This window comes from Hemiscyllium ocellatum, chromosome 22, assembly GCF_020745735.1.
Source record: "Hemiscyllium ocellatum isolate sHemOce1 chromosome 22, sHemOce1.pat.X.cur, whole genome shotgun sequence".
Classification (NCBI taxonomy): domain Eukaryota; kingdom Metazoa; phylum Chordata; class Chondrichthyes; order Orectolobiformes; family Hemiscylliidae; genus Hemiscyllium; species Hemiscyllium ocellatum.
The window spans coordinates 44,887,517-45,031,695 of NC_083422.1; the positions used below are offsets into that span (position 1 = coordinate 44,887,517).

A 144,179-nucleotide genomic window follows, 5' to 3' on the forward strand; every position below is an offset into this window, starting at 1 on the left:
TTTAATTTTGCTAATGAACTTCAAAAACCCATCAGCAAAGGGCATCAGTCTCTTGCAGAGTTTAGGTTTTACTGTAATTAAAGGCAGTAAGCTAATTTCTTGTCTCCTAAAAGCTTTACTTGGCTATTTTTTTCAAAGTCTTTTAACTTTCTGTAATCAGCACATGGATCACAGTAAACATTGAAATGTTGATCTCATTTTCAAAAAACCAATTGGGTTCACCTCACTCTTCGTACGAGAAAGAAAAATTCTGTTTAATCCTGAAAGTATCATAACTGTTTGATACCATCTAGTTTTTCACATAGTCCAAAAAAACAGATATTTAGTCTCAACACTTAAATGAAAAAAAAACACAGAATAATAAGAGCAGGCAAAGTTGGAGAAATGGAACAGGGCACTTTGTATTGTGCTAATGGAAATGTCTGACTTCATTCAAAGCCAGATTTCAATAGGATGTGGAGAGTTATAACTGAAGGTACCTATATTATTCCCTGTGCTACTGATGAGGAAGGAAACACATACAATGCATTCTACTGCCCTTGCAGATCACCTTTCATTTTAAAGATTTCTGCCTATTTATCACTAATAACATTCAGCTACATGAAAGAACATTCATCTGTTATGATTTCAATATGCCATTAAAATCTTTCCCACACTAAGTCAAATTCAAATCCAGCTTCAAAGTGATGCATTTAAGCATGGCTTCAAACATGACTTTAATGATCTCAACCACACAAACCACTTTGTTATTATAAAGTGCAACGGCAACACGTGATGTCAGACAGACTTTAGTGTGCAAATGCAGGAAAATGGTCAAGTAACAGGAAGTTTAAAAAAAATAAAAATGGGACAATGTGAAAGGGGATGCAAGGAACAGAAAGATGAATGGGAATGAGGTGATGGAAATTGGGGAGAGTGAAGAGAATAAAACATTAATTGGAAGAGGAATAAAAAGCAATAGAAAAATAATTCATTAACTGAAAGTGAGATAAGAGGGTGGGGACACTGGTGGGTGTAGTAGACTTAAGTTTTTCCGGAGGCTTTTGGTAAGATCCTACAAACAAAATTAGACCACAAAAGATTTGACACAACTGTAATAACATGAATTGAGAACAGTTTAATGACAGAAGGAACAAATGGGTAATTTTCAGGTTGACAGCTGTGACTGACGGGATATCAAAGCATCAGTGGTTGGGTCCCAGCTATGTACAGTCCATATCAATCATTGATGGGGATTAAACAAATTTCCAAACAAAGCAAGGTGGGCATGAGAGTTGTGGGGATACAAATGCGTTTTAAGGGAATTTAGAAAGGTTAAGTGAGTGGGTGAAATGTTGGCAAATGGAATACAATGTTGAGAAATGTGAGGGCATCTCCATCGCCCCTCCCCCAAGTCCCTCCTCCCTACCTTTTATCTTAGCCTGCTGGACACACTTTCCTCATTCCTAAAGAAGGGCTTATGCCCGAAACGTCGATTCTCCTGTTCCTTGGATGCTGCCTGACCTGCTGCGCTTTTCCAGCAACACATTTTCAGTTCTGGTCTTCAGCATCTGCAGACCTCACTTTCTCCTACAATTACTAGATCCTTGGTGAGATAGGAAATGAAATATCACGTGTAATTTTTGCCATATAGAGTGAAGGTAACTAAGATTCCAAACTGATTCCTGGGTCAGAAGAACTATCCATGAAGAAAATTAAATGGACCGGGCCTACATCTTATTTTAGAATTGAAATGAAATTACCTCTCATTTTTCTAATCATACCATAACCAGAGGACATGGTCTCAGAATAAAGGTTAGGACTCTTAGGACTGAGAAAAGGGGTGAACACTTGTTCATTCAGACAGTGAACCTTTGGAGTCATTAAGCATATTCAAAATTGATACTAATATACTTCTACATTTCAAAAACATCAAGGAATATAGAGATACTTAATCAAAAAGATATTGAAATAAATCAGCCATGACCTCATTGAATGATGGAGCAGACTCAAAAGGTCTGAATGGCCTAATCCAGTTCCTATTTCTTATGTGCTTATAATGCTCCTGTGAAGCATCTTCAGATGTTATATTACATTAATGAAATTACATAATTGCAAGTTGTTGCTGTTGGCTCCCAAGCAGTATTCAAAACTGGCTAGGTAGGTTAATCACATTTAAAGTGGGAGGATAGTTCATCCCTGCTATAATTAATAATTCTGATTTGCAAAAGGTATTTATTTTAATTTAAATTTACAATACTGTTTAGTCATAAGATTTCAGCCAGCCAAGTAATATTTCATCTAATGCAGTGGTTAATGCATCGCTGAAGGTGACGTGTATCTTTTGGCTAATTAATAGGCACGGAGTAAATGAAAAGCCAAAATAGTCACGCTGTTAGGTATTCTGCAGAAAACAATAGCTTGATAAATTTTATGATATAGGATAGGTCTTAAGCTGTAATACAAGAGTGTGAATTACGACAGAATTAACGAACTGAATCGTGAGGGCCCCTGATCAAACTGGAGTGCAGTTAGGTATCATAAATGCAAAAAAAAAAGCCACTTAACTAAGAGTAAATTAAAAAACACAACCACACCAAGGCTACAATTTCATATAAACAAAATTGACTGAAACTTTTATTGTCTCACAAAATAATTGAGACAATAAAAATAAACATCATTATTTAAGGTTATGAAAATAAATCCTGGAAAATTTGCAGCAAACTGGATATTTTTATTGAAAGAGCGGTACACACCCAAGGTACTGCAGATCACATTTCAGACACCCAATACCAAATTAATAATCAATCTTCCTTTAATAAAATAAGTGACTTTACCATATAGTATGACTTTATTTTAGTGCAAACATTAATTATTTTCTCTTATGCAACATATCACCTTAATTTCAATTTTTTTTATTCAAAGTGAACCATCTTTTGTTGTTTTCTACAGGTTGCATTTTGAAACCAACTAAACTTTTTTTTAAAACCTGCAATTATTTTCTCCAAGCATATTTGAAAATACATTAACAGGACCACATTAACACAGCAGCATCATTATTTGAAGATACACTAAGTAATCCTACTACAGTACTCAAACAGGGTTTGGATAGGAACTGTTTGGATGTTGTTCTACAGGCTTGAGCACTTTCGGAAACCAAGATCTGCTGCAGAGGTCTAAGTTTTAGTTTTAAATGATAGTCTAATTATGTATCCATCATGAATATCATCTCATTGCAATATGCAACGTGAGAAAAAAAATGATATTCCCTTGGTCTCGATGCTGCAATCTCCTAGGAGCTCTAATGATCTCTTACAGTCTAATAACCTTGGAAATCTGTGGAAGGAAGAAGTGTTTATGGGCTCTATAAACTGAAACACAAAAATGGTACCAATTTACTTAAAGTGCCTTATTGAAGAACATATCCAGTTTAGAAAGTTTGCATTCAAAATTAAAATACAATCATATAATCTACACAATAAAATATATTTTCAAAAAGAACATAAGCAAGCAATTTCAGTGTATTCTGTCCATAAACATTTATTACAAAAAAGGTAAGCAAAATGTAACTTCTGCCTGTGATGAAATTTCAATTAGCCTCATCATTTCCATACTGCAAGAAACTCATTAAAATAACTTCAGGCTTAATTTTCTTTACCTAGACCTTTTCAAAGGAATAGTGTTTCCCTCCTTCCACAGAGACCTTTGCCACCCCATTCTCCTCCTGTCTCCCATCCTGAAGTTGATTCCTCACTTGGGTAAAGGGTTTTAGTTATTAGTGGCCCTCAGATGCTCATCAGATGACCACTCTTCATATGAGAGTCTATATCTAGAATATCAGCTGGGTATTTAGATCTGAAATGCGCAACATCAAGTCCCACTGTGCCTTCATCCAATGTCCATTTTTAACAATGAAGCTACGAAACAAAAAGAAGTGAAATCCCTACTAATGTTTCTTCAGGTCTTAGTATTTTAGGTCTCCAACCATTCCCAAACTTTGAACAGTAAATTGAACACAAGGTCAGAAATTGAACCTGGTACATTTAGCTCTGTACCAACTGATACATACTTATACAGTAAGCCCTTAGAGAAGCCTTGTTTGGAGAGCTAAAACTTATATATCTTTGCAACGATCTCAAGGTTCAGTACCAATTGGGAAAAGGAATGAGCCCAATCCTAGTTCTCTGTAGAGGCACTTCAAGAGTTCTTTTCTCCCAAGTGAAAACGTAGTTGAGAGCTGGAGACTGCTTTCTGGCTTGCAACAATCAAGACATTAACACGGTTTCAGGAGGGCAACCTATTTTGTCTAGGTGCAGAAGTCCAGAATAAAAATATGATCAGATATTCCAGGAACCAATGGTGCTATATATCAATCAAATACCAAAGGGTTAAGGCTTTTCACCTGGGGTAAGTTATACATGGAGAACCACGAGTTCCATTCTGGATCTTCCATATTAAACAATATAGCCCAACTATCTACAGACACTGTAGATTCTGACAGGGAATGTAGAATATCAGGTGAATTACACAGTCATCTTTCTCTAGAAAGCTGAAAATAAAATCACTTTAAAATTCAACACCTATAAAGCAGTTCAGGTGAAGATCAGTCAAGTTTTCTAACAGGGTTTACAGATATGCATATTATATTGAAAATACTGCATTTCACCTTTTCAGATTGAAGTGTCCGTTGTAGAAGTTCAGAAAACTGCCTTATTTAAAAAGGAACTACACACCCCAAATGTGAACTAGTCTGCATAGTTTAGATTTTAGGGTGTGTTTTTTTTTTGAAGAGGACCACAATTATGTAGGGTACGTTCTTGGCTTGTTTAGTATGTGTCGAATTACTTTGCAAACATTGTTACCCCATGGAACTTGTTTTCATTGTCTTTAGGATCAGAAAGGTATTTCCCAGAATTATCTTCTTTCTGAATTGGATTAGGATTTTAAAACTAAATGCCTTTCCTGGACAAATACACAGTCTGTGGGAAGCATTGAGACTTGCCATGCCAGTTGTAACATACAACAGGACACATATGATGCGCTAGCTTTAATTTGCCTACCTGTGTTTATGAATATATAAACAGTTTTACAATTTTAACATTGGGAATCTTGAAATTTAAATTGTTCAAAATCAGAGTCAATAGATTGTTCCACCTAAATCACTGTGGGTTTCCTTGCACTATACATGTACCTGCAACAGAATAACGCACATTGAAAAGGGAACACATTCACTTTTGAAAAGAAAATTTAGAATATAAATTTGGAACTTTAAACATTAAAAGTGCATTGTTAATTCAAGCTGCAGACAAGGTCAGAATATATATATTTCTATCCATATATCTCATTTTTTGTGCACAATCTTCATTTGTAACCCCTTCCTCTCACAAATTTCCCACTTTCAATTTCAATACAAGATTGTGCCTTTTGTAAATAGGGTAGGCAACTTGGCAATAAGAAACTATCAGTGTCACTCGCAGCGATCACTGGGGGATGTACAAAGGAAGCCTATTATCAATCATCTCCTGCCATCTTCAAACTTTGTTTAATGCCTTCTATTATGGTTAGTTGAAAGATTTGAAGCTCTCTTCTTTGCTCCACATGCTGGATCACCAGAGCTCCAATTGACAACTATACGAATTTATTGAACTTTCAGTCATGAAATTTCATCATAAGCAAAAGGTCTTTTGTTGACATATTTAAGATAAAAACTTTTATTATTATGCTTTTAAGATAATAATAGCATTTAGAACTTTTTTTTTAAAGCGACACTTTTCAGCAAAACCTGCCATCGTGTCTTTGTCTCCTAAGAGGTTACAACCTTTTCATGCCACTTTCTGGGCATCTGCCTGATAAATGAAAAATGCCTTCAGGGATGAAAGGATGACAAAACTGTTCCAGCAATTAAATACAGAGAAGCCTTTAGCATATTAAATAGATTTTGTCTGCAGCCTTGAGTCTTCCCTGAGGGGGCTATGGTGAAATGCAAGCTGAGGCTGCATAGGTTATAAGAAACTAATGCTTTTTGATTTAGACCTTACTTTGATAGATATGCAAACCAACCTGAAAGCTTTGTTCGGCTATGAATCACTCCGTCTATTTGCTGTCCTTAACATATTTTAATGCATGGAAACTGTGCGAGTAAGTCAAATTATCTCAACTCTTAATTATACAGTCTGAAAAAATAACTTTGCTTTGCACAAATTATGAATCTTAACAGCTTTTCTATTATATCTGAAACAAGCAGAAGATTTCATGATTGAAATTAGTCTGTCGATTTTCACTTAGAGTGGTCAAATCACAGATGCACTCTTTAAATACCCATTTATAATTTTAGTACAAAGAACATAACTGTGGAAATCATACCCCTTCCCTTAACCAAATGTCATAAATATTAGAAACTGGCATCAGCATTATAAAATTAAGATTAATTATTTTCATTTGAATATCATCTCGATAAGACAGAAAGTCAATTGGTGTCCTCATTATTTCCTAATTTTACAAGAAGCACTACAATTTATATCTGGAATGTATACTTGCACATGTAAAGAATTTCCTTTAAAAAGTTTACCCAAAATAGTAAAAGGAAAGCATTTAAGGAAAAAAAAATTCAGTTTACACAGCAGTATTAGCACAGATGGCCATAATCACTGGGAGAAAATGTAATTAAATGTTTTAAATTGATGGTGTGCATGACATGAAGTTAGATGCTGCTGAATGGATACTTAGATTGTTTAGACTCTCCATCACTGTGCTGAGGAAAAATATAAACTAACTGCAATTAAGTCCCTAATGCCTTTTTAAACTATGTTTTTTGACATATAAGCCAGTTCCATCACAGGATTGAAAACTCATGTCCCTCACTACCCCAGCTGGATGAGTCCAAAACGTATGGGCAAAAGTAGATGATAGGCACTAATAAATCCAATCAATAAGAGGCAGCAAAACATCTTTACTGAGACAGAAGTGAGAACATGACACATGTTCCATATGGGAATAATTAAAGGGAGTAGACCAGATGTATCCAAGAGGAAGTTAGTTAAGTACATGAGACAGAAAGGGATTAGAAGCTATTTTGATGAAGTGGGGTAGCAAGATAGTCATGTGGAGCATGAACAATGGCCAACCACTCAGGCTGAATGGCCATCTTTGGTGCTATAAATTCTATAATAAATTCAAACTGGCCTTGAAGGACCAATCAGAAGTGCAATACTGTTCCACCAAAATTACCAGTTTGCTCAAAAACCCCCTGAAAACAATAATGTGTGCCATTCAGGATCTCAGCTCTGTTGGCACATAGTGTATTAGACTAAAGGGAACAGTCTAATCAATTTCCTGCATCATAGTAAAGCATGGGAAATCCTTACAAATTGTAAAGGATGGGGAAAGGATTGGAATTAAAATATGTATCTGTAAATAACTCTCAAAAATAAGCAAAAATAGCTGGAAGCATTATTAAGAAGAATTTGGAACTGGAATAACATTCACTGGTTTGTTAGGGCCACAAGATCAGATCAACCAAATGCATAGAGTCCTGTTCTAATTTTTGTCAATGAACCCCAATTTTTTATTGTGGTCACAAAGAGTGTTGGGATCTGGGAAACAGATCATTATGTTTCAAATTAACAGTCAATTCACCTAGAATGTTAGACATGTTTTCTAACTTATGGAAGTGACTTTTTAAAAGCATTTTAGACTGCCTGCTGAGGAGTCATACTCCATTGCTTTGTAGAATGAGAAATTACACTTTGCAACACTTGGATATTAGTTTAAATAGATGTCTACATTCTGCGGGGACCATGGATTATCTCTGATTTTCATGGTTATGCCTTACCATTAACATGTCACTCACAGGTAAAAATCTACTGCATTATTTATGTTATACACACAGGTTGCAATTAAAGGCTACAAAGGTAAGCTACTACTAAAATATTTACACAAATGAGCAAAAAAAAAGTGTTATCTAATAATCAAAACCAATTTTGGGTTTTATTGCACAATTGAAATAACTGCTATAGCCGAACAGGCAAGAGTTGCTCAATTTTAACCCAAAATTACAATTATTTGTTCTCACATTTTTGCTGAGGTTTTTAGTCATACTAAACCAACTTAGAAAGTTACCCATGAAATAAGAGTAAAAGCAGGATATTACTAAATGCTAAATTGTTAGGACATCTTCCCTCTTGTGCTTTTGTCCTTTCCTGAAAATTCATGTCCTTTGCAATGAGGCAGCAGGTAATATTGAAAACAATAGTAAATGCAATGACACATTAACTGCTCAGGTTTAATACAGCAGACCAACTGTATGAGGAAAAAATACTTCACATACTGACTCCTGCTCAATTATCCGATTCAAAATGATAGGCAAGGGGAATAAAGGTAAAAAATGGCACAGTCTTCACGCAGTCAAATATCTACAATAGCAAAATATATCACAATACTAAAATTGATAAAATGCTTCAGAATTGGTACGGTGGTTTAGTCATTATTTAGTAGAGTGTTACATAAATATTGACTGATACTGTGTTCAATAAAAAATACATTCAATGAAAATGATGCAATTGAGGCTTCACATATGTAGGTTGGGTTTTAAGACTAATTATGATTACTGCTGTGCACACCGTTTTGGTTAATCCTTTCCCAACAAAAATGAATTCTCAAGATTTTTTTTAAAAATAAAAAATCCCTGTGACCCCATACATCCACATTTGAATATGCATGACTTCTCACTACTGTGAAACCACTTAGTTGCAAATGTAGTAGATTTAGTAAAGATCCTGTCAGAAGAGTATTCTAACAGTTTTAAAACACACAATTTGGTGAGAACGGGGGCTGACGTGGACATTAAAGACAGAGTTACAAAATCTCAGGAATTGAACAAACACTCAGGAATTAAAGACAAAAACAATTCCCTGGCCATCATGGCAGAACAGGGAGCACCTTTAATCAGGGTGTTTGGATGATTAGAAGTCATGAAAATGGCAAGCATGCTAGAAGATTGCTGGAAACTGTGCTTCTTGCAAAAAAGGATTAAATTCCATTCAAAAACCATTACTAGGATGCTGAAGTTCACTCAATATGAACTTTTACACTATACAACCAGTCCAGGCACAACACCATAGAATGAGCCTTTGGAAAGAATATTCCCAAGTCTGTTAGCAGCATGATCATCAGAAACAAAACTTAAAAGATGACAAGTCCTTCTCTTAAGAAGGGAGGGCAAGAGTAAAACAGGCTTGAACTTCAGCAAATGCCCCTCCATTGCATGACTCCCTGCACAGTTTAAGAGCCTTTCAGTTTTGTCCTTCTTCCAAGGCAAGAAAAAACAAGTCTTCAGTTTTTCACTATCTGAATCCCCTTGTATTTGCACATGATGATGTTGATGCTGACCCATCTAAAACACAAAAGACAGAATAAGAATTATTGGATTAACATGATTAGAATAGGAGATAAAGAAAAAGTAAACATTTGCAATATTTTTAAAAATGAAAATTTAGTTCCCTCCAGAAAAATTAAGACTTGAAGTTATAGCTAGGAGTTATTGCTTTGGGTGAAATGATCAATCCAGGTACAAACTGTGCCCCAAATTATTCAAGTTTCAAGAGGTTTTTAAAAACCTTAAGTTTTTGTATAAGAAACCAAAGAGGCCAAATTTTTATTCAGTTGCAGAGTTGAGACCCGTACTTCCCTGCTCATGGTCAATTTTATGCTAACATCCTGCCTTCAAACAATTTTCATGAACTCAGGATCAGGAGTGGGGAAGGGACAGGTAAAAGCGATGCTCACAAACAGCAGATAGTTAATTAGTTCAAGTAAAGGGCCCAATATAGAATCTTCCAGCCAGCATACAGCCCTTTTGCTGAGGCCAAGGAATGAAGGCACCCTCCCAATGGCGTTGGCTCATCAGCTTAAAAAAAAGTATAATCTCTCCAGAGGGGATCTCCATCTCAACACTACCCTCTGTTTTTCCTACCAGCACTTGCAACTTCCTGTTGGATGGTGGAGGTATTAATCTCAGAGTCTGAGAATACCTCCTATGGGCCCTCAGCCTCAAAAAGCTCAACTGGTCCAGGGTCCCAGAGGCAGCCCTTTATTGGCACTCTGTTCAAAAAATTGCCCTCTGGCCCTGAGCACCATAACATGAGGCTTCTCTAGCCATGTTTGCAATCAAAAGTGCAATAATGCTCCTCCTTTAACACGCTTATGTTGTTCTTGGGGTTTTTTTTTCCAGAAGGGTCATAAAGAACAGATTCCAAAATGTCCGTGCTTATCTATTCAAAGAAACTTTTTGAAGTTTTTAAACAAACACTTGTACAAAGAAAGGGGAGTGTGGCTAGTTCTTCCAGCTGGGTTTGGTTTGATTTTAGCAAGCAGTCAGTTTTTTTTGAGGCTGCTGGTCAAAGAAACAGCTACAAGATACTTACCTGGCAGGGGAGATACCAGGATCAAGAGTGGAGCTTCGAGTCACCAGAGCTAGTGGAGATCATCGCTGGATCGTGATCGGAGGATCATTTGGTTGTGCTGACCTGCTCTTGGTGGATCTTCATGCTGGCTTCGGCCTAACGCCAATTCAGGGACCAGCCAACCTCGGAGCTATGGCCTCAGCAGGCGCCCGCAGCCCAGGCCAGGGCATTCGCAACACAGTCCAAGTGACTATGAAGGTGGTGAAGAATTGTACATCTGTTGATCAGACAGTGGTTGTCAAAAAGGTTCTGCTGGAGTGCTGTGTGCTTGACGCAGCAGACGTATACAGCCTGCAGGATTTCCCTGGGGCAAGCTATTTTGATGTGACCTTCAGGAGTGTGAAGCAGTGCGAGCAGCTCCTGAAGGTCTTTAAGGAGAAGGAAGGGGAGCCTCTGTTCCCCATCTTATCGGCGGCCCCAGTGTGTGTGTTTCCTGCACAGAGGAGTCGGGTGGTTACAATTCATATGTACAACCCCTACATCCCAGCAGTTGACATCCTGATCTTCCTGAAAAAGTACGTCCAGGTCGAGGGAGAAAGCACCGATGTGGTCCACCCTTTTGGGATCTGGACCAGCAAACGGCAGGTCTGGGTAACCCTGAGGGTCGATGCCAGTGGGAACATCCTCCACTCACCCTCCAGCTTTGCTATCAGAGGAAGCAGAGGGTACCTGATGTACACAGGACAGCTGAAAGTGTGCCGAACCTCGGAAGGTCAGGCCACATGGCGACGGAATGTAAGGTCACTATCTGTCAGAACTGCAAGCAGGAGGGTCACCCGACCAAGCAATGCAAAGAGACCAAGAACTGTAATCTTGTTCGTGGAGAGACGGGCCACGTGTACAAGGCCTGCCCAAGACGAGGGGCCGCCACCTATGCAAAGATGGCTGGAGGTAGCAATGCCAGCCATAGACCGCAAAAGGCCAGAAAGGTACTATAAACCGGCAGGGGGAATGTATCTGGGGGCACCCAGAAGGATGGAGCGGAACAGACGGCAGCCTGCAGGGAGGTGCCGCAGCCAATCCAAGCTCCTACAGGACAGATGGAGGAAACGGAGGAGGAGCGAACCAAGGAGGCAGAGGAGTGGATTCCTGTAAAAAGCAGGAAGAAGAAACCTCATCAGGCCCCTAAAGCCACCCAGCAAAGGGGGAAACAACACCTGCATGAGGAGGATACAGGCAGCTCTTCGGATGGTGAGGACGGGCGCAAGGAGGGTCGTCACTAGAGGAAGAGACGCGCCGCGGGGAGAAAGGAGGGCAGCACCCCCCAAACAGCAAATGGCGAACCCTCTGAGGGGACTGGTAAAGACCACCCCTCACCTGGTCAGAACCAGGAGGTATCCACCGCCCCACAGCTCCAGGTAACTGGGAGCAGCAGTCCTGTGACCGCCCCACTGTCAGATAGAGAACTGGACTGTGCAAACCCTGGTCTCGAAGACACCAGAGCGGTCAAATGTCCACAGCATGGAGCCGGACAGCTACCGCAGCCCTGCAAGTGTCCAGCACTTTGCGTTTATTACAGGAATGCAGATAGCTACCACAGGGAGGCAGGACCAGCAGCAAATGGACACTGGTAACCTCAACTGTTAAAATGGGGATAAAAATTGCCAGTATTAATGTGCGTAGCATTAAATCTGCTACGTGATGTGTTTCTACGTTGGCTTTCCTGGCCAACATTAAAGCCAATGTCCTGTTTCTGCAGGAGTGTGGGATACTGCACCTCAGCAGCTACAGGAGATGGTCGAGCTTGTGGGCGCATGGGCTGTCAGTTTGGTCGGGGGCAACGATAGCCGCGCCTCCGGCCTGGGTATCCTGTTGCGAGGAGGCAACTTCACCCTCTCCGAGATTAAGGAGGTGGTGGGCGGGCACCTCCTCGTCGCTGATGTCATGTACAGAAACGCTCCCCTGAGACTGATTAATGTGTACGCCCCAGTGGGTAAGAGTGAACAGTTGGCCGTCCTGCGGCAGCTTCCACTGTTGCTGGCTACGTCCAGGCCGGTCATTCTGGCCGGAGACTTCAACTGTATCATTGATGCAGATGGACGATCCGGCGAGGGGGGAGTGGGGAGAGATAGTTAACTGGATGTCGCATCCAGAGTCCTGATGGAAATGGTCAAAGATGCCAAGCTGCACGACGTCTTCAGCACCCCTGCAAACGGAGAGCAGCGTAGATACACCTGGTCACAGGCAGGCGGGTCTATACGTCAAGGATAGATTACCTGTTTGTGTCCCGAACGTTCCCTGTCAGATCCACCGACGTCAAGCTTGTGTTCTTTTCTGACCACTGCCTCCTGCTGGCCGACTGTCACCTACAGGATGAGCAGCGGGCTGGTAAGAGAATGTGGAAGCTGAACACCAAGCTGTTGACCCCGGGAAACATTGAGGAGCTCAAGAGGGATTACGCAGTTTGGAGAACTGTGAAGCTCCTGTTTGGGTCTCCAGCGGACTGGTGGGAAACAGTAAAGGGGAACATCAAGAGGTTCTTCATCCTCAAAGGTGTTCGGTAGGCGAGGAAAACTGTCCCAACTCCAGGAGAGTATGCAGAACCTGCTCCTGCTGCAGACGATGGGGGTCAATGTCACGGAGGACCTCCAGGAAGTGAAGGGCCAGTAAGCCTTGCTCTTTGCCTCGGAGGCCTCCAATATAATCTTCTGGTCCAGGATCCGCTCTGTGGAGCAGGATAAGACGTGCTCACGTTTCTTCTTCCACAAAGAGAGCTCCATGCTCAGCAGCCTGAAGGAAGAAGATGGCTCAGGCTGACATCATGAGGACAGCGCGGCCTCCCAGTCGTTTCTGTCCTCTATCACGGAGGTCTTAGACGACAGAAGATGGGAGAGGCTGGACCAGTCGCTATCTCCGGATGAGCTGACCAAGGCCCTCGAGTCCTTCGAAAAGAAAAAAACTCCCGGAAGTGATAACTTCGCAGTTGAGCTCTATTCTGCTCTGTGAGACTTGACTGGCCCAGGACCTGCTGGAGGTGTATGTCAGTATGCTTCTGGCAGGTACTTTGAGTGAGTCCATGAGGAAAGGCATCATCACCCTCATCTACAAGCAGAAGGAGGAGAGGGATGAAATCAGAAACTGGAGACCAATCTCACTATTGAATGCAGATTACAAAATCTTGTCAAAGGTCATCGCCAACCAGGTCAGGTCTGCTCTGGGATCGGTGATCCACCCTGACCAAACCTGTTCTGTACTGGGCAGGAAGATTGGACACCTGCCTCATCAGGCTGGATGAGGAGAAAGCCTTTGACAGGATATGACATACGTATATGAGAGATGTTCTCTCCAAAATGGGCTTTAGGGGGGGAATCCATGATTGGATCAGACTGCTCTACACCAACATTGTCAGCGCAGTGTCAATCAATGGGTGGGAATCAGATAGCTTCCTAGTCAGATCTGGAGACAAGCAGGGCTGCCCTCTCTCTCCTGCCTTGTTTGTGTGCTGCATAGAGCCATTTGCTGAGTCCATCAGGAAGGATGCGAGCCTGAGAGGGGTGACTAATCCTGGCAGCGGAGGCCTACAGGTTAAGGCCTCCCTGTTCATGGATGACATCGCTGTTTTCTGCTCATATCCGCTGTCCGTGCACAGACTCATGTGCATATGTGACCAGTTCGAACAGGCCTCAGAGGCCAAGGTCAAGCGAGGCCATGCTCTTCAGGAACTGGGCTGACCAATCCTCCATCCCCTTCAGAACTGACCACCTGAAGGTGCTGGGTATTTAGTTCGGAGGGGCTGGGGCTTGCGCCATGTCTTGGGAGGAGCGTATCAGGAAAGTGAGGCAGAAACAGGGCAGATGGAAGCTACGGTCGCTCTCCATCGCGGGTAAAAACCTGGCCATCAGGAGGTGTGAGGCACTGTCAGTCAGTGTTGTTATATGTGGCACAGGTCTGGCCTATTCCCAGAACCTGTGCCGTCGCAGTCACCCGGGCCATCTTCCATTTTATATGGAGATCAAAGATGGCCAGGGTCTGAAGGGACACAATGTATAAAGATCTGGGCATGGGGGAAAAAAAGCACACCCAATGCCACCCTCACCCTGATGGCCACCTTTGTGTGTGGCTGCATCAAGCTGTGCGTGGATCCCCGATACACAAACACCAAGTGTCACTACATACTGAGGTTCTACCTATCACCAGAGTTGCGAAGGATGGGCCTGGCCTCGCTACGCTCTAAGTAGTTGGACTGTTCCATATCACCTGTCCTTCGGAGAGACATTTATGGAGAAAATCACCTTTGACCACAATTCCATCAGGAAGTGGTCAGCACGTAGTGTCCTTGAGAGCCTTCGGGAAAAGGAGAAGGCGGATCCTGTCGAACGGTTCCCTGGGCAGACTATCAGATTCATTTGGCAGAATGCCACATCGCCAGAACTTTCCAACAAGCACCAAGACATGGCTTGGCTGGTGGTGAGAAGGGCTCTGCCTGCGAGATCCTTTATGCAGGCCCAGTCTCTCTGCCGCAACGCACGCTGCCCTGGAAGCAGCTGTGAAGGGGACGAGACTGTCACACATCTCCTTCTGGAGTGTGCCTATGCAAAGGAAGTCTGGAGAGGAATACAGTGGTGTTTGTCGAGGTTCATTTCGAGCAGCTCCATGACGCAGGACTCCGTGCTCTACGGTCTGTTCCCTGGGATGCACACCGAGACGAACGTCAATTGTGCCTGAAGGATCATCAACTTAGTCAAAGACGCTCTTTGGTCTGTCCGAAACCTGTTGATCTTCCAGCTGAAGGAGCTGATCCCGATTGAGTGTTGCGGACTGGCACATTCCAAGGTCCAGGATTACATGTTGAGGGATGCGCTGAAGCTTGGGGGCAGCTGCTGCCAAGGAGCGGTGGGTAAAGACCATTGTGTAACGTCTGTCTGCCAAAGAAGCACAGGGGGCTCACTCAGTAAGCGGGCTCCACTGGTGCCTCAGCTAAATATATGGATGGTAAACATACAGAATGATTAATTCCGATCTCTGTACATAAAGAAACGCAAGGTGCGCCTATGAATGGCACCACCAATTGCACAGATCATCAAAATATTTTATGAATAAAGTATTTTTGAAATTAAACAGAAAAGCTACATGGGACAAGGTATTCCATGCTGAATCTCTCTCTTGCAAGATCCTGTGTTTGATTTTACTTTTCTTGCCAAGGAGTGTTTATGGGGATTGTTGCAGGAACAGCGTCATTAAGTTGGGAGAGTTTGTTGCGTTTTCAGATATGTTATGTTATTCTGCATTCTACTCTTTTTTTTGTTTGTTTCATTCAGTACTCTATAAATAAATCCTGTTTTGTTTGAAAGCAAGCGATTTTGACCAGCTGCATCACTCTTGGATTATCGACATACACCTACTCAAACCAACGAGAAACGGTAGGGTCTAGGCTACCTTCTTGAAATGTTTTCAGGGGGTCTGGCCTGGTCTATAACAGACTGGGGACTCTGTGGGATTTGTTCTATAGTTCCAAATTGGGATTGGGTTGCTGGACTCGAAGGCAGCGAGTAGTAGGTGTTCGTGCCTTTGATCTGGATGTCGATTTCAGTTGGGATAACAATGGCTCTTTCAGTCACTAAGACTTTTCTGGGGGTGGAAGAAGTGACTGGAGGTATAAGAAAAAGGCCAAGCTGCTGGAATTGGTGGACAACCTGGCGTTGGAACTGTCTCCTTCCGTGAGAAAAGGAGACATAATTACAGCAATAGCTCAGGATTTAAATTTGCTGGACAAACCATCAGAATCTTGAGAGATGACTAAAGTTCAATTGAAATTGAAGCAGCTTGAGTCAGAAGCAAAAAACAAGGAATGAATTGCATGAGTAGAACAAAACGAAAAAGAGAGAAAGAGAGAGAGAGAAGAAAGGAAATAAGAGAAAATTTGAACTTAAGAGTTGCAACTTTGACAGGAGATCGAAAACTCCCTTCCTGAAGTAGTGAGAACTCATGAAAAGCACTAAGTTAAAACAGCAAGATTAGCAGCTGAAATAGCTGATTAATATGAGTTGGTCTATAAATCTTTGGCTTAAAAACCAATTACAATTGGAGGGACAGAAATCTAGGAAAAGAGAAATCCTCACATGGAAAGGGAAAGGTCGACCTCGGTGAAGATTATAACTTACCACAGGGAACAAGGAAACCCTTGAAGGGGAAAGAGAAGTTAAAAAGCTCCAGTGTTTTCACTGCAACAAAGTAGCCACATGAAATCAGTGTTGGTGGGTTAGGAAGCCAGATGTAGGAAAACAGGATAAGCCAATGAATTTCAATGGAGTGGTAATGGAAAGCACAGGGGAGGCTAGAAAGCTGCACCAGAATGTACAAGCTGGTTGGACGTTGGTTACGGAGGAAGGGCCAGATCTTTAATGAGGTAAAGTTTATTCGTGTAGGCCAGAGGTAAAGAGTTTTCAATATTAAGAGATACAGGATCCTCTCGATCTTTGATGTTGGAAGACTAAGAGACATGTACCTCTGAAGATTGTTGTCGCAAAAAGTGCGAGTAACAGGTAATTCACGGTAAGAAAACAAGAACTCAATTATTTAGAGAGATGTTAGAGTACCCACTGAAGTGTGGAGAAGTTGTGGTAGGCGTACTAGCCAAACTCTCAGCTCCAGGAATATAATTTGTCCTTGCTAACAATATAGTTGATTCACAGGTAGGAATGCTGCCTATTGTGGTTGAAAAGCCAGTGGAAACTTAGGCAACTGAACTATTGCAGGACACATATCCTGGGAATTTTCTCAACTGTGAGATAACGAGGTCGCAAAATCACCAGCTGAAACAAGAGAGGTCAGAGTATGGATAAGAAAGTTGAAGTGGAATTAGCAGAGACCCTGTTTGATCAAATGGTTGCGACAAAACAGGAGCCAATGGATGACAAAGCAGACATCTTTAGCTCATAAATTAACTGAGGTTACAGCAGAAAGAGGAGAAACTAAACCAATTATATCAAAAGGCATACACAGAAAATGAATCTGAATATATCCCTGAATGCTACAATGTTCAGAATGATGTCTTAATAATGAAATGGAGACCATCACAATCAGGCAGATGCAAAATGGGCAGAAGTTTAAGTTGGATTGCCAGTGGTTTATAGAAAGGTGGTATTGTAGGTAGCACATGAACTACTAGTAGGGGGTCATTTAAGAGTAAGAAAAAACCTAAGCTAAAATACAAAAACATTTTTACTGGCCTGGACTGCACAAGGATGTAGTGAATTTTACCAGACAGATCATACATGTCAGGTAATTGGAAAACTACAGGCCATAATAAAATCTGCACCTTTAATACCAATTCCTGCACTTGGAGGTTTTTACAAGAGTCTTAGTTGATTGCACAGGGTCTCTCCTAAAACAGATCGTGGGAATCAGTATTTGTTAACAATAATGGGTGTGCCCACTAGATTTCCAGAGGCCATTCCATTATGCAATGTCACAGCTGAAAGGATTGCAGAGGAATTACTCAAAGTTTTCACTAGATACGAGATACAGTCAGATCGAGGGTCAAACTTTACATCAAAATCATCCGAGGAAGTTATGGACAGCTTAGGAATAAAACAATGCAAATCTACTGCATACCATCCAAAGGTGCAGGGAACACTAGAAAGGTGGCATCAGATATTAAAGACCATGTTGAGGGCTGATAGTCAAGACTGCCAAGATGATTGTGATATGGGATTTCCATCTGTACTTTTTATGATCAAGGATGCACATGAATCGACCAAATTCAGTCCATATGAATTTAGTTTGTGGGCATGAAGTGAGAGGACCACTAAATTGATTAAGGAGAAACTGGGTAAGTCAGAATTCAGAGACCACATGTCAAATTATTGGGAATGATTAAAGAGAGCTGGGGAATTGGCTCATTCAGAAGTATCACAGCGTACAATGAAATGGGAAACAGATGAGCAATCAAAAACTTGCAATTTTGCTATCATCGATAAGGTGTTAGTGTTACTTCCAGTGTTAGGTGAACCCTTTAAAATCAAGGTTTAGTGGATCTTATCAAATTGCAAGGAGACTGAGTAAGATGAATTATTGATAAGGACTCCAGACAGAAAGAAATCTCAGTGTGTCATGTAAATATGCTCAAAAGGTAGTTTGACAGCTAAGGGAAGGAAAGCCAAAGGAGACTGTGTTATTGGTTACAACACAGAGTGAAGAACTGGACATTCCTCAAATTAAACTGGACAATGAGGAAGTTGTAAAAAAACTGGGATAAATTATTGAGTTACCTTCCAGAGGAAAATCAAAATGACCTGAAAGAGTTATTGCTATTGCATGGGGAGATGCATGGAAATTAGCATAATGCAAGATGTAGATATAGGAGATGCTTTTCCGATTAAGCAACATCCTTATAGGCATAACCCTTTAAAGTGAGCACAGGTTCAAAAGGAGATTGAACGTACGCTCCAAGTCGACATAATCGATGTGGGTTACAGTAACTGGAACGCGCCCATAGTAATGGCGTCAAGACCAGACGGTACCCAATGGTGATGTGTGGACTATTGCAAAGTCAATGCAGTTAGAAAGACTGGTGCATATCCGATTTAGAGTTTGGAAGACAGTGTTGAAAAAGTAAGACAAACAACTTATATTTCTAAGTTGGACTTCTTATTTCTAAGAGGGTACCTTTGTCTGAAAGAGCGAAAATAAGTTCAGCTTTCATAATGCCAAATGGACTGTATCAGTTTAAAGTTGTGCCATTTGATATGGAAAAAGTGCCAGCCAGATTTCAGAGGCTAACCAATAAGATAATTTCCAGATTATCCAATTGTGTCATACATATAGAAGACCTGATGATTTTAAGTCACACATGGAAGGAACATTTGTAACATTTATCAAAATTATTTGATCAACTTCTGGAGGCAGGCTTGGTGATAAACCTGGCTAAAAGTGAATTTTCCAAAGCCCAAGTCACCATCTTGGGCCATGCTATTGGACGTAGACAAACGGTCCCATGGAATGCAAAAACAAGAGGTAATTGGGGAGTTTCCCATACATCGACAAAAAGAGCTGTACTGCGGCTTCTGGGATTGACTGAATTTTATCGGAAATCCACACAGATTCTGAAATGTCTGGGCTTGAAGAAGCTTGTAAGTTTTTAAACAAACAATGAATGTAGAGTTGCCAGTTCTCTCAGCTTAGCAGTATTCTGGTTTCACAGTTTGGTTTTTAGAAAGCAGTCAGTTTTTTTTGAGGCTGCTGGTCAAAGAAACAGCTATATGGAATCTCTCTGCCATCTCTCTCTCTTATAAAACCCAGTCTTTGATTTTATCTTTTTTGCCAACACGTATTTATGGGGTTTGTTGCAGGAATTTGGAACAGCATTATTAAGTTGCGATAGTCTGTTGGGTTTTCAGATAGGCTGTTATTCTGTATTTGGTTCTCTTTTGTTTGCATTTCATTCAGTGCTCTGTAAATAAATACTGTTTCTTTTGAAACTAAGGGATTTTTGACCAGTTGCATCACTCCTGAAATATCCACTTTACACCTGTTCAAAACAACTAGAAAAGTTAGGGTCTGAGCTACCTTCTTGAAAAGTTTTGAGGGGGCCTGGCCTGGTCCATAACAATGTTAGAGACAAAGAAAACCGCAGATGCAATCCTGACGTCGACTCCTCCACCTCCTGATGCTGCTCGTTTTTCCAGTCTCCTGCTTGTCTACCCTGGTCCATAACAATAGCAGGATCAGAGTCCACAAACAAAAATCCAACCTAAAATCTTCCACGGTCCATTGCAATCAAGCAACATTTTTAAAGGATTTTTGTTTAAAAATAGGTTTTCGGAAATATTCTTTAAATTACGCAAGAGTGTTAAGTAACCTGTAGCTTTATTAATACAAATTAATTTATAACAATATTAACATTTTTATTAATGGCTAATCCATCACCTGAGAGAAACTCAATAGTTAAAAGCTAAAATGAACATACAGACTATGTAGAACCAAAAACAGAAGTTACTGGAAAAGCTCAGCAAGCGTGACAACATATGAGAAGAGAAATCAAAATTAACATTTTGGAACTGGTGACCTTTCCTCAGAACTCTTGGTAGCTAGGAAAATGTTGGTTTGTATGCAGAAGATGGAGGGAATAAGGAGTAAATGATAGGGAGGGACAGAGGGCGAAGAGAAAGAACAACAATTGGACAGATAAAGGGGTCTGTAACGATTTGGCTGGGAGGGTGAATAGCTGTCAATGGAGACTGTTAAGCGGCTGACAGTAGGTAGTGTGTAATGGCAGACTATGCAATAACAAGGCGTGAGGAAGGGTCACCAGACCCAAAATGTTAACTTTGATTTCTCCTTCACAGATGCTGCCAGACCTGCTGAGCTTTTCCAGCAACTTCTGTCTTTGTTTTTGATTTACAACATTTGCAGTTCTTGTGGGTTTTATAAACAATACAGTTTTGTTGGTGGGGAGTGGTCAGATCATTAAACGGAACAAATTTTAAAAAAGCTTAAAGTGAAGAATCCCTTCAATAGTCAGCAAACAGTCACAATAAGTGAAAACCCCTGATGATTGGTGGTTCGCTTAGGAACAATGGCCAGTTTTTTCGACAGACTGTTTGAGAGCATGGTGTATTTTTAGCCTAGGCCAAAAGATTGAGAAAACCCCATTTATGGTGAACGGAATTTGTCCCTGAAACTCGTCAATATCGAAATTTATCAAAAATTAATGGAATTTGGCAGAAACTCTAAAACAGCATGTTTCACATTCAATGAGCACAGTTTGTAACGCTACGAGAACAAACTTGGAGAAAACACCATCAAAACCAAAATCACTTACTAAACATTAGCTCCTCTCCAGCTCTTTTCCGTGACTGATCCCCTCTAAATAAATGAGAAAGTAGAAAATAACAGTTAAAATCTCCACATATTTGGGACTGCAACAGTTCAAGCTGTTTTATTAATTGAAATAAAAACACATATACTACAATAACAACATGACTGCACCTTTGTAAGGAATCTGTTGCAGTCTAGGAGAAAAATAGCTTGTGTTTAATCTTAGAGAAAAGACAATGACATCAGTTACGAACAAGTGTTTTTTTTTCCTGATCATTTGTTCACAGGTTTGTCCTGGTATGGAGTATGTTTGCGCTATTTAGTTATTAAATTTGCCGAGCATTATTGACATTGTTGAATGGGGAAGTGATTTCAGGTGCCCCAAACATTTTGTTTTAGTGAACTGGATTCGTATATCTCAATTACTAAAGAAGATCATGTATAATGATTTGGATGTGCCAGTGTTGGACTGAAATGGACAAAGTTAAAAATCACACAACACCAAGTTACAATCCAACAGGTTTATTTGGAATCATTAGCTTTCAAAGTGCTGCTTCTTCATCAGGTAGTTGTGGAGCAGAATCATAAGACATAGACTTTATGGCAACAGGAATACAGTGTCATGGAATGTAATATTAAACAAAATGTAGCTGAAGTCTTTCATCTTTTAGAAGGACCGTGTTGTTTTGGTTCCTTTAAAAAATTTCTGGGATTTACATATAAAGTTACATTCTTCAAGGAGAAAGTGAGGTCTGCAGATGCTGGAGATCAGAGCTGAAAATATGCATTGCTGGAAAAGCGCAGCAGGTCAGGCAGCAACCAAGGAGCAGGAGATTTGACGTTTTGGGCATAAGCCCTTCTTCAGGAATGAGGAAAGTGTGTCCAGCAGGCTAAGATAAAAGGTAGGGAGGAGGGACTTGGGGGAGGGGCAATGGAGATGCAATAGGTGGAAGGAGGTTAAGGTGAGGGTGATAGGCCGGAGTGGGGTGGGGGCGGAGAGGTCAGGAAGATGATTGCAGGTTAGGAAGGTGGTGCTGAGTTAGGGATTTGACTGAGACAAGGTGGGGGGAGGGGAAATGAGGAAACTGGAGAAATCTGGGTTCATCCCTTGTGGTTTGAGGGTTCCTAGGCGGAAGGTGAGGCGCTCTTCCTCCAACCATCGCATTGTTATGGTCTGGCGATGGAGGAGTCCAAGTGGGTGCATGTCCTTGGTGGAGTTAAAAGTGTTGAGCTACGGGGTGGTTGGGTTGGTTGGTCCGGGTGTCCCAGAGGTGTTCTCTGAAATGTTCTGCAAGGAGGCGGCCTGTCTCCCCAATATAGGGGAGGCCACATCGGGTGCAGCGAATGCAATAGATGATGTGTGTGGAAGTGCAGGTGAATTTGTGGCGGATATGGAAGGATCCCTTGGGGCCTTGGAGAGAAGTAAGGGAGGTGTGGGTGCAAGTTTTGCATTTCTTGCAGTTGCAGGGAAAGGTTGCATTTCTTGCGGTTGCAGGGGAATGGAAGGTTGCAATGTGAAGCAAATTTGCAGGGCAGACCAGCCTCCCCTACGCACACACACAAGTTTGTGGTGGGGTGAATTTGTATTTGCAGAATTACATTTTATTTTGCTCAAAAACTGCATAAATCCATTTAAGATTCTGTAAATCTCACTTTAAAAATAGAATTCCCCTTCCCTGCAAACCCACCACAAACTTGTGTGTGAGTGCGTGTGCGCGTGCGTGTAGGGGAAGCTGGTCTGCCTTGCAAACTTGCTTCACATTGCCCCCACATTTTCATCTATATTATTTATAGAAATAAGAAACAATTAGGGCCCCAGTGCTGATTTTTGTGGTATACCACTGGACACCAGCCTTCTACCAATACCCTTTGTGCTCTGTTTCTAAACCAGTTTTGAACCATCTCACTCAGTTTTAAAACACTCAAACAAGTTTGTTAGGCATGACCTCCCTTTGACAAAGCCATGCTGACTATCCCTAATTAATCCATTATTTTCCAAATAGATATTAATTCTCTCCTTCAGAATTTTCTCCAATAATTTCCCTACACTGACAGGAGACTCGCTAGTCTGCCAAAGAGGAATTAAAAATTTGTATTAGAGCCCCTGCAAGTTCCTGCCTCACCTGCAACGGCCCAGGCCACAATTCACCTGGGACAGGGATTTGTCTACTGTTAAGTCTATCAGATCCTCCAATACCTCCCCATTTCCTATGTCCAACTGTGCAAGTTCCTCACAGTCTCTTTTCCTGAATTCTGTAACTATGTTTGTTCTTTCCAGAGTGAAGACAGAAAAGTATGAAGGGTTCAGAAAAGATTTACAAGGATGTTGTCAAGGTTGGAGGATTTGAGCTACAGGGAGAGGCTGAACAGGCTGAGGCTATTTTCCCTGGAGTGTCGGAGGCTGTGGGGTGACCTTATAGAGGTTTATAAAATCATGAGGGGCATAGATAGGATAAATAGAGACAGTCATTTCCCTGGGGTTGGGGAGCCCAGAACTAGAGGGCATAGGTTTAGGGTGAGAGGGGAAAGATATAAAAGAGACCTAAGGGGCAACTTTTTCACAGAGGGTGGTATGCGTATGGAATGAGCTGCCAGAGGATGTGGTGGAGGCTGGTACAATTGCAACATTTAAGAGGCATTTGGATGGGTATATGAATAGGAAGGGTTTGGAGGGATATGGGCCGGGTGCTGGCACGTGGGAGTAGATTGGTTTGGGATATCTTGTCGGCATGGACGGGTTGGGCCGAAGGGTCTGTTTCCATGCTGTACATCTCTATGACTCTAAGTAGTAGTCATTTAACACCATTTTAATATATTTGACAGCATTCATTTAGTGGAAGTATATAACTTTTTACTTGAGTTTTGTCACAATTCCATGATGTACTAGCAATCCTTCAATGAAATAAACATTCACGTTGCTGTCTAAAAAATCCTCAACTCTTCTTTAGCAAGAGCAAGCTTTTTTAAGCAAGGTCTTGAGTCCTTCTAAATAAGCAAGTCACAACAGTGTTTACATGAGCCTCACAACCACAAAAACAATAACAAAGTAACTCACATTTTTATAGCACCTTTAACACAATAAAAAGCCCAACATGTGTAACAGGAGCATGAAGAAACATAGTATGACATCACAGAATTACTGAATTGTTACAGTGCGGAAGGAAGCCATTCAGTCCATCACTTCTGAACTGACCCCTCAAATGAACATTAGCTAATATCAATCACCTGCTTTTCCCCCCATACAATTGCAGGTTATTTCTGTCCAAATAATCATCCAACATTCTGCTGGATGTCTCAATTGAATCTGCCTCCATCATATTTCAATGCAGTCTATTCTAAACCAGTTGCGTAAAAAATGCTTTTTTCTCACCTCCCATTTCCAAATCAAACCAGATTAGATCAGATTACTAAAAGTTTAGAAAACGGAAGAGATTTTAAGGAAGGCCTTGAAGGAGGAAAGCAAGATAGAGAACTGTAAAGAGGAACCTTGTAAAATAGATAGTGGTTTATCTACAACTTGGCATGACCTGCTTACGAATGCGCCATATTGCAAATAACAGCTGTGGGAGGAAAAGAGCTTTGCTGGACCAAGAGTGTCACATCGATCAAAATTGCCATCTGCCTGACTACTTCTTATACCAGGTGTTTTTGCTGGCAATTTTCCTCAAGCTGAAACCCTGCCAGCAGGACATTTGAAATGACCTGGGGGTAAGAAATCTCTACTCTCAACAGGTTAATGTACTTAACTGAAGTTGACAGAATTTCAGGCTGCAGAATCATACAATCAGTGTTCCTCCCAATTTTTTAGTAACAAAATATTGTTTAGCATCTCTGGCAAAGAGAAATAATCTGGAACATTCAACTGTACATTGCATGCAAGATGCTCATTGATCCCAAGAGTTTATTAAACCAGATTCAACACAACATTCTTATCCATTTATGCTCTCGGTGCTTTAAGTCCCAAGGGGTGCTAGACCTCCCCCTCTCAAACTCTTGCACTGCTTTTTGAGCTAGAATTTTCAGAAGAGAAATAAAATACAGTATTTGTGAGGATAAACAATTGAAAAAGATGTGTGATTTAAAATCTAACATACTTCATTTCAGTGAATGATGTTCACCAAAGCCAAGTTTACAATTTGATGCTTGGTGCATCCTCATTAAGCAACAATAGTGTCATAAAGAAATGTTATATTGTTCATTCATTCACATTTAATTGATACAAAAGGCTCAAGGGAAAACAATTAAAAAAGTGAAAGCAGTCAAAACAATGCAAGAAGAAAAGAAATATCAAGCACTAGTAGCAGTGAAATTAGTACCCAAATGAATTACAAGTCCTGAATTACAAGGACTGAGGTCTTTAGTGCTCATCTGTGTCTGACATGATAAAGTTTCCTCTTGTTCTCATCATTGCATAATCTGCATCATCTTGATTGTATAAGTACTGCATAGCACAATCTAATCTTAAATGCATCATAAACACACACACACACACCACAAAATGAATCATGGTTATAACTTAAAATACATTCTTTTTAAAATGGTGAAAGCCCAAATTTAATCAAAATCCTCACAAAGACCAAATCCAGTAATCCTGAATTGTAATTACATGTTTTACTTTAACCTAAGTACATGGGAGTTGATCTATTATTAAGTATGAGTCAAAACATTGAATCGCTGAACAACATGGACAATGAAGAATTGGTTGCAAAAATACCGCAAGCTTGGAAATAACTTCAAAAATAAAGAGAGACCAATTCTGCAACCAAGATTTGAATGATGATAATGAGAACCTTGCTCATGAGTGGAAAAAAAAGCTTATTTGCAACATTTACAATTAGTAGATTCTAATCTTACTTCAAAGATATGCAGCTTCATATCGTCCCACACTGGACAGAATCTAGACAGTAACAATTCCCAACATGAGAGTCAGATTTATATCTGGTAGATCCAGTTTGCTACTCGCTCCTCTTGACCTCCATCTTAGATAGCGATATTACCCTCCATGGGTGACCACCACCCCACCATCTATGGAGGTTGACATCAGACATCATCACATCATCATAGCACATTTGCAACTTACTCAGGAAACTGTTCTTTAATGTTGTACTTTGGAATGCACTGACACCTTTCATCCCTTTAACTGATCCCTGCTGAAATGGGATTTGCACTCAGGAAGGAACACCAACCAACCAACTCCAGCAGGACTGAAGCAGGCTGCACCACAGGGACCTTCGCTTGCCCCAATAGCACTCACTCACTCACTTTGTGAAAACTTGGATGCTCATAGAATCTATGCCTCGTCATTTCACACCAGGCCACCTCATTCAGAACTTAAAGCTCAGAGTATTTCCATCTTGCCTTGTCATTTAACACAGATGCAAAGATAGGTAGCTTGTCATGGCTTTCAGTAGGGATCAGTCAAAAGGGATGAACATGTTGGTGTAAGGCACCCTGCTCCATTAATATCACACTGGCAACATGTGCTAGCAGCTTATGCAGTAAACACACAGCACGTACTTCAACCAAATGTACGTATCTCAAAGTCTAAGGGGAATAGTCCTTGATCAAGTCAAGGGGGACTCCCATCAGTCAAGGGCCTTGGACATAGTTGACTGGCTGTTAGAGGTAGTCAGGGTCAGGAGTACTATATCATTGCAGCGTGGGGAGTGGTTTACCGCAAGTTCTGCCAGTTCAGTGTAACCAGCAGGGAGTTGTGGTAAGTCATTGTTTTGGGGATCGACACGAGAGTCAAGGCGGGGGAGCTCATCAGGGTCACTGCAGTGATTGGAATAATGGGGAATGTAATTGTGGGGATTGGAGGCAGCATGCTGGCATGCATAGGAGACAACAATAGTGAAAAGGGGCAGCTCAATATATAAAAGAGTAGAAGGGAGCACACCTTGGAAGACATGAGTTATTGTATGTGGGAGAATGGGCTCTCTCGATGATCAGGTTAAGATTGAAACTCTCAGTGCCAAATATATACTGCACTGACTTCCATACTCCAGCAAATCATAAATGCTCAATGGGACCAGAAAATGGCTCTTTCCACATCAAATGGACAGTTTTTTTTCTGACTGAGCTTGTGGGCTCTGTTCATGAATAAATGCGAGGCCCTTCAAGGCACAATTGCCTTAATCAGACACTTACAGACCACAAGTTGAAAGTAACTACAAGCATAGTATCCTGCATCTAAAATGTATGCAGTGTCCAGCTGTGTTGAAGACAAATCCTGGTCACAGGCAATCTTGAGCATGTCACTGGTCACTGTTGATTGATCACAGTTGCTTCTGTGAAGAAGTGATTACAGGCGACCTTGAAGGTGGCATCCACAGGCAACAATTCAAAATGTTAATCCAAGGGAACAGACTGCACAAGGGGCTCTCATCTTGCTTTTCTATGCAATACAGCATTTCTTATGGAGGATAGGTGGAAAAGACATCAGTATTACAATCTTCTATTACATGTAGATGGTATGGCTGCATTACTAAAGACTTGTTCTGTTTCTGATATTTCCCGACCATGTTCATTGGAACAGTGACCAATGGATACAGCCACAGCAACCACACTATGGCTGTGGTGCATCAAAAGCATTGAGCAACCAAGGAGGAAAAAAATATGGCCATGAAATACAATGCATACAAGTGGAATTAGGCTATTTGGCTTGTTGAGTCTGCTTCACCATTCGACATGGCTGATAGGTTTCTCAACCACGTTCTCTCTGCAACTATTGATCCTCTTACTAACGACAAACCTACTTCTGTCTTAAATACACTTAATGATTTATGTCTCCACAGCTTTCTGTGGAAGTGAGTTCCGCAGATCAATCATACTCTGGCTGAGAAATTAGGAAATCCAGGATCAGTAGCAGCTTCGAGCAGCTGCCAAACAGCCTCCACATGACGATGTGGCAGTTAAAGGTCCCCCCTCAAGATGTGAAAAAGGTGAAGGGGGATCAGAGTCTACTGTTTTCGATGCTATTTCCTCCAGATGACCAGGATGTGTTGTCACCAGACCGAGGATGTTCACGGACACCATTGTGGAACTGCATCGTCTGCTGCAGTAGTACTTCCAAACTGAAAGAGTGGGGTGCCATCCTATCCCAGTGGTCCTTTGTATAACTAGTGTATCAAAATTTTAAGCAACTAGCTATTTCCAAGGATTCATTGGGATCTGTGTGGAATGTTTCAAACCTCAATCTATAACATATCAAGGCTGTTACTGGTGCAATTCTCACTGCTTTGACCCAACAAGTCCACACCGACCCTCCAGAATAACCCACCCAGACTCATTCCCCTACATTTACCGCTGACTAATGCACCTGACCTACACATCCCAAAACACAATGGACTACTTAGCATGGCCACTTCACCTAACTTGCCCATCTTTGGACTGTGGGAGGAAACCGGAGCACTTGGAAGAGACCCACGCAGACACGGGGAGAACGTGCAAACTCCACACAGACAGTTGCCCGTGGCTGGATTTAAACCCGGGTCTCTGGCGCTGTGAGGAAGCAGTGCTAACCATTGAGCTACCATGCTTCATCTCACAAGGTCAGTGGTGCAGCCTGGGAGTAGGCTGTGCCACCAGATATAGGATTCAAAATATTGTATACAACATATTAAGAGGGCCATAATACAGGAACCTTCATCAACAAAAAGGCTTCCGTTCCCTCAAAGAGAGACTCTGATGCTTGGATAGTGCCTGTATCCAGTAGACTCCAGACAGAGTGCTCTGCACAAATGAAGTGAAGAGGGAACTCTGAAGAGCTGGAGAATGACAGCAGTCTTCTGAAGAGGAAGATAAGGACACAGGAATATTACCTTCAGTATGATAGAGTGAAGATGCAACAAGTGCAACAAGCCAGACTGTGAGTTTTCCAAAAACCGTGAGTAGGAAGCACCAATCATAGATTAACTGTACACTAGTGGTCCAAAAAACAAGTAGTCCTTGTTTGTTCATAGTAGCAGATGTAGTTTTCTTTTGTTTGCATTTTCTTTGCATTGCTATTGTGGAATAAATGTTAACGTTTTCAACTATTTGAATGCTTTCCAGTGTGATGTCTCCACATTGAAAATGACAAGATGTTAGGTGTTAAAGAAAGAGCACTCCCATAGACAGGGTTCTGAAATGGTATGATGTTAAGAACAGGTAGCCTGTGCAACTTAATTTTTTGAATCTGCAGTTATAATAACAATCGATTAGATAGATGGTAGCGTAAAGCAGAAAAGCATTTACAAATATGAACTTGCATTTTCAATTAAGTGTCACCTGTACTTCCATCTACCCATAGAGGTAGTTTGTTTTAATTTCTCTTTCCAAAAAGAGCATTTTTAATAACAATATCACAGAAAAGTCTACTGTGATGAGGTCCAAATATTATGTTTAGTAGCTTCTCAGAACCTAAAAACACAGTTTTGTCATAGCTAGTATAATCACCACTTCTTTACAGTAATTCCCTGTAAATATATTTTGAAACAGCTACAATGGCCAGGTCAGTAATGAATAGCAATTTTTAAGTTTTCTTTGAAGTTTTTAATTATTTATTCCTGGGATATGGATATCACTGGCTGAGTCAGCATTTATTGTTCAGACCTACTTGCCCTAAGTACCCTAATGTTCCATTTTAAAATTAGTTCTACGGAGGAACCTCGATTATTCGAAGGACACGGGCAGGGAATATTTTGTTTGGTTAATTGAATTCCGGATAACATAGTTTAGCCAAGCGTCGAGACCTTGCGACCTGGCTGGATAATAGAGGTTCCTCTGTATTGCATACATGTCAGCAGGACAGTGATACAAAAAAGCATGGCAATTATGTACAATTGATCCTGTAACTGTACTGTTACACTGGTGTGGCAGTTTTAGTCTCCAAGATTGTTGCAAACGTCAACTTGAATTAATGTGTTCTACATTTTCAAGAATGAAAAAGCTAACACAGTAACCAGGCAAACAATAAGCCAGAAATTGTTCCAATGACAAATTCTTTGGTGAATGATGCGAGCTGAATTGTTCACCTCATCACTGTCACCACATCATATCTGCATTGCAAATTGCTGGAATAATGATCTGTTAATGACACAGCAATTTCAACATTGTATTTATGGCCTGGTGTGCAATGATTTAGCTCTATAAACAAATCACATGGCACTATAAAAATGTAAAACAACTTTGATGTAGATGTGGCACTGTGAGGTGAGAGACATGCAACTCAAAAAGTTTAAAAGTTTTGGAATGTATTAAGGTAGTAAGCATTTAGGAGTTTTGTATATGTACTTTTCCATATAAATATGCTCCAAGAATCCAGTAAATACCAAATATCTAGGCAGGAGCAGCTATGGATCTTCTTGAGAAAAATGGAGGGAACTATGAGCAACTTCTGAATATGTTGAGATTGAGATTAGTGTAGTCATACAACAGGCATTAGCAGAATCTTGGTCAAAACCCTCATCATGCCAAGGAGAAAGTGCTATTGCAAGGAAAGGTGTAATCATCTGACCAGCGTAGGCAAGGTAAACATTCTCAGGGCCTCACTTTGAAGTTTCTTATTAAGAACACAAAGCTTAGTATACTTTTCTTTTAGTTCAAAGGTTTTCTGAGCCTTGTTCAATTGATCAAACACATATAAAGGTAGTTGCAATGTGAAGCAGCCTTTCCACAGTGATAAATTTGCAGGTATTCTCCTGATCGAGAAGATTTCAGTACCTCAAAAGAAACCTTTCACACAAAGCAGTTCATGTAAAACTTCGTCTATTTTGTTATAGCAGACAGGTTTAGTGGCTTATGTGCCAGCATGAATGTGGTTCAGGCAGTGGATCCCCTGATCCTTAAAGAACTTCCTTCATGTAAAGATAGCTCCAAGAATGCCATTCTTCCGTTGTGTGACAATCATAGTCTATACAGTTGTGAAAGCTGTATTAGAACAGTTGGATTTTAACAAGAAAATAGCTAAATTAAGGAGGCAACTCAAGACTGACCAAATAGCCATGGAATAAGGAATTGCCATAGTAAATAAGAGCTTGATAACGTATAAAATAGGACACTGTAAAAAAAATACAAAGTACTCCATAGACGATGTCAAATAATGAAGGCAGATGCTGAGAGATCCAAAACATTCAACATTCCGACATTTTAGGGTCTTTTGGGATGGATGAATCAAATGACAACTGTGCCCCTTGACAAATAAGCAGTCATATTGACAACGATAGGTTCCAAACAGGTAAATTCCAAATCTGAGATTAAATTTTACCTGGCAAAGCCATTCTGTATCAGTTCTCGCTGGAGTTTTTGGTCTTGAGCAGCATATTCTGAGAGCTTGGATTCCAAAGCAGGGGGAAGGATATTTGGGATAAATTTAGAAAAGAGACTAGGTGCCAGCTGTGCCCAATCTGGGAAAATAATATATAGAACAAACAAGGTTACTAAGATAGTCAATATCTGTATTTTTATTCAGCTGTAGCGAATGCAATTGACGGCTAAATTATGTTCCTCTTTTTGTCCCATGCTTATATGCATTTGATAACTTCTCCCTACAATAATATATGGGATCTTATGAAAAATTCACCAGATTTCACTCAGCTTTAAATGCTCCTTCTAAACTGGAGGCACCTTTGGCACAAATTTCCACAAGCAATACATGCATCTCTATGATTGTGAGCACTTTGCGAAAAACACCATCTAAATACGGAAATTCGAATTGCAAATAAAAGCTAAAAAGAATTCCATTTTCCATGGATGTCTTAATATGAGGAGTACAATTTATATTATCAGAAAACACTGATAATCTCAAATCTAAAATGTGGCAAACACACTGTTTATTGATTAAAATCAATGCACAGAAAGTCAATAGTAGCTACCTCTGGCCAACTAGAAAATTCACAATGTTGAGAGACAAATGAAAATATTTTATTTGATCCAAGTGTCATCATCAAGAGTTTCTTTAAAGTTAATACTTATATAAAATTCAATTAAATACATCATTCAATTTTATTCAGTGAGTGAACAGGAAAGGCAGCCTTCTTAAAGCAGGATCATGAGAAAGGAAATTTTCTACATTTAGTCTTCATTTTACATGAAATGAATATCCATCAGATACTAAATCTTGAAACCTACGTATTCAAAAATATTTACATACTTTTTACAAGTTACTGCATTGTGAACATTTTCAATAATACCGTGATTCCCATGGGCTCTACAGTATCAAATAAGAAATAATTTTAATTATCAATTAAATATTTTAAATATTCTAAATAAATAATACCTGAACAAAGTATTTACTCTGTAACTGAATGCATCTGCATGACACAAAGACAGGATTTTGCACGATGTAATTAGTCCGGAATTCTGTTTTTATTTTTATTTTGTTTCTTTCCAAATTTGATATACAATGCATATCTTTAATAGGTTGCATCTACTCAGGGATGAGCCTCATTCTGCACAAACAGATCCCAAAAGGTGAAATTAATTGGCTCTTTGTGCTTCCACTCCCTGATATCTATATCCATTTTCACTTCTGCATTTGTACTTCAGTGTTTCAACAGATGCTTCTTCCTCTACCCACCACCACCCTCTATCAAGTTACTTGTAGTTTTCTCTAAGCTGGTGTGTACAAGGCCAGGAGAGCATAAATATGCTTATCAAATGACCCAGCTACACATTCATTTCTGACACATCATTTTGGAAAACCCTTATGAAGAGAAAATTCATCCCAGCAACTGAATTTTGGAAAACCCTTATGAAGAGAAAATTCATCCCAGCAACTGAATTACATGGTTAAGCACAGTAATGGTCATGCTGCTGGAAGATGTGCCTCTAGGTACTAATCAGCAAATTAGTACAGGAGGACAAACAGGAGTTGGAGGATACTTGCCTTGTTGGACAGTCACAAAGCTTTCTCGAGCCCTCCGCCTGATTATTGTGCCAACTTCAACTGAATGGACCACATCTGCATGCAGAGTTTGGAAAACCCTGTACTAGGATGGCTTCCAAGAGAACTTCTCCTTTAAAAGGAGTGGCATGGTGGCTCAATGGTTAGCACTACTGCCTCACATCACCAGATCCCAGGTTCCATTCCAGCCTTAGGTGACTGTCTGTGTGGGGTTTGCACATTCTCCCCGTGTCTGCATGGGTTTCCTCCCACAGTCTAAAGGTGTACAGGTCAGGTGAGTTGGCCATGCTAAATTGCCGATAGTGTTAGGTGCATTACTCAGAGGGAAAGGGGTCTGGGTGGGTTTCTCTTCGGAGGGCTGGTGTGGACTTCTTGGGCTGAAGGGCCTGTTTCGACCCTGTGTGGAATCTAATCTAGAAGGATCACAGTTAAAGATCTGCATACTTAAATCTGGTATAGATGGTGATTAAAAATTCAAGGGCAACAATAACGCAGCAAATGTTAATATAGGTCTATATAAATATTTGGATTTAAATTATAGTGATGGAGCAATCTCCCTCCTTGATGTTTCCATTTTAGATATAGGAATAGACTGCAAAGTGCTGTTCATCTAATGCCTGGTTCCACTTCTGACTGACATATGCAATATGAAAAATCAGATTAAGTTAACACCTGATCTATTATTCAAATAGCCATGGTACAGGGGGGCCTTGGGGAATCAGAATATGAAAATTTTCCAGATATTAAAAAGGTAATAATTATAAACAAATGTGGAATTACATTCCTGTGATAATAAAAACATAAATGAATGAAAGAAACAAACAAACTATAATAAGATTTGTCCCGTTATACAGGCAAAACATTCTCTAAATTCATCGGGGGAAACAACAGGGAGAAAGCAGCGCATTCTGACACCAAGTAAATTAATGTAATTATGTGAAGATTTATTATCTAAAACAAACCAAACAAAACCAGTTAGAAATTATCAACTAGGCAACAAAATGACAAAACACCTCTTTTTCTATATTCGTGTTGAAAATCTAGTTGAATTTTTGAATGAGTAATAGACCTTTAAATTTTTCTCTCCTGCAAAATCTATGCATTTAACTAAACCAATATCGCCCATAACAGGCTTCTATCTTGATGTTTTCTTGGAATCAAGACATTTTGTCAAAGAAATTTGTTCTGTCCCATTTCCATGTTGACAGATTCTAGTGAACCAGTTGCTATTTTTTAGGTTACCAGTACTAATGCTAGCTTTTCCTCATAGATACATGCACATTAATTTTTGGGATTTGACTTCATATCTCAATCATTAGTCAAGGCCTTCAGATGGCTAGCCCAGCAATATAACCACTACGCCACTGCAACTTGTCATTGAGTTTTCCATGCTACAAATTGTTTTTTCATTTTCTTTACTTACCAGGTCTAAGTGTATATAAGCCTTTAACTATATTTGCCATGGTTGAAGGGGTGACCTTAAATGGAGTTGACTGAGCTTCTATTAGTAAAGCTGAAATAGAAGCAGAAGAAAAAGATAAAGCATAACAAGGGCTATAGTACTCAAGCTGAATGACAGTATTAAGTTGAATCAGATTATCGATATTCTGTAAAGTAATGAAGTCAGGAGGCCAACAGCAGGAAGCATTAAATTTGCAGCAAAAACAGAAAATACTGGAAAATCTCAGCAGGTCTGGCAGCATCTGTGGAGAGAAATCAGAGTTAATGTTTTAGGCCCCATGATTGTGCTCAGAACTAGTAACCCTGTTCTGAAGGAGGGTCATGGGACCTCGAAACGTTAACTCTGATTTCTCTTCACAGATGCTGCCAAACCTGCTGAGATTTTCCAGCATTTCTGTTTTTGTTCCAAATTTCCAGCATCTGCAATTCTTTTGTTTTTTTTCCCATCAGGCATTAAATTAAATTTGCAGTTATATTTTATGCCAAATTAAGTGGCTTCAAGTACATGTTGTCCTGAAGGGCAACAAAAACAGCCAGATCCTGACTTATTAAGTAAATACCCTGTATGTGTCCATTAAAACCAAATGCAAAGAATACTGCCAAGAAAACTGTTCACATTAGTCAATGTTTGCAGTGCCTCCAGTAGAACTTAACCCAAATAAAACCTTGTTAAAGGTTTCTTTTTAATCTTATGAAAAAACAGATGCACACATGCTGTTGGCATTTTGAAACCTGAGCTAGGTAATTCAAGGCATGCAGATGCAAAACCCCCTGGCTGAGATAAAAATTTAACATGACTTGGACCTCTACAAACCACATTATTGCAATTGGTGGATATGGTTCTGTTTGAATACACATAATCCAAATAGTATTGAGCAGAGGCAAGCTTTACTTTCAAGATGTTTACTCAATCTCGAGTTAATGCATATCACTTTATGAAATAAAATTTGTTCACTTTTATTTGTAGAATCAAAGTCAGCTCATATGACTTATCGATCTCAAAAATTGTGATCTTATTTCTATACAGCAATTTATAATTGTTAACTTTGGAACTTATTACACCCCTAGAGTCCTCAGAATGCTTAAAAAATAATTATTGTGAAATGCAGACACTGATGTTCTGCAGGTGAATAGAATGGCCAATTTGCTCACAGCACTGTCCAATGAAAAGCCGTAATGAACAAGATGAAGTGACTAGTTATGTTTGTTTTTAGTGCGGCTAGGTTGAGGGTGTAATGCTGGACAGGACGCAAGAACAACTCACTGCTTTCTTTTAAATAGTGTCATGGGATATTTTAGGGCTGGTCCAATATCTTACTGACTAACGATACTTACTGATGGCAATGCTCCCTCGGTATTGCACTGAAATGAAAGTGTCAGTCTAAATGATGTGCTCAATCCTGGACTACTGCTTGGGCTTATAGCTTTTGCATTCAACAGCAATAGTAAACAGCCAATTCAAGCTTATACAACAACAGAATAAAGAAATAAAAGGATCATTTAGCCCAGCAATGTTAGCATCATAAGCTCTCTCACTCAAAACAAAAGCTGAATACAAAAATGGGAAAGCCCCCTTGGTATTCTGCTCAAATATCCTTACGTGGCAAGTTACTGTTACTGCAGTGCTTGAAAATTTCAACCTTATTGATTATAATATTTACATGCCCTAGACCTAAGTAATATTTTTGTTATTGATATATTTAATGCTCAACATTCCTTCACAGAGCCCTGTATTAACCTTTTTTGCTTCAGACCATACAAGCCAATCTTCCTTCTTAGTATAGAGTTTCTGTGGTTGAGACTATTTCTATTGCTCTTTTGTTCTATATTTACTTCACTCACTTCTCCCAATATGAAATATTTTACATTCTAGCTACCAAACCTCATTCTGAAGAAAGGTCACTGGACCTCAAACATTAACTTTGCTTTCTCTCTGCAATTACTGCCAGACCTGCTGACCTTTTCCAGCTGTTTCGGTTTTTGTACCAAACTTAATTTGTCTGCTCAATTGGACACAACTTCATCTGTAGATTAGTGATTGCATCTTACTGTTTCAGGTTTGCATAATTGGAAAATAAAATAAGCTAGTGTATATAAACAGGGGACTTTTCATTTACCAGAAAAACAACCTGCTTTTTAACTTGATTTGTTTTGGAACTTTCTTTCTCTGATGAATAAGAAAAAAAAAATGAAATATAGAAATGAAGAAGCCAGAAGCACAAACAAATTAGTCATGAAAGGTTAACCTTCAGATTTGGTACAAGTAAAGTCCAATAAATCTTAGATTTTCCTAGAAAATTGTATATCCCCAAGACAGTCCCAAAAATGCTGATATGTGCAGACAGCAAAGATTTAGGATCAGGAGAGACTTTTTTTTTAAAAATCAGGAATCTTATGACTGCCAACTCCAAATTATTGATATAGTTTAGAATATCCAAGGAAAATATTTGATAATATTAATACTAAAAATTGAAATTATTAATATTAAAAGCACAATTTTGAACAAAGGATTTCATCACAGCTTCAGAAATGACCCACGTTTGGCACAGAAAGTAGTGTGCAAACAAAATTAACACCACTCACGCATTAAGGTAGGAACATGCTTTTCTGCAACCTGTTCTGTAAACAACTTTATGAGGTCATCTTTCAAATCTCTGTTAAGTTTGGTTTCAATGTAAAATTTGTTCTGCAAAAAAGAAGAGAACGACAGAATCATTAACATGTAGATTTGGTCTTGCAACGATTAACTTGCATTTATGTAGCACTTTAATGCAATAAAAACATCCCAAGGTGCTTCACAAGGTTATGATAAATTTATTTTTATAAAATATGGTTTTTAAGGCAGATGGCCAAAAGTTGGATAAAGATCTAAACAAAGGAAGCTTAAAGACACAGTCACTAATGGTGGAGCAATTAAATCTGGGGCATGTAAAAAAGCCAGAATGAGAAGAGAACAGATATATTGAAGGTTTACAGAACTGGTAGTGCATTCCAGGCATTTTTCACCCTCTGCATAAAAACCTTGCCTTCCCCATTTCACCTTCACCCTATGTCCCCAATTAACTGACATTTCTACCATGGGAAAAAAGAAAATTCTGACTATATATTCTATCCATGCCTCTCAACTTGGTAAACTTCTCTCAGGCCACCACCCATCAGCCCCTCAGAAAAAAAAACAAATTTATCCAATACCTCAGGTTAAATATCACACCAACAGTCTGGTTCAACATGAGGCAGTTGCCAGTCTACAGTACATCTTAATGTTATATATGTTATAATTATTCTGTTCTTTTAAACCTTAATTCCAAGTCTGTCAGAATTACTAACAACGGTCTCTTAAATCTACTTTCAGGTTGAAGGTTCTACGACTCACAAGGCCAGACGTCTTCGTGGAAACCGGAACCGAGACTTGATCAGCGGAGAACAAGACCTGAACTCTCAGCGATCTGATGTCTAGGAGGCCAGACTTCATTAGTAAGTGCGTAGAAGACTGCGTACCAAAGCAGTTAATCTGACTGTTTCCCAACCAAAAACCATGGATGAACAGAGAGATCCACTTCCCAGTTAAGCCCAGGTCTGAGACAAATGAGTCGAGCAACCCTGACCAATACAGAAAATCCAAATACAACTTTCGTAAGACCAGAGACACCAAGAAGCAATACCAAACTAAGCTTGAGACCCAAACCAACCACATGGACACCCATTGTATGTGGCAAGGCTTACACAACATAACAAGCTACAAAGCAAAGTTTAACAGAATGAGGGTGGGGGGGTTGTTACAGTACATCCCTACCTGACAAGTTAAAAGCTTTCTGTTTGCTTTAAAACAGAAGGTCAGCGAAACCATATCACCTTTTCCAACTGCATTGGATGCACTTATACCACAGTCACTGCCACAGACATTAAATGGGCTTCCTTGAGAGTGAACCCATGAAAAGCAACTGGCTCGGATAGAATTTCCAACCATGCACTCAGATCCTGTGTGAACCAGATGGTGAAAATGTTTGCTGACATCTGTAACCTCTCCTTACTATAATTTGAAGTCTCCACCTGCTCCAAGAAGACCGCCATCATCCCAGTCCCAAAGAAAAATCATGCAATGTGCCTCAACAACTATTGCCCTGTGGCTCTGACCTCCATAACTATGAAGTGCTTCAAGAGGTTAGTCATGGCTCACATCAACTCTAGCCTATTAATTTAGATTATTGTCACATGTAATATAAACATATGGAGAAAAAAGTGTCTTTTCACATGATATATGCAAAGTGTTGCCACACTCTGGTGCCATTTTGAAACACTGAAAATAATGCGAGATTATACTGCAATAGAGTTCATCTTTCTCTCGTCTCCTTATTCTTTCTCTGCAGCTCGACATTGACCGGGGTCTCTAAACCAAGTTCTGTGTCTCTGTAATGGGCTCTAGGGTCATGGTTATGGCTCTCCACCACAGACTCCTGTAACCACTGCATCAGAGTTGAAGCCATGGGCCTGGGGACACAGGGGTTCATGACCTCCATCCAACGCTCCTCCAGATTCTATTGCTGGTCGTTGGTCAGCCTGCAAGTCTATGCAAGGGGTGTCAGCCAGAGAGCTGCTCCTCAATCGCCAGGAGAGCCTGGGCTGGGGTGGAGCAGAGTCTAGCTCATCCTGCTGTTGCTACTATCAGAGGCCTCCTCCTTCACTCACCACTATTCAATCTTTAAAGAAGAAAGAAAAAAAAAAGCAAAAGAAAAAGGAAAATAAAAGGGAAGGAAAACAGACGGGAGTGGATATGTCTCAGGCTTAGCCCTACTATTCCGCTGCCATCTTGGAGGTGACATCTCTGAGTGCCTTGATCCTTTGCAATTCGTCTACTGGTACAACTGACTTACAGCAGACAATATCTCCCTGGCCCTACACTCATCCCTGGAACATCTGGATAAGGATATGTACATCAGGATCCTATTTATCCCAAACAAACCTATCTCTAAACTCTGAGACGTAGGTAAGGCCTCCCTTTTCTGTAACTGGATATTTGATTTCTTGATCCATGGACCACAAACAGTAAAAATAGGCGACATCTCCTCCTCCACAAGGCTGCGTACTCAGCTTTCTATAATACTCCTTGTACACACACTACTGTCTGGCCAAATTCCACCCCAACTCCATGCACACATTTGCTGACAACACCACCATTGCAGGTCAGATCTCAAACAATGACAAGAAGAGACTACAAGAAAGAGATTGAGTGATTAGCGATATGGTGTAAAGATAATAATCTTTCAGTCAACATCAGCAAAACAAAGGAGTTGGTCATTAACTTCAACAAGCAGAGTGGAGAGTATGCCCCTGTCTACCTCAATAGTGCTGAGGTGGAGATGGTCAAGAGCATCAAGTTCCTGGGAATGATGATCAACAATCTATACTGGCCCACCCCCATCAACACGACAGTCAAGAAAGTACAACATCTCTACTTCCTCAGGAGGTGACGGAAATTTGGCATATCTACAAGGACTCTTATCAATTTTAGTAGATGCACCAAAGAAAGAACCCTATCTGAATGCATCACAGCATGGTATGACAACTGCTCTTCCTAAGATCACAAGAAACTAGAGTATGTAGTGGACACAACCCAGTCATTACACAAACCTGCCTTCCACCCAGTCCTGATGAAGGGCTTATGCTCGAAACGTCGAATTCTCTATTCCTGAGATGCTGCCTGGCCTGCTGTGCTTTGACCAGCAACACATTTCCAGCTGTGATCTCCAGCATCTGCAGACCTCATTTTTTACTCGAAGATTTTCCACCCATTGAGTCTATCAACACTCCCTGCTGCTTTGGGAAAGCAAACAACATAATCAAAGAGCTCTTGCATCACAGGTATACTCTTTCACCCTCTTCTGGCAGAAGATATAAAAACTTAATGAATAGATTGAAGAACAGCTTCTTCCCCACTGTTATCAGACCTCTGATATGTTAATTCTGATCTCTCTCTCTCTGCACCTTCTCTGCAGCTGTAACATTGTATTCTGCATTCTGTTCTGCGAATCTGATGCACATTTTAGATTAGATTACTTATAGTGTGGAAACAGGCCCTTCGGCCCAACAGGCCCACACCGACCCGCCGAAGCGCAACCCACCCATACCCCTACATTTACCCCTTACCTAACACTACGGGCAACTTCGCATGGCTAATTCACCTGACCCGCACACCTTTGGACTGTGGGAGGAAACCGGAGCACCTGGAGGAAACCCACGCAGACACGGGGAGAATGTGCAAACTCCACACAGTCAGTCCCTGAAGCGGGAATTGAACCCGGGTCTCTGGCACTGTGAGGCAGCAGTGCTAACCACTGTGCCGCCCAATGTCCAATCTGCCTGTAAAACCTGCAGCACAACACCATGACAACAATAAGCCAGTCAAGAAGAGAGAATGGAGTCAGTAGATAGGGGCCACTGTGTTTTTGGGACAAAGAAATCAGCTTGGGTCTTTTAAGTATTAACTGCTGCTCTCAGCTGCCTCTGAAATAGGCAGTGATTCATACTGGATATCTTCATTTTCAAATGTCAGTCATTTTTGGAGAGGAGGAAATGATATGATTAACTTTTTGCATTATTTCCCAACTATCAAACTAGCCACAAATCACAGGCTTTTACAAATAAAGGAGCTATTCAAAATGATAAGATATTGAACGTCCACTACAAGACATTCAGAAGATCTAGCAAAATTCATTCAACAATTTTAAGGTCAGCTTTGTACTTTTTCATCTTGCATATTTTCTCATGAATTATTAAACCAATTAACATAATTACTGGCACAAATGGAAATCACCTTGTCTGCCAAGTTGCGAAGAGAACCAACACCAATATGAAGGTGGCAGGTTGCACAAAACAGATTGTGTTCCAACCTTTGTAGAAAGTTTCAATAATTCCTTTAAACCTGAAGTACTTCCACTGGTTAGTCTCAAATTAGGCATCTGTCATTGGAATTTTAACGAGCATAATCCTTTGACCGATGAAATATAATACAGTACAGGATCTAAAAACATAAGCCAATCAAGCTGCTCTATTATTCTATTAGATCATGGCTGATCATCTACCTCATTATCACTTTTCACTGTTCTCCCTGGTGGCATTAGTGCTCAGAAATCTACTATCTTCTGCCTTGAACACGCTGAATGATTCGGCTTTCACTGTTCTCTGGGTACAGAATTGCTCTCATCCACTAAGTGAAGAAATTTCTCTTTGTCTCAGTTTAATTAGTCTACTTCTGATCCCAACGTTATGTCCTCTAGCTCTAGTCTTATCAGCCAGAAGAAGCATCCTATTTGTATCTAGCTGTTACACCTACACCCAACCCCTTAGCAGTATCTCCACTACTCAACTCAATTACGTGAGCTGTAATTATCAGGGAGCATTATTTATTTTCTGTGACTCTAGCGAACTGGAATCCTTGCAATACTCAACAAATAATTTTAGCACCAACCAGATTAATACTCCACACAGCAAGGACAATAAAGACCCTTCTCCTGCCTAACAGAGTCTTCCTAAGTCACCGCTGCAGGATGCAGCAATGGATGACCAACAAGAGATTTGCTATGTTGTTTCAATCTTGACGGATCACTTGAAGAAAAGTTTGGTCATCTCAGTAAGCAATGGCAATTTATATGCTGCAGGTTGGTTTCAAGAGGTGGCAGAGTTTAAAGACCAGGTCCATAATAAATAGCAGCCACGAAACACAATACTTAGCTAGAGACAGTGTCTGTAGGGATTGCTTCATAATCTAAGTAAAGACATATCTCCTTATCTCAGTCTAAAATGGCTACCTCTTATTCTGAGACTGCCCACTATTTCTAGATGCTGCAGCTCATGAAAATCCTAGCAGGATCTACCCTATCAAGCCGCTGAAAAATTTTATATGTTTGAGATCACCTCTTTTAAATTCTAGCGAATATAGACGAAGTCTACTCAATCACTCTTCATTAAAATAATCTCACCACAAGATGAAGTCAAGTGAACCTTTAATGCATATCAATTGCAATCTATTCTTCCTTCGGCAAGAATACCGGACACTTACAATGCTGTAAGCTTTGGCTATGTCAAATAACCTGACTATCCAGCAGCTGTTACCACCAGCAACATTTTGTAACTGAATTTTGCCCTATTAAACATGTGATTCTGTCTTTTTGGACTCCATTTGCATACAGGAGTTTATGACAATTGCCTTGAAACAGTGTACAGGTAGTTCTGGGATAACACACATTTTGGCAGTGCAATCTGGCTATAATGTCGCTGAAGAATTAGGGAATGGTACTTTGGACAACGCTTACCTCCGTTGGCAATAGTGCGGTTCCAGCAGGGATCAGTTTGCATGCATCATTCTACACATGTGTCAAAATCTCTGCGCCACTCTGCACATGCACTGATGTCCACGCATGTGCAGCATTGGTGCCAGTCTTCGTGCCATTCTGCACCAAAATCTCTGCGCATGTGCCAGTGTCAGCTGCTGACAGAGCAGCTTTCTACAAGAGTTACTGTACAGAAAGCAGCTTTCTTACATTTTTTAAATGTACTGTGTTAAATTTAGTTTTGTTTTGTTAAAAAGTATGATTTTAACCTTCATTCAGGCTGTGCTATACTTTACATTAAGACTTTTGGGTGATTTTTGAGTGATTGCGAGTGATCTTTTTTGCTGGTCTGCCTCTATCTCCACTTTTTCCATAGGCCCCGTTATTTCGATTAAGCGAGGTTTCACTGGAACGCAGTTTAGAATTGCAGGGTTTCTAACAGAACTGGACAGTGTGCAATGGCAATTAAAGACAGTTGCTAAACTTTGAATAAAGAAAGTATGAAAAGTAAAACAAAACAAGTAAACAAATAAATAATTAAATCAAATATATTGAAAAAATGAGAAAGAGCAACAACAGTGTAATAAATCACTGTCATCAACAAAGTCATCACTGCTATTCAATTCTGGTCTCCTTGCTTTAGGAAAGATGTTACAAAACTTGAAAGGGTTCAGAAAACATTTAGAAAGATATTGCCAGGATTGGAGGGTTTGAGCCATTTGTCCTGGAGAATCGGTGGCTGAGTGGTGACCTTTATAGAAGTTGATAAAATCACGAGGGCACGGACAGGGTGAACAGTCAAGGTTTTTTTTTGCCCAGGATAGGGGAGTCCAAAACTAGAGGGCATAGGTTTAAGGTGAGAAGGAAAAGATTTAAAAGGGATCTAAAGGGAAACCATTTCTCGCAGAGGGTGGTGCATGAATGGAATGAGTTGCCAGAGGAGACAGTGGAGGCTGGTATAATCACAACAACTAAAAGGCATCTGGATAGGTATACGAGTAGGAGGGGTTTAGGGGGATATGTTGGCAAATAGGACTAGATTAATGCAAAATATCTGGTCGGCATGTTTGAGTTGGACTGAAGGGTCTATTTCCGTGCTGTACATCTTTATGGCTCTATGACTGAATGCAAGTACCTAGACTTTTGCAGGAAGAAGACAGCCTCTTTCCTAAACAATATCACAAGATGGATTGCAGATTCACTAATATACTTCTCAGGATGAAGAACTAGAGTTTGGAACAGATATTGGAGAAATGAGGGCTTTTTCACTGGAGATTAGAAAGTTAATGAACTCCTGACCAAAGATATCAATGTGATGAAGGATTAAAATAATTTAACACTGTTAAGACTCTCTTCACTGATTACTAAAACAATAATGATCACCATTATTTCTTCTATTGGTAGAAATATTCTGTGAGTATTCTGTGAGTTCCCTCCAAATGAAGGCAGGGGTTTCAGACAATTCACTGCTTCATTATCATGCTTTGTGGTGTAACATTATGAGTTGCAGGTCACGATGTCATTGGCTAATTAAAGGATTAGCTCATATGTCTTTCTGATGCCATTTCTCCCATCATTGAAAGCATTAACAATTTCTTGGTGAAAGCCCATTAAAAAAGTACTCATGACCTTGTGTAAACATCATTAGTGAATCAAAAGACAGCCAACAATGGCTCTCCTTCAGATACTCACCATTTCTGTGCAATCAGCCTTTTACAGAGTTACTGAAATCTAAGTTATTGAACCACCACCTGCTATGCAGTGTTAACTAGTGACAGGTAACAGCTTCTGTATTTATGGTACCAGGATTTAACACTGACCTAACTGAAGAAACAGAGGTAATAGGATATAACTTCCAATTTCCACACTGTAGGGAATCTAATCTATAACTCTCAAAACACAAGGAGGGGTTAGAATTAAAATTCCTTACATGGGCAATAGTCAGAAGTTTAAATTTCATGCCACAAACTGTTATTTTTACTCCAACCTTGAACTGTTATTCAAATTAAGTTAACAAATTCTATTGAAAGGGATAATATCACAGGTTGAAAAACAAGAATAGTGAACCACATTGGCCAAGTAATAGAGTGGAATTGTGGGCAACTGAAAGCGAAAAAATAAACCCCTGAAGTAAAGATTTAATGGACGAAATGGTTGCAAACTGGGGCATTTCTAAAACAGGCCAAGAGAAGAGACAAGGGCCATCATTAACAGGAAGTCAGTTGCCCAATGCACATTAAAAAAGGAACAGATGCGAATTGGGAAAACCCGTGGAATATAAACCAACACAATGACAAATTCCTTTTACTCCAGCAATGTTGTCAATAATTTCCACAATCAGCAAATACCTGTTGGATGCAAGAGAGAAAAAGATAGATCTTATGTGGATAGCTGCTTTGTATTAATAAAACTCTTTTCGTACTTGCAGATCAGATTTATTCTCGTTAAAATATTCCTGTACAGATCCTTTGTGTACTATTTTATCTATATTGAGAATCAATTAAAAAGTAAAATGAAAAATGACTTCATTAAAACAGGAATATGACAACTCTAACATTACAGACAAAATAAGCATCCAGAACAATTTGCGTTGGAACTAGGCAAGAAGTGCACAGTTTCAATAGCAATGTGATCAGATGATCAGAGAATGCTTTCAGTTTTCTTATTATTTTACTTAAATAAATAGTAAGTTTCAACGGACTTCATGAATATCCACCCAACTTAAGGTCAAAAGAAGTATTTATTACAGTTATCTGATGTAGTTTAATTAAGCTTCACATGTCAGAGCCTTAGAAAATGCACTTAGCACATTTTGAGTTGCAAACCTTCAAGCAGTTTCATGAAAATCGTCAAAGGCCAGGCAGATACCCTGGGGCAATGCATATTTTAGATAAAAACAAATACTCAAGAGATGGCCAAAATTAAATTTCTTTACACGGAGAGTTGTTCAAAGTTAGCTTCAACAACAATCTGTGGCAGTGAATTCTAAGTCCACAAAATATATGTAACTTATTCTAAAGTATGGTTCAAGGTAGTCTTTAGCAAGGAGTACACTTCATCCCTCCTGTAAAAACCCCTTCCCTTACTCCCAATTTCCATGCCTCCACTGTTTCTGCTCCCAGGAGAAGATTCACTCCAGGACATCCACGATGTTGTCCTGTTTCAAGGACCGCAATTTCCCCTCCATGTTATCAACAATGCCCTCCATTATATCCCCTTCACTTTCTGCACCTCCGCCCTCTAACCCCACCCCTCCAACTATAATAACGATAGAACCTCCAGTCCTCACCTTCCACCCAATGAATCTCTGGATACAGCGCATGATCCTCTGCCATTTCTGCCACCTACAGCTAGACTTCACAACCAGAAATATATTTGCCTCCCCCCGCCATCTGCATTCCGCAGGAACTATTCCGTCTGCGACTCCCTCATCAGGTCCACACCCCCCACCAACTCACCTTCTACACCTGGCACCTTGCCCTGCTGCTGCATGAGGTACAAAACCTGCACCCTCAGATTTTTCTGCAAATCCACCCATCTTATCTAATGCACCTGCTGCTCTCAATGTAGTCTCCTCTACATCAGTGAGACAACATGTCAACTCACGGAACTGTTCAGGAAACATTGCTGGTCTGCACGCTCCAAACAACTCCACTGCCCTGTGGCCAACCACTTGAACTCCCCTCACATTTCCCCAAAGACATGCAAAGTCTGGGCCTCTTCCACCACCAAATCAAAGCCATCCACCAAGTGGAAGAAGAACACTTCATCCTCTGCCTCAGAACCCAAGAGCCACACAGCATCAACACTGACTTAACTAGTTTCTCAATCGTCCCTCCCCCAGATCCAACCCTCCAACTCAGCACTGCCCTCTTGACCTGTCCATCTTCTTTCTCACCTATCCACTCCAACCTATCACAAATCCCTCCCACCTGCATCCACCTACCATCCCATCTACCTTGCCCCCCGTCCACCCCCATCCACCTATTTATCGGTCAGCCCCAGTCTCCCTCCACATTCCTGATGAAGGGCTTGTGCCCGAAACGTAGACCCTCCTGTTCCTCGTATGCTGCCTGACCTGCTGTGCTTTTCCAGCACCACTCTTTTTGATTCTGACTCTCCAGCATCTGCAGTCCTCACTTTCTCCTAGTACACTTCAAAGCTGCATCACAGAGGGAGAGCACTGGACTTGTCAACACTTTTCACACAGTGAGTTTCTGATTTGAAGATGTGAATCAATATTGAATGTGGTTAAACATTTAAACATATATCACAAGCTGGAAAGAGAGGAAAAAATTAGTAGCTAAAGCTAATCGGTACAACTGAATAAATGGTGAGTGGCATTAAAAACACAATTGGAATGCATGTCTGAAGAAATAAAACTGACGTGAATGATTCTTTAATAAAGCTTTACAAATGAAGTCCACTTTCAACAGAATTTCTCAGAGATGCAAAACAAACAGGCAAACTCAAAAACAACTATGTCGAGTTAAATATAGCTTAACCTTGAAAGTTGTGGACTCTACAATTGATTAATTTGGAAGAACAATAACCTTCCATCAAATTCATATTTGAATAGAGTTAAGGAAAATGGACTGTTATAATGCTGTTCATTTTCAAGAGGAAAACCATTTCATTGTCATAGCAGTTAATCACAAACATCTTGCCGCTGAAGCATTACTCACCATGTAAATGAATAGAGGCACAATGCTCTGTAGAGCTCCCATGTACTGGCTGAGTGCTGCATTAAACCTCTCAATGTATGCGTCTGGACAGCTGACCTGCAGAGAAAATAAGTAAACCGAAGGAATATACTATTATATTACAATGAACACAGCATATAAAAAGAATATCATTTATATAGCACTGTTCACAACCACGGGGCATACTAAAGTGCTATACAGTTGATGAAGTACTTCTGAAGTACAGACACCATAGTAATTCTAGGGAACATGCAGTCATTTACAAACATCAATGTGCTGATGACCAATCTGTTTTTGGTGATGTTGATTGAGGGTAAAAATAATTAGCCAGAACACTGGGAATTACTCCCCCCCCCCCCCCCAACGCCTTTTTCAAATTAACACCAAGGGATTTTCTCATCTCCACATTTTAGCACTAGTAGAATTTTGATTTAACAACTCATTCAAAAAGACAGCAACTCTAGTGGGCGGCACGGTGGCACAGTGGTTAGCACTGCTGCCTCACAGCGCCTGAGACCCGGGTTCATTTCTCGACTCAGGCGACTGACTGTGTGGAGTTTGCACGTTCTCCCCGTGTCTGCGTGGGTTTCCTCCGGGTGCTCCGGTTTCCTCCCACTGTCCAAAGATGTGCGGGTCAGGTGAATTGGCCATGCTAAATTGCCCGTAGTGTTAGGTAAGGGGTAAATGTAGGGGTATGGGTGGGTTGCGCTTCGGCGGGTCGGTGTGGACTTGTTGGGCCGAAGGGCCTGTTTCCACACTGTAAGTCTAATCTAATCTAGTTCAGCCCTCCCTTCTTTACCGCCTGAAGTGTCATCCTTCATTTTATTGTTTTAAGCCCTGGAATTGGGTGTTCAAATTCTTCTGAGAAGAGATGAAAGTGCTACCGATTTAGTCGCAGCTAGCAGCACTATAACGTTTTATGGATCATGGAGTATTTAATCTAATTTATGTCCCATCTTGTTAACAGAGAACTAAGACTTTGCATGAAACAATATAATTCAAGTAAAAAGAGGCTCAAAACAAAATACAAAACAGACAGCTTCATTTTCAGGTGCCAAAAAACCATCTGTTCACTTCCAGTATTTTATGTTTTTATTTCATTTTTACGATGATTCAAAGGCACATTACAAACTGGATATAGGTTTGTTCGCTGAGCTGGAAGGTTTGTTTTCAGATGTTTCATCACCATACTAAGTATAACATCATCAGTGAGCCTCTGGATGAAGCAGTGGTGGCATGGCCAGCATTCTATTTAAGTTTTTAGGTTTCCTTGGGTGATGTCATTTCCTATAACAATTTTATTTCCTGTTCTTTTTCTCAGGGGGTAGTAAATGGGATCCAAGCCAATGTGCTTGTTTGATAGAGTTCCAGTTGGAGTGCCATGCTTCTAGAAATTCTCGTGCGTGTCTCTGTTTGGCTTGTCCTCGGATGGATATGTTGTCCCAGTTGAAGTGGTGTCCTCCCTCATCTGTATGTGAGGATACTAGTGAGAGTAGGTCATGTCCTTTTGTGGCTAGTTGATGTTCATGTATCCTGGTGACTAATTTTCTACAGTTTATCCAATGTAATGTTTGTTACAGTTCTTGCGAAGAATTTTGCAAATGACATTAGTTTTGCTTATTGTCTATTTAGGGTCTGTCAAGTTCATTAGTTGCTATTTTAGTGTGTTGATGTGTTTGTTGGCTACCACGATGCCAAGTGGTCTGAGTAATATCTTGGAAATTGCTGTCAGACTACTCCGAGAACATCTCCGGGACATGCGCACCAGTCAATCCCAACGCCCCATGGCCGATCACTTGAACTGCCCCTCCCACTCCGCCAAACACATCCAAGTCCTGGGTCACCTCCACTGCCAAATCCTAACCACCCGACACCTTACCTTCCATCTTGGGACTCTCACCAGAGAGTCGCCCAAGGGTGGAATTGAACCAAGATCCCTGGTGATGTGAGGCAGCAATGCTAACCACTGAGCCACCATGCCACCCATGCATTTGTCTTTTAGGTAGTAGAACTCATGGGGGTTTGGAAAATATTGTCAAAAAAGGCTTGACAAGTGACAGGAAAGCAGCTTGTGAATGGTACATACTGCTACCACTGTGCACGAGTGGTGGTGTTTGGTAGGACTTAATGTTTTAGGTTTAAGTTAATTTTGATGTCACCAAACAGGCTGCTCTGTCTAGGAGATAGTTTTAATCAACCTGTGACACCGATAGGATACTGCTAAGTTCCTTAAATATTGGTGGAGCTAAACTCATGAGAATACTCCGTCACACTCCTGACTGGTGCTTTGTTGATAGCAGACAGGCTTTGGGGAGTTTTATTCCCAATTTTAATCACAGGACATGGGCATCACTAACTAGCCAACATTTATTATTCATCTCCAATTGCCCTTGAGAAGGTATTGGTACTAGCTGCCTTCTTAAACCATTGCAGATAATGTGCTGTAGGTAGACCTGCTCTGCTATTAGGGAGGGAATTCCAGAAGTTTGGCCCAGCATACTGAAGGTATGGTGATATATTTTTAAGCAAGGATGGGGTGTGACTTGGAGGGGGACTTGCAGGTGGTGATACTCCCACCTGGTTTTTGTCCTTCTGGACAAAAGTGGTCATGGGTTTGAAAGGTGCTGTCTAGATCTTTGGCAAATTTCCGCAGTGCATCTTGCAGATAGTACACACTGCTGCTTTAAGCATGGTTGAGGGAGGGAATGGGTGTTTGAGTGTGTTGCCAATCAAGTGGACTGCTTTGTCCTGGATGTGGTTATGCTTGTTAGAGCTGCACTCTCTGGGCAAGTGAGGAATATTCCATTACAGTCCTACTTCTGCCTTGTAGGTGGTGGACAGATTTTTGGGAGTCAGGTGGTGAATTACTCATTGCAGTATTTCTAGCCACTTACCTGCTCTTATAGCCATTGTGTTTATGTGGTGAGCCCAGTTGAGTTTCTGGTTAATAGCAACTCCAAGGGAATTGATATTGGGAGATTCAGCAAGGGCAATAAAATTGAATATCAAAGAACAGCGATGGCCACTACCTGGCATTTGTGTAGCACAAACGTTACTTGGTACTTATGCTGTGCAGAGTTTGTTGCATGCAGGCATTGACTGGTTCAGTATTTGAGGATTTACCAATGGTACAGCAGACTGTAATAATCAGCAAATATCCCCCTTTCTGACATTATGAAGAAGTGCAGTGACCAAGCAGCTGAAGATGGCTGAGCTTATAATCGAGGAACCCCTCCAATATACTTAGATGGAAACTAGTGGTTTCCAAAACGGCAACCATTCTTCTTGGTGGTGGATATGACTCTAAGCAGTGTAGAATTGTTCCCTCCTGTCTTCCATTTTACTCTGGTTCCTTAATGATTGGGCATTCACTTACCTGACCACTGTAATGCTGCTCTTTTGTCCATATTTGGACTAAAGCTTTAATAGGGGCAAGAGTTAAACATGTGTGACGGAACTAGAGTTGAATATCAAATGGTTGCTACATTATTGCACCAACGACACCTTTCATCACCTTACTGCTGACTGAATGTATATACTTTTAAGCAATCCATGCAAACATATCTGTTATAACACGGGGTAAACCCTCCTGCGCAATTTAACCCAGCAACACACAAAAGATTTATCCCATGCAGTAGTCTGTGAAACTTAGAGTGGCCAAGAACTATTTAAAATAAAATTTAACAACTTTATTTCTTAAAGTAAAATAGAGAATAATTAATTAACAATGATTGACAACTCCTTCCTTTAATCTATCTTTTACCTTCCCTTCTATAATACAATCCAATAAACCCTCTGATTAAGATTTGCAAAACAAAACTTCTTAGGTCAAAACCAGGCAGTTTTCGATTCCTCTGGTTTCTGGTCTTCTTTTCTATCTCTTGGGGATTCGGCTTCACAGGTTACTGATTGATAAAGATATCTTTAAGACAGCTATGTTTCGGGCAGCCTCTACATGCTGGCTTGGCAGTTCCTCTCAACTGTTCAATTTTCCTTGGTCTTATACCCCCAAAGCATCGGATGTGTCATTGGCTTTTAAGATTGTCAATATACTACATTTAAATTGGGTTTTTGGGGGGCAAAATTTAAACTGATTGGCCTAATTCAAATCTGTTTTTCTCTCTAGGCAACGAGCTATCCTAACTGCTGGACCAAAAGGTGACATTGTATCTTTTTCAGAACACCTGGTGCTATGTCAGGTAGTTCTGTTGCTTTTAACTGTTAAAAGGTGCAGTACACCCACATCTTCATAACAATATCACTGCGGCCAATATAACCTGAACCTGGTCTTTCAGGCCAGTCGCAGGCACACCACCACTGTGCCACCGGAACCCTCCAAGAATTCCCTGTTTATTGTGACAGCTCACAATGTCAAGGAAAAGTTATCCTGACTGAGAATTAAACTGGTCCACATCAATGAAAGCACTAAATCCTAAACACTTGACTACCAAAGAAATTTTTTTTCATAAAACAGTTTGGACATTTTATGATATACCGCCTGGACAGGTGGGGACTTGAAAAGAACTTCTGTCTTAAAGATAGGGGGATGACCACTGCACCATAAGATCCTCAACTGACTGACTGTAAACTATAGTACAGTGGCTCAGTGGTGAGCACTGCTGCCTCACAGCACCAAGGATCCGGGTTCGATTCTGGCCTCGGGCGATTGTCTGTGTGGAGTTTGCACATTCTCCCAGCGTCTGCGTGGGTTTCCTCCGGATGCTCTGGTTTCCTCCCACAATTGCAAAGATGTGCAAGTTAGGTTAATTGGCAATGTTAAATTGCCCCATAGTGTTAGGCGCATTAGTCAGGAATAAATGTAGGGTTGGGGAATGGGTCTGGGTGGGTTACTCTTTGGAGGGTCGGTGTGGACTTGTTGGACCGAAGGGGCTGTTTCCATACTGGAGGGAATCTAATCTAAGTTAAAAGGGTAATAATTTGTGCTCCAGATCTTAGAAGAAGGAACAGCTTCGTTAAGGGCTTGACTGGAATTCTGGAATAGCAGAGAGATTAAAATGAATATACAGACAGTGGGTTTCAATGGAAAAATTCAAATCGCACAAAAGTGGTCTTAAATAAATGAGCCCAGTGTGACAAAAAGGGATGGGATTAAAACATCTAATTTTCTATTTGACAATTAAGTGAACCAATCAGAGTATATGTTGTGATGTGACAAAACGCAAGCATGCCAGCAATAATCAGACACCAGGCAAGTGCTGCCATTGTAAGTGAGAGAAAGATATATATCAAACATTAACCACACTGAGACTTCCCACAAACTCATGTTTGACAGAAAAGCAATGCAGCAATACCTCTGACACTGCCAGAAAAACAAAATCAGTGCTTTGTACTGAGTACTGCAACCAAAGTATTGGCTTTCTGATATGCTGTCAGATCCAGCAGAATTATCCAGATTTGACTGGATAATGCTGTATTTTCAAACACAAAAGGCATTATTAGCATAATCTAATTTCATAGATATTAATTGAACATAATAAATGCATATTTAACTATAAAAGAAACATACATACTAAAAAAAAAACACAAATTTGTGTGTTCGTGGGGTTCTGCAGAATTTTTACAATAGTATAATGGTTCTCAGCAGCAAAAAAAGCTGAAAACCCCTTTACTGTACAATTTAACAATTCATCTGTCAGAACTATTACACTCTAGCTCTTTCTCAGTATTTATCACTACTTAATGTCAATATTTGTATGACAGCAACACAATTTTCTTGTCACTCAATAACAAATAGCAATCTACTTAGCTTCTGACAGGTGACAGCCCCATAGTGACATTAGCCTGCTGCCACATTTCAAATAACCCGAGTGATGTCTATATTACACAATCACAAAGTTCACCATCATGTTGTAGGAAAGCAGGGGATTCAACAAAGATAATGCTGTTGAATGACAAGGAGAGATGGTTATATTGTCTCTTGTTCAAGATGGTTATTGTGTGGCACAACTGTTATTTGATAATTATCAGGCTGGGGGGCGGGGGGGGGAAGGTATAAATCACAGGTAGGGATAGAGTCCAAAGAGAGAAGAACAGTTAGACAGACAAAGGAGTGGATAACAATCTGGCTGGGAGGGTGAATAGCTGTTGATGGAGACTGTTAGAGGGTGACAATGGGCTAAGGAATCATGCCTGGATCAGTGGAGAACGCAGGAGTGTATGCCAGTATCAGCACCAGGTATACCTAAAAATGGGATGTCAACATGGCAAAGCCACCAAACAGGACTACTTGCATGCTAAACAGCATAACTAGCAAGTGATAGACAAAGTTGAGCAATCCCACAACCAACAGATTAAATTGAAGATCGACAGGCCAGCCACATCCAGTTGTGAATGGTGGCGGGCATCGAAACAACTCACTGGAGGAGGCAGCTCAACGAATAGTTCCATCAATGATGAAAGAGCCCAACACATCAGTGCAAAGGATAGCAAAATTGGAACCAATGGTTATTAAGGGGCAAACTCTCCACTGGTTGGCATCATGCCTTGCACATAGGAAGATGGTTGTGCTTGTAGGAAATAAGTCATCCTGGCTCCAGGACACCTCTGCAGGAGCTCCTCAGGGTAGTGTCCTACGGCCAATGATCTTCAGCTGCTTCATCAATGTCCTTCCCTCCATCATAAGGTCAGAAGTGTGGATGTTCACCAATGGTTGCACAAAGTTCAGCACCATTCGTGACAACTCAGATCCTGAAGCAGTCCATGTCCAAATGTAACAAGGTTTGAACAATATCCAGACTTGAGCCAACAGGTGGCAAGTAACACACTCATCACACCAATGCCAGGCAATGACCATCTCCAATAAGAGACAATCTAATCACTGCCCCTTGTGTTCAATGGTTAGGTTGTAAGTTTGCTGAACTGGTGGATTTGTTCTCAGAAGTTTCATCACCATGCTAGGTAACATCAGTGAGCCCCCGATGAAGCACTGGTGTTCTGTCCCACTTGCTATTTATTCTGACATGACCAACTATCACTGGTATCCAAACATACAGATGAAGAGGGTGACGAAACTTCTGAGAACAAACTTACAATTTGATCCACATCCTGAGCTACAAATCTTCTCTAAAATCGCAAACATTCAATGATGTTACTATCACTGAATCCCCCACTACCAACATCCTTGGGGGCTACCACTGACCAGAATCTCAACCGGATTCACCATATAAACAAAATGTCTGCAAGAGGAGGTCATACTCTAGCATGTAACTCACCTCCTGACTGCCCAAAGCCTGTCCATCTACAAGACACAAGTATGATAAAATACTCCCCAATTGCCTAGATAAGTACAGTTCGAACAATGCAAGAAGTGTGACACCATCCATGACAAAGGAGCCCGCAAAGGAACCACATCCACAAGCATCCACTCCCATCACTCAGTAGCAACAGTGTATGCCATCTACAAGATACACTGGAGAAATTCTCCAAAAATCCTTAGAAAGCATCTTCCAAACCTATGACCACCTCCATTTAGTAGGACAAGGGCAGCAGATACTCGGGAACACCACCATCTGTAAATTCCCCTCCAAGGCACTCACCATTCTGACCTGGAAATGTATCATCATTCCATCACTGTCGCTGTTTCAAAATCTGGATTGTGGGTCAACCTATAGTACATGCATTGCAGCTGTTCAAGAAAGCACCTTCTCAATGGCAACGAGGGACAGGCAATAAATGCTGTCCAGCCAGCAATACCCACATCCCATGAATAAACAATAAACAACGCTGACGCATTCACAGAAACCTTCAGCCAGAAGCACCAAGTGGATAAACCATCTTGGTTTCCTCCAGTGGTCCCAAGCATCACAGATACCAGTCTTCAGTTGATTCAATTCACTCCACAGGACATCAAGAAATGGTTGGAGACACTGGATAGTGCAAAGGCTACAGGCATTGACAAAATTCCATCAATAGTTCTGAAGATTTGTGCTCCAAACCTTGTTACTCCTCTCGCCAAGCTCTTCTGGTACAGTTACAAACTGGCATCTACCAGACAATGTGGAAAATTGTCCAGGTTATCCAATACACAAAAAGCTGAACAAATCCAGCCCAGCTGATTACTGTTCCATCAGTCTCTCGATCATCAGTAAAGTGATGGAAGATGTCATTAAGAGAGCTATGAAGCAGCACCTGCTCAGTGACGCCCAGATAAGGTTCCGCCAAGGCCACTCAGCTCCTGACCTCATTACAGCCTCAAACACAGACAAAAAAAAAGCTGAATTCCAGAGGTGAGGTGAGAGCGACAGCCCTTGACATCAAGTTTGCATTTGACCAAATGTGGCATCAAGGCGCCCTCGCAAAACTGGAATTATTGAGTATTGGGGCAAACTCTACTACTAGTAGTATCAAATTGCTTCCCCATCCATTGGCCTATTAAGAAAACTAAGGCAGCAACCTGAGTACTGCAGTTCACTAGGTGAATACTAAAATAGGCATCATTTTCATTTGCTCCCATTATTACTTCAAGATGAAGATTTCATTCAAAACCTTTACAAGTAACTTAGTTCCACTTCCCTAAACCCTTGCAATATTGTTCCTGTCCCATATAGTCATGAACACAACCTCCAGCCAATGACATTGTAACCAAGAGTGCAGCCATTGGCTTTTCAGGGACAGCCTGGAAGTGTAATAGCAAAGCAATAAAAATAAACTCTGCATATCTAATAGTAACTAACATGACTATTACATTCAAATATTCACACATTGAGCTGAATTTATCATCTAGGGCTCTATGCAAATGTAAAAATGTGTAACTTCATTTAAAATAAGTTGCTGTGTTCAGGAGAAAATTTTTCACATAAATTTTTGTCACATAGAGGGTGACAACATAAATGGAATGAGCTACCACAAGAAGTGGTAGAGGCAGGCACAATTATGACATTTAAAAGACATTTAAACAGGCATATGGATAGGAAAGGTTTAGAGGGATATGAATCAAATTCAGTAAAATGGGACTAGTTCCCCTTTTACATGAAACCTGGTCAGCATGGACCAGTTGTGCCAGAGTGTCAGTTTCCCTGCTGTATATCTCTGACTCTTTATAGAGTCAGGGAGGATACACAGAAAGATAAACTATACAGTCACATGGAAAAACGTTGCCCTTACTTCTCACAAATCTATACTGCTCAAATGGATAGTCAGTTGATGAGAAATAACAGCTTTAAATAAAAAGGGTTTTAAAATATACAAGCGTTTTTCTACCAACTTTAGAAAAAGACTCAACATTTGGAGAACTAGGCAAGATGTTTTACTATACATTTTTTTAAAAACAAAGCGTGTTCTGTATAATTCAAGATCAACTGCGTGTTAACTATATGTTAATGCTGACTTACTATAATGGCAGTAGATTCCTAATTGTTTACTGTTTAAAAAATAAAATGTTCAAACTTAACACCTCTAGGTGGAAATTCACACCCATTGTATTAGGATTCATTAACCTCATGGGTAAAAAATTAGGTCTGCAGATGCTGGAGATCACAGCTGAAAATGTGTTGCTGGTTAAAGCACAGCAGGTTGGGCAGCATCCAAGGAATAGGAAATTCGACGTTTCGGGCATAAGCCCTTCATCAGGAATGAGGAGAGTGTGCCAGGCAGGCTAAGATAAAAGGTAGGGAGGAGGGACTTGGGGGAGGGGCGATGGAGATGTGATAGGTGGAAGGAGGTCAAGGTGAGGGTGATAGGCCGGAGTGGGGTGGGGGCGGAGAGGTCAGGAAGAAGATTGCAGGTTAGGAAGGCGGTGCTGAGTTGAGGGAACCGACTGAGACAATGTGGGGGGAGGGGAAATTAGGAAACTGGATAAATCTGAGTTCATTCCTTGTGGTTGGAAGGTTCCCAGGCAGAAGATGAGGTGCTCCTCTTCCAGCCATCGTGTTATTATGTTCTGCCGGTGGAGGAGTCCAAGGACCTGCATGTCCTCGGTGGAGTGGGAGGGAGAGTTAAAGTGTTGAGCCACGGGGTGGTTGGGTTGGTTGGTCCGGGCGTCCCTGAGGTGTTCTCTGAAGTGTTCTGCAAGTAAGCGGCCCGTCTCCCCAATATAGAGGAGGCCACATCGGGTGCAGCGGATGCAACAGATGATGTGTGTGGAGGCACAGGTGAACGTGGCGGATATAGAAGGATCCCTTGGGGCCTTGGAGGGAAGTGAGGGAGGAGGTGTGGGCACAAGTTTTACATTTCCTGCGGTTGCAGGGGAAGGTGCCGGGAGTGGAGGTTGGGTTGGTGGGGGGTGTAGACCTGACGAGGGAGTCACGAAGGGAGTGGTCTTTGTGGAATGCTGATAGGGGAGGGGAGGGAAATATATCCCTGGTGGTGGGGTCTGTTTGGAGGTGGTGGAAATGACGGCGGATGATACGTTGTATACGGAGGTTGGTGGGGTGGTAGGTGAGAACCAGTGGGGTCCTGTCTTGGTGGCGGTTGGAGGAGCGGGGGTCAAGGGCGGAGGAGCGGGAAGTGGAGGAGATGCAGTGGAGGGCATCGTCGATCACGTCTGGGAGGAATCTGCAGTCCTTGAAGAAGGAGGCCATCTGGGCTGTGCGGTGTTGGAACTGGTCCTCCTGGGAGCACTTTAGGATTAGTCCTCATTAACAAGTTTGATATTTGCCACTGCACCATTACTGAAGTTCTTAATACAATGGAGATACACTAATGAACTACAGTAGGTAATAAATACATGCAAGGAATAGATTTGGTGAAATTCATCACATGCTCTAGTACTAAGCTGCACATCTAAAGGGATGATATGTAGCAGCTTTGGTTTATTACCCACCGACCACAGAAAGCATGCATTTTAATGGTCACTTGAAAGCAGAATAGAGAACCACTTTTAGTACGCAGTAATCAGAAATGATCACTTTCAAGAAATGAAGAAAATGCCTGAGAGAGAACTGATAAAGAAAAGTACATGAGAAGACCCTGGAAATGTTTGCATCCCAATGCTACTTGATTTTACATGAGACTATAATGACACCTACTGGCTAAAATGATCTACTGTTAAGACAGCAGCAAAGCCTTTGCACAAAATTTCATTTTCAGTGCCATCTAGTGTACTGGTCAGCCAACTTTAAGTTGAATTCATTTGCTAATTATTACAAGCAATCATCCAATACACAATACATACTGTTTAAATATGCTACCAAGATGTTGTTAAATTATAAGGAAATCACCAGTGCAGCAAAGAATAAATGCATAGTAAATAATGAGAATTGTAAATATAATTGCAGTCAACTTAAAAGGAACAGAGAATTGTTCCAAGATGGCAAGATTGCAAGAACAACATTATAATTATTCTAAATTTCACTGCCTAAAAATTTTAATATACAGCTTTTTCCATTTTACCAGGAATAAATGAATAGGATTGATAGCTACAGAGATATGACTAAGGCTGACCAAACCTGGGGTCTCAACCTTCATGGGTATATAGGTAAAAACAATGACTGCAAATGCTGGAAGCCAGATTCTGGATTAGTGGTGCTGGAAGAGCACAGCAGTTCAGGCAGCATCCGAGGAGCAGTAAAATCGACGTTTCGGGCAAAAGTCCTTAATCAGGAATACAGGCAGAAAGCCTGGAGGATAACTGCACTCTTCTTGAAGTAAGGATTCAGCGAGAGTCTCTGAAGCACTTCCTTTGTCCTCCACTCGTTCATATCTCTTGAGCTGGGCAAAGACAATTTGCTTTGGCAGTGAGAACTCATGCATCCTAAGCAAGTGGCTGGCTCAGTGGAATTAGTTTTGAATGATTGCACTCTCAATGCTGGTGCTACTGGCTTCTAAAAAAAAGGTTTGTACGCCTGTCTTTGCAGCAGATGCACAGAATGTGTCTAAACATTGTTGAATAGTGTCAAAAAGTGTTCTCCAGCACTTAGAGCTATAGGGATAGACAGCACGGAAACAGACCCTTCAGTCCAACTCATTCATGCCAATCATATACCCTTACCTAGTCCCATTTGCCAGCACTTGACGCATTTCCCTCTAAACCCTTCCTATTCATATATCCATCCAGATGCCTTTTAAATGTTGCAATCTTACCAGCCTCCACCACTTCCTTTAGCAGCTCATTCCATACATGTATCACCAAAAAGTTGCCCCTTAGGTCCCTTTTAATTTTTTCCCCTCTAGTTGTGGACTCCCCCACCCCAGGGAAAAGACTTTGTGTATTTACCCTATCCGTGCCCCTCATGATTTTATAAACCTTTGCTCCAGGAAAAAAAGCTCCAAGCCTATTCAGCCTCTGCCTACATCTCAAATCCTCCAACCTTGGCAACATCCTTGGAAATCTTTTCTGAACCCTTCATCACATAAAAAAAACATAGTCCACAATTCTAAGCAATAGAGAAGAATCGGAACACTGACTGCCATATAATTGAGGATCTTAGCACAGCAAGCTTTATTTGAAGCAGCATCTTATGAACTTGCACTCTCAATAAACCAGAAAAAATTATATCTTGAAATACCCTAAGTTTACTGCATTATCACAATCTCCACAACTTTCAAGTTGTCAGTTGAGGCTGTGAATGAGAAGACTCTCTGTCAGTAAGTTTTATTTAGGGCAAAGCTGTAATTTATGCTGTAAATAAAGTACAACAATGATGTGTATACCTCCTGCATTATGATTCAATTACTTAGTGTGCGTTTTGCCATTGATTATGTGGACCCACTTGATCAATCGGAATATTTGAACAACTGGCCCATTCCTGTGCCCAAAGATGCCAGTTAATACTAAGTCTTCTGCATCAGCATAGATGGCATAGTTGTTGAAGACTCTCATCTTAGGGCATCCATAGGCAGCACTCGTGGTGCTCTGCATCAATGTCTGTCTTAGATGACACATGGCTCTCCAGGTTGGGGAATTATTCCACATATGGGACGACTTGATCTTAATGGAGGGACAGACCAGACGCCCTGGGCCAGGTTAGGAAAGAAATTGAGTTTTCCGGAGATTAAAGCCAAGACCAATTTTTCAGTATACTTCTGTGAAAGCATTTTGTGTTGCTGGTCTTCCGACAGAGCAGAGATGGTGTTGTCATCTGCATTAAGTACTGAAGTTCCACAAGCGATGTCAATATAATTTTTTTTTGGATTTCAACTGGTCAAAAGGTTATCCATCCATCCTGTAGACAATGTCCTCACCACTTGTTCTGGACCAGGTGAAGTATGGTGGCGACAAAGATGGAGAAAAGAATTAGGGTGATGTTTCCCTACATGACTCCAGTTTTGATCATGAAGGTTTATGCCATATTCCCATCAGTGAGGACCATCGCCAGTATTTTGTCCTCGAGGATACAGAGAGTGTTGATGAATTTCTCATTATAGCCGACCTTTGACAAGGTCTTCCATAGCACTTTCCAACTGAATCAAAAGACTTGGTCAGATCAATGAAGATCATGTAACATGGTGGACATTGTTCCTGACACTTCTCTAGGGGTTTGTCAAGCAGTGAAAATCATGTCCATTGTTCTACAGTTTGATTAGAAGCTACAGTTCCCTTCAGACAGGAAGTTCCTCCAAATTGGGTGTCCTAAGCATTGATTTCTACCTTGTATTTCTTGAGGTAAGCCTTCAGAGAGCCTTTAAAGCACCACCCTTGTCCTCCTCTTGTTCAGAATCCCTTGTGCTGGCAAAGAAGATTCGCTTTGTCAGTGAGAACCCAGGCATCATAAGCATGTGGCTTGCTCAGCAGATGGATTGATGCCTTTCTGGAGGGATTTCTTCAGAGTCTGGGAGGAGGCGGCTCATAGTATTGGGGTAATTTACTAGTATAGATCAAAGATTTGAGAACACACAGAAGACAAAGTCGGGATTAATGGGTCTTTTTTAGGTTGGAAAGACATAATTAGTGGATTGCAATAAGGATCAATCTGAGCCCCAATTATTTAGCATCAATATTAATGATTTGGAGGAGGGGGCACAGGGTATTTGCCTAAATTTGCTGACGAAACATAAATAGATGGGAGGACATGTTGCTTTGAGGATATAAGGAATATGCAAGGGGATATGGATAGGTTGACCCAGGGAGTCATGAATGCATTAAATTCTCTACCCAGAGAGCTATAGAGGCTGAATCACAAGATATTTAGAGGAGGTAGTTAGATATTTTAAATAATCGAAGAGTTGAGGGATTTGAGGAGCTGAGAGCTGGGACAGATCAGTCACGATCTTATGAAAGGGCATGGGATACTTGATAAATCAGGAACATAAATATTAACCAATTTTCTTCTGTGTCTAAGATACTGATACCAATTAAAAAATTTATATAGCACTTTCCTCAATCCCAATGCATTCCAAAACTTTTCACAGCCTATAATGCGCGATTGAAGGATTCACTGTTGTAATGCACGTGCCCTTACTGCTGTTCAAGTGAAGACTAATGCCTTAAACAGAAATCAGGAGTTAAAATCTTGGGTATCCCTGAATCCAAGTATCAACTGAATTAAACACCTTTTTGTTTCACAAATATTTTTATTAAAAACTTTTTCAAATCTTTTACAAATAACTACACACAAAAAACGATACCAAAATACAAAAAGACACAGGTAGTACAACAATATCATATCACAATACTATTTATGATAAACTACCTAGTATTCTACCAGAACAAACATCTACTTTACTTAAGCTAAGCTTCAAACAAATTAAATAAAAATTAAATTAAGCTGAATTCAAATTATCTTAAATTTTATCACATTATTCGACTTGACTCACCATACTTCCACTCGGGGACACCAGTCATTGTACCTGTATTTTGTTTTTCCACCCAGCTTCCCCCTCCCAAGGCCCCACAGACACCCAAGCTAATTCCCACAGCTATATCACGGCCCTAATTAATATTGCCAATAAGTCTGCATCAGTATAATTTAGAAAGGGCCACTACGTCTCATAAAGCTGCTCCATTTTGTGGTGCACCATATTCGTGAGGTCGTCTTGGGGGAGATGCTTCATCACCAACCTGCATCACCCCATAAGACCTGGGGACTGGTCCAATGTCGAATTCATTAAAAATGTTCTTCCTTGCACAGTGGGTTAGAATGTTACCCCAGAAAGGGCAAATTCAGCAACCCCATGAGTAGTACCGGGTGTACTTTGACTTCAATCCCCAGGAATTCCTTCAGCTCCCTTACTATGGCACTCCAGTATGTTTGCATCTTGCAACATGACTAATAGCAGTGTGTGAGAGTGCCTATACTAATTTTACATTTGGGAAACCCTGGAGATCTCCTTCCTTGAACTTCGCTCGCCTCTCTGGCGCCATATGAGCCCTGTATAAAATCTTCAGTTGCAATGGCCTGTGCTTTGTAACATATTGAGACTTCCTTCACATTTTTTCCATATATGTTCCTACGTTTCCAATGAAATATCCTCTCCTCGTTCCCGATTCCAATCCTACAGAGTCTCTCCACATCTCCTAAGGCACGTCCTTTCTAAAAATGATACAAAATACTAACTGAAAGAGCGCCCATGCACCAGAGCACTCTTCTTCATGTTTGACTTGTAAGGCTGAGCCAGAAGCCTGGTCTTCTTCTGCATATAATCCCTTATCTGAAAGTACCAGAAAAGGCCCTATTTGACAATCCATATTTCGGACTTAGCTGGCTAAATGACATCAAGATCTCCCCCTCGAATAAATCTCCCAAACAAGAGATTCCCTTATTCTTCCATAGCTTAAAGCCGGAGTCCATTGCCCCAGGTCTAAATCTTTGGGCTCCCACCAATGGGATAAATAGCGAGGCTTTAAGCCAATTGCCCTCGCCTTGCCTCATTATTCTCCAAGCTTTCACCGTATTTAAAATGACTGGGCTCTTACACAGCCCACAGATTTCACCTTATCCACGAATAATAGAATAAGTAGGGGACATTGTGACTGTGAAACTTCAACGTCAAACAAAATTCACTCCGAATGCCTCCTTCGCACCCCCCCCACCCAATACTCAGTCACCCATATATGCTAACAGTGCGCTTATTTGATATCTCTTCAAGTCTGTAAAGTCCACCCCCACCACTTATCCTGCAGCAGCAATTTAGTAAATTTCATTAGGGGGCGTCGGCGACACCAAATAAAGGTCCCTAGCCAACCATTGAGCCAACCATAATACTGTTCTGGGTAGCAACAATGGGAGCATTCTCATGGGGGACAACAGGCGAGGAAGAACATTCATTTTAATCAGGGCTACTCGGCCTAACCATGATAACGGGAATCTCTCCCACCGCTGCAAATCCCGTTTTATCTTCTCTAGTAGTTGCACATAGTTAGCTCCTTACAACTGGTGGAAGGCAGGGGTAATAAAAATTCCTAAATATAAAAAACCTTTGACGACCATTTAAACAGGAACTGCATTCCATCCTTCAGATTAGGCACCTCCACTAATCCACCCACCAGCATGGCTTCTGATTTTGTGAAGTTGATCCTGCACCCTGAAAAATTGACAAATAAATACATTTTTTGAATCTATCAGGGAACAGATTCCTCCGGATTGGCCAAGAACAAAAGGACATGATCAGCGTATAGGGTGATCTTATGCTCCCCCATTCCCACCCTTAGCGCCGCTAGGTCAGGATCTGTCCTGATAGCCTCAGCTAACGGCTCAATTGCCATTGTAAATAGCATCAGTGAAAGAGGAGACCCCTGTCAACTACCCCTCCCAATATTAAAGTTATCCAACTTAGTGCCATTTATGATGACTGCTGCCTTAGGATCATTATACGACACCGCCACCCATCTAGTAAAGGTTGCCCCCACAGCAAAGCACTCTAGGACCCCAAACAGGTATGGCCATTCTACCTGGCCAAACGCCTTTGCTGTGTCTAGGGAGACCACCAAACCCAGGGTCAATCTTTGTTGGCATATCTGCACTATGTTCAGTACCCTCGTGATAATGTTGGAGGAGCTACGGCCCTTAATAAAACCTGCCTGATCTTCTTTTATAATATAGGAGAACACCTTTTCCAACCTCAGGGCCAGCACCTTTGACTGAATTTTAAAGTTTACATTCAACAATGAAATTGGTCTGTATGAAGCACATTCTTCGGGGTCTTTCTTCTTTAAAATGAGGGAGATATTAGCTTCCCTAAGAGAGGGTGGAAGACAATCCTGTGCATATGAATAGCTATACGTCCACAAAAGTGGCTCCACCAACACATTCATGAATTCCTTCTAAAACTTACACAGGAATCCATCTGGTCCTGGTGCTTGGCCACCCTGGAGATGCTTCATTACTTTCTTGCTTCCTGCACCTATCGTCATAGGTGCATTTAACAAGGAGACGGGTTCCACATTTATACTGGAGAGATCCAGGTTCTCAAAAAAGAACTGCATTCTCTGTCTTCACCGCCCCCTGGCAGGTATAACTCTGCAAAGTATTCCCTAAATCTAACATTGATCTTCTTCAACTCAAGGATAATCATGCTAGCCTTCTCTCCAACAGACAAAATGGATTGGGAAGCATTTTTCTTTTTAGTCATATGCCAAGTATCTACCTGGTTTATCTCCAAATTGAAACAAATTTTGTTTAGCAAAGGAGACCTTTCCTTTGCCACCTGTGTGCGCAATGAGTTGAGAGCAGCCCGGAGAGCCGTGACTCACTGCAGCTTGACCAACGAAGGCCTATAATAATATGCTTCCTCAGCTACCTTCAGCCGGGTCTCCAGCATCCATTGTTGATCCTCCCTCTGCCTCCTTCTAGTTGTTGGATACAAAATAATCAGGCCTTGTAAATATGCCTTAGTGGCCTCCCAAAGTATTGCTGGATTACTGGCTGTACCCAAGTTGATATCCCAGAAAGCCCTGAACTCTCTTGTGACATATTCAACAAACTTGCTATCCCTTAGCAGGAATGGGTTTGTGCGCCAGAGCCGTGCATCTATACTGCCACTCTTGATTTTAACATCTAAATACATTGGCACACGGTCCAAGATTGTTACATTCCCAATTTTGCAAGCCAATGTTGTGTCCAAACAGACAGCATAAGGAACATGTCAATTCTCCTATGGGTTGGAATAACATGTCTCTTCCATTAGGGTGGAGATGCCTCCACACATCCACTAGTCCCAACTCCTCACACAAGTACATCAACTGTCTAGATTGCGTGGGCATACCTGCTGAGCCCCTTGGCATCCTGTCTACCCCAGGATTCATTAGGTGGTTAAAATCTCCTCCTATGACTGTGCAGCACACTCCAAGATTCATTAATTTAGCAACTGCATCAATTAGAAATTTAAAAAGGTGTGCCGGGGGACATTCAGGACACCATACTCTTCTCCATGTATTAGAGCTTTAAGAATGATGAACCATCCATGTTTGTTCTTACTTTGCTCAGTTACCTGGAATGGGAGTTCCTTCTTACCAGTATAACTACTCCTCTACTCTTAGAGATAAAGAAGGAGATGAATATCCTGTCATAACCCCCCTGCTGCAGCTTCAGAAGTTCCTTATCAGTTAAAAGCATCTCCTGCAGCAGGGCAATGTCCACTCTTTCCTTCCTAAGGCTTGACAGCACCTTCTTTCTTTTTAATGGGGGAATGACTCCCCTTTACATTCCAGGTGCACCACCTGAACAAATCACTAGCCATGGTCATCCAGGGCAGCTCATGGGTTTCCCAAGGCGACGAAGCTTACCTGTGGTGCAGTGAGCGAAAAAGACATTAACTCTATAAAGTCTAAAAACGACTATAACAACTGAAAAACTAACCACTACATTTAACTTAAACAAACACCTGAATAAACCCCAATCTACTAGAGATCTCCCCCATTGCCCATTGGGGGCAATTCTCTCAATCCTTGCGACCATCCTGGCTCCTTCCAGCTGAGGCCACACCAGAGTCCCAGGCAATGCACAGATAAAGGACACATGTTATTTACATTCTGAGAGTTAACAATGGACACCCACCCTCCTCCCCTGCACACCTCTTCTCCATACATCTTAACCACAGATATAGCCACCCCCAATCCAAACAAAACAGACAGCAACAAAGGAACCCAGACAATAACGAACCAAAATGATAAATAAATAGGTTTTACTCAGGCAGTACAAAAGCTATAAAACAGGTAACCACAAAAACGGGGAGAGAGGAGAAAAAGTGGCGCAGAAAAAGTAAAGAAAAACTGTACCATTGTCTGTAACCGTTTCTCTTAACTTCATCAAATGCCTTTCTCTTCTTAGCTCCGGCTCGAGAAGTCTTGAAAGAACATTATTCTTCAGCCTTTGTATTTAAAGCCTGTGGATCTCTTCTCAGTCTTCTTGCTGTTTCAATCACTAACTGTTTTTCTTTATAATGCTGGAGTCACACTAGGACCGGGCGAGGTCACAGGTCTGGCCCGGACCTACTTATTGTGATCCGGTGGGCCCACTCAACATTCACCAGACCCGACTCCAACCCCAGCCCCAGGGATGTCGGGAGCCACTTCTCCAGGAATCCAACAAGGTCCTCGCCTTCCTTGTGCTCTGGGAGACACACGAGCCTCAAAAGTTCTTCCTTCTACTTTTGTTTTCCAGGTCGTCCACTTGTTCCTGAAGGACCTGGAGCTGGTCTTCCAGCATTCGGATCTTTCCTCCCACGATGTCCACCACAGTCTCTGATGCCGCTGTCCTCTGCTCCACTGCTTCTACTCTTCAGTCCAGTGTTTGAATCTCCTGCTCATGCTTTTTCAGCATGGCAGATATTGGCTCCATCGCTGCTTTGATCTTTTCTCGGAGTTTGGCAAACTCTGAATGTAAATGCTGCTGCCCCATTAAACCCAAAGGGCCAACCTGGGGAGATTGAGCAATGGCTACAGGCACAGCAGGGGAGTACCCTGCTTGCTGTACTTCTTTCACCCCTTTTGCTCTATTTGCCTTTATCCTGATCTTAGGGCTGTCAAGCCACAATTTTAGCAACTTCAGGTGTTCAGTAACTTTATATTATTGATTTTTCTCCTGGGGTGCTTAACGAGAGGGGGCAAAGGCTTACCTTGCCAGGGGTTATGGCACAGAGCACAGCACAACAGACCACTTGGACTGCCATGATCTTCGATCTCCAAATTAAGCTCCTTAATTGCAGTTGATTATATATAGAGAAATTACTTGTAAGACGAGAATCTGGGGTCTAAATTCAATCTGGCTATTACATGTTCTGTTACTCTCTCTTCTTTTCCCCTTGGGATTCACCTGAACATTGGTATCAGTTCGTCCAGAGGCTCAGATTGGATTGTGCCACTGGTATGAACTGCATCCAGAGATGCCACTGATACCAACAACCCTCCATCTATTACAACAGGAATTCAAGATTACTTTCTGATCGGCATTGGGCTTCCCAGTTCACCTATAACTCATTTACCTTGATTGGATAGTCATCTTGCAAAATAAGAATAATTCTGTTTAATTAAATTTAGGAAATAAAAGTTCTTACCTCAGAAACATCCGGTGTAATCAAATTTAAATACTCCATACAACAAATCGCATTTGCTACTACGAAAGGTTTTCTGTCGTACAAGTCAAACAAGGAGCATGTGGATGGTGAAGTTTGAAACTCTGCACTGGCTGATGGGATGAAATCCTACTTTTACTTTAATGCCATGCATTGTCAGGAAACTCATACTTTTGATGACATTGCCACAGATGGAAATGACCCATTCTCTGGAATCCTAACTGTACTTGCAAACCAATGATTAAAGACAAAACCATAGTAAACAAGCATCTTTTATCCCAGAAACCCATCAATGGAATCCACAAACATCAGCAACGTGATTTAAAGCAGAACAGGAAGGCAACACTCTTGAGATCTTAAAGCTTCACTCGAGCAAGAATTTGCAGATACATAGTGACAATCACACAGTTTCAAAACCAGTCAAACACACTGTGCAAGGTAATTTATTTAAATAGAACTAACAACTTAGGTACATATAGCATGTACAAAGCACAAAATATGTCAAGGTGCTTCACAAGAGCAATATGAAACTAAAGTAACACCAGGCCACATTTGACAGAAATCTGGTTACTAAGGCAGGTTTTAAAGTGAAATATAGAGGCAGTAAGGTAGGTACAAGGGCATTCCACAGCTTAGGGCTTAGGCAACTGAATTGTGGTGACCAATGGTGGAACAAATAAAATTGAAGCAGCTCAAGAGGCCAGAATTAAACCACCACCACAGAGAGGTTGCAGGATGTCACAACTGTGGTGTGAGGGTCAACCATGAAGGGGCTTAAAAACAAGAGGGAGAATTTTCAAAACAACATGTTGCTGAACCACACATCTAAAAGATAGATGAAAAGGAAACAGAATGCCAACAACACAGAACAAAGCCCACTCAGCCTATGTCCATATCAGTTCTCTTTAAGAGTTACTCAATCCCTGCCTTAGCCCTTTGCTCTTTAAAAATTCTTCTTCCAACAATTATCCACTTTCTTTTAGCGAGCCATAACTGAATCATCTTCCATCACATCCTCAAGAAGGGCACTCAAGATTCTGAATACTAATATTGCAAGAACCCTTTTCCTCATGCTGCCTCTCGTTCTTTGACAATTCACTTTAAATCTATGTCCTCTGATTTGTAACCTTTCCACAAATGGGAAGAGCTTCTATTCACTGTGACCTGACCTTTCAGGACGTTGAGCACCTTTGTCACATCTCCTCTCAACACTCCTATCTCTAAAGATAACATTTTCAGTTTCACCAAGCAAACCATAGAAGACAAATTGCTGTCAGCAATTTCAGCTAAGTTGGTTGAAGACCAATTCCAGAATTTCAACATGGAAAATCAAGGCTGACCACAGCATCGAGAAAGATTTACACTGTTGGAGGTGCCATCTTTAGTATCAGTTTAATGACTGAGGTCCTGTCTACCTTCTCAAGTAGATGGTAAAAGAAAGTTACCACTGCCCAGTTTCAAAGTAGAGCAGGAAAATTATTTCCGATGCACAAACCAATGGCGCCCCTCAAATCAGCATCACAAAAGTTATCTGGTCACGATCACAATGCAGTTCATGGGAGGCTAGTTAAACACAAAACAGTTGCCACATTTACTACATTACAATAGTGACCTTCTTTGCAAAGTACTTTGGGACATCCGGAGGTAACAAAAGACTTTATTCGAAAGGAAATTGTTCTTAAAATTGATTGTGATAATTTCTCTTTTCTCACACAAAAGAATATGAAATTAAGGAAAGGCTTTGGATGACAAAATTTATGCTGCAAAAGTTTGTGAGCTGATGATAGATGAACTAAAATGGAACAAAGCATTTACAACAATGAATGTCGACTAGAAAGAAACAATTGGGTCCAATATCCAACTACCAAAATCAAGACAATAACAGGTTATGTTGGTACAACCCTCAATGTATCTAACTGGATCCAGGTGCAGAGGATCAATATTAACATTAGGAGAAAATGAGGACTGCAGATGCTGGAGAGTCAAAGTCAAAAGGTGTGGTGCTGGAAGAACCATAGCAGGTCATACAGCATCTGAGGAGGAGAGTCAAGGCTTTGGGCATCAGCCCTTCATCAGGAATGTGAAGAGGAAAGGGGTCTGAGAGAAAAATAGGAGGGCGAGAGTGAAGGTAGATGGGATGGTGTTAGGTGGATGCAGGTAGGAGGTGATCCAACTCAGCACCACCCTCTTGACCTGACCTACCTGTCCATCTTCCTTCCCACCTATCTGCTCCACTCTCCCCACCAACTTATTGCAATTACCTTTTACTGGCATCCACTTATTGTCATCCCACCTACCTTCCCCCTAACCCCAACCTAATCTCACCCCCCCCCCCCACCCCCCGCCCGCCCCCCAATTTTTCTTTCAGCCCTCTTAGCCTTCCACATTCCTGATGATGGGCTGGTGCCCAAAATGTCAACTCTCCTGCTCCTCAAATGCTGCCTGTTCTGCTCTGCTGTTTCCAACTCAATATTAACATTATCATGCGAAATACCCCTGGTCTCAGGTTTTAAGCAAGAAAGTGACTTCACTTATTATCATGACCATGACCATCATAGTAAAAGCAATGCCCAATAAAAATATAGCAGGTACACAAAGAAAACATCAGATATCCAGAATAATAGTACCTGCAGCTCCTCTGAGACTCGTCTTAAGTGAATGGTTATCTTTGTGATGAGGTCACAGTACATCTGCTCTGAATGCTGCTGGCACACACACTTGTAAACACAGCTAAAAAAAAGAAAAAGAAACATAATCTAGCTTTTAGCCTTAGCATTGCTCATTAGACACTGTACTATTCCTGTATATGTACATCAGATGAGCAGAGAGAAAGTAAAGTTCTGAAAATTGGGCACATTAATTGACCAAGGGATTTGACAGCTTACAACATTTTATTGTATCTGCAAATACCACAGCTCAAATCCAGAACAGGATGAATATATATCTTTACCTACATTCATAGACTATGAGCGCTACTAGAAAGGTCAGCATTTATTGCTCATTGTGAAATGCCTTCAAGAAGATGGTAATGTGCTACCTACACAACTGCAGTCCACATCATGCAAGTACATCCACAGAGATGGGAGGTGAAAACAATGAGAGTTTCAATATGTGGCTGTCAGTCATTACCAGCGCACATCAAAATTAACCTTGTGAAAATAGTTTAGCAATCTCACGTTGACAAAATCAACAGTGTAATGATTGTAAGAATCATTACCAGGAGAGATTAAAGTGCACTGTTGAAGCAGTGTTGCAAGTTTTATTCTGCATTTATCACAGCTACATTTTTCCTTGTTTTAGTTCATCTTTGAAATATGGGAGTCACAGGCAAGAACATTATTTACTGCACATCCCGAAGTGTCCTTGAGGAGATGGTGGTGAACTTTCTTGAGCCATTGCAGTCTATCAGTGCTATTAGATAGGGGGGGCGACAGGATTTTGACCCAGCAGTAATAAACGAATGGCCATACATTTGTAAATCAGGATGTTCTGCAATTTGGAAGGGTATTTGCAGGTGGTGGCATTTCTATACATCTGCTGCTTTTATACTTCTAAAGTAATGATTGCAGATTTGAAGGACTTCATGAGGTGTTTTAGTGCATCGTTTGGATGGGACACATTGCAGCCACGTGAACAGCTGTAGGCCACTTATCCCTTTGAGTCCGTTCCACCTTTCAGAGAGGTCATAGCACCGAGCACATCCTGGCTCCATCAACATGTGCCTTTCCCCCATATATCTTAATACTTTTAGATTAACCAAAATCTCTCCATCAATCTCAGTTTGAAAATGACCAATTACTCGAGCTTCAATTATCACTTGTGGAAGAAATTTCCAAACTTTGCCTGTGTAGAAGTATTTCATAAAATCACCCTTAAAAAGGTCTTGTTCTAATTTTTAAATGATAATGACTGGAACCAAATTCCTAAACCAGTAGAGGTAGGGTAGATAGAGAGGAAGAGGAATTCAGTTCCATTTAGCTTCTTGACAATTTCGAATCAAATCACACCTAAACCTCGAAATTCAACAAAGCATAGACACTGGCCCCAATTTTCGTTTCCAGGGCGGGGGTGCAAAGTCGAAAAAATCTGAGCTCTATGACCCTGTAATTTATAAATGGCCACCCAAGATTTGGATTTCCAGTCTGGGGTAGGGGCTAGCTTGAGAGTCAGGCTGGTGTGATGAGGAACGAGCCCGAAAGGCTGGCTGCTTGCCAAGATGGGCTAGGTGGAAAACCTGTTTCCAAGCTCTGGATCTGCATACAAAATTTGAAAATAAAGAGTTCAACAGAAAACCTATCTCCTGCTCTCAACCACTTATCGCTATGTTACCCCATGTCTATTTATCCAAACCTTATGGTTCCTCGTGCACCTCTGTCAACAGCACCCATTTCCACCTACCACACTTTCCCCTTCACTTATCATGTCCATTATTGATCATTGAGGATTTGCAGCAACAACATTCAAGATGCTCAACATCAATCCAGAACAAAGCAGCCAGCTGAATTAAAAGCAAACTACTACAGATGCTGAAAATACGAAATAAAAACAAAATGCTGGAGAACCACAGGAGGTCTGACAGCATCTGTGGACAGAGAAACAAAGTCACTGTTGAGTCCAAAATGACTCTTCTTGCAAATTGAACCGCAATTTACAATTCCAGAGAGATTCCATTAATTTAATCACAGTGGAGAGGTTCCCCATTCTGGCAAAAACGAAAGCCGTTCTTTTAATTTATAATATTTGGAATCTGGGTATCATTCTGGTAAATTTATACTACACATCCTTTCAAGGATATCCTTCCTGTGGTGTGATGACCAGAACTGCTCAGAGCACTCCTAAATATCTTCTATCCAAAGCTATGTACAGCTCAAGTAGTTGGTTAACTCTCCAAGCTGCTGAGTTATTGTACAGATGTTCCATTATCATGCTGGATAGCATCATCAGTGCGACGTCCGTAAAGCATTGTTCTGCCCGCTTGGTTTTTGTGTGGTCTGGTCGGTTAGGGAAAAGTGTCACTTCCAGGTCTTCTCTGCAGCAGTTTGTACACTGGGTCTATGCATTTGCTGATGGCCTTTTTGGTTGAAAACCCGGCTTCCAAGAACTTTCCGGCGTGAATCTTGTTCTAGAACGGTTACTTTGTCATAGTTGAATTTGTCAGTGTGTATGCAGATGAGGGAGAGTGGATCATGTTGAGTTGCCATTTGGTGTTCGTGAAGTTGGATAGCTAGTTTTCTTCCTGTTTGTCTGACGTAATGTTTGTTGTAGTTGTTGCAAAGGAATTTGTAAACCACATTGGTCCTACATGTTGCGCATATGGGGTCCTTTTGCAATGTTAAAAGATTAAATTGGAATATTTCTCTGGACATGAGTGTAATATTAAAGGGTTAAATTACACTGTCTTTGAGCGGGGACAACAGTCAGACAAGAATGTGAATCACCCACAACCCAATTCGACACAGTCATTTGCTACTACTCCCCTCTGCTATTGTCAAGTTAAATTCTTGTTCAATCTCTTTCATTCAGAAATGCTTTCTGGCCAGGGGTATGTTGCACCTACATTTTCTTGGGAAAGTCACTGAGCCAAGAGATAGTCCAGTGGGGTGGCATGGTGGCTCAGTGGTTAGCACTGCTGCCTCACTGCACAGGGTCCCAGGTTCGATGCCAGCCTCGGGTGACTGTGTGTGGAGTTTGCACATTCTCCCCGTGTCTGCATGGGTTTCCTCCGAGTGCTCCAGTTTCCTCCCACAGTCCAAAGATGCGCAGGTCAGGTGAATTGGCCATACTCAATTGTCCATAGTGTTAGGTGCATTAGTCAGAGGGAAATAGGTCGGGGTGGTTTACTCTTCAGAGGGTCAGTGTGGACTGGTTGGGCCGAAGAGCCTGTTTCCACACTGTAGGGAATCTAATCCGCATAACTATTCCCCCCCAGGATTAGGGCATTTGATTATCTGAGGATGATCTCATCCTACCATTGTGACTGGGGGTTGTCTTGAGTAGCCAGAGTTTCTGTCAGCATTGCCAACTGACCTGTATAAAGGGGATGTGTGTTCTTTGTTCAGGGCGTCACTTTGACTCAACCTTGCAAAGGGGGTCAAAGGGGATCACCTAGCTTGTACAAGCTTTAATAAACTTTAACTGTTTGCAGAAGTTGGCGTGTGCGAATTCCATTTCATGTGCGAAACCTCAGGGAAGGAACCTAACACTTTGTCCTGGTAAGTAGTAGGCGTAGTGTGCCTGTAGGTTGGTGTGCTACTATAATATCTAGTGGTCGTAACAGCCTAGCAGTTAATTCTGATACATTCTTCACAAAAAGCAGGGTGGCCAGTGTATTGGTGGGTACAGGGTCTTCTTAGCATTGTCTGTTGCACGACATCAGCGGATGAAACAGATGGTGTATCCATTGCTTGCAAAGACTACGTACAGCTATAGTGTAGTTTCAAGTCTCTTGCATTCTGTTCCTCCAAATAAAAGTCTAGCATTTCTTTAGTTTTTTTTGATTATTTTCAGCCTCTACTCCAACTCCCAAAATTGAGATTTCCATTTAGAAAACATCCTAGTCTATCTTAGGTTTAAGTAGATCACATGTTGTATTTACCTCCTAAAACCTGTACACTCAGTGTGTTGATATCTGTTGGTAATTTTATCCTCCCATTGTTTACAATGCTGCTATTATTTGTGTCATCACCAAACTTGTTGCTTTCTATCTGATCATTTAAATCATTAATAAGTATGGTAAATGAACAATTAAGTGATGGGTGAGGAGCTAATCAAATGGGCTGTTCTGTCTTGGATGACACTGAGCATCTCGAGTGTTGCTGGACTCCACTCATTTTGGCAAGTAAGATTGCTGATATTATTAATGGGTGTAGCAAAAATTCCCACTCTGCAGGAGAGACATTACTCATTCTATTCAGCACATGCTTTACACCAGTCCTTTTAAATGATTCAAGGTACAACATTTAAGGTACTTTGTTTTGCCATTAAACTCAACTAGTACAACAAGTTGCCAAATAAACATTAGTCTTTTGAAATTAAAACAAGTAAAATGAATAACTGGAAGAGCAAGAAAACGTACATAAATCAAGATGGCCTTAGGATCTAATCTCAGTAATGTTCTTACAAAAAGCAGCAGTCCAGCACATTCAACAGAACTTAGTACTTGCTATGAGATTAGGAGGAAGCTAAAGGAACATCTCCAGGAAATGTATGATATATGAAAATACGGCAAGCAGCAGCAAATCTTATTAGCCAAGTAGATTGGAGTCTCCAAACTGAGACATGCAGCCTTAACCAAGGAACTACAAGTTGGAATATTTAACTCGATGTCAAATTGTACACAGAGACTGAAAGAAGCATGGTGTGTGAGTGTGTGAGTGTGTGTGGAAGAAATAAAGATTGAATTGAGAGAGAGATAAAAGTAATGAAAGAGCAAATTTTAGAAAAAATTATTTGAAATCTTTAAAATTTACAATAATTAAAATCTGAAGTGATGACAGTTTATTGGTTAATCAAATGTTTAGTTGCAGAGTAATTACTTGTCATGAATTGGGTTTCATCATGCTGTCAAATGTTCACTTACACAAGAACATGCATACCCAAACTTTCTCTGCACCTACTGAAGTTAAGACCTTCCTGATAGCCCTGTCTAACTATTTGGCACTGATGACGATGTCCTGATTTGCTCCTTAATAATGGTGACTATTAATGGCCTGATAGTAATTTCTAGTGTAAAATTGGACTAGTTTCTCCACAGAACACTTAATGGTAAGGTACTAGGGAGTGTTGCTGAACAAAGAGACCTTGGAGTGCAGGTTCACAGTTTCTTGAAAGTGGAGTCGCAGGTAGATAGGATAGTGGAGGAGGAGTTTGGTATGCTTTCTTTTATTGGTCAGAGTATGGAGTACAGGAGTTGGGAGGTCATGTTGCGGCTGTACAGGACATTGGTTAGGCCACTTTTGGAATATTGCGTGCAATTCCGGTCTCCTTCCTATGAGAAGGATGTTGTGAAACTTGAAAGGGTTCAGAAAAGATTTAGAAGGATGTTGCCAGGGTTGGAGGATTTGAGCTATCGGGAGAGATTGAATAGGTTAGGGTTGTTTTCCCTGGAGCACTGGTGGCTGATGGGTGACCTTATAGAGGTTTACAAAATCATGAGGGGCGTGGTTAGGGTAAACAGACAAAGTCTTTTCTCTGGGATAGGGAAGTTCAGGACTAGAGGGCATAGATTTAGGGTAAGAGGGGAAAGATATAAAAGAGACCTAAGGTGCAAAGCTTTCACGCAGAGGGTTGTGCGTGTGTGGAATGGGTTGCCATAGGAAGTGGTGGAGGCCAGTACAATGACAACACTTAAAAGTAATCTGGATGGGTATATGAATAGGAAGGGTTTGGAGGGATATGGGCCAGGTGCTGGTAGGTGAGACTAGATTGGGTTGGGATATCTGGTCGGCATGGTCGAGTTGGACTGAAGGGTCTGTTTCCGTCCTGTACATCTCTATGACTCTATGAATGCACATTCCAGATCATTATCAATATAATCTTGATGATCTATTTAGTGAGTTCATACAATTAACACTTTATGATCAATTTGATTCATATTCACTTATAAAAGGTGGGCATTTTCAAGGTAGAAACTCAAGACTAGTGGATTGTCACATGCACCAGTCCTGGACCACAATTATTTACAATATATATTAATGAATTGGATGATGGAAATGAATGTACCAATCGCCAAGTTTGCAGAAGTTACAAAAAAAAGTGAAAAGTCATCGTGAGGATGACACAGAATCCAAAGAGGAACATAAACAGGTTGAGTGAGTGGGTGTGTCGTCCCATTTCCGTACCTTCTTTACTTTATTCCAAGCCATGGAGAGAGCGAACGATCGCCCGTGTACATAAAGACATGTATTCTCAATCTTGTCTCGAACAGCAGATTCTTAAGGAATTATATAGTCACTTACAGGGAGCAGCATCCAATTAAGGCAACATCTATATTGATTGGATGACCATTACAATCAGCGAGCATCAACAGTAAAGATCAAGCCATCTGGCAATACACAATGGACATTCTCTACCTAGTTAAACCACTACCCCTGCCCCCAACACTTCATTGTTTACTGCAAGCTCTTATCTGGTCAAAGTCATGCTAGCTGAGCCTTTGTCCAGCAACCTAAACTTAACTCTTTCCCTACCTGCTCATACCTTACGCATTTTCTCAGGCAGATGGAACATAATGATGTCGAAAAAGGTGAGTGTATTCATTTGCTAGGAAGAGCTGAAAAGCTGAATATTCTTTAAATGGGGAAAGACTCAGAAAGCTGCAGCAGAGGGATTTTGGGGGTCCTCATTCATGAATCACAAAAGCTAGTATCTAAATTCAAGGGAAAGCAAATGGAATGTCTGACTTTAATTCAAAACAAATGGAGTATAAAAATAGGGTGGTTTTGGTAAAACTATAAGACTACATCTTATCCAAGGTGGTCTCATGGCTTCAGGTTAAACGTGGCCAAAGAAACCTCCTGCTGATTACCATGTATTGTTCTCCCTCAGCTGATGAATCAGTACTCCTCCATGTTGAACACTTGGAGGAAGCACTGAGGGTGGCAATTGCACTCAGGGTGGGGGATTGAGCTGGCCAGCTCCTAAAGCTGTTATACTGGGTCTGCAGCAACTGGTGAGGGAATCAACAAGAGGGAAAAATGTACTGAATCTCATCCTAACCAATTTTCCAGTTGTAGATGCATCTGTTCAAGATAGTATTGGTAAGAGTGACCAGCACACTCTCCTTGTGGAGTCAAAATTCCACCTTCACATTGAGAATTTTGTCCCATTGTGTTATTGACACTATCACTGTGCTAAACAGGACAGACTTCAAACAGATCTAGCAACTCAAGACTAGGCGTCCATGAGGTCCTATGGGCCATTAACAGCAGCAAAACTAGACTCCAGCACAATCTGCAACCTCATGGCCTGGCATATTCAGCCCCTCCCCTCAACTCAATCATTATTATCAAGCAACCCCAGTTCAATGGAAAGTGCAGGAGGGCATGCCAGAAGCAATGTCAGGCATACTTAATAAATGAGGTGTCAAACATGGTAAAATTACAAAACAGGACTACTTACATGGCAAACAGGATAAGCAGCAAGTGTTAGAGCTAAACAATCCCACAAATGACAGGTCAGACCTAAGCTCTTGCCATACCCAGTTGTGAATGGTGGTGGACAATTAAATAGGTCACTGAAGAAGGCTCCACAAATATCCCTATTCACCATGACGGAAGTGCCGAACACACCAAAGCAAATTTCAAGGTTAAAACATTCCCAGCAATCTTCAGCCAGAAGTGCCAAGTGGATGATTCATCTTGGGCTCCTCCGGTAGGCCCCAGCATCACAGTTACCAGTCTTCAACCAACTTGACTCACTCCACATGATATCAAAAAAACAGATGAAGGCACTGAATAATGTGTAAGCTATGAGTCCAGACAATATTCCAGCAATTGTACTGAACACTTCTGCTCCAGAACTTGCAGGTCCCATAGCCAAGCTGTTCTAGTCAGTTACAACACCGAGTAAGTGGAAAATTATCTAGGTACACAAAAAGCAGGACACCTCCAAACTGGCCAATTACTGTCCCATTAATCTACTCTCAATTATTAGTAAAGTGATGGTAGGTGTCATCAATAGTGCTATCAAGGAGCACCTACTCAGCCATAACTTGCTCAGTGATGCCTAGTTTGGGTTCCGCCAGAGCCACTCAACACCAATGCCCCATTCGACTGAGTGTGGTATCAAGGAGCCCTAGCAAAAATGGAATCAAATGAACTTCAGGGGGCAAACACTCCACTGGCATGTAGGAAGATGGTTGTGGAGTTAGAGATCAGTCAGTTCAGCTCCAAGACGTCTTTGCTGCAGCTTCAGCTTCAGCTACTTCATTAATGACTTTCCCTCCATCCCAAGGTGAGAGAAAGGGCTGTTAACTCTATTTCCAAAGCTATCTCATGGGTGGCACAGTGGTTAGTACTGCTGTCTCTCAGCACCAGGGTCCCAGGTTTGATTCCAGCCTCGGGTGACTGTCTATGTGGAGTTTGCACATTCTCCCTGTGTCTGCGTGGCTTTCTCCAGGTGCTCTGGCTTCCTCCCACAGTCCAAAGTCGTGTAGGTTAGGTGAATCAGCCACGCCAAATTGCCCCATAGTGTTAGGTCAGTTAGTCAGAGGGAAATGGCTCTGAATGGGTTACTCTTCGGAGGGTCGGTGTGGACTGGTTGGGCCAAAGGGCCTGTGTCCACACTGTAGGGAATCTAATCCAACACTGCGTATTATTAATGTGTTATTTAAATAAAATGGGAATTAATTTAAAACTTTCCATTTAGAAGTTCCATCGAAACATAAATAGCCGTTAACTACTTTTGAATTCAGGAATTAATCAAATAAAAGAAAAACTCATCTAAAGGATAAGGACTTTCAAAATATTGAGCTGCATTGCTCAAAAGGCAGCATGTTATATTTACCAGATAAACAAATGATTTAAGTAATAACTAACATTGTCTTTGTACAATTTTAAAAGATGTTTTGTGGAAAAACAGAAGCATTTCTGCTAAACTAGATACTTGCTCGTAACTGTTTAAAGGAAAATCAAGGCCAGATAACCTTTCAAGAGCCTGAGAAATGGTTCTCCCAGTTTATCAGCAGTTATTATTCATCAGTACACTGCAGTGAGGAGTCCATGAGGCTTAGCACAGTCTGTGATTAGCCTGTCTTGTTATCAAGCATAAAATAATGTCTTGGAGCACTAAGTACATGTAACCATGTAGGGCTTTGAGATTTATTTGGAACACAATGTTAGACAAATTTTAACCACATTATATCATTATTTTACTAAACAAGTTTAATAATTTAATAAATTTTACAGCTTTGAAGAAATTAAAGAAATTCAGCAATCTCACACCGCTCTTTCAAAGACCTGCCTTTCCAAGTTTTGCCTACACAAGTTTTTCTTTTCAGCAAGAGGTCAGACAATATAAATGCAATCAACTGCTGATCAAGAAAGGATCGAGAATGAGAGTCAGTAATAATTGGGAGAGGATACAAAACCAATAGGAGAGAAAATAAAAATCACGCTGTGAATTATTAAAGTCTAAATGCACTGTCTGAATCAAAGAACCCCTACAATGTGGAAGGAGGCTATTCAGCCTATTGAATCTGCATGAAGCCTCCAAAGAGCACACCGCCCTATCATCGTAACCCCATAATTTAGCATGGCTAACCCATCTACTAAGTCAAACGCTGATTCAGACAGACAGTAAAGATACGATGGGCTGAATGGTCTGTGCCTGCACTGCAATAATTTTGTGATTCTGTAAACCATACTAAAACAAAAACCAGGAAAAGGAGAAAGGAAGAAACAGGCTAAAGGCACACCCAGCTAAACCTAGGCCAGCAAAAGAATAGCAGCAAATATAAACTAAACAGTGTTTCTGCCAAAGGGCTAAAAGAATAAATGAAGCAGAAGGAGGTAGCTCTCCTGAAACAAGAAATACAAACAGTTTTGCTATTATAAACACACAATTCTAGAGTCCCATATACACACAATCTTCACCAGAATGAACTTTGCTTTCCGAAAACTGTGCTTTTACCATGTAAGCCACTGATTTTTTTTTGAGTGTAGACTGGTGAGCAACAACTTGTATGAAAGCAAGGTTTAGCTCAAATCTGATCAATCAGGAGTGCTGATCATCAAAAGTATTTCACAAACTGCACATGCTGGTGCATAACAAGAACCGAGCCAGCCAGACTGGTTTTAGTCTACTGTAATATGTCTAATAGCAATTCAATGCTCCAACTTGTCATGGCCATAACGTGTTACCATACATATTCGTCTAAAAATCGATCTCATGTAAAAGTCAACCCCTTATCTTTGGCCAAACAATCATGTATTTTCCATATATCTCGTGTAAACGTCAACCCTACTATAAACGCATTATAAACCCCTTACAAAGGAAAATGTATATTCTCATTAACCCACTGAAAATCACATTCATTCATTCATTTATACCAGTAACTCTACTGATCACACTTTGTTTACTATATTGCGTCTCCATTCATTCATTCATAACTCCACTTAGCCCACTTGGGTTACTACAGCACATTTTCATTCATTCATTCATTCAGACTGGTACTAAGTCAATCAGTTGTTATTGCATTTTGTTAACTTTTGGATATATAGTTAATGCCGTTAAAAAGTTAATAATTTTAATTGAGCCATTTTATCTGAATAAAAGTAAGATATATTAGCCACACATATCTTTAATTCTTTGACAAATTTGTTAATGTTGCTGACGTTTGTTACAATGGGAGGGAAACGAAAGAATTTGACTGAAAAGTTCAAGATGTTTATACATTCAGAATTTACTAAAATGTTTCATTTTAAATGTGTCATTATACCAGGCCATGACGATGTTGATGGGTGTGATTTTGCAGAATTCCAATCTATCTTTGACATGTTAAATTTTCGTACTGGTAGGTATAAATAAAATTTACGAGTAATTAGAGTCAGAGTTATAGATGTGCAGCATGTAAACAGACCCTTCGGTCCAACCCATCCACGCTGACTAGATATCCCAACCCAACCTAGTCCTACCTGCCAGCACCCGGCCCATATCCCTCCAAACCCTTCCTATTCATATACCCATCTAAATGCCTTTTAAATGTTGCAATTGTACCAGCCACCACCACTTCCTCTGGCAGCTCATTTCATACACGCACCACCCTCTGCGTGAAAACGTTGCCCCTTAGGCATCTTTTATATCTTTCCGCCCTCACCCTAAACCTATGCCCTCTAGTTCTGGATTCCCCCAACCCAGGGAAAAAAAAACTGTGTCTATTTATTCTATCTATGCCCCTCATAATTTTGTAAACCCCTCAGCCTCCAACACTTCAGGGAAAACAGCCCCAGTCGGTTCAGCCTCTCCTCAAATCCTCCAACCTTGGCAACATCCTTGCAAATCTTTTCTGAACCCTTTCAAGTTGCACAACATCTTTCCGATAGGAAGACGACCAGAATTGCACGCAATATTCCAACAGTAGCCTAACCAATGTCCTGTACAACTGCAACATGACCTCCCAACTCCTGTACTCAATACTCTGACCAATAAAGGAAAGCATACCAAATGCCTTCTTCACTATCCTATCTACCCGCGACTCCACTTCCAAGGAGCTATTGCTTTTATCCAGTAAATACTTCTCCCATAATTCACTGTGAATTTTTTCTTTACCCAGGATTTGTTAAGCAATCAAATCGACTTCTGCTAATAATACTGTTTTGAACTGCAGCATGAATTTCAGCCCCTCAAAACTAGTGCCCATGTAATAAGTTGACCCTATAAATTGAACCTTTAAAAATAGTCTAAAACAAAATAGACTTTTATACGAATATATGCAGTAATTCTATAATTAAATCTAATCATTTTATTCTAAATGACATATTGCATGTCATGCTTCATCTCCAACATTGGACAAAGTAAAAAATGATAATGGTGGGTAAAATAACATCTTTTAAAAATTGGAGTTATGTAAGACAAGGCCTTAGTGCAGGGTAGCAACAGAGCGACAGGTAACAGAGAACGACAGGAAGGGACAGAATGTATAAACAAAACAGGTTCACTAGCAAATAATATCAGAGTAGGAAAGAAAGTCGGAGTCAAACAGCACAGAGACACTTTGGTCCAACACGTGTACGCCAACCATTTATCTCCAAACAAAGACATGATTAATGGCTCTTTTCCTGAATGTAAACAGCACTCATAATAAAATGGATTGATAACTGAGAGATAAGTAGAAATAGTCAAGAATTACATAATTGTCATGACAGATACATGATAAATATATTAAAGGACGTGAGAGTTTTTTTAAAAAAACAGTAAAGGGGTCAAGGCTGATGGGGCAAAGATAGGAAAGGAGTTGAGGGTTAGGAGATCATCTACAATCTCATTGAATGGTAATGGGCAGAAAGATTCACACCTGCTCCTATTCTTTATAGTCCTAGAGAAAAAAGTGAAAGAAAGTAATGGAATTAATGGCTCAGAGATTCTCTGTATCTGATAGCCTTCATCATTGGGTCTTAAATGAAATCATAGTGTCCTACAGCATGGAAACAGACCCTTCAGCTCAACTTGTTCACACTGACCAGGTTTCCTATATTGTACTAGTCCCATTTCCCTGTGTTTATCCCATATCCCTCTAAACCTTTCCTACCCATGCAGCTGTCCAACTATCTTCTAAATATTGTAATTGTACCCACCTCAACCACTTAACCTAGTGACTCGTCCCCTATACACCACCGTCTGTGTGAAACGCTGGCCCTCAGGTCCATTTTAAATCTTTCCCCTCTCACCTTAAACCTATGCCCTGGATAGTCACCTTATCTACGCCCCTCGTGATTTTGTCAACCTCTGTTAGGTCACCCCTCAGCATTCTACACTCCAGGAAGGAAAAAAGTCCCAGGCTATCCAGCCTCTTTTCGTAATCCAAACCTTCCAGTCTCACTAACATTCTTGTAAGCCATTTTTTCACCTTTACCAGTTTGACAGTAGTTATGGACCGGGCCAGGCCTCCTCAAAATATTTCAAAAAAGTACCCTGGACCAGAACTTTGCTAGTTGTTTCAAGGAGATGTTAGGTAGATATTCTAGAAGTGATGCAGCTGACCCAACCACTTAGTTTTAAACAATACAGTTTATTTGCAAGATTACCAAATGAAACACAAACAAAAGAAAACCAAATATAGAATAACCTGTCTGAAAATCTGACAACTTATCCCAATTTAGTGATGCTGTTCCAGCTATTTGTAACAATCCCCATGAACATCACTTCACAAAAAAAGGAAAAATCAAACAGAGTCTTATAAGAGAGATGACAGAGATTCGGCATGGCACTGTTTCTTTGACCAGCAGCCTCAAAACTGACTGACAGCTTTCTCTGAACAGCTAGACTGCTAAAACCCAAACCGAACCAGAGAAAAGCTAAGCTGGGAGAACTGACCACTCCCCTTTCATGGTACATGTTTTTTTTAAGACTTGAAAGCCTTTTGCCTGAGTTAGTATCTGTTGGGTATAATCAAATTGGCCCTAAAGCCCATCCAAACCATGCCTCTCAGTAACTCTGCCTCATACAACACTTTTGAAAAAAAACATACACCTTGTTAAAAGAGCATCATCATACTGCTATGGAGTTGAAGGTGTGTAATATACCTTTAAGAGAGAGAGATGCTGTTTTGCACTGAGAGGTTACAAGCATCTATCATATGACTAACCAGTTCCACAGTGTACTCGAAAATTGAAAATATGCAACACTTGGCTGTGAAATAGATACTGGAGTTGGTTGTTGTTTTGACAACAATTTGAATTTAATTAGTTTAAACTATGCCCCAGGATACTAATACCAAATCAAGTTTGAATTTATTGTTTTGCCAATATCGAGCCAAGGAGATGATCCCAAGTTGGAGATATAAAAAAGGCAAGCAGTTTGAAGTCAGACAGAGCAACTGCCATTTGAAAAACTCTCTAACAAGGGTACCTTTTCATATGAAACATCTTTACAATAAGAAGGAAGACAACTCAGGGAGAGCTTCAGCTGGAAGACGACAGACATCAGAGACAACAGCTGCTTTATGGTTTTTGACATTAAGTTGATGTAAGTTTAATAAGTGTTTTATTGGAACAATATATTGTTATAGAGTTGGAGACAGCTAATAAACAGTTAGAGAAAGTGCGGCTTAGAGTTGTGAATAGTTGCTGTTTAATGTTACTTTAAGAGTTAAAGAATAAATCAAAATTATTTTCTTTAGATAGTGGAATTTGGATGTTCTCTGTCACTCATACTTTAACAGATTATGAGACAGGGGGGAGCATGTTATTACAATACCAGCCCCCCCCCCCCGAAGGAAATTGAACCATCACTATCCAAAGATGGCCTCATTTTAAAACTCCTTAATATCAAATTGTCAAGACATGACAACATCCATATATTTCATTGACAATAATCATGCAAACTTGCCCTATTACATTCTGTTTCAGTCTATTTTTCTCCTGTCACTGAACACCTCCATTTCACATTCAAGTCCCGACAATGCATCGACAATCACATTTTCTCGTTCTGCCACATGCACAATTTTCGCAAGTGATGTAGTGTCAATGCGGTGCTCTTACAGGAAAGATGCAAAGATAGAAAGACCTACTGGGTGTTTCTCCAGAAAATTGAACATTCATCAGTGAAAATATTCGACAGTTGAGAAGGAGACTTTGAGCTTGCTGTTGGGGTTACAACATTTCAGTGTTTATGTTACCAGTAATATATGAAGCAATCATGTCCCGTAGTGTCCAGGGATGTGCAGGTTAGGGTGGATTGGCCATGCTAAATTGCCCTGAAGTGTTCACTGATGCGCAGGTTGAGTGCATTAGTCACTGGCTAACACCAGGGCAGTGGTTAACACAGCTCTCAGGCTGTCAAATGCCTTCTGACAGTCCACTAAAACATCTTGTTTTTCTTTAGCAATTCAGAGTGGTACAGCCACACGGCTAAAACTTGGTATGAATTTCTGAGAAAATCCACTCAATCCCAGGAATGGTAGTAATACTGCTCTTTTTGTTGATGGTATGGGAAACTCCCTAATTACCTCTTTGGTTTTGTATTCCATTGGACCATTTGTTCATGTCCAATAACATGGCGCTGGAAGGTGACTTGGGCTTCGGTAAATTTACTTCTAGCTAAGTTTATCACTAAGCCTGCCTCCAGAGTCAATCGAATGATTCTAATAAATGTTGCAAATGTTCCTTCCATGTGTGACTAAAAATAATCAGGTCTTCTAGATGTAGGACACAATTGGATAATCTGCAAATGACCTTATTGGTTAGTCTCTGAAATGTGGCTGGTGCATTTTTCAAAGCAAATGGCACAACTTTAAGCTGATACAGTCCACTCCTGTTACAAAAGCCAAAACTGTCTTCGCTCTTTCAGACAAAGGTACCTGTCTGTACCCTCTGAGCAAATCCAACTTAGAAACACCTTGTCACACCTTTTCAGTACTGTCTTCCAAACTCAGAATTGAATATGCATCAGACTTTGTAACTGCATTGACTTTGCGATAGTCCACACACAACCATTGGGTACCATCAGGTCTTGACGCCTTTATTATGGGCGAGCTCCAGTTACTGTAATCCACATCAATTATGCCGTCTTGGAGCATGCATTCAATCTCTCTTTGAACCTGTGCCAACTTTTAAGGGTTATGCTTTAAGGATGTTGCTTAATCGGAAAAGCATCTCCTATATCTACATCTTGCATTATACTAATTTCCATGCGTCTCCCCATGCGATAGCAATAACTCTTTCAGGTAATTTTGTATTTCCTCTGGAAGGTAACTCAATAATTTATCCCAATTTTTGACACTTCCTCATTTTCCAATTTAATTTGAGGAATGTCCAATTCAGAATCCTCTGAATTCTCTGTGTTGAAACCAATAACACAGTCTCCTTTGGCTTTCCTTCACTGTCAAAATACCTTTTGAGCACATTCACATGACACAGAGATTGCTTTGTCTGGAGATCTTATCAAATAGTTCACCTCACTCAATCTCCTTTCAACTTGATAAGGTCCACTAAACCTTGATTTTAAAGGGTTCACCTAACACTGGAAGTAACACTAACACCTTATGGATGATAGCAAAATTGTGAGTTTTTGATTGCTCATCTGTTTCCCATTTCATTGTATGTTGTGATACTTTTAAATGCTATCTAGCCAACTCCCCAGCTCTATTTGACATATTGTCCAAATATGTGGTCTGAATTCTGATTTACCCAGTTTTTCCTTAATCAATTTTAGTGATCCTCTCACTTCATGACCAAAAACTAACTGATCGATTAATTTGGTGCATTCCTGATCGTAAAAAAAAATACAAATGGAATTCCCTTGTCAGAATCATCTAGGCAGTCTTGACTAACAGCCCTCAACATGGTCTTTAATATCTGATGCCACCTTTCTAATGCTCCCTGCAACTTTGGATGGTATGCATTAGATTTGCATTCTGGATTAGTGATGCTAGAAGAGCACAGCAGTTCAGGCAGCATCCAAGGAACAGCGAAATCGATGTTTCGGGCAAAAGCCCTTCATCAGGGCCGTTATTCCCGATGAAGGGCTTTTGCCCGAAACGTCGATTTCGCTGCTCCTTGGATGCTGCCTGAACTGCTGTGCTCTTCCAGCACCACTAATCCAGAATCTGGTTTCCAGCATCTGCAGTCATTGCAAATCTATGAGGTAAAAACATTGTTTTATTCCTAAACTGTCCATAACGTCTTCAGAAAATTTTGATGTAAAGTTTGACCCTTAATTTGACTCTCTCTCTGTGGGTAGCCCCGCATCTAGTGAAAGCTTTGAGTAATTCCTCTGTAATTCTTTTAGCTGTGATATTGCATAATGGAACGGCCTCTGGAAATCTAGTGGAGACATAAATTATTGTTAACAAATACTCACTCCTACGATATGTTTTAGGTTTGGGTCCTACACAATCAACTAAGACTCTTGTAAAAGCTTTCTCAAATGTAGGAATAGGTATTAAAGATGCAGATTTCATTACTGCCTATAGTTTTTCAACCACCTGACATATATGAAATGTCTGGTAAAATTCAACTACATCCTTGTGCAGTCCAGGACAGTAAAAAAATTTTTGTATTTTAGCTTGGGTTTTTCTCACTCATAAATGACACCCTACCAGTAATTCATGCACCATTCACATACCTGCTTTTCATAACGCAATGGCAATACGACTTGATGAACATCTGCCCATTTCTCATCTGCCCATGTGATGGTCTCCACTTCCTCATTAAGACATCATTTTTAAGTTAGTAACATTCAGGGATACATTTTTTGTGTATACCTTTTGATAAATTGCTTTGAATTTTTATCTTTTTGCCGTAACCCAGTTAATTTATGTGAGCTATAGATGTCTGCTTTGTCATCTATCTGCTCCTTGTTTGTCTCAACCATTTGATCAAACAGGGTCTCTGCTAATTCCATTTCAACTTATCTATACTCTCTTGTTTCAACTGGTGACTGTGACTTTGTTATCACAGAATCAGGAAAAATCCCATCCCAGGATGTGCAGGATGTGTGTACTGCAATAGTTCACTTGCCCTGAGTTTCCTCTGGCTTTTCAACCACAGTAGGCACCTGCGAACCAGCTATATCGTTACGAAGGACAAATTGTATTCCTGGAGCTGAGAGTTTGGCCAGTACCCCCACCACAACTTCTCCAATCTTCACTAGACACTCTAACCTCACTCTACATAATTGAGTGGTTGTCTCACCATGGATTCCCATTACTAGTATCTTTTCTAACAACAGTCCTTCAAAGGTACATATCTCTTCATCTTTCAACAGCAAGGATTGAGAGGATCCTGTATCTCTTATTACTGTAACCTCTTTATCTTGGCAGGTATATGGTTAAAGAAGATCTGGCACTTCGTCCTTAACCAATCTCCAACCAGGTTGTATATTCTGATGCAGCTTTCTCACCTCACTTCCTCTACCTACACAAAACTCACATGGTCACTGGCCGCCTCATTTGTTTCGCCATCTTTTCAAATTAGATGAAAAAGGCTTCCACGTCCTTCTCATCAAATTTAGGCAATGCATAAATATACTTAAACAGAACCCCCACCAGGCCTTTGGCTACCATGAGTTTGCACACCCTCACTCTCTTCCTCAGTAAGCTTACCATCAGCCTTCATCTCCATCCCGCTAATCTGACTTTCCTGTCAAGCTGACTTACCTGTCTAAGTACCAATTCCTGAAGTTCAAACTCCCTCTCTTCCTTTGCACGCTCTCTCTTCCCTCTCTGTTTCTTTGCTTTTAATTGTAATTCAAACTGTTTCATTTCTGTTGCCCTTCCCTTGTCTTTTGTCTCTAACTCAAGCTGTTTCATATTCAACAAAACAGTTTTCAACAAAACACAATTTTTCTCCCCCCCAAGATTACCAAATGAAACAGAAACAAATCAGAACCAAATTTAGAATAATTTAACCTACCCGAAAACCTCACAGATTATCCCAAATTAATGCTGTTCCAACTACTTGCAACAATCCCCATAAACACCCCTTCACAAAAAAGGAAAAATCAAACACAGGGTTTTACAAGAGAGATATCGGAAAGAGAGATGGCAGAGAGATTTAGCATGGATCCATGTTGCAGTTTCTTTGACCAACAGCCTCAAAACTGACTGATCTCTCCACTCTGCAAGCTTCCGTCCTCTATTCCTGATGAAGGGCTTTTGCCACGTCGATTTTCCTGCTCCTCGAATGCTGCCTGACCTGCTGTGCTTTTCCAGCACCACTCTAATCTCGACTCTGGTTTCCAGCATCTGCAGTCCTTGTTTTTACCATACTTTCTCTGAACAGCTAGACTGCTAAAACCCAAACCAAACCAGAGAAAAGTTAAGCTGAGAGAACTGGCCACTCCCCCTTCATGGCATAAGTGTTTTTTAAACTTGAAAGTCTTTTAGGTATAATCAAATTGGTCCTAAAACCCACCCAACCCAGACCTCTTGGCAACTCTGCCTTGTACAAGACTTGAAAAAAGAACAAAGACAACATAAACTTTGTTAAACGATCAGCATCATCATAATAACATCATTCTGATAATGGTTGAAAAAATAATGCCTTAGTCGTAATCTTCTAAAATTCTTTAGCAAGGTCCCAGCCACTGCTCTGTGTGTATTGTTATGAAGATGTGGGTGCACTTTAAGAGTACAAACTAGCAGTGACAGCACCAAGTGACCTGGACACCATATACAAACCACTACAGCTGAAACTGACACCCGGAAACGGCAAGAACATCCATCAACAGACACATCGACCTGGACCCCACATACAAATCACTGCAGCTGAAACTGACACCCGGAAGCGGCAAGAACAAACCAATATAAATACCGGAAGAAACATCAAAGCAGCGCTTCACACGAGGCTCCAACAGCACTGATGATGTTCCCTAGCCAGGGAACGAAACGTTTGCAGCAAAAACTTCCAGCTCGGCGAGCAGAACCACAACAACGGATACCCGAGCTACAAATCTTCAATCAGATTTTATGTCCTTAATAAGGCACAATGTAACACATGCTCCAGCTACTGGGGTAGCTGGTTGTCTGGAAACAACACAGATTCAAATTAGGCCAATCAGTTTAAATTATAACCCAAAAAAATCCCAAATGCCAAACAAGTCTGAAATGAATATATTGACAATCTTAAAAGCCAATGACACAATTTGATGCTTTGGGGTACAGGTTCAGGGAAAATTGAACAAGTGGGAGGAGAACTGCCACCAGACCAACAGATGTAGACTGCTAGTCAGAATTGAGAGGCACTTGTTTAGAGGAGGCAATTGTAAATAGTTGTTAGTAAATTATTCTCAGTTATACTTTAAGAAATTAAGTTGTTAATTTTTACTTTACATATTTCTTGGCACTTGAGTTTTACAGATTACTGCATGGGATCTTTTATGTTGCCGGTATTAAAATTAAGCAGGAAGGTTTACCTCACGTCGTAAGAGTTTGAGTTCAAATCCCACCACAGCAGTTGGTGGAACATAGTTCAAAATGTATTAATTGAACCTAAAAGCTAGTCAAAATGATGACCATGAAATGACCATCCATTGCTGCAAAAAAATACATTTGGTTCACTAATCAATGTCCTTTAAGGAAGGAAACTGGGCATGCTTAGCTGATCTGCCAACCTGTGACACCAGTTCCACATTAAATGCAAGCAACATTTTAAGTATCCTCCAAAATATCCTCACAAACCAATCAGTATGTTAAACCACAAGATGTTTGAAAAAGGAACAAAACCACTCAGCACTGGCCTAGGCAACAAAAACAATAGCAAGCCCAGTACAGACTCTTCATTATTAACATCTGTGAGATTTGTGCCAAACTTGAGACTGTGTCATTGACTAGTCATAGACTGATAAAGCAGCCTTTTACCAAACAGTCCATGCTGAGCTAAACTGGTCCCACCTGCCTGTTCCAGGCCCATATCCTTCCAAGCCTTTCCTATTCATGTACTTAGCCAAATGTCTTTTAAACATAATTGTACTCACATCCACCACTTCTTCAGGAAGTTCATTCCATGCATGAACCACCCTCTATGTAAAAGATTTGCCCCTCATGTAGTTATTAAATCTCGCTCCTCTCACCTTAAAAATGCACCCTCTTGTGTTGACATTCCACACCTTAGGGAAAAGACAACTACCAGTAACTATGTATACCTCTCATTTTATAAACTTCTACAAGGTTGCCTCTCAAACTCATACACTCCAGTGAACAAAGTCCCAGCTTTTCTTCAAAACTCAAACCTTCCATACCTGGAAACATCATGCAACATCCTAACCCAGTCATACATGCTGAATCATAACTTAGAGACAAGCTTCCAGACATGACCATCACCATCTTTTAGTAGGAGCTGGACCACCAAAAGGATAGACCCACCAGTTGGCTGCATAATAACATACACATTTGGGAGGGTGGTGCCCTGGGAGACTAAAATGTTGACTGCAGACCCTATGAACTCTCATGACATAAGGTTGAACATGACCAAGGAAACTTCCTGCTGATTACCACCTAAATGCTAGTCAACATCCCCACCCAACAGTCAGGTGATAAATCAGTACTTCTGCATGATGAACACCAATTGGGAAAAGCAACAACAGGGAAAAGGGCACGATAAGCTATGAGTGGGCTCTTTCAATGTTCATCTCAAGAATGACTCATCAGCACCAGTTGTGATCAGGCAGACTATCCTAAAAGACATTGCTGGGAGGCTCCATCTGTGGCCAGTGCAGCTGTATAAACCAACAGGAGGCAAACTCTACTTACCCTCTCCTCACCAATCTAACTGTCACAGATGCAGCCATCCATTGACTGTCCTGGCAGCAGAGACTAACACACAGTCCTTGTGAGAATACCTTTTGCTGTATAGTATAGCACCCATTAAGCAAAATGGGATAGATTTTAAGCAGATCTAGCAACTCAAAAGGAAGCGCCCACAACACACAGTATTAGCAGCTGCAGGGATATGTTCTTATAAATTGTCATTGAATACAAAAGCATAAAAAATTCAGAGGATTAAGTTATTCAGTCTCTTAAGCTTGTCCTGCCATTCCACTAGTTCATGGCTGATTTATCTAATCTCAACCCCTCTTGTGTTTGAGCCAGTTATAGCCCTCCTTGACAGTTCAAAACTCGACCCACCTCCTCTTTAAATATTTTTGTGATCCACTACAATCTTTTGATGAATTCCAGACATTCATCACCCTCTGAGAGACAAAATACATACGCATCTCAGTTTCAAATGATTGTCCCCTTAATTTGTAACCATGTCACCCAGTTTGAGATACTCCTATGAGTGGAAGCACCTTTTTAACAATGACCCTGCCACACTTCTTATATTCTTGGATGCTTCAATAATACCATCAGACAAGCAAAGTTTTGAGGGGGCAATACAGGGTAAATGTTGAGAAGATAACCTCATAGCAGTATGGTGTAATCCTATTCTACCGTTACCAAAAAGCTGGGGTATTGAATGAAAGCAAAATATTTCAAACACTTTCCAGGTTAAGAAATAGTTTACTAGTACTTCTTTCAATCAAGTTTACATCAGTCACTGCTCACAATGTGATCACCTGTACCTTTGTTGAGACCCAAAAGCAGATTGGGTGACCACTTAGCCAAACACCTCTGCTCTACAAAACAGCTCACTGTGTCCATGAGAATGACTCTGGTCTTCCAGGTGCTTGCCATTTTCAATAAACCATCTTGCTCCAACACTATAAATTTTGGGCCTCAGCCTGCTATAGTGTTCCAGCAAAGCACAATGTAAGCTGGAGGAACACCATCTTATTTTCTGCTTAGGCTCAGAGTCATACAACACAGAAAGAGATCCTTCGGTCGAACTCATTTAGGCCAACCAGGTTTCCTAAACTGAATTAATCCAATTTGCCAGCATTTGCCCCATATCTTTCTAAACCTTTCCTGTTCATGCATCTGTTCAAATGTCTTTTAAATATTGTAATTGTACCTGCCTCTGCCACTTCTTCTGGTAACTCATTCCATACATGCACCACACTATTTGGAAAAAGTTGCCCCTCAGGTCCTTTTTCAATCTTTCCTCCCTCACCTTAAACCCACTGCCTCTAGTTTTAGACTGCCTATCATTGAAAAAAGATTCACATTATCTATGCCTCTCACAAGTTTATAAAGTTCTCCGAGTTCACCCCTCAACCTCCAATGCTCCAGAGAAAGAAGTCCCAGCCTATCTAGCCTCTCCTTATACCTCAATCCCTCCAGTCCCAGCAACATCCTTGTTAAACTAGAAAGGATACAGAAAAAATTTACAGGGTCCTTCCTATAAGAGGGCGACCAGAACTGTACACAGTATTCTAAAAATGGCATTACCAATGTCTCGTACAGTCACAACATGATGTCCCAACTCCTACACTTGATGTTCTAACCAATAAAGACATGCATGCCAAATGCCTTCTAACCGCAAGTCTGCTTTCATGGAACTAGGTTGCACCCCTAGGTCCCTCTGTTTGACAACAGTCCCCAGGTCTCTGGTTCACCTTACCAAAATGCAACAACTCACTTTCATCTAAATTGAACTCTTAACTGCTACTTCTCAGCCCACTGGCCCAGTTGATCAATATCTTGTTGTACTCTTAGATAACTTTCTTCACAGTCCACTATATCACCAATTTCGGAGTCATCCGCAAACTTACTATCACAGCTTTCAGAATTAAACAGGTTCACAACTTCAAATCATGAATATCTGTGCAAAAGACAACATGGAGCAGTCGCAGTCATCTTCAGCCAGAAGTGATCAAGCGGATGATCAATCATGCCTCCTCCCAACATCCCCAAAATTAGAGGCCAGTCAATTCAACCTACGCGATGTCAAGAGATAACTGAAGGCACTGAATATTGTGAAGGGCTAAGGGTTCTGACAACATTCCAGCAACAGTATTTAAGACGCACTCCAGAATTAACTGCACACATAGTCAAGCTTTTCCAGTACAGATACAATACTGACATATACCCAGCAATGTGGACATTGTCCAGGTATGTCCTGTTCACAAAAAGGAAGACAAATTAAATCTTGGCAATTACTATCCCTATCAATTGATCCTCGCTCACCAGTAACATGATTGAAGAGGTCATTGACAGTGCTATCAAGTCAGGAATTTTGTCTGGAAGAGCGCTGCTTCAATAACACCATCCGGACCAAGTTACCCATTTAATATGTGCCCCATCTATCATCTTAAATATCCACTTCCATCAGCACCAAGACACAGAGGCATCGTGCTTTCTACACATCACTGCAGTCATGAGGTTTCATCTACAGTACTAAACCTGCAAACTCCATCAACCAGAAGGACTGAGCAGCAGATGCATGGGGACACTAACCCGAAAGTTGCCCTTCAAGCCACATATCCAATACCACCAATCTTTCGCTAGTGCTATTTCAAAATTCCTATTGATACTCTGGATATATCTACATCACATGCACTGGAGTGGCTCAAGTGCAGTGAAGGACAGATAGTAAATAATGGCTTAACCAGCAATACTCTTACCGCAAAGGATTTTTTAAAAAACTTGCACTGCAAACAGTTCAAAGACAGACTTCATGATCTTAATAAATACATTAAAAAAAAAGAGAACTTTGCTGACTGACCAATTCATTGTGATATTTGAGGAAAATAATTAACAGCGTTTTTCACTTAAGTTTGTTACTAGTTAATTGGCAAGCTTCCTACAGATAGGCAGAGATTAATTTATATTTCTTGAATACCAAACTAAATGCTCAATTGAGCCTTAGGAATACAAAACTAACTCATTCAGGTGTGAACTTAACAAATTTGTGCATGGAATTGTATGGCCTCTGATGTGTGCTTGGCATAGGCACATACACTAAGCAACTCAGATATCCTATGCCATTGGTTACAATGGGTCAGAGGTTGTAAGTTTTATGGAATTGCATATGCAATTAATATCAAGTTAATCAGAGCCAATAATTTCAGTGATTCAATAAACCCGCAGCAGCTGGTGGAATTTAAAGAAAACCTAGAATTAAAATCCCTGTCTGGTGATTCAATGATTCTACAAAAAGTTGGTCTCTGTGATTGCTATTATCCATTGTCATTTAAATAAAATGAGTTACTTTCACTAATGTCAGTGAACGCCACTACAAAAGGAAATTAGCCAAGCGTACCCAGTCTGAACTACATGAGAGTGTAGACCCCCAGCAATGTGGCTGACTTTTGAATGCACTCTGAAATGATTGAGCAATCCACCCAGTTCAAGGGCAATTAGGGATAGGCAACAAATGCTGGCCTTGCAAGCAACACCCACATCCATGAAAGAAGAAAAGAATAAAGTACACAACTTTCTGGGGAATGTGCTTCTATTTTTGAGTTTAAATTATATATTGCCATAAAAGAGCTACTTTGTTTATTCTTTAAAATTTTAATTTAACTGCTCTCAATTTTATCTGTTCCTTTTTTTGTAAATCCCAGGATCCAAATGAAACATCATAAGCAAAGGCTGGGTCCACACAAAATTTAGATTTGAGTTAACTGCTTAAACAGGTGAACAAGGTGAACAATGTTAAGTATTCTCCATTTACACAGTACTTCAATAAGTTATGCAAGATATTCCAAAGCCTTCACAGCAAACAAATTACTTTTGAAATGCTGTCACTTACCATGCAAACAAATGGGTAAACGTTCAAAATAAAAGTGAGAAGTATTTATGATTTTACAGTTTGAATAACCTGGCTACTCAGTTGTCACTTTGTTATAACTGATCAATCTTTGTTACTGTTGAAATTAAGTTTGGTTTGGGTTGTTGCATGTTAATAACATTTGAGCAGCTCAGAGAGACTTGTGAACAAAATGTATGGGATCTCAGAAAAAAGTTGATTAAAAACAAATATGGAATGGTTTATCAATCAAGAAAATTGCTCAAATGAGTCTGAACATAAAGGAAATGCACCAGGGGTATACAGTAAATGTCAGCTCCAGTCATTGCAGTGCAGGGTTAGAACTTCAGACCAGTCTGGGAATCAATTCAGAATCTCAAAGAACACAACTACCAAAGGACTGTGTGCGAAGGTGGCACTGCAAAGGGATGGGGGCGCGAACTTGGGAGCACAGAATTAAAGAAAACCACAGGAGCAAATAAGTGCAAAAAACATTGTTTTCTGTGATTATTTGAGAATTAGATTAGTCATTTTTGTTTACATTTTCTAGTTCACATATAAATGGGTTTCTCAAACTTATTACAAATGACTAATGTTTGGGCTTCACTGTAAAATTAAGCATCAGAAGTATTACTTTTATAAAATAAACTCATTAAATTCTGATCATTTCTTTAACTGCAGTCTTAACAATGCCTAAAATTTTCTTTTTCTCACCTGTAGATTTGCTCGTAAGATATAGGTATGCAGTCTCCAGGAGACTGTGTCAAAAGCTGATCAATGGCACTGTCCAATTTTGGCCAGTAAGTACGCTGGTAGTCTTCTGTTGTTATAACGTTCATCACTAAACAGAATATCAAAAATACAAACACAATTTATCAAATTAGACACAGACTGCAAGAAATTTAAGAGTGCAAGAAACGCTTTAATAATCATTTCTAGTACTTTGGATGACCATTACATAATAGGTCACTCAATCTTAACAACTAGACTGCTATCTGGCTCACTGACAGACATGAAAGTCACAAGAGTGAGTGATGTGACTTCAGTAGTAGCAAAAATAATAAAGAAATATTATTATTACAACACTCCAAACAACTTCTAATTCAATGTACATAGTTCTGACATTAACCAAAACATTACTTTCTCCTTGACAATTAAATTTGCTGCATCGGATTTTAAGATAAGTGCTGATAAGATTACACAAGTTTCATTTTTTAAAATGTTAAAATTAATTATAGTCAAGAAAATAACTATAGAGTTTGTGATACAACAATTTGAGATTATTAATAAAGAATCCCCTACACACTCTGACTCCAGTCAGAATGCTTCTTTTGAAAAAGAAAATTAATATTCCATTTCTTTCTAACAACCATTCTCATTTCACAAAAGTTACATTTAAACAGTTAAACCTTACTACCTATGGCGATAACAGTGATCTCTAGTACAGGATAGACCCTAGTGATCTCTAGTACAGCTTAGACCCTCAAATCAATGATTTACTGCTTAAAATGGGAGTTGCATGAAATTAAACCTAAAGCTAGTTATCATTTGATGCACTAATTATTGAATATCTTATTTGTTAAACAAGGACAATTTCATTTCATCTATCCTCTATTGCTCAATTTGCAAATAAACACTCAAATATAGGTACTTGTTAAATGGCTTGAAATAAGAAAAATTGTTAAGTAAACATGACAAGAGGCTTCAGCTCCAACTTAAATAGAATCAATCCTAGAATGGTTAGGACACAAAAGGTGGCCATTTGGCAAGTCAGATCTGTGCCAATTCAGCGGGTACCATTTCCCCTATCTTTCCCATAGCCCTGCAGTTCCTTTTCCTTCTGGTGTCGGCCCAATTGAAAGCTATGATTGAACCTACTTCCACCATTTTCAGGCAGTGAATTAATAAGAGCTTTTCCTCTTTTGCCAAACACCTTAAATCTGAGCCCTTAGCTTCTTTTCCCCTCTGTCAATGGGAATAATATTCCCCCTTCTACTCTGCTTACACTTCCAACATCGTTTATTAAATCCCCTCTTAACATTCTCTCCCCTAAGACCAACCAATTTGAATCTATCTTCCATGGAACCATTTTCATAAAGGTGGCTCAGTGGTTAGCACTGCTGCCTCACAGCACCAGGGGCCCAGGTTCAATTCCACGCTCGGTTATTTTTGGGCAGAATTTACACATTGCCCCAGTGTCTGCATGGGTTTCCTCCAGATGTTGCAGTTTCCTCTCACAGTCAGGAAAGGTGGATTGGCTATGTTAAATTGCTCGTAACATCCAGGGATATAAGGCTTGGTGAGTAAGTCATGAGAAATGCAGGGTTAAGGGAGAGAGTAAAGGAGTGGGTCTGGGTGTGATGCTCTTCAGAGGGTCAATGTAGACTCGATGGGCCAAATGGTCTACTTCACACTGTAGGGATTCTATGATATTGCCTTCACTCTCCTTTAAATCCTTTACATCTTTCCTAAACTGCACTATCAGAATTGGATACAGAATTGGGTCATCAATAGTCTCCAGATTTTATTTTCATACATTTGGTACTATAATGCCTGATCACAAAGCAAATCTAAACGGAAATAAAAATTGTACAATCACATTAGGTTTATGTTCAAAGCAAGCACATTGGGGTTAACAAAGAGGTCATGTCCTGCCCAAGGTTTTATCCCATAAAATTCCCAGTCAAATAATCAGGAGACAAATGATAACAATGGAGTTTCAACTGTGAATTTACGAACACATTGTACAAAAAGCCCTGACTCAATATGTGTCAGCAACTGTTCAGTGACACTCCTAATAAAGTATGTGGCACACCGCATCAAGTTTTGATTGTTTCCTCATTCGATGTTCGGTCATGCCCACTTCCACAAGGGATTGCAACAAACAAGCTGAAAAATGTGTTGCTGGAAAAGCGCAGCAGGTCAGGCAGCATCCAAGGAGCAGGAGAATCGACGTTTCGGGCATAAGCCCTTCTTCAGGATCCTTCTACAGTACATGTATGGAATAAGCTGCCAGAGGAAGTGGTGGAGGTTGGTACAATTGCAACATTTAAGAAGCATTTGGATGGGTATACGAATAGGAAGGGTTTGGAGGGATATGGACGTGGTGCTGGCAGGTGGGACTAGATTGGGTTGGGATATCTGGTCGGCATGGATAGGTTGGACCAAAGGGTCTGTTTACACGCTGTACACCTCTAGGACTCTAAGCAGCTCTAGAAAATCTCCTTGCCAGTATATTAGTCCCCTTGCAATTCAGGTGCAATCCATCCTTCTTGTACAGGTCACTTCAACCCCAGAAGAGCTTCCAATGATCCAAAAATGTGAATCCTTCTCCCATACACCAGCTCTTCAGCTATGCATTCATCTGCTCTATCCGCCTATTCCTACCCTCACTAGCTTGTAGCACAGGGTGTGATACAGATATTACTACCCATGTAAACCATTTTAAATTCCTGCCGAGCCTTTCTATATTCTCCCTTCAGAATCTCATCCTTTTCCCTTCCTATGTCGTACCAATGTGTACAATGACCTCCTGCTGGTCCGTCTCCACTTTGAGAACATCCTGCACCCTCTCAAAGACGTCCTTAACCCTGGTACCAGGGTGGTAACACACCATTCTGATTTTTTGCTGCTGGCCACAGAAACGTCTGTCTGTGCCTCAGACTAGAGGGTCCCCTAACTCAATCGATCGCTTGGAACTCAATGTATCCCTCATTACATTATAGCCAGTCTGGATACCAGAAACTTGGCTGTTCATGCTACATTCCCCTGAAAGTCCATCACCCCCTAAATTTTCCAAAATAGCATACTTGTTTGCAATGGGGATAGCCACAGAAGACTCCTGCACTCCCCGCCTACCTCTCATACCTTTCTTGGAGTTAACCCATCTATTTGACCGTATCTGCGGCTTTTCTCCACTCCCATAACTGCCTTCCATCACACACCCTCGCTTTTGTAAATTCCTCACTGCCTCTAACTGTTGCTCCAAACAATCCATTTGATCTGACAAGATTCGTAACTAATGACATTTATTGCAGATATAATCCTCAGTAACCCTTAAACTCTCCTGAAACTCCCACATCTGACAAGAAGAGCATATTCCTGATGAAGGGCTTTTGCCCGAAACATCGATTTTCCTGCTCCACGGATGCTGCCTGACCTGCTGTGCTTTTCCAGCACCACTCTGATCTAAACTCCGGTCTCCAACATCTGTAGTCCTCACTTTTGCCAAGAAGAGCATAGCACTCTAAAGGACATTTTGCTCCTTCCAATCTACAGACCCAGAAAATAGCACCGTCTTATTGATCTGTAAAACACTGCTCCAGGCTAGCTTAATACTTATGGCTTGTATTTTTAAAATTTAGACAAGAGACAGATCCCAATAAAGACATATAATCAACAAAGAACCCACTCTACTCACTATTGCAAATTTACAGCAAGGTTATACTTAAAACTATATATTTATCTGTTTCTGTGCTATGACAAAAGACAGAAGAAGCCCAAACCAGCCAGCCACCTCATCAATCCAGTCACTGTGGCTCCAAGAGCAGGTCAGAGCCTGCAACTGAGTAACTCACCGCCTGAATCCCCAAAGCCTGTCCACAAGGCGTAAGTCTGGAGTGTGATGGAATACTCCTGGATGGGTGTAGCTCAAAGAAGACTCAGAAAACTCGACACCATCCAGAACAAAGCAGCCCACTTGACTGGCACTACATCCACAAGCAATGACTCCATTAAACACCAACAGTCAGTAGCAGCAGTGTGCCCCATCCACAGGATACACTGAAGCAGTTCCTACCAATCCCCTGACCTCGAAAATCAGATGGATAAGGGCAGGAGACACGTGGAAATGCCACTTCATCCAAGTTCCCTCCAAAGGGGCATGCCATCTTGATAAGGGTCGATATCAACATTCATTAAGTGTCGCCGGGTCAGAATCCTGAAACTCCCTCCCTAACAGCACTGTGGGTCTACCTACACCAGATGCACCGTCATAGTTCAAGAGAGCAACTCACTAACATTTTTTGAATGCACAGTAACTACTGGCCTCACCAACAGTGTCAACACTGGCAGAATGTTGAAAAAGTGATTACTTCAAGCAAAAAATAAGTCATTCAATGCTTTAGAATGGAGATTGCTGTCATGATGATCATTGAACGTGAAAAATGGATTAATCCGCAGCTGATACCAAACTGTGCACGTTTCCATAGCGCTGAGTCAGCGGTATTTTGTGAGCTGCAACGTCCGTGGCGGCTGGGAGAAGAGAGAGGACAGAACCTGGGCCCCCAGTCGAGATTAATGCACTGAAATGTGCAGTTCAGCTTTGCTGTCCATTTTGGTGCATATACATTTTGCTTTCCCAAAATGCAGCACTTTGCATTTATTGGAGTTAAACTCCATCTGCCACTTCTCAGCCCATTGGCCCATCTGGTAAACATAGAACATAGAAAAATACTGCGCAGTACAGGCCCTTCGGCCCTCGATATTGCGCCGACCGAAGCCGACCTAACCTACACTAGCCCAATAACCTCCGTATGCTTATCCAATGCCCGCTTAAAAGACCATAAAGAGGGAGAGTCCACCACTGCTACTGGCTGGGCATTCCATGAACTCACAACCCACTGAGTAAAGATCCTGTTGTAATCTGAGGTATCCCTCTTCACTGTCCACTACACCTCCAATTTTAGTGTCATCTGCAAACTTACTAACTGTACCTCTTATGCTTGCATCCAAATCATTTATGTAAATGACAAAAAGTAGAGGACCCAGCACCAATCCTTGTGGCACTCCACTGGTCACAGGCCTCCAGTCTGAAGAACAACCCTCCACCACCACCCTCTGTCTTCTACCTTTGAGCCAGTTCTGTATCCAAATGGCTAGTTCTCCCTATATTCCATGAGATCTAACCTTGCTAACCTCGTTGAACGCCTTACTGAAGTCCATATAGATCACATCATCTGCTTTGACCTCATCAATCCTCTTTGTTACTTCTTCAAAAAACTCAATCAAGTTTGTGAGACATGATTTCCCATGCACAAAGCCATGTTGACTATCCCGAATCAGTCCTTGCCTTTCCAAATACATGTACATCCTGTCCCTCAGGATTCCCTCCAACAACCTGCTGACTACCGACATCAGGCTCACAGGTCTATAGTTCCCTGGCTTGTCTTTACCACCCTTCTTAAACAGTGACACACCACGTTAGCCAACCTCCAGTCTTCTGGCACCTCATCTGTGACTATCAATGATACAAATATCTCAGCAAGAGGCCCTGCAATCACTTCTCTAGCTTCCCACAGTTCTAGGGTACACCTGATCAGGTCCTGGGGATTTATCCACCTTTATGCGTTCCAAGACATTCAGCACTTCCTCCTCTGTAATATGGACATTTTGCAAGATGTCACCATCTATTTCCCTACGGTCTATATCTTCCATATCCTTTTCCACAGTAAATACTAACGCAAAATACTTGTTCAGTATCTCCCCCATTTTCTGTGGCTCCACACAAAGGTCGCCTTGCTGATTCTTTGAGGGGCCCTATTCTCTCCCTAGTTACCCTTTTGCCCTTAATATGTTTGTAAAAGCTCTTTGGATTCTCTTTAATTCTATTTGCCAAAGTTATCTCATGTCCCCTTTTTGCCCTCCTGATTTCACTCTTAAGTATACTCCTACTGCCTTTATGTTCTTCTAAGGATTCACTCGATCTATCCTGTCTATACCTTACATATGCTTCCTTCTTTTTCTTAACCAAACCCTCAATTTCTTTAGTCATCCAGCATTCCCTATACCTATCAGCCTTTCCTTTCACCCGAACAGGAATATACTTCCTCTGGATTCTCATTATCTCACTTCCCATTTTCCAGCCGTCCCTTTACCTGCGAACATCTGCCCCCAACCAGCTTTCAAATGTTCTTGCCTAATACCGTCAAAATTTGCCTTTCTCCAATTTAGAACTTCAACTTTTAGATCTGATCTACCCTTTTCCATCACTATTTTAAATCTAATGGAATTATGGTCACTGGCCCCAAAGTGCTCTCCCATTGACACCTCAGTTACCTGCCCTACCTTATTTCCCAAGAGTAGGTCAAGTTTTGCACCTTCTCTAGTAGGTTATTCCACATACTGAATCAGAAAATTGTCTTGTACGCACTTAAGAAATTCCTCTCCATCTAAACCCTTAACACTACGACAGTCCCAGTCTATGGAAAGTTAAAATCCCCTACCATAACCACCTTATTATTCTTACAGATAGCTGAGATCTCCTGACAAGTTTGTTTTTCAATTTCTCTCGGACTATCAGGAGGTCTATAATACAATCCTAATAAGGTGATCATCCCTTTCTTATTTCTCAGTTCCACCCAAATAACTTCCCAGGAATATCCTCCCTCAGCACAACTGTAATGCTATCCCTCATCAAGAACACCACTCCCCCTCCTCTTTTGCCTCCCTTTCTGTCCTTCCTGTAGCATTTGTATCCTGGAACATTAAGCTGCCAGTCCTGTCCATCCCTGAGCCACGTTTCTATCATTGTTGTGATATCCCATGCCATGTTCCTAACCATGCCCCGAGTTCATCTGCCTTCCCTTTTAGGCCCCTTACATTGAAATAGATGCAGTTTAATTTATTAGTCCTACCTTGTCCCTGCCTGCTTGACTCGCTTGTGTTCTCAACTGTACCAGTCTCAGATTGATCTCTTTCCTCACTGTCTCCCTCGTTGCATCAGAGCCAGTCTCAATACCAGAAACTTGGCTGTGCGTGCTACATTCCCTGAGAATCCATCACCCCCTACATTTTTCAAAACAGCATACCTGTTTGAAATGGGTATATCCACAAAAGAGTTCTGCCCTAGCTGCCTAACTCTCTTACCCTTCCTGGAGTTAACCCATCTATGTGACTGTATCTGAGACTTTCCCCCCTTCCTATAACTGCCATCCATCACATACTGTTGATTCTAACTGTCTCTCCAACCGATCCACTCAATCTGTTAAGATTCGCAACCAATAGCATTTATGGCAGATATAATCTGCAGTAACCCTTAAACTCTCTTTAAACTCCCACATCTGACAAGAAGCACATATCATTCTACTAAAGGCCATTTTTGCTCCTTCACAATCTATAGACCCAGAAAATATCACTGTCTTATTCCTCTACAAACACTACCCCAGGTTAAATTAATACTTATGGTTTATATTTTAAGTTTAATCAAGAGACATATCTCCAAAAACATATAATCAACAAAGAACCCACTCAACTCACTACTGCAGTCTTTCTGTAGTCCACATTAAACAATTAACTTATCTGATTCTGTGCTGTAAACTTCACCCAACTGTTCCTCCAGATCAGTTATGAATTTCTGTTTGTTAATTTTCCCAGACACGCACTGATATCCAGTGATACATGAATTCAAACAGCAAAGGCAGTGTCAGTTACTTTCTTTCTTTCTCGGTTTCTCCTGCACTGACCTTACCATGTGCTTCCTTTATCTGTTCTTCTCTCTTATAAAACTGCTGTTAAGAGTATACTTAAGAGGGAAATCAGCAGGGCAAAAAGGGGACATGAGATAGCTTTGGCAAATAGGGTTAAGGAGAATCCAAAGAGTTTTTACAAATATATTAAGGACAAAAGGGTAACTAGGGAGCGAATAGTGCGAATTGGGTGCAGCGGATGCAGTAAATGATGTGCGTGGAGGTGCACACATCATTTACTGCATCCACTGCACCCGATGTGGCCTCCTCTATATTGGGGAGACAGGCCACCTACTTGCGGAACATTTCAGAGAACACCTCTGGGACACCCAGATCAACCAACCCAACCACCCCATGGCTCAACACTTCAACTCCAACAAGAACATGCAGGTCCTTGGACTCCTCCATCGCCAAACCATAGCAACACGACGGCTGGAGGAAGAGTGCCTCATCTTCCGCCTAGGAACCCTCCAACCACAAGGGATGAACACAGATTTCTCCAGTTTCCTCATTTCCCCTCCCCCTACCTTGTCTCAGTCCCAACCCTCGAACTCAGCACCACATTCCTAACCTGCAAACTTCTTCCTGACCTCTCCACTCCCCCCCCCCCCCCCACCACTCTAGCCTATCGCCCTCACCTTAACCTCCTTCCACCTATCGCATTTCCAACACCCTTCCCTCAAGTCCCTCCTCCCTACCTTTTATCTTAGCCTGCTTGGCACACTTTCCTCATTCCTGAAGAAGGACTCATGCCCAAAACGTCGATTCACCTGCTCCTTGGATGCTGCCTGACCTGCTGCTCTTTTCCAGCCACACATTTTCAGCTCTGATCTCCAGCATCTGCAGTCCTCATTTTCTCTGAAAAGACTTTTCCCTGGGCTGGTGGTGTCCAGAACTAGAGGGCTTAGGTTTAGGGTGAGGGGGGGCATGATATAAGAGAGACCTAAGGGGCAACTTATTCACGCAGAGGGTGGTGTGTGTATGGAAAGAGCTGCCAGAGGAAGTGGTGGAGGCTGGTACAATTGTAGTATTTAAAAGACATCTGGATGGGTAGGGATACGGGCCAAGTGCTGGCAAATGGGACTAAATTTGTTAGGATACCTGGTTCGCGCGGACGAATTGAACCGAAGGGTCTGTTTCCGTGCTGTACATCTCTATGACTCTAACTCGTGATCTGTCCATCTTCCTTCCCACCTATCTGCTTCACCCTCCTCACCAACCTATCACCATTACCCCCACCTCCATCTCTCTCTCATACTCTCAGCTACCTTCTCCCCAAACCCACTCCTCTCCCATTTATCTCTCCGCCCCCTCGCAAGCCTCATTCCTGATGAAGGTTCTTGCCCGAAACGTTGATTTTCCTACTCCTCAGATTCTTGCTGACCTTCTGTGCTTTTCCAGCACCTTACACTCTACTCAATACTCTAAATGTGGCCCTAACTAAAGTTTTATATAGCTTCAACATGACTCACCATCTTTTATACTCAATGTCCCAACTGTAAAGTGGGGTAAAACTCTCCATCCAATACCCTGGATTAAAACTCTCCGAGCTTGGGACACGAGTTTGTGGAATTCACATTTGAACTAAGATTCACTGTGCTCTCTGGCTGAGACAGACAAGGCAATATGCAAACCTATGGGCAGCTGTCTGGAACAGGGCTTTAGCTTGTAACACTAAAGGAAGTCCCTAACAGTTACAGACAATGAGCACCAGCCTGCAGACCAAACAACCGAGACATTCTAGAGCCTACAAGAATATCAAACCATTCAACTTTTAATCAATTTGCGCAGACACAGACATACTGAACATTCCACACCATTCTACCACATGAGAACCGGTGTGCCTCTGAACGTGAAGTCCTTTAATATCAGCAAAATTTTAACCTACTTGCATCCAAGAGAAATAAGGGGCATTCAAAACTAACGGAAACCCATTCAAATCTCATCCAGTAATCAGGAGGCTCATTCAGCCCGGAGAGGAGTAACAAATGTTCTGTATTCAAACACAGGTTTGAGAGGAGATGAGGAGCAGACAGTCTTTGTATCTGCTTGCCCTGATCTGGGAGAGAGAGCCTTTTCCCAACATCAGCTCCTGCAGAACAGCTTCCCCACAGGTTCTAGCCCCAGAAAGCAGCTTTGGAACCAAGAGCCACAGGGGCCAAACCAAGAAGCTGAATCAGGAAGCCAAATCAAGTGCATCATTGCAACAATGGGCATCTAAGAGATTAAAAAGCCAACCAAGCCCTATCCAAAGAAGAGCTTCCAGATTCAGGCATGTTCCAAGCCAAGAGAACCAACAGCAAGAACCTCAGCAACTGGACAGTCTTTAAAACGGTGTTTTCCCCAGTGGTGAGCTGAAACTCCAGAGACCCCAAAGTTTCCAACTTAGCTAGCAGGGAGGGGAAGGCGGGTGGTGACACTGCAGGGACCCCCAGGGGTAGGAAGCCTGAAGAAAGTGCTGTGGTTAAAACTGCTGTTTAGCTTTAAACCTCTGTTTAACTTGATCGTGTATCTAATTCATGTCCTCTTGCATTCCTGATGAAGGGCTTATGCTCGAAACGTCGAATTCTCTATTCCTGAGATGCTGCCTGGCCTGCTGTGCTTTGACCAGCAACACAATTTCAGCTCTGTATAATTGTGTCAATTTCACTGTTTTATTGTATTTGCCTTTTTCTTATTTCTTGTATTATACTTATCTTTTCACAGTTAAATAATGCTTTTGCCCTAAAACATCTGTCTATTGCCTTCTTCATTTCACATTCCCTAAACAAGTCCAGTGTCAGAACCAGGGATCTGGGGGTGATTGAAACACACCTAAAAAAATCAGCAAATTATGGACCACAAACCAGAAACCTGACAACCAATGAAGGCAAGCATGCCTTATGCCTTCTTTACCATCTTATTCACTTCTATTGGCACTTTTAGGGAGCTATGGGCTTACACCTCAAGACTTCTCTGCATATCAATGATAATCGGGGTGCTGCCCTGGATTGTATACAGTATTTTCTTCTTCATCTGACGACCTCACACTTGTCCAGATTTGAACTCCATCTGCTATTTCTCCCACCAATTTTTCAACTGATCTATAGCGTGATGTATCCCTTGACAACCTTCCTCACTATCCACAGATCCACCAATTTCTGTATCTGTAAATGTACTAATCAGACTACTAACGTCTCTTCCAAATCATATGTATGCAACAAATAACAGGCCCCAGCATTGATCCTTGTGGAACACCACTGGTCACAGATTTTCAGTCAGAAAAACATCCCTCTACAACTACTCTCAGTCTTCTGTAACCAAGCCAATTTTGTATCCAACTAATCAACTCAGTTGACTTAACTTTCTGGAAACCCTACCATGACGAACCTTGTCAAATGCCTTAGTAAAGTCCATGTAGACTACATCCATTGCTCTACCCTCAATCATCTTTGTCATTTCCTCAGAAAACCAAAATCAAATGAGAGACAGGACTTCCCTCAAACAAAACCATGCTGACTATCTTTAAAGATCAATTCCTTACCAAATGCAGATAATCCTGCTGTTAAGAATCTTCTCAAATAATTTCCGTTTAGTATGCCGTCTTCACCACCCCATGTTGAAACCTTCAGGGATTATGGACTTGTACACCAAGGTCCCTTTATTTCTCCGTACTCCATCCGGACCTAGCAATCATTGCACATATCCTTCCTTTGTTAGGCCTACCAAAATGCATCACCTCACTTCTACCCACAGGTCTGCAGATGCATATAGACCAGGGGGGCAGATTTTCTTCCTCAGGGACAATGAAGAATATGTTTTCTTTATAAAAATGTCAACTGGCAATGATATATGGTCTCAACCATGATAATAGCCAGGAAAATTGGTTTTGACATAGACGAAAATGATTCCTTGGGAGATGTTTGTCAAATATCTCCTTTTAACATTGCAGAAGGAGAAAATAAAGCACATTTATCTTCAAAAATCAGAACATAATTGCAACCAAAACGGGTTATGGCATATTTTGCTGCCACATTTGAGAAAAATCAAAAAAAAACTAAACACTAGAAATAGTTTGGCAGCATCTGGAAAGAAAGAGAAACAAAATTAATGTACCAGGTTGATTAGCTTTTATCAGAATTAGTTCTTGACTCAAAACTACAATTCTGTTTCTCTGTCTACTGCTACTGCCAAAACAGCTGAGTATCTCCAGTCTTTTCTGTTTTTATTTCAGATTTTCATCCCCCACAGTATTTTACGGTTTGTCTTTGCAAGTTCTGCTCAAGGTAGAATGAGGTGGGAATTAATTCACAGCCATTGCTCTTTTTTTAATTAATTCTTGGGATGTGGGTATTGCTAGCTGGCCAGTATTTAATCCCCATCCCAGGTGCCTTTAAGAAGACGGTTGTGACCTGCCTTCCTGAACTACTGCTGTCCACCTGCTGAGGATTGACTAAAATGCCATGCTGGAGGGAATCAACTTATCATTTAAGCTCTGCATTTGCATTTTTAAATTTTGAAGAGAAAAACAAGGGTGGCGTGTGTATGGAATGAGCTGCCAGAGGAAGTGGTGGAGGCTGATACAATTACAACATTTAAGACATCTGGATGGGTAAATGAATAGGAAGGGTTTAGAGGGCTAAGTGCTGGTGAACAGGACTAGATTAATTTAAGATATCCTGTCAGCATGGACGAATTGGATTGAAGAGTCTGTTTCCACTCTGTATATCTCTATGACACTATGACATTTCAAGTTCAGTTTTAAAAGTGGATTGAAGTCTGGTGGAAGTCAATGGGGAAAAAAATGTCATCTTCACAGTTGAATCTGAGCAGAAACAGAAAGTATTGCTTTTTTGAAATGAAAGAAAAATGGTTTCAAATAAATCCATATAAAACAACTTGGATAAAAAAAAAGGGAAGTGAGTTAATTTTTTATTACATAATACTTTTTATACTCAAGTAAAAATTCATGCAATGCTTTATATATCATACAACAAAGCTCCTTCCATGTACTGTACTCTCTCTTTCAGAGGTATGCCTCTAAATTTATTATATTCTCCTACTATGGATGGTGGTGGAGATATTAAAAGGGCACTATTGGATGCATATTAATCAAACTCAAAACAAACATAACTATATAAATGGACAAAAAGATAACAATTCCTCATGCAATTTCCAAAATCCCATTTTTGAACAGCAAGAGAAAGTAAAAATTCATAGCACAAAGGTAAAATGTATAACCACCGAGAATCAATGTAAGCTGAGATAGAGAGAATGAGAAATTAGGAGTAATCACATGATAAAAGAATAGTGACAATAACTGAAACATTTAAATAAGTTAACATGGACTCATATTAGCTCCCCCATGTAAAATGTGTCTCCATCGTGACATCCACTCTTCTATCCATCCTGCTTCCTTTCACAACTGAAAAGCTTGTAGGATTTTTATGCCTTTCTTCCTACCCCTGACTTATCAAACTTCTTTAAACTAGCTTATAGCAATCAGAGTTGAAAAATTAGCAATTTCAGGAGTCAACTGTGTGTTTTGGGTCTAGCCAAGCAGGCCAGACTCAGTAAGGATAGCAGATTTCCTTCCCTAAAAAGGTCATTAATGAACCAGATGGGTTTTACAACAATCAAACACAGTTACACAGCCACTATCAGGCTAGCTTTTTTACTGAATTCAGATTTCATCATCTGCCATGGAGTAATATGACCTCATGTCCCCAAAGCACTAATCTGGGGTTCTGGATTATAAATCCAGTGATATGACCACGATGCTATCACCTGCCCTTAAATGATGCATTTCAGGTGCAAAAGAAGGGATTGAGGTATATCTTAAGACAATGGATTGATAATGGTTTGACTGCAAGGAAGTTTCCCATTTCTAAAAATATTCAGAAATAACCCAATATTGAAAATCCAATGACACCCAACTGCTGTTATTTTATTTGCTTGTTATCAACACTAACAATACCCAATGATTACTAATTAATTAATGTGCCTGTTATGAAACGCAAGGCCAGATTTTCAGCTGGAAGCAAATTGAGAGTGTTTCCTGGCTATGCACAGCCATCTTGGGAGACATTACACCAAAAATGTGATCTTCATTGCCAGGTACCAGATGAAGTCAGGCCATTCTATCTGAGAAACATTTTGGACAGAGAACCAAGGGCTATTAGAGATGGTTTGCTTAAAAGGGTTATCTTGTCTTTTTAGGATTTCACCCCAACTACAATATGCAAACAAAGGCCAGCAGCTTTCACACTCACTACAGTCCCATGCCTCATCATACTCCCCAAATATCCCACCATGCCAAAGTATGCTACTTCCTTCAACTGCCCTTGGGCCACCATGTTTACCATACTTTATAAGGGGTCCCAAAACCCTCATGGCTCCTCATGCTCCAGACTAATCCTTCTTCAATCCCCATGGTCCTTCACGCCCTTCCATGTCAATCCATCTATTTCACAGTATAGATGGCAGCTGAATGGGTAATACTAGAGCTTTAAAAGAATCATTCACTGGATAATAATAAACATTAAAATAAAGCAATGATCCAAACCCTTTAAAGTTTTAATATCTGAAGTCACAATACATTTGAAACCACTGAACATTTTAAACTAACCTGGTGAAACTGATAAATCTGAGGGCAAGAGCACCCAGCTAGAGTGCAGCTGCTTCAACAATTTAAATGGTTCTCAGTGAAGAATACATAATGAGACTGGGCTCATGAGGGCACGAGGGAAGATCGAAATTAAGAGAAAAAGTTGCACATTGAAACCTAGGAAATTTGACTTGGAAAAGGAAGGAAATGCATATAATTATGGTCACCATATTATGGTGATTTGGAGACAGTGAAGCTAGTGCAGTTTAAAATTTAGAAGAATATTACCAGATGTGTGTGGGTATGCATTTTAAGAAAGGATTTACAGATTGGGTCTCTTCTGTCGAAGAAAAAAGGCTGAGAGACGAACAAATAGATATCTTTCAAATAAGGAAAGGTTTTGATAGAGTGCATGCAGGGGGACCGTTTCTTCTCAAGAGGAACAGAACAATTAGAAATAGTTGATACAGCACATTTATCAAGAAATCCAATAGGGAATTTAGAAGAAATTCTTCACCTGAAGAATTGAAGAATGTGGAGCTTGCAAACACAGTAACTGTCTGAGGTGAACAGAATACAATCGTTTTAAGGGGAGTCCATAGAGAGAATAGATGGTTATGATAGTAGATTTAATTGAGAAAAATGGGAAGAGGTTTGAGTGGGTCATAAACATTAGTATGGAATGGTCAGGTCACTGCTAGTCTGTTTCTGCGCTAAATTTGCCACCAAATAAGTGGCAGAGGCAACTGATCAGATTGTCTGTCACTTATTGATAAGAAATCCCTGAGTTACTCGGACTTGTTAGAGGAGAGGCTGGAGAGGGTTTAAATCTATAGTTGCAAGAGATAAGTAAACATGGTTATCTCTATTTCAAGATGTCTTTAGAATAGTAAATGATTCTGGGAGGTGAAAGGAGGACTTAATATTGCTTTGAGAGATTCTTATTCCTGATGAAGGGCTTATGCTCGAAACGTCGAATTCTCTATTCCTGAGATGCTGCCTGGCCTGCTGTGCTTTGACCAGCAACACATTTGCAGCGTTTGAGAGATTCTGCCAGATCACACAGCAATCAAACCAATTCAATCAACCAAGAACAGAAGAGGTGCAGATCTCAAGATTTTTAGCTTACTTATGATTTTTCTCATCAACATTTTTTGCTTCATTTTTAATCTTGTTGCCTCGCACTGCAGGTACCTATTATTCTTCAGCCATCTCCACATTCAAGACTCCAGAGACCCCACTTCTGAACAATCTGTTGATTTTTTTGTGGGCTGTTCAACTGCAGTAGTTGCATCTTTAAGCTTGGACCCCAATACTACTTTTTCCCCATCTCTTGTCCAAATGTCATCTTTGTTTAAATAATCTCTTTATCATAAGATTCATTTTCTCTCCTCTGTGATTCATTTCTTCACCAAGTGTCTTCTCTTACCAAACTCCATGACCAGAACTAAAGACACCATTAAAATAATGGGAATAAAAGAAACAAAAAAGTAAAGATGCTAGAAATGAAGCAACTACACTCTTCCAGACAGAGAGACAGACAGAAGTAAATAAACACAAAGACACAAAGACAGCAGTAGTCAGGAATGGGCCGAGGACATTTGTAGAATTACAAGTGATCTGGCAGAATCTCACAAAGCAATATTAACATACCAACATCATCTTTCTATATTTGCTTTCTCTTTATCTTTACTCACAAAGAACAGTAAAGCACAGGTACAGGCCCTCCAACCAAACATTCTGATGCTATTCCAAACTAATTCCATCTGCCTGCATACGTCTGTATCCCCCTTTTCCTTGTCTGTTCACGTATCTGTCCAAATGTTGCTCTCATATCTGTATCTACTACGTCCCTTGGCAGTGTGTTCGGAGCACCTCCAACCCTGTGTAATAAAAAAACTTTGCCTCACACATCTCCTTTAAACTTCCCCTCTCTCACTGAACTAACGTGCCCTAGTATTTCCCAGTTCCACCGTGGTGAAAAAAAACCTGATTATCCACCTTAACAATGCCTCTTATTTTGTATACTTCCATCAGGTTGCCTCCTCACCCTCTGATGCTCTAGAAAGAACAATCGAAGTTTATCCAACTTCTCCTTATAGCTAATACATTCCAATCCAGGCAACTTCCTTGCAAACCTCATACTCGCACCAAAACCTCCACATCTTTCCTTAACTGCAGTGACCAGAACTGCACACAATACTCCAAATGTGGTCGAACTAAAGTTTTACACAATTGCCACATGACTAGACAACTTGTATATACAATGCTCTGACCAGTGAAGGCAAGCATGCCATTAAAAATTTTCTTTACCACCCTATCCATTTCTGTTGCCACTTTCAGGGAGCTATGGACTTGCATCCCAAGATCTCTCTCTATAACAATGCTCCTAAGGGTCCTGGCATTAAGTGTATGCTTTCCTCTTGCACTTGAACTCCCAAAATGAATCACCCCGCACCATCCATCTGCCATTTTTCTGCCAAACTTTTCCGACTGACCTATATCTTGCTGTATCCTTTGACAATCTTACTCAGTCAAGGGTTGCATAACGATTTGTAGCTCAGGTGCCAGTTGTCGTGGTTGTGGGTATGTTCGCTGAGCTGGGAAGTTGATTTGCAGATGTTTCCCCCCTGCCTCAGTGACATCTTCAGTGCTTTGGAGCCTCCTGTGAAGCACTGCTGTACTGTGTCTTCTGGAGCTTATTTAGTTCCATTTCTGCTGCTTCCGGTTATTCATTGTAGTGGTTGGTATATTTGTGTAGGTCTATGTGTTTGATAATGGAATCTGTGGATAAATGTCGTGCTTCTAGAAATTGTCTGGCTGTCCTCTGTTTAGATTCTCCTATGATTGTTGTGTTGTCCCACTCTCATTTGTGGTCCTCGTCATCTGTGTGTATGGCTACTAGGAACAGCTGTCATGGCATTTAATGGCTTGTTAGTGTTCATGGAGGCGGACTGCTAGTTGTCTGCCTGTGGTTCATGCCCTCTTTGCTTGGAATCTTGTAAACTATGCTTGTCTTGCACATGATGGGTATGGTCCTTTCTTCCTCCTGACAATTCACAGCTCCAACAATTTTTGTCATCTGTAAACTTACTAGTCAGACTACCTACATTTTCATCCAATCATTTAGGTATATTACAAACAACAGAAGTTGCTACACAGATTCTGGCTGAACATCCATTAGTCATAGATCTCCAATTAGAAAAACACCTCTCCACAACTATTCTTTGTCTTCTATGACCAAGCCAATTTCGTATTCAACTTACCAACTCACTGTGAATCACTGTGAGTTAATCTTACAAAAGCATTTGACAAGGTCCCTACAATGAGGGACCTTGTCAAATGCTTAAATAAAGTCCATGCAGCCAACATCCACTGTCCTACCTCATGATTTCAATGCTTTGAAACCACATATCATTCCTCTTTGAAAAGTGGCAAGTAAGCAGTCAGTTTCCTACCCCAACTTCCAATCCTCTAAAATATAAGAAAATCAAAAATATTAATTGTTCTATATTCCATTGTAGATGTCAACAATTCATTAAGTATTTTTTATTCCTTCAAGTATAGAGGAAAAAAAAACTTCTTTTTTGTAGCAAATGCAATAGTAGACTTTTGGAAAAGAACACAGTCATGGAGATGTACAGCATGGAAACAGATCCTTCGGTCTAACTCCATGCAACCAGATATCCCAATCTAGTCCCAACTGCCAGCATCTAGCCCATATCCCTCCAAACCCTTCCTAGTCATATACCCATCCAGATGCCTTTTAAAATGTTGCAATTGTACCACCCTCCACTATTTTCTCTGGCAGCTCATTCCATACACGTACCATCCTCTGCGTGAAAAAGCTGCTTAGGACCCTTTTATATCTTTCCCCTCTCATCCTAAAACTATGCCCTCTAATTCTGGACTCCCCCATCCCAGGAAAAAGACTTTGTCTATTTATCCTATCCATGTCCCTCATGATTTTATAAACTTCTATAAGGTCACCCCTCACCCTCCGACACTCCAGGAAAAACAGCCCTAGCTTATTCAACCTCTCCCTATAGGTCAAATCCTCCAACCTTGGCAACATCCTTGTAAATCTTTTCTGAACCCTTTCAAGTTTCACAACATCCTTCCCATAGGAAGTAGACCAGAACTGCACGCAATATTCCAACAGTTGCCTAACTTATGGGCGGCACAGTGGTTAGCAATGCTGCCTCACAATGCCAGAGACCCGGGTTCAATTCCCAATTCAGGCGACTGACTGTGTGGAGTTTGCACATTCTCCCCGTGTCTGCGTGGGTTTCCTCCGGGTGCTCCGGTTTCCTCCCACAGTCCAAAGATGTGCAGGTCAGGTGAATTGGCCATGCTAAATTGCCCGTAGTGTTAGGTGAAGGGATAAATGTAGGGGAATGGGTCTGGGTGGGTTGCGCTTCGGCGGGTCGGTGTGGACTTGTTGGGCCAAAGGGCCTGTTTCCCCACTGTAAGTAATCTAATCTAATCTAATGTCCTGTACAGATGCAACATGATCTCCCAACTTGTGTACTCAATACACTGACCAATAAAGGAAAGAATACCAAACACTTTTTTCATTATCCTATCTACCTGTGACTCCACTTTCAAGGAGATGAACCTGCACTCCGAGATCTTTATGTTCAGCAACACTCCCTAGGGCCTTACCATTAAGTGTATAAGTCCTGCTAAGATTTGCTTTCTCAAAACGCAGCACTTCACATTTATCTAAATTAAACTCCATCTTCCACTTCTCAGCCCACTGACCCATCTGATCAAGATCCCGTTGTAATCTGAGGTAACCTCCTCCTCTTGGTGTCATCTGCAAACTTACTAACTGTACTTCTTACGCTCACATCCAAATCATTTACATAAATGATGAAAAGTAGTGGACCCAGCACCAATCGTGGTGGCACTCCACTGGTCACAGGCTCCATGCAAAAGTAAAAAGTCAAAAAATATTTTAAAGAGACAATTTTTAAAATTTCGGGTGAAGTAAACAACATTTCGAAATATTCAATTTGGATACATCAAGAAAAGAACAGACATCATCGGTACAAAATATCTTCTTTGTGTCCAGCCATTGTTTAAACTCCAAAACATTTCAAGGACTTTCTCTCTGCTATAGGAAAAGATGCTGTGAAACTTGAAAGGGTTCAGAAAAGATTTACAAGAATTGCAAGAGTTGGAGGATTTGAGCTATAAGGAGAAGCTGAACAGACTGAGGCTGTCGGAAGCTGAGGGGTAAAGTTGTTGAGGTTTATAAAATCATGAGCAGCATAGATAATGTGAATAGCCAAGATCTTTTACCAAGGATTGGAGAGCCCAAACTTGAGGGCATAGGTTGAAGGTGAGAAGGGAAAGATGTAAAAGGGTCTTCTATAATTCTATGACTGAAGTACTTCTGAAACAAGTAGTTCCTTCAAGCTTTGAACTGATTCTTGCCCAAGTCAGAAAATTGCAGGTTCTTTTCCTAATCTAGCATATTAATCTAGGTGGTCTCTTCCCATGCAATACCAAATGCTGCACAGCTCGTGCCATCTTTTAGATAAGGCAGTTAAACAGATGCCTAACCTGTGTTCTCACGTGAATGCCGAAGACTTCAAGTACTATTACATAGAACAGCAAGGGTGCATGATTTAGTATTGTGGACAATCTTTAGCCCCTCCAAACGGACCCCACCACCAAGGATATATTTCCCTCCCCTCCCCTATCAGCGTTCCGAAAAGACCACTCCCTCGTCAGGTCCAGACCCCCACCAACCCAACCTCCACTCCCAGCACTTTCCCCTGCAACCGCAAGAAATGCAAAACTTGCACCTACACCTCCTCCCTTACTTCTCTCCAAGGCACCAAGGGATCCTTCCATATCTGCCACAAATTCACCTGCACCTCCACACACATCATCTATTGCATCCAATGTGGCCTCCTCTATATTGGGGAGACAGGTCGCCTACTTGCCGAACGTTTCAGAGAACACCTCTGGGACACCCGGACCAACCAACCCAACCACCCCGTAGCTCAACACTTTTAACTCCCCCTCCCACTCCACCAAGGACATGCAGGTCCTTGGGACTCCTCCACTGCCAGACCATAACAACACGACAGTTGGAGGAAGAGCGCCTCATCTTCCACCTGGGAACCATCCAACCACAAGGGATGAACTCAGATTTCTCCAGTTTCCTCATTTCCCCTCCCCCCACCTTGTCTCAGTCAAATCCCTCGAACTCAGCACCGCCTTCCTAACCTGCAATCTTCCTCCTGACCTCTCCGCCCCCACCCCACTCCGGCCTATCACCCTCACCTTGACCGCTTTCCACCTATCACATCTCCATCGCCCCTCCCCACCTTTTACCTTAGCCTGCTGGACACACTTTCCTCATTCCTGATGAAGGGCTTATGCCCGAAACGTCGAATTTCCTGTTCCTTGGATGCTGCCTGACCTGCTGCGCTTTTCCAGCAACACATTTTCAGCTCTGATCTCCTGCATCTGCAGACCTCATTTTCTCCTCCAATCTTTAGCCCCTAACTAACATTATTAATAAACTGCTATTACCTCATTGCTGTTTGCGTGACCTTACTGTACACAAGTGAACTGCCATGCTTCTCCGTTTTACAACAGTAACTACATCAAAATGGCTAATTGTCTACAAAGCACCTTGAGACCCAAGATCATAAATAATGCTTTATAAATAATTCACATTTCATTCAAAGAAAATACTATTTTGTTTCTTTCTTAAACCTATAGTACTGCAACAGGAATTAATAGTACTTTACTGATAGATTCTATAACAATGTAACCAGTCTGAATTTTCATTTACTTATTCAAGAGTAAACTATAACAAATAAGTTTACTGTAAGTGGAACAACAGTCATAGACCTCTTCAAAAGACCTGAACAGAGTGTAGGGAATCAAACTTGCTGCACAGGATCAATTCTAATGCCTACAGTGAGTGTTTACTGGCACTGAATGACTGCAGAAGGAAACTACAGTCACTTTTCAAAACCTCAAAAGTAACTTCCAAATCACATAATACTCTCTTCTTTCACAAAGAAAAACAGAAATTGCTTGGAAATCTCAGCAGGCCTGGCAGCATGTATGGAGAGAGAGCAGAATTAAAGTTTAGGCTCCAATGAACTACTTCAGAACATTCTGAAGGGCCACACTGGACCAGAAACATTAATTCTGCTTTCTCTCCACAGATGCTGCCAGATCTGTGGAAGTGTCTGAGCAATTTCCGTTTTTGTTTATGACACCTAAACAAATGAGAGAATGCCAGAAAAACTCTGTAGACCTGGCAGCATCTGTGGCATTCTTAAGTCAAACCAGACTTGCTATGTTAAATGTTTCTCTCTCCAGAGATGCTGCCAGACTTGTGGAGTTTCTCCTGCATTCTGTGTTTGCTCCTGATTTCAAGCATCCACAGTATTTTGCCTTCATTCCAATGTTGTTCCAATCTCTGCTCTGGAAAATCAGGAGAATGAGTAAATCAACAGAGTGTAGGGGATCAACCCAAATCCTTCAATTCTGTGTGTTTCACCACCACAATGGATTTTGAAGCTGCAGATTTAAATGTCAGGGTGGAGTGATACACAAACATCAGGATAACATGTAACAAGGTTAACTAAATCCCCTAATTCTGGGTTATTATTATGCTTTTTCTTATTCACAACATAGCTCACCTAAAAATGTTAAGAAAACAAAAAAAAATTACAATGGATGTCAGTGATCTTAAGGCAATTTCAATCTCCTGGTTTTGATGCCACTAAAAGAATAGTACACCATTCTCACTACATTAATAGAGTCAATTTATTTAATCACTTCCAGTTATCAATTACACTTTATCAATCATCAATGAGGCAAATCCAACATGTCCAAAATATCTAAATTAATGCTAAAGTCAAGTTACTTGTAGGAAACATCCAAACATTTTGTAAGGGCAGCAAAATCTATTCTGGTGAAAATAATCTGTTTTCTTATTTCAATCCAAGACTGATAGCGATTTATTCCTAATAACTCAAACTAAAATCACACATAAAATTATTAGTCTTTTAAAGTTTACAAATGGGCTGTTAATTCACGTTTGCACTCAGTTCATGACTAACATTTGGGAAGCTAGGCCTTCCAATCGAATTGCATTTCTATTCTAGTTTTTGATTGCATAATTACAATCACAATAAGTTACATACACACTGCAGTTAAATGAGACTCATGCCCTTTGCAGAACTGACAGAAGAACGCAGCAAACACTAGTTACCAAAAAGTACGCAAAATCCACTGTCTCCAAAAGATTAATCGTAGATTTCAAATATACACAGCCATCTAAAAAAAAGCAATCCTAATTGGCTTAACGATCGATTATCGACGCATTTATCTCTCTCACACACTCAGGTTTCTCCCTGCTTGACTTACAGAACTTGGAGGCCGAGCTGTTGATATTCAAGGTTACTTTGCCGGCCACGGGCTCGGCGTCAGGCTCCCTGTGCGATGCCGGCCCTCGCTCTTCCCCATTAAGAGGCATGGGATGCGGAAGGAGCACTTTGGGATCGTGCTGTGCTCGCGGCGTGCCCCCCGGCTCGGACAGAGCGGGCTGGCTGGGGTGATGGTGGCTGTGCTGTTGATGGCAATGTTGTTGTTGTTGTTGCTGATGGTGATAAGCGTCCGCGTTGGCCTCCCAGTTGTTGTGGTTGTGATCGTCCATCATCAGGGGCTGGTAGCTGGGGTCCTCCTCCATGTTCTCCTCCATCGTTACGGTGGGGACAGGAGGCAGGGAGGGGTGGGGGAAGGGAGAGGGGGCGGGGGGTGGGAAAGGGATGTTTAAGCCAGATCTGCAGCTGAACTTTTATATTTCAATGTATTTCCTCCTACATGAATACCAGCGCCTTGCCCACTCCCTCAAATGGACTGAATTCCTTGTTCGACCCAACTCCTCCTCCCTTCCCCCACCCCCTAGCGACGGGACTCTCCTTTACGGCTTCTTGCCGTCGATCGGCTCGACGTCGTGTTTTGCAGCGCTTTCACGACGCTTCAGCCCAGCGCCTGCCGGGAGGCGGCGGCGTTCCTTGGTGACGGTTGCCCGGGGAACCCCGCCCTTGGTGACGGTTGCCCGGGGAACCCCGCCCTTGGTGACGGTTGCCCGCCCTTGTGAGCTGGGCCTTGGCTGCGGAGAAGTGGTCCCATCCCCCCGGGGACGTCGCCGGTTAGTAAAGCTTTTCCCTCTGGTTCTCCGCGAACTGCCTTCCCGCAAATCGCGGTTGATTTTTATTCTGGGGACGGGGTATCGCCGAAAAAAAATCAGACGTGTGTCGGAATTTTGGGGCGTAATTCCGCCCGCTCCTGCTCTCAGCGGTTTATCCGCCTGTCTCAGAGCCAGGTTGTTCTGGAGTAGAAACTTTTCCGCAGTTTTGTGTGTTCCCAATTTGGAACTCTTCGAATTACTATCAGATTTTGCTGCTAATTTTACAGATAAAGACCAATTGGCCAGACCAGCCCATACTGGCCTCTGCTGCACTCACTCACTCATCCTACTCTTGCTGTGGAGATCCCCAAAGTTAAAACCTCACACCTTAAATGCATTATCTGGGCCGACAATGACACCAGTTGTTAAAGTTCACTTGAGGATGTAACTTTATAAAAGTTCTGTGATTTACATTTGAAAGAATGAATATGTTGGCTTCAGTTCTAAAAAATGAGAGATTTAACAACCAACCCAGCTCTTTTTCAATATATAATTTCAGTTACAACACACTGCAAACTTTTGCTGTAAATTCTACCGCTTATGATCTTATACTCCACAACCACCTGATGAAGGAGCATCGCCCTGAAAGCTTCTAAATAAACCTGTTGGACTATAACCTGGTGTTGTATGATTTTTAACTTCATCCAACTCTTATTAGAGTAACCCTCAATTGCTTGCTCCCTATTGCACTTTACCTAGCTTCCTCTTAATTGTGTCCGTATGATTTGCTTCAACAACACCCTGTGGTCAAGTTCCAAAATTTCTCACCATGCTGGAAATTTCTTCTGAATTACGTCCTTGAAATCTTAGTGATCACCTCACATTGATGGCCTGGAGTTTTGCTCATTCCCACAACTGCAAATATTTGATGCCACTCCACCAAAACTCTCTTTTTTAATTATAAAGACTTAGTTCACCTCTCAGCCTTCTGTTTTTAAGAGAAAAGAGAATTGGCCTGTTTACCCTTTCACATAGGCTTACACTTCAGGTCATTGAGATCTACAGCACAGAAAAAGGCCCTTTGGCCCATCATGTCCATGCCAGTCAAAAAGACCTGACTATTCTAACTCCATTTGCCAATAGTCTTGTATGTCTTGGCATCATAAATGCATATCTAAATATTTCCTCTGATAACAGCCTTGTAAATCTGTTTTGCATACTTTCTAGTGTCTTCAAGTTTTATTTTATACGATGGCAGCCAGAACGTGCAAACAATTATAATGTGTGTAGTCATTATAATTATTTTCAATTAACTTTAGTGAGCTTTTTTTAATAAATGTGGTGACTCCTAACAACTTGCCACTGTAGCTGCTATTGATAATATCAACATCAAGCTAGTTGATAAATATAACTTTTTGAACAATAAGGGTATGAGTATTAACCCCTTAAAATTCTATCCCTACCAATATTGTTGATCTTTTTAAAAAAACATTCATTTTTAATCTTGGATTTCTTTTCAATGGATCTTAAAACATATCACTGATTTTTATTCACATGTAAGATCAGTCTAAGCTGTCCCTGATTTTTGGTATCAATCACAGAAGGAGGATATACAAAAATAATGCATGTCTACTTACAAGTGAGTCAGATAATGTTAATGTGACATAATTTTCTGAAGCAAAACCATGCCCAACAGCTGGTATGCTGCACAATTGTAAAAGACATGTAAATAATGTATCAAAATCTTTGTCAGCATTTTACTTAATTATGTCCTCAAGTTCAGCAGGAATTTCTACATGTAGAGAAATGTAGAATAAATATGATATTTTTGTGACTGATAGCTTGTACAGACTATGGTGCTCTTTTTGTGACAATGGTACATTGTGATGCTACTTTTCAATCGTGCAAATTAAAAATTGTCAAAAACAATTAAATAATGTCAATATTAGTGTAAGACTGCATGGACTTTTGAGTTTCTGTTTTGTTATATTATCCCTCAGCTGTGTTTTATATAACCTACACACCCACTCCACTGGAGCTGGTTTTATTGTTGAGTAATGCTAATGAGATGCAACATCATGAAACTTGCCTGAAGTGTTATGTTGGCTGTTATCTTTAGCTGTGGAAGCTACTCCAGTGCTACTGGTGAACATTGTAGGTGTACATACATTATTTAAATATGTAATCTGCTTCCATTTTCTGTTCAGCACTGCCACTTGGCATTTTTGAATGGGCGTGCACAAAATCTGTGGTCTACCCTCCCATCCTCAACGAATCTCCCATATTACAGTGCATGGGTGAGGTGTCAAGTCAGCTTGCTTGCTCTTAAGCTTATCGTAATTCTTAAGTGGCCAATTACAAGCCAGTTAAGGTTCTCATTTCAGCTGTGCTACTATTTTAGCTAGGAAATGGTAGTGAGAAGGTGAGTATCCCAATAACTTTCACTGCAAGGATTGCTGTCAGGTAACTGGGGTAAGGTACTTCCTTTAAGAGAGTGGGGGTCTCAGAGGAATTCCCTGTGTTCATAGCAGGCACAACCTCTCAAACACAGATCTCACTCTACCATTCTCTCTGAAGTCTGGCCGGTTTCTCTAAAATCCCTGAATTTGCCTGAAGTCTTGGATGCATGACATTTCTACTCAGACTGCATGTAGTTTCAGCAGTGGCTACTTCTCAATCCTTGTACTGCCAGGACTACAGAGCTGCAGGCCAGTCAAATTGGTCTTTCTCTTAGATGAGGAGGAAATCCCACTCTGAATCAATTAAGATTTCTCTCAGTGTAATGTCACAGTGGAACAGCCATGATTTGGATTAGTGGGTTAACAACGGACTTTTCAGGCTGGAGGCAAGGTGGACATATGCCAAGTATGAAACAATCAAGCACCTTCTCCTTTTATTCTGTTAAAGGATTATCTCCTTGCACATAATTGTGAAATCCTGGTTTCCCATTGGAATACCATACCATCTGGATAGAAGACAACAATAAGGCTACCTGTTATTGTACAAACTAGATTATTAAAGACAAACTAGTAGTATTGTAAGAATGATACAGTTAGTTCTATATTTATTAAATGCTATTTGGTTGTAACATGATTTGTGAATTGTAGACTTTGTAAAATAAAGTTAATTTTCATTTGCTGTTATGCAATTCCATCCCCGGCACTAGCTGAACAGCAAAACCCAGCCTCAGCACAATGGACATTCAGTGTGTTCAGCTAAAACAGGAATGCAAACAGATCTGCAAGCCTTGAAATGTAGCTTGAAACTGGAAATTGCAGGCTGCATTTAGAATGAATTTTACTTCAAACTGGGAGAGAATCTTCAGGAGGACTGGACTTCCACGTTGGCATCATGTGTTCAGTTGGGTTGTGCACTTTCTGCTGATGAACTTTGTGAAAGGTACAGTGCTGTAGTCTGTGATATTGGTGTTAACGTGTTAAAAATTTACTGTGTTATTTCATTAAAATATGACTTAAAGATTTACTTAGACAGTGCTATCGTTTGTATTAGGTTAACTACTATTTTTGTTTCGATTTTTACCGATAATTTTGGTGGTTCGCCCCTAACCTTGTTTTTCCCATAGACCCTTATTTATGTTGTGCAATTTTCCATAAGACGGTGCCGCACGAGAACGCAACTACCGCATTATAGGAGAACTACCTGTAGCAGCAAGTCTCAATGTCAATTCTATTATTGAAATAAAATTTAGTCAGATGCTCTACAGTAAAAAGACACAATTGTCCACTGCTAATGTTAACAGAATTAAAGAAAAAAATCTTTCAAATTTTTACTGTAGTTCCGAGTAAAGCTATTAACTAACTGCTACACTAATATTATGACAGGTATACTTGAGACACAAAATTGATGTCGTCTTTGCTTCAATTAATATTTTCTCCTCTCAATGTGTGTGGCCAATTAGGAAAATAACTATCCACCCTGTTTCAAAATGGTTAGTATGGGTAAAGGTTCACTGTTCGTAAAGAAGCACTAAACTGCTGCCATAAGCCAGTGGGATTCTGATTTACTTTAAGATCTTAATTCTATTATGCTAAAAGATGGTTGTACGAAAGATCACCACAGCAGCACTATGTACCTGAGCAACTTTAGAGTCACCTTCATTCTGGTTATTTCTGGGCATTCGAGCAGGCTAAAACTCCTCCCCAGCCATGGTGTTATGAATGACATGATGCAGTATCACAAATCCAGATACAATCCAGGAATTGTTTTTGTGTAAGTCCATTTGTTAGCACTGTGAAGTGTCCTTACTAATTAATTTATTTGCACTTCTTTCCAAAAATGTAAGTTTATGCAAATTGAATCCCATTATAAAATCTATCTTAAACACTGGGCAGAAACTTCGCAGACTCTGAACGATATGGGAGAAATTTAGAAGAATCACACGAAAAGTCAAGCAAGGCCATTGTGAACGTTTAGAGCAACAAGATGCATTTCCCCACCAAATTCCAGCTGTCAAAACCAGATTCTTGGTAATAAACAGCAAGAGGCCTACTAATGTGGGTTATCATTTTTCTTATCACCCTCAATCTTAATCTCGCTCTATTAAGATGCATTTTCCCATTCTCCTACCTGCCAGTTAGAAACTGGACAGTGAGAATTCTTGTAATGAAAGTCTAGCTCGTTGCTTACTCTTCTGGACCTCCATCTTGTACACCCAGCACCAGTGTCTTAGGAAAAGCTGTATAGGCAGCTGCTATATGCACCACGTGTCTACAGACGGACATTCAACACAAGCCAGCCTCTTCACACCATCACAGCAACTTCCAATCCACTAAGAGAGTGTGTTTCTTGCTCAGGGCTGTTCACTTTCCTTATTAGTGCTTCCTCACTTCACACTTAACTAGATATTCACAGCATTTCCGCCCTGCCTTTCAGCACTGTGCGCCCTCAGCCAGAGTTAACAGGTTCACAGTACTGTTGTCCCTTTTAGCATCAACACAAAGCCAGGATGTTTATCACAGTTGTCAGTATTCAACAGTCAAGCAGGTGGACATGTTGCTGCACAGCTTCATCCTATATCGGTCTCCCATCTACACCATGTGCCAGCACCCTATACAATAAACACACCGACTGTGCTTCAAATAAATGGCCATGTCTCAAAGTCTATGCGAATAGTCCACAGTCAAGTCAAGGGAGATGGCCTTCAGTCAAGGGATCCTCACGCAGTAAGTCAAGGATAAACTCCTTGGGCACAGTCATTCAGCTAACCAACGTAGTCCAGATCAGGACCTTCTTACCCTAAGGGGTGAGGAACTAAATATAGGCACTTCATCACCAGCGTTGGCTCTTTCTACCCTATTACAGGCCACTTTCCCCTGAAATTCCAGAAGGGAAGGATTGAGTAAAATGAAAATGAGTGACACAGTTGTTATTGTTAGTGCAGATAGGGAAAGATGGTGAGGTATCCTGAGTGAGTAACTAGGCAGCATGGAAGCCATGCAGGGTTGGGATATGGGAAAATTAAATGGGTGAGATGTGTGAATGAAGTTATTGCAGATTATCATAAGAATGACAGCATGCGTCTTGGCAGAATAGTGTGCAGTAACTGAGTGAGATAGCAAAGACAAAAGAGTGTGGCACTTAACTCTACTGGAGCGGAGAAGGTCATTGACCTTTTTGGGTGTTCCTTCAGACAGCTGAGATCGCTGGTGGAAACCATGGACCAGACTGGTGTGGTCCTGTGGAAGAGATGTCCCTCCTCTACACCATCTTAGCCATTAGGTGCCTGTCCACCATGTCCAGGAAACTACACAAGGCAGCTCCGCACTGACAGTGTCTGATTGGGTGTACAATATCCTCTTAAAAGGATAATATCCCAATATCCCAACAAGAGCAAGTACCTCCAGTCACAATGAGTGGGAGAATCGGGCTAGCATTGGACAAGAGGAATGTGGTGGACATTTAATGAGGTGAGTTTGGGATGATTGTACAAGAATACTTGTTAGGCCTCATAGATAGACACATTTCATGAAGGTTGCAAGTTTGCTCACTGAGCTGGAAGGTTTGTTTTCGGACGTTTCATCACCATGCTAGGTAACATCATCAGTGAGCCTCCGGTGAAGTGCTGGTATTCTGTCCTACTTTCTATTTATGTGTCTTGGTCTGTTAAGGTGGGTGATATCATTTCCATTGGTGTATGGGGTCCAAATCGATGTGATTATTGATTAAGTTCTATTTTGAATGCCAGGCCTCTAGGAATTCCAGTGCGTGTCTCTATTTCGCCTGTCCTAGCCAAAGAAACACTGACCTCACTACTAGACGAACCAAGGACACAAATACCAAACAGCACCAACTCCATCAGCAAGAACAGCATCCTCAAACTAGTAGACCTGTGCCTCACCACCCACTTCACTTTCAATGACAAGACTTAGAAACAAGTCAACAAGACACCCATAGGATCACCAATATTAGGATTTTTAGCAGAAGCCGTGATGCAGAGTCTCAAATAAACAGCCCTCCCCACAATCCATTATGTGGATGAGATCTTTGTCATCATGAAATGGAACAAATTAGAGGAAACCTACAATATCATTAACAACATCCTTACTGGCATAAATTTCACCAAAGAGGAAGAGAACAACAACAGACTCTCCTTCTTAGATGTCACAGTGGAACAAACAGTCAATGGAGAACTGCAGACCAGCATCTACAGGAAAGCAACACATGTAGACTAAATACTTAACTACAGGAGCAATCATCCCAACACTGACATACGGGCCACAACACACTGCAGTACCGAGGAACTAGCAGCAGCAGAAGAAAAATACCTATACAGCAAATTCAAGAACAACGGGTACCCAATGAACACGGTTCAGCGATTCTTAAAGAACAAACCCAAACAAGAAGGCACAACATGCCCAGAAACTCTAGCCACGCTACCATACATCAAAAACATCTCAGAGATAACTACCAGATTACTCTGACCCCTTGGCATCTTGGCAGCCCACATACTTACCAACACACTGAAACAGCTACTGATGAATCTAAAGGACCCGGTACCAACAACCAGCAAACGAATGTCATTTACAAAATACCCTGCAAGGACTGCATCAAACACTACATGATGTTACCGAGCATGGTGATAAAACACCTGAAAACAAACCTACCAGCTGGTGAGCAAACTTTCAACCTGAACCTCAACCTGAGCTACAAATTTACTCAAAAATTGCAAACCTTTCATGAAACTTGACAAAAGTGACACTGCAAAAATATGGTAAGATTTAGCGCACTGTGTAAATGTAAAATATGATCTTAACCACTAGGGGGCATATTTGTTGCATCTTCATTCCGATCACATCTCTGATCCACACGTGTCTTGGTTAAATGAGTGCTCACAAAGTGTCCTAACCTTTCATATTTTATCTGCAGTAGACAATCTTATATCTAACCTAATACTTTGTAATTTTCTTACGAAATATTCAGCTTAAGGTTGATGTTGGGATTAAAATCAAAGAGAACTGAAACAATTTCTGTGTACAATTCTTCTAATGATTTCCCCTTACTTTAGTATTCCTAAAAATGATTACAGATGTCATTTGTCGAGTTCGTTACAACCAGAATTTATTTGTAATTTATATAAAGGTAATGTAAATTTTGTGGGCAATGTAAATCAATCAGGTCAGTGAGTGGAAAGGTGAAAGAGCTGATTTGAAATCTTTGAGAATTTCCTCCAACAAAGATCTCAGAAATACTGTAAATCAGTAAATGAAGTCATACCCAATCCTATGTTCAGCCAAGCATGTTTGAAATAAAAGCCTTCTTTAAGACCAGTATATTTGGCAGGTCTAAAGGAAGGAAGCATGTTGTAAAGCTTTTCGCAATGGAACTTTCAGTGTATAGGAGCAGGAGGTCATTACATACATTTGGATCTGTCGAGTAATAATTGCAACCTTGAAAACCAAAGGCAGACAACCCATTTGTGGAAACGCCAATATTAACCCTCTTTCTAGTTCTGTAAAAAGCTGTGCACACATAAAATCTACGACCTTCCAAGAATTAAGAGATGACCACAACATGCCAGTCAATCCATCATGAATAAATTATTGGGATTTGACATCATAACCCAGAAAGAAGTGTTATGAGCAGTCCCAAGGCAAGAGTGTCCAATTCATTATGATCCCTGGTGAGGAAGAATGAACTTGATCCCTTCTTTACTTAACCCTCCCTCAGGTGGTTGCAACAAGGTAATTTTAAAAATAATCCCAATTTTTCAGTAGAATAACTGATGATCAGGATTTCTCAGTGAGTGGTGCAGAGATGATGCTTGCTGCTGACTTGAAAGAAAGCTTGCCACAAAGGTCTAGCAATACCTGTCGGATAGACTCCCCCTTTCCGATCTTCAGTTTGTGTTTGCCACAAAATCAAAGCAATATTCAGGTGACAGTAATATCATCATATAGCATAAACAGGAATTCACATGTTCTTATAGGTCAGCAAACTCAGTACCACAGTATACTGATTACCCTTCAGAACTTAGTATATTTTATGGAACGGACTAACTGCAGGGAGTGGTTCGGAAGACAGAGCAGCAGCAGCACGGAGTGAATATAACTTCACTGAGCTCAGGAAAGGGGAGCACGGCCTAGTCTGTGGGGAGCAATCAGAAGGTGGAGCAGCAGCACAGGGTGAATATAAACCTCACTGAGCTCAGGGAGCACGGCCTAGTCTGTGGGGAATGGTTGGAGGATGCAGCAGCAGCATGGAGTGAATATAAACCTCACTGAGCTCAGGGAGCACAGCCTAGTCTGTGGGGAATGGTTGGAGGGTGCAGCAGCAGCACAGAGTGAATATAAACCTCACTGAGCTCAGGGAGCACAGCCTAGTCTGTGGGGAATGGTTGGAGGGTGCAGCAGCAGCACAGAGTGAATATAAACCTCACTGAGCTCAGGGAGCACAGCCTAGTCTGTGGGGAATGGTTGGAGGGTGCAGCAGCAGCACAGAGTGAATATAAACCTCACTGAGCTCAGGGAGCACAGCCTAGTCTGTGGGGAATGGTTGGAGGGTGCAGCAGCAGCACAGAGTGAACATAAACCTCACTGAGCCCAGGGAGCACAGCCTAGTCTGTGGGGAATGGTTGGAGGGTGCAGCAGCAGCACAGAGTGAATATAAACCTCACTGAGCTCAGGGAGCACGGCCTAGTCTGTGGGGAGCGATCAGAAGGTGGAGCAGCAGCACAGGGTGAATATAAACCTCACTGAGCTCAGGGAGCACAGCCTAGTCTGTGGGGAGCGGTTGGAAAAAAATGTCAGTGATAGGCATAGTCTATAGGCCACCAAATAATAACATCACATTGGGGCAGGCAATTAACAAAGAAATAACTAATAGCTGTAAAGATGGTATGACTATTATCATGGGGTATTTTAATCTGCATGATGATTGGTCGAACCAGTTGAGTCAGGGTACCCTTGAGGAGGAGTTTATTGAGTGTATCCGTAATAGTTTTCTTGAATAGTATGTAATGGAACCGATGAGGGAACAAGCTATTCCTAGATCTGGTCCTGTGTAATAAGACAGGAATAATTAATGACCTCATAATTAGGGATCTTCTTGGAAGGAAAAATCACAATATGGTTGAATTTAGAATACAAATGGAGAGTGTGATGATAAAATCCAATACCAGGGTCCTGTGCTTAAACAAGGAAGCCTACAATAGGATGAGGGAGGAGTTGGCTAAAGTTGACTGGAAACAAAGTATTTACGGTGGGACAGTTGATTAGCAGTGGAGGACTTTCAAAGCTATTTTTCAAAGCGGTCAGCAAAAGTGTATTCCAGTGAAAAGGAAGGACTGTAAGTAAAGGGGTAATCTGCCATGGGTGTCTGAGTAAATAAGGGACGCCATCAAATTGAAAGAGAAAGCAGACAAAGTGGCCAAGATCAGCGTGAAACTAGAAGATTGGGAAAAGGTCAACAGAAAGCCACAAAAAGAGCTATAAAGAAAAGTAAAATAGAACATGAGAAAAAAAAACTAGCACAGAATATAAAGACAGATAGCAAACCTTTCTATAAAGATATAAAACAAAAAAGCGTGACTAAGGTAAACGTTGGTCCTTTAGAGGATGAGAAGTGGCATTTAGTTATGGGATATGATGAAATGGCTGAGGCATTGAACAGGTATTTTGTATCGGTCTTCACAATGGAGAGCACTAATAACATGCCAGTAATTGATAAAGAGATGAAGATAAATGAGGACCTGGAAGCAATCATCATTATGGAAGGAGTAGCGTTGGGCAAGCTAATGGATCAAAGGATAGACCAGTCTCCTGGCCCTGATGGAATGCATCCCAGGGTACATAAAGAGTTGGTGGGAGAAATATCAAGTGCACTTGCAGTAATTTTCCAAGATTCGCTGGACACTCCAGCAGATTGAAAAAATGTGATGCCACTGTTTAAAAAGGGCTGTAGACAAAAGAGGGGGAATTATAGACCGGTTAGCCTAACCTTTGTAGTGGGGAAGATGCTGGAGTTTCTCAAGGAAGGAATAGCAAGGCATCTCAATAGAAATTGTCCTATTGGGCAGACGCAGCATGGGTTTAAGAAGGGCAGGTCATGCTTAGCTAATCTTTTGGAATTCTATGAAGACATCATGAGAAAGGTGAACAACGGGGACCCAGTAGATGTGATGTACCCAGATTTCCAAAAGCCCTTCAACAAGCTCCTGCAAATGAGACAGCTGCATAAGATAAAGATGCATGACGTTAGGGATACAGTATTAGCATGGATAGAGATTGGTTGACTAACAGGAAGCAAAGAGGGATAAACGAGTGCCCTCTGGTTGACAATCAGAAACTAGTGGTTGCCTCAGGGATCAGTTTTGGGACTACAATTATTCACAATTTACACAGATGGTTTGGAGTTGGGGATCTCATTTAGTGTGTCAAAGTTTGCGGATGACAATAAGATGAGTGGCAGAGCCAAGTGTGCAGAGGACTGTGAAACTTTGCAGAGGAACATAGATACTTTAAGTGAGTGGGCAAAGGTCTGGCAGATGGAGAACAATGTTAATAAGTGTGAAAATATCCACTTTGTTAGGAATAATAGTAAAAAAGACTATTACTTGAATGGTAAAAAGTTGCAGCACGCTGCGATGCAGAGGGACCTGTGTCTCCTTGTGCATGAATCACAGGGGGTTGGCCTGCAGGTACAACAGGTAATTCGGAAGGCAAATGGAATTTTGTTCTTCATTGCTAAAGAGATTGAGCGCAAAAGCAGGGAAGTTATGTTCCATTTGTACAGGGTGCTGGTGAGGCCACTCCTGGGGTACTGTGTGCAGTTTTGGTCTCTTTACTTGAGAAAGGATGTACTGGCACTGGAGGGAGTGCGGAGGAGATTCACTAGGTTGATTCCGGAGGTGAGGAGGTTGGCTTATAAGGAGACACTGAGTAGACTGGGACTATATTCATTGGAATTTAGAAGAATGAGGGGGGATTTTAAAGAAATATTTAAAATTATGAAGGGAATACATAAGATAGATGTAGAGAGGATGTTTCCACTGGCAGATGAAACTAGGACAAGGGAGCATAGCCTCAAAATTAGGGGAAGCAGATTTAGAACTGAATTGAGGGACCTTCTTCATCTAGAACGTTGTGAATCTGTGGAATTCCTTTCCTAGTGAAGTAGTTGAAGCTATTTCAGTAAATGTTTTTAAAGCTAAGATAGATTTTTTTGAACAATAAAGGAATTAAGGGTTATGCTGAGCAGGCAAGTAAATGGAGCTGAGGCCACGAAAAGATTAGCCATGATCTTATTGAATGGCAGAGCAGACTTAAGGGGCCAGACCACCCACTGTTCCTCCTAGTTCTTATGTAACTGGTTGGAACATATATGTGTAAAGTTGAGGCTGAAATAGCAAACACACTTTTAAAATGTTATTTTATCGTAATGTAGAAAATTGCCATTTTACAAATATAAAACTTCATTTTTAGGCTGGAAATGTTATTCAGGAGAAAGTGAGGACTGCAGGTGCTGGAGATCAGAGTCAAAGATTGTGGTGCTGGAAAAGCACAGCCGGTCAGACAGCATGAAAATCGACGTTTTGGGCATAAGCCCTTCATCAGGAATGAAGCTTGTCGTCTAAGGGGGCTGAGAGATAAATGGGAAGGGATGGGGCTGGGGAGCGGAAAGGTAGCTGGGAATACGATAGGTAGATGAAGGTGGGGGTGAAAGTATTAGTTCGGAGGGGAGGGTGGAGCTGATAGTTGGGATGGAGATGGACAGGTAGGCCCATTCAAGAGGTCGGTGCCATCCTGGGTTAACGTGGGGGGGGAGGGGTAATGGGGAAACTGGTCATATCCACCTTGATCCCATGTGGTAGGAGGTTCCCAAGATGGAAGAGGAGGTGTTTTTCCTTCAGGCGTTGGGTGTTTAGAGTTTGGTAACGGAGGTGGCCCAGGACCTGCATGTCCTTGGTGGAGTGGGAGGAAGTGTTAAAGGATTCAGCCACAGAGCGGTGGGGTTGGTTAAGCTGGTGTCCCAGAGATGTTCTCTGAAATGATCGCAAGTTGGCATCCTGTCTCCCCAGTGTAGAGGAGACCACATCATGTGCAACAGAAGCAGTAGATGACATGTGTGGAAGTACAGGTAAATTTCTGATCAAGGATCCTTTTGGGGCCTTGGACGGAGGCGAGAGGAGAGGTGGCATAGGTTTTACACTTCTTGTGATTGCAGGGGAAAGTGCCGGTGAGGGTGGCTTGGTGGCGGGCATGGACCTGACAAGGGAGTCACGGAGAAAATGGTCTCTCTGAAATACAGATAAGGATGGGGAGGGAAAAATATCTCTGGTGGTGGAGGAAATGGCAGAGGCTGATGCGGTGTATCATCCTCCACCATTTGTTTGGTGGTTGGAAGGTAAGCACCGGGGTCAGGGGGTGTGGGTAGGAGTTCTGTCATTGTTGTGGTGGGGTTCAAGGGCAGAGGGGTAGAAAGTGGATGAGATGCGCTGGAGGGCATTATTGACCACGCGGGAGGGGAAATTGTCTGTCTTTGAAGAAGGAGGCCATCTGGGGTGTTCTATGGTGGAATTGATCCTCCTGGGAGCAGATGCAGTGGAGGCGGAGGAATTGGGAATAAGGGATGGCACTTTCCAGGAGGCAGGGTGGGAGGAGGTGTATTTGTGGGAGATGTCCGTGTTGAGTCAGTCACCGGAAATGGAGAAGGAGAGGTCCAGGAAGTAGAGGGAGGTGTCTGAGATCGTCCAACTGAACTTGAGGTCGGGGTGAAAGGTATTAGTGATGAACTGTTCAACCTCTGTGGGAACATGAGGTGCTGCCGATATAGTCATCAATGTAGTGGAGGAACAGGTGGGAAATGGTGCCGGTGTAGCTACGGAAGATGGACTGTTCCACATACCCGACGAAGAGGTAGGCATAGCTAGGGCCAATGCAGGTGCCCATGGCTTCTTCTGTGGTCTGGAGCAAATGGGAGGATTGAAAAAATAAGTTGTTGAGGGTGAGGAACAGTTCAGCCTGGTGAATGAGACTGGAAGTAGAGGGGTACTGGTTGGATAGGCATGAGGGACAGAAACAAAGGGCTTGGAGGCCTCTGTCATGGCAGATAGATGTGTACAGGGACTGGATATCCATGGTGAAGATAAGGCATTCGGGGCTGAGGAAATGAAAATCATGGAAGAGATGGAGGACGGTGGTGGTGTCCCAAACATAGGAGGGTCATTTCTGGGCTAAGGGGGACAGGATGGTGTCAAAGTATGCAAAGACATATTCGGTGGGGCAGGAGCAAGCGGAGAGAAAGGTTGACTGGGGCAGTCGGGTTTGTGGATTTTGGGTAGGTGGTAGAATCGGGCAGTGTGGAGTTCCTGAACTATGAGGTTGAAGGCTGTGGATGGGAGATTCCAGAGGTGATGAGGCTGTGGTCTGGGATATGATGGTTTGGTAATGGGAGGGGAGGTCATGATCGAGGAGGCAGGAGGAGGAGGTGTCCGTGAGTTGGTGTTTGGTTTCACCAATGTAGAGTAACAATTATGAACCTCTTGCACCATTTAAAACCCCAGTTCCATCCCATTTAATATATGTGACTTTTCAATATATACTGTATTGTATATAGAGTCACAGAGATGTACAGCAACTTGTCCATGCCGACCAGATATCCTAAACAAATCTAGTCCCATTTGCGAACACTCCCTCCAAATCCTTCCTATTCATTTACCCATCCAGGTGCCTTTCAAATGTTGTAATTGTACCAGCTTCCACCACTTCCTCTGCTAACATGTTCCATACACGCACCACCCTGTGTGAAAAAGTTTCCCCATAGGTCCCTTTTAAATTTTTCCCTTCTCACCCTAAATCCTTTAGTTCTGGACTCCCCCACCCCAGGAAAAAGGCCTTGTCTATTTATCCTATCCATGATTGTCATGATTTTAAAAATCTCTATAGGGTCACCCTTCAGTCTCTAACTCTCCAGGGAAAATAGCCCCAGCCTATTCAGCTTCTCCCTACAGCTCAAATCCTCCAACCCTGGCAACATCCTTGTAAGTCTTTTCTGAACATTTTCAAATGTTTTTCAAGGGATTTTAGAATGAGACTAGTAATGTGAAAGGGCAAGTTCTTGTTAGTTTGGTAGTTTCTAATTGAATGCAATCTGTGAGTTCTTCAATTGCTAACCCTATAGGGAACTGTCACATTACTGAGAGGAACTCCAGAAGTTGCTATCAGTTTCAGAGGATATTGCTGGTAAATTTTGATAATTTTCCTATTATTATTACAACACAGGTGAGACAGGGAAAGAAAATAAAATTAATTTGTGCAATTTCGTGGCGAATACAAGGATCATCTAAGCATTTCCCTTGTAAACTGTGTAGTACTTTTGAAAATATTCAGAGGCCTGTCTGAACTAACAATAAATAACAAGCACTTCATAACAAAACCAAAGATTTGACAGGGCTAATGATGCAAATACTCAAATTTTATAGGACAACTATGTCGAGCAAATTAAACCCTTAACCAGCTGACATTTCTCACAATCCAATATAGTAACTGGAACTCCTTTTTTTTTAAAAAAAAAATTGGCAAGGATCCTCCAGCTAATGTGCTAAGTACTTCAGTGCTGCCAGGAGTAATTGACTAATGACCTCAGGATCTGACTTTCAGTGTTTGCAAACTCTCTGAGACATTTATAAATAGCTTGACAGCAATTTAACTTCAATAATGTTATAGCCCCAATTCTGCAGAAATACCATGGCTATTTAAAAGGTAGCTGTTAACACACAACCCAAAAAATGTAGGAAGCTTTAATTTTGCTAAACCTCAAGCTACCACTTACAAGGTGATCAACAATAGTCTCAATTTTAAGATAAATACAGAAATACTCTGACTAGAATCATAGAATGCCTACAATGCAGAAAGAGATCATTTAGCCCAACAAGTCTGCTCTGAACCTCCAAAGAAGAGCCTACCCAGACCCAGACCCTTCCCTACCACCTCATGTTTACCATGGCTAATGCACTCTCAGCCTACATGTCGTGGGGTAATTTAACATGGCCAATGCACCTAACCTGCACATCATTGGACCTTAAAGGAAACTAGGGTACCTGGCAGAGACCCATGCAGACACAGATAGAATGTGTAGACTCCACACAGACAAGGATGGTGTCAAATCTGGGTCCCTAGCACTGAGGTAGCAATGCTAACCACTGAGACTAAAGCAAGTTGAGTAATAAGTCCTTATGTGCAACATTGCTGATTATGTATCATGAAATGCTTACAATGGAAAGAATGAAAGAATTGATTCAGGAACTTTATGATGGTCAAACTTCAGAGTGTAATCCAATTATGATGAAAATACGTGTCTGCTTTTATGGAAAATATCAAAGTAGTAAGAAATGGGTAAAGTTTATTCCAAACTGATAATTAAAAATGACCAATTTTGCTGCTTTTTTTTGATTACCCAGGTAACTGGCATATTTAGCAATCCATAACCATGTTTAAGAGCCAAGTCACTGAGAAATTTCCAACTATAAGCTGTATGTTTTCCCAAGCAAATTTGTCTTGATTATCCGAGTCCAAAGAGCTTAGATATATGTTGGGAGAGCCGGACATAGAGATCCCATGTGCAAAGGAAGTGTTTGAGATTTAACCAGACGATGGGATACAACAGATTCTCAATCGGAACTTAAACCTCTTTTGACAGTGGCTTCGAAAGCTATGACCTCTACCATCTAGAAGGACAAGGGCAGCAGAACCATAGGAATGTCACCTAAAACTTCACTTCCAACCCATGCACCATCTGGAACCATGTGCCTTTCCTTCACTGTTAATTGATCAACATCCTGGATCTCTTTTTCTGACAATACTTTGGCTGTACACAATATACACAGCAATAGTTCAAGAAGGTAGCTCATCTCCACCTTCTCAATGGCCATTTAGGAATGTGCAGAAATGCTGGCCCATCATCCCACCATAGTTTTCCAACAGACTCATTATGGCCAATGTCATTGAGCGGCTGGGAAAATTCAAATCTGTGTTTAGGTTGATTTAGCCCCTACTAAAACTCTCGGGTTACTAAATTCAGATACACCTATTCATGGATCTTGAATGGAACAATTACTTGAAATCGAGAGAAAACCTAGGAAGGGTAGATACCTTGGAGAAAGTGAGGACTGCAGATGCTGGAGATCAGAGCTGAAAAATGTATTGCTGGAAAAACGCAGCAGGTCAGGCGGCATCCAAGGAACAGGAGAATCGACGTTTCGGGCATAAGCCTGAAGAATTCCTGAAGAAGGGCTTATGCCCGAAACATCGATTCTCCTGTCCCTTGGATGCTGCCTGACCTGCTGCGCTTTTCCAGCAACACATTTTTCAGGGTGGATATTTTGACATCCAATTACATTGGAAACCAATTAACCCATTGGAAAGGAGGCTGCAAAAATTAACAGTGACTTGCCATAAAAACCTGAACTTTCTGACTCACTGGTGTGAGAATTGATATCCTGCCCCTAGACCCTTTGTTAAAAAAGTTTCCCCTCCTTTGGATTCAATCTTTGTGCCCATCCTCTCTGCACAGCAGAACTGCATAAGACTGAAGAGAAGAATTCTGTTACTATTCCTACTGCAGTTCTCTGTGTAGCATTGTTTCTCTTGATCTTCAAAGGTGTAAGTGGGAACCAGATAAGCTGCTCCCATGCCATAATGAAGGTGAAATCTAGCAGTAGGGAAATGCAGATGAAGGTGAATGAAGTAACTTCCAAGAATTGGATAATCAGCACTTGAAAATATTCTGAGAAAGAATGCCAACACCAGCAGATTCCCATCTGGTCAGGACTGGAACTCTTTGGTTTTACGGAATAGAAATGTCACAACCAGTCAGTTTCACGTCACTCCCTGCATTGTACTCAACTCAGTGATCCTAGTGATGTCTAAATAAATAGATCAGTGACTGTTAGAATTCCCCCTCGAAGCTATCCACCATCTGGAACCATGGTGCCTTTCCTCAACCGTTAATGGATCAAAATCTTGGATCTCTTTCTGACAATACTTTGACTGCACGCTATACATACGGCAATGGTTCAACAAGGCAGCTCATGGCCACCTTCTCAATGGCCATTTCGGAATATTGCCCCCTGATCCCATCATACTTTTCCCACAGTCTCACCATGGCCCATGTCATTGAGGGGCAGGGAAAATTCAAAGCTATGTTTAGGTTGAATTTGGCCCCCACTAAAACTCTGTTAGAACCAGAATCATTACTATAAATAGAAGTTAATTATCTACTGGAATACTAAAATAACTTACAGACAGCTCCAGCTTACCTTCAGGACCAATCATTCAATGTTCTTTTCCATTTTGCCTTTTTTTAAAACTATCATCTATACTGAATCTGTTGACCTTTTACAATATGTCAATGTTTGGGATTAAATTGGCATCATTTTAAATCAGCATTATATCTTAGATGTTAACCAATGTTTGCCATTCCTTTAAGAATAAGGTTTACGCTATAATAAGTGGATTACCTTGAGGTCATTAAAAAATCCTAGTGAACTTGCTTTTTTTCTAATAGTTTAATAAAAACAATTGTCATTTTGGTCATTGAATCAACAGACATATTACTGGCAAAACTGATGAAGTGCTGGGGCTTGATTATCATTACATTCTTGCAATCACAATTAATCTGCTCAATCAATCAAGAATTGTTTTCCATTTTGAGAAAAACATTTATAACCAGTGGGCATTATTTAAAGTAGTCCCTTGTAATTAAGGTAACTACCTTCTAAAAGTGAAATCTACAGCACCTTTCTCATGCTGTATGAAATGGTGACCCTTATCTTGATTTCTTGTATCCAAGTTCTATGAGTGCAAGGTGAAAAGCTTTGACTTTTTGTCTTCATCTAGCAATGTTGAACTCTACATCCTGCAATAGACAAAGATCATGAAGAGTTTCCAATTATCCAGTTAACATCACATGATGATAGCCCAGTCATCAGACACATCCCACAGCCTATATGTTTAATTGTAATATTGTTTTCCACATAAGCAAGCTCATTAATTGACAGGTAACATAGTTGCCTAACCTCCCATTGCAGCTTGCTGAATTTTCATTATTTCTAATTTTTATTCTTCCATCAGTTTTGGTTTGGAGCTGGAGATGACTTGTGGACTTTGAAGCAGTTTGTGGTAAAATAAAAGGACAGATCTACCAAGTTTTTGATTGTTTGTTTGTGAGGCCAGGTGTGGAGGTCATTGTTGGCAGAGTCATGATTAAAAAGATTCCTACATACACCGCAACCTGGAAAGAGCATTGTGTTTAAACAGATAGCAGAATTTAGCTGTTAACAAGATCAATAACCAGGGAATTGGTTCTAGAAAGTCTGGAAGAGACCCTACGTTCAAGCAGTTGGTAGATTTTCAATGATAATTGAGGCCTCAGGAAAAGACAGCCGGTCTCTCAAGACGGAACCATATTTGAATTTGAGTTTTTGAATAACGTTTTCTGAGGAAATGAGCTGATGGTACAGCATGAAGATTTGAAAGCTCCCTGCCTAATCTCCCACATCAGCTTCCAGAGGCCCAAAGAATAGAAAGCTGAATTGCAGAATGACTGCCTTTATCTGAATGAACTGAAAATGTGACCCTGATCAACATTTCAGAAAAGTGACAGGAAGTGCACATCTATGCCTATAAAATAATAGATTATGAAAATCATTTAAGTAATCTGGTCAGTTTTGTTATTTTCTTTTATGCATCCTTTCACTGTTTTTTGTCTGTCTTTTGTGTGAATGGGGGCTGAAAACGTTTCAGGTTTACAGCACATATAACAATCAGATTACCTTGTTTAACTTTTCTCATGCTCAAGTTATTTTGTAATTAATAAATTATTCTTTTTTCTTTGAAACCAGTGTCTGGAAATTATTTACAACATCTGGATTGGTCGTTCAAAAACAAAATGAAAAATTGCTGGAAAAACTCAGCAAGTCCAGCCGCATCTGTGGAGAGAAAGCAGAGTTAACATTTCAGGTCCAGTGACCCTTCTTCAGGACAAATGTCTGGTTAGGAACGATTGGAGTAATTATTAGGGTCTTTAACAGGTTCAGTTTTACTGTGTTGTCAATACAGAGGTTGGAAGTCTCATTTGATTCAACTGTCTCTTTTAACACAACATTAAGTAACTTGACCACCCCTTCCTGTCTTCACACTTGTTCATCATTCTGTGTGATGATAGACATTCTGACATCATTCCAAATTGTCTACCACTTTCCCCTTATTCTAATGTCACAATATACTAATGTCCCAGATTTTGGCTTTTTTTGATGTGACTGGTAATCCTAAAATTTCTTTATGAAATCTTCTCCCCTTCACCACCCACTTCCATGGCTAAAAATTCCTGGATTTTATTGAAAATCTTTCTTCACTTCTAATCTTCTTATATCTGGGCCATTATGTTAAAATTTTCAATGAATATAAAATCTGAGTACTAATCTGCTATTTGCATGGTAATAAATGGATAAATATTACATTCCCAGCTCTGAAAGGCAAAAATGGACTTGTACATCTCAGCATCAAACGCTGTCAGGTACACGACATGGTGCTTTGGCGTTTGTGAAGGGACGCCAGTCTGTAAGTTTTACATGGAGTTTTGTTTTTGTTGTTTTTCATGTCACCATTCCTGTTAAAGCTGTAGAACCACAATTCCCACTGCTAAAAGAAAAAATGAGGCAATCTGGTTGCTTTATATTTAAATAGAAATGCCAGCCTACCTCTTGGGAAAGAAATCTAGGTCAATGCTGCAATCAGAACAATGAAGGTCAACTCTTTGACAGCTAATGTGGAAGAACCCTGAGGATACTGTACACTATGTTGTTCTATTGCAAGAAGCACCCTTTATTGAAGGCTCAAACTCCTTTTAAAAAAAAAGTTTTCAATGATTACCAATTATCAAGGCCCCTACCGATATATAATATTCCAGTTGCACACACCAAATCAATCTTGTTGTTGCTGTATGTGACACAACTAGTTTCAAACCAACTAGTACGATATTCTGGGAAGTTTGAACTGTGTATCCATGCTAAACAGGAGCCAAATTGAAGTATCCAAAATTCATTGCAAATAGAACTATCACTCCATTCATTAAAAAAAAAGGCTTATATTCCGGTAGTCTGGTCCATAGGTAGAACTTGGAGGTGAAACCTACAGATTGAATTTTACAATAAATCAGTGAAGTGTCAACTTGCATTAGTTTCGTGAAGGATTCATCTCCATGAGCCCAAGCATGATTTCTCACACTATTCTCCTCAGTTCACCTTATTAATGATGCACCATATCTCTCATTCCCCATTTGCCAGGTCTTCCACTCAATAATGGTGTAAGTATTTGCCACTGCAGGGAAACATTCTAGGAATCTTAGTGCCCACTATAAAGCTCAGTTGTGCGCCAGATCATGTGCCACCAGCACAGTGCGCACAGGGTGAGGGCAATCAAAAACAAAATTTCTGAGAGAGTACAGTTGGCACAGCTGAGACTTCCTTGTAAAATCGAACAGCGTGTTCATAAATATATCACTAGTTAAGGACCCAGCTACACAGTTTACCCATCCTTAATATCAGCCCATCTTAGAACCTTATTTAACTCTTTCCATAATGCCATTGTTGCCAAACACCTTCCCATTATTCCCAAAGGGACCATCACACACTGGAAAGCCTTCAGATAGTTGAAAATGTTCACTTTTATTCAGCAACACTGGAACTGGGGGGAAAAACAAATAGAAATTGCCTTATCTTCTGGGAATAGACAGAGATCATTTGCATTTCAAACAGTAAGAAGTTTGCAGTCAATGATTGATCATTACATCAGGCTCACACCGACTGAAATGAGTTGTCAATTAAGTCTTGTCTGGCTTGTGCTTGATACTGCAGTGTGTTATCATACACTAGGTGATGTTCCACCTCATCAATGTCCTTATTTTTCTGTGTTACTACTCTGTTGCATTGTATCATGCTCAGCTTCAGTCAGGGAGTTGCATTATGGAGTTATCAGCCACAGTTACACAGGATATCCCTTGGCACTCATTAACCATCCTTGTAAAGCATTCAATATTCAAAATACAGAAGGAACATGAGAGTTCTCAAGGACACTGGCCTTGTGGCAGCTCCCAGGATACCTGGCACAAACCAAGATGTGGAATCAATGATAACTGATGACTTGGACATTGAATTAATGAAACACCTTTCCATTCATGAATCTACAGCATTATGATATGGCCCTCAGGTCAAGGCATGTACAGCCTGGAGGAAGCCAGCTTTATTGGTACAGTCTACTGCTGAAAATGTGTTGCTGGAAAAGCGCAGCAGGTCAGGCAGCATCCAAAGAGCAGGAGAATCAACGTTTCGGGCATGAGCCCTTCTTCAGGTACAGTCTATTGCCTGGCTACAGCACTGACCTCGTCACTGAGAAATGAGATGAAATCATGTCATTGGCCAAAAATTGTAACAGTAACAGCCTTGATATATTTGAGAGTTTTTGCATTGATAGATCACATTCAGATCCCCAGTGGATCCTCAAGCAGTCATTTTCATAAAGGATTAGCTCAGCTGTCATCTCAATGTTCACTCAGCCCTGCTGGTCGCAGATCCCTCTCCAACAGTTGGTATGATTCTGTGGATTTTCCCAGAGCTTCAGTCTTGCTCAGTTGTATCATGCTTCTCAGCTTTTCAACCCCAACCTTCTTAGCTGCATTGAAATACTAATGCTCACAGACTTCTTCCAAGCTTCTCACAGTTCGCTCAATGCCATCAATGATCCTTCCTTGTTTTTGGCTCACCAGGACTTCTTTACAGTCCCGACGACAACACTTAGCTACCTACTAATTCCTAGTACTTCTTCCTGCATTTTAAGAGCACCACACAACTACTCTTGCCTTCTTACTGAGCCCCCTAAACCGAATCGGTGTAGTCTTTCCTGCAGTATAGCTAACTGCAATATCTCTAACATGAAGTCCACATCTCTCTGCTTCTGCATCTCCCACATTTAGTCCATGTCTGTGACCTTTGAACTCTCCTTTGATGACCTACTAAAAACCTTGCGATAAGCCCCTCACCTATTGCTTGGCAGAATTGAAAGCTGTCACCTAACAAGTCTTAAAATTCTCTATTAAATAAATGTCACCAGACATAAATTATTAGCTTGCCCAGAGAATGAATACAGAGAATTTCATCCCAAGATGAATGGTTTCCTTCAAGGCTGCCTTTAAACAAAAGGAAAATATTTCTCCAAAATCATACCTAGACCTTGACTTCAAACATTGTTCATGAAGGAGAATCTTTTTTAAAATTGTCTTTATGAAATAAAGAGGATCTCGATTGCATACTGATCACTGATGAACAAAAAGAACTTTAAGCTTCCATGGCTAGTTTTAATCTTCCGAGGGTAGATTAACCTTCCCCTGCTTATTTCAGGGTTATGTTAAGCCACTATTCCAAAAATACCAGCTGCCCTTCCCCAACATCTCAACCAAGTACAGAGGAACCTTGATTATCCCGCATTTGATTATCTAAATATCAGGATATCCGGCAAGATCGCAAGGTCCCAATACTTGGTTAAACTATGTTATCCAGTATTCGATTATCTGGAATTCGATTAACCAAACAAAATACTCCCCACTGTGTCCTTCAGATAATCAAGGTTCCTCTGTAGCTGTTTGTACTGTGGAAGAATTCTGTCCATACTGAGCATTGCCCCTGCTAAGCACAGTACTGCATTTACACAGATGCGCACTTTCCAGTAGGGGTCACCAGATGACAATCAGAAAGAGAAATCTGTCAACAGCATAAAATCCACCATTTTTACAGCCCTCTACAATTCTGATGAAGTCACATCAGACATAAAATATTACTCTGTTTCTCTCTCCACAAATGTTGCCAGATCTGCTGAGTTTCTCCAGCATTTTCCTTTTCTATATCAGATTTCCCTTTCTCCTTCTCCCTGGACCCTTCCCTTTGGCCTTTTACCGGCTCTTGATCTCTTCATTTGAGTCCTACTGATGTATTTAATTTCTTGCTCCACTCTGCCACTTCAAGCTGTCTCCCTCTGAATTTGCTGCACTCTGTTTACTCAGGTCTAACCCTGACTTTGTTACTGAAACTGCTGATTAGTGTGGTGTTGCTGTTGTCTGGTGTGTTGGCCTTTACCTTGCAGAATTGGTCTGGGGACCAATTTCAGATATTTCCTCCTATCTCCTCCTTAACCATGACCCTCCCACTGAACCTCAAACATGACTGTCACTGACTTCATCTTTTCCAGAGATCTCCCCTCCACGGCCTCCAACCTCATAGTCGCCCCAACCCTATTTCTGCTTCCTTCCCAAAATCCACAGACCCATCATTTAAGCCTGTTCCTACCCCATTGAGCTTATTTATTCCTGGGTTGACCCCTTGTTTAATCTATTTTCACTTATATTTTTGATTTTTCTGATACTTTCCATCAGTTCCACAATTTGAAGTTTTCTGGCCCTAGCAGCCGCCTCTTCCACATGGAAACATAATCCCTCTATAAGTTCCAGTCCCCATCAGGATAGTCTGAAAGCTCTCCATTTCTTCCTTGGAAGGAGCCCAGAACTGTCCCTATCTGCCACCACCCTCCTTCAGCTGGCTAAGACCTTTCTCACTTTAAACTACAATTCCTTTAACTTGTTGCACTTTCTCCAGATGAAAAGGTATTAGATTAGATTAGAT

At 41.1% G+C, this 144,179-nt stretch overlaps 1 protein-coding gene across 1 annotated transcript; it reads right to left on the reverse strand.

Annotated features, from left to right (window-relative positions):
- Nucleotides 1-2,692: 2,692 nt before the first annotated feature.
- Nucleotides 2,693-119,778, reverse strand: cacul1 (CDK2 associated cullin domain 1). The gene is made up of 9 exons (XM_060842129.1): nucleotides 119,230-119,778; nucleotides 96,484-96,610; nucleotides 70,609-70,711; nucleotides 47,558-47,653; nucleotides 37,129-37,231; nucleotides 34,508-34,597; nucleotides 31,447-31,585; nucleotides 21,202-21,245; nucleotides 2,693-9,370 (listed from the first exon to the last, which is right to left on the reverse strand). Exons 1-9 carry the CDS (start codon nucleotides 119,561-119,563, stop codon nucleotides 9,321-9,323), a joined length of 1,086 nt encoding a protein of 361 aa, XP_060698112.1. The 5' UTR covers nucleotides 119,564-119,778; the 3' UTR covers nucleotides 2,693-9,320.
- Between the last annotated feature and the right edge of the window lie 24,401 nt (nucleotides 119,779-144,179).

What these genes read in the sequence shown, in the direction of transcription:
- cacul1 (XM_060842129.1), bottom strand. Translation starts at nt 119,563, where the DNA reads ATGGAGGAGAACATGGAGGAGGACCCCAGCTACCAGCCCCTGATGATG. An exon ending in CTTATATACACTTAGACCTG is followed by an intron (nt 31,586 to 34,507) that starts GTAAGTAAAGAA and finishes TTATTTTCCCAG; the next exon opens with ATTGGGCACAGCTGGCACCT. An exon ending in ATACAGAATGGCTTTGCCAG is followed by an intron (nt 21,246 to 31,446) that starts GTAAAATTTAAT and finishes TCATTTATTTAG; the next exon opens with AGGGGATCAGTCACGGAAAA.